The following is a 144,179-nucleotide window of genomic DNA, read 5'->3' as shown; positions in this document are numbered from 1 at the left end:
TCCTTCTCCACTGCCAGCCCAAAGCGGGGGATCGGGGAGTCAGGCATCACTGCTTTTCCTTTGTCTTGTTAGGAGGCCGAGCTGCCGACGGTCTTCTGTGGGGCATTCCTCTTTGGTGCCATCTGGTCGCCTAGCGAACAAAAGAAAAGATTTTAGAAAAGGCGACCTAAGCATGAGGAAGAATCAAAGTGTTATTTGCACGGGCTGAGGTAAGCCCAGCCCGTGGAGAGTGAGACCACGCGGTTCTATGAACACGTGCCTGTGCTCCCAACAGATCCCAGATTACTCGGAATTTGTGTGTCAGGAGGATCAGGATAGAATTTGCCTTGGGGGGAAGGTTTCAGTAGGCAAGGAAAGCAAAACCGCCTGTGAAGCGTGTCCCCTAAGTTACCCTGTTTTGCACCCAAAATACCAAAACTTCTACCCATAAATTTTCCCCAGAAAATGCATCCTGTAAACCATACTCCCAAACGTTTTCCTACAGCAAAAATACCCTAACCTAAAAGGCTTTCACCATTCATACCTTCAAAAACCAGTAAACCCTTGCATGCGGCTACAGTAAATATTTACCTAAGCTACTGTAAAAAAATATTTGCGAAACACGCACAGTCAGGAGACTTACAGCGTTTGGCTGGGAGGTGGATGAAGGTGTCGTCTAGGTGGGAGCATCGTCGGAGTGTTTGTTTCCAAAGCTTTGAAGGAGTCCTTACGCCTGAGCTTCTTGAACACCTGAGGATGGCAGTCGGAAAGAATAGGGTTTTTCTTTTGAGATGAAGAGAGAAGAAGGAGAAAATTTCTGAGAAATTTCAAATGAAAGGGTGGCCCATGCGTAGGGTGGCCACCCCTTTTATATACGTGAAGGCTCATGTATAGAGGGTCGTTGGATGGCCCTGATGTGGGATCCAAGGCCCTCCACTCGAAATACAAAACGATGGCTGGGCATAGGCTAGGTCATTAAATGCGGTTCTCGGAAGACGTACCGTCACCAACCACAATGTTCCACAAATCAAGCGCCTGCGTAAGATGTGGAATGTGAAGAGCTCATGGGGAAGCCTAAAAGCCCCTACTGTGGCCTTATACGACGTCGTATACCACGAGAAGGGGCTTGGGGGGCAGATGTACGCCCTGATTTTCCCACGGGCTGATTAGGGAGCTAGGCTGCGCCTAATCATGATTACCTCGTGGACATCCCCAAAACCGGAGCTGCCATCATAATGTCATACTTCCTTAGCTCGAGGTAACCCAAGGGTTCGCGTCTGGTTGCTTAAGGTTGCTTAAGGATTATCAAATGTAGGCCGAAGTACAAAATCACTTAAAAAAGAGAGGTCATTTTCAAAAATTTCTTTTAATTAAATTGAGTTAGCATATATTATACATGTTCCATGTCTAATTGTACTTGTTGAAACTCAAATTGATTTTTATACTCATTTTAAATACTAGGGAATTTAGTCATTTGGTACCCTATGTTTTTGCAAAGTATCATTTTGGTACCCTCTGTTTTCAATAATGCTTATATGGTACCCTGTATTTTAAAATTATACATATTTGATACCCTAAACTCAGATTTGATAGACAAAATTTTGTCAATATGATCAAACTGTCATCAGTTATATGTAATTAAGTAATTAAATTTAAATTTGGAACTTACATAATTGATAACAGTTTGATTAAATTGGTAAAATTTTATTAATTAAATTTGAGTTAGGGAACCAAATATGTACGATTTTAAAATACAGGGTACCATATGAGCATTATTGAAAACAGAGGGTACTAAAATGATACTTTGCAAAAACACAGGATACCAAATGGTTAGCTACCCTAAATACTAAATATACATGTGAAAATATTATTACTAATAAAAAAAATACTAATATATGAAAATATTATTTAACAAATTAAAAAACAAAAAACTCAACAAGTTCAAATATGAAATGAGGAAATTACTCCATATATGAGATTTATTCTTACAACTTTGAAAAATATGGCAATTTTTTTTCCTTAAGTTTTTTATGGTATTTTTTTTTTGTTTACATTATTATTGGAGTTTTTTCCCATATATTTATAAAATTTTATTTTGATACCATATTTTATCTTTTATACATTTTTAGTAGTTAGTTTTGATATGTTTTGAGATTATTTTTATAATTTTAATCTATTATAAATCTGAGACCTTAATCACCATATATTTTATTCCCATTTCTTCTTCTTTTCTTCCATTTTTTATCTTCCTCAATCAACATTTTTATCTGCTATAACTGGTTACCACTATCAAAACAATTTTGATTTTTTTGGTGATAGTAATCCTATGCCGCTGTCAATTTTTTTAGTAATGTGTGGTAACTGGTTATAACGATAAAAATCAGTTTTATTTTTAAGTGGTGTTGTAGTAACTAGTTACAGCTATAAAAATAATTTTGATTTTTTTAGTAATGTATTTGTACGTCCTGATTTTCCCACGGGCTGATTAGGGAGCTGGGCTGTGCCTAATCATGATTACCTCGTGGACATCCCCAAAACCGGAGCTGCCATCATAATGTCATACTTCCTTAGCTCGAGGTAACCCAAGGGTTCGCGTCTGGTTGCTTAAGGATTGAGTCCGGGCTCTGAGGGCCGAAGGTCGAGTTAGGTATCCAGCTCGTGGTACGAAATGGAGTTGGAGGCTATGACCCTTTATGAAGTCAACCACGCAAGGTAAACGTGCATATATCAGACATCACGTGTCTGATATATCCCTGACTTCTCGGACACGCAGCGTGAACGTGCGTATTCAGACACCCATGACTGGGTTGGGCCGTGCGGCCCATTATCCCCTTACCTATTGATTTGACCACACTTATGTGTCAGGTTTAGGAATTAATCATGAATGTCACAGAGTTGATACGATAGGTAAGAAGGTTACGGGATGACCTTCTTACCAACTCTCAGGTGCCTTCTCCTATAAATATGGAGACCCTGGGAGTTAATAGAGGTTGATTCTCTATTGTAATAAATACCCTGTAACCAAATATCCAGTATAGAGCAATAATACTGACTAGTGGAGTAAAAGGATTTTAACCTTTGAACCACTCAAAAACGTATTTTGTGTCACCAACTCATTTCTAAGATCATTCATCTATTTTGGTTCAACATCAGCACTAATCCCTTTCTCTTCTTCTCTTAATTACCTGTTGGCGAAGAACCGTGTCAACAGTATCATTATCAAAATATCAACTGAATTGTGATTAGTTACATAGTAAGATTTGGAAAGAAAAAATTGATATGTAAAAAATAAACTAAATTGATCATGAAGGTAACTAGTTATAGATAGGTTGTTGCGATATTTTAAGGCTACGCAAGTATACGTAATCGCTTTTGCAGTTTATTCCGGTAAGACCGGTATCGTTCCCACGGAGACTGATTTATCAATTACCAAATAATTAATTTTTGATTTCTATTTGACTAATGAAAATTAAATTTGTGAATTTTTAGAACAAGAAAACAGAATTAAATAAAAATTGCAGAAATCAAATAATAACAAGAACTCAAGGATTAAATTCACCGTAAAATAATTAGGAATCCTAATCTTCTCTACTATCCACTCTATTAATCTTTAATGCAATTACTACTGAAACTCTTCTCACTGAAATGATAGGCATGCAAAAGTGTAAACTATTCGAGTTAAGAGATAGAAAACTCGACCTAATGTGAATTCCCTATATTTCTATGGTCAATTCAAACAATAGGAAGCAATGAATACAGCCATAAATCACATAAACCAATTTGATACTCTCGTTCTAAATTGAAATCTATGTCTATTCAATTTTAGCATATTCAAATCTCACTTTTCAGATTTTGATTCAAATTCATAAATCGTATGTAAAAGTTGATCAATCAATCACATACACAATGAACACAAACTAAATAGATTTCAGATGAAGAAGAAATAGGTAAATGCATTAAATCATAATAGAGATTCAAGAGAGTCAATTAGAAAACCTAAACAGAAATTTAGTTCATGAACATGACTAAATCAAACATAAACATAGAATTTAACATAATCAAAATCAAAAGATAAAGAAAAGAACTCTAGGTTTTTGTTTCTTCTCTAGCCTCCTTGCTTAATCTGATCTCCTTCCCCTAAAAGCGTCATTAAAGAAGCTTTTATAGATCCTAATTCATTTTTGCATGAAAAGACAAGATTACCCCTAAAAATTCCCCTAAATTGTGTTTCCGTACGGACCCTAGCGCTGGGGCGCTACGGGATAGCGCTGAGGCGCTGAACATAAGTCTCAAAACACGCTTCTGGAAAATTGATGGCGCTGGGGCGCTGAAACGTAGCGCCTAGGTGCTACAACCCGCATAAAAATGTGCTCTCTGTTTCTCGACAGCGCTGGGGCGCTGGTTTGTAGCGCTGGGGCGCTACTTTGCACAGAATAAATTTGACTCATCTTGAACAGCTTGCAGCGTCAGCTCATCGTCTTTTGATCATAACTTCTTCAATATAACTCCGAATTGAATGATTCAAAAAGCTGTGGAAATCTAAGAGAAATATCTGCAACTTCTTTTCTAGACATGTTTCCAGAAAGTGATTAAATCCTTGTCAAAATGTGGCATAAAGTCTCAGAATTGCGTTATAGAACATAAACGACATGTACTGAGCCTCTTTAATGTTGAATCTTCCACACATGATGTCTTGAATCTCCACAATCAACACTAAATCAAACTTATTCATCCTTTTTAACATGTTTCTTCTCATCTCATGCCATAATATGCACTTGATCATTAAAACCTGAAACAAAAAGAAAACAAGCGTAAATCTGTACTAAACAATCCTAAATAACTAAAAACACAACCTAAAACGATCCCTAAAACAAACCTAAAATGACCCTAACATAGGTCTCGAAAAACAAAATAGATATGAAAATAAAGAACCAGTTGCGATGGTAATCGGTTACTTAGCCAGACCTGGAAACAAATAGGATCACAAACAAAAAAGTTAAACTTGTCATAATCGTAATTGGTTACAGATTTAGATTAAAAAAAAAAAGAACAAATTGTCATGGTACCTGGTTACTTAGTCAGGTGTGAAAACAAAATCAGATATAAACAAACAAATCTAATTAATCGTTATTGTAACTGGTTACAGCTAGATTTAAAAAAAAAATCAGATACGAATAAAAAGAATCAGACGTCATTGTACCCGGTTACTTAAACAAATCTGGAAAAAAAACCCCAGAAATCATAACAGACCGTGACTGTAACCGGTTACAGTTAGATTTAGAAGTAAAAAATAATCAAATATGAAGTGCGAAATCATATTTGAAATGACAAACCAGATGTGAAAAAGAAGAACAAGAACAAAGAGAATAAAAATAAAACTAGATCTGAAGAAGAAGAAGAACTAGAGGGGCGGAGGTGGGTCATCGTCGTTGAGGGCAGGGGCGGAGGTAGCATTGCTGACAAAGGGCTGAGATGAGATAACCAAATGGGAAAGGAGAGATGAAGAAAAGAGAAAATAGATAGAGATGTCGTGAGGGAGAGAAATGAGAAAGTGAAAGAGTTTTGTGTATTTATGATTATGGTAATCTATTTTTTATATTCTATGGAATTACCATATTTAAAAAAAAAAATTCTTCAAAACTTACCATATTTTATATAATTATTTTTCCCCATAAATATAGAAACTATGTTTATATTTCCCATATTTATGTAAATTTCTCAAAAGAAATGCTCATTAGGGTAAGGGTAAGCTCAATACATGTCTTGACACAATTGTCATTAAATTGACCAAATTACTAAAACTTTTTAGTAAAACATACCATAAAATATTTTTTAAAATTATTTTCATCACATAAAATAAAAAATATCAACTTAATGAGCTAATTTTAGTTATGTATTCTTTTTAAAGAATATTATAAGTTTACTAATCAATCTATTTTCATAATTACTAACAAAGATTTTTCTTAAAAAAAAATAGACTAGAAAATAACTATTTCGTAAAATAAGCAAAAACTCAGAATAGGACGAACTTAATTAAACGAGCCCAATTTATTTTTTTCAAAGAGAAACTTAAAAGAGACCGACCAATACCTACATGATTACATTTATCTAAAATATCTAAACAAAGATAAGGATTCTATTGAAACTAATAATGGATGTTCTATAATATCTCTCATTTCTACATCAAAAGCTAAATTAAAAAAAATTTCTCAAATACGACCCTACGTTTAAACAAAAAAATAGGACCATAAACTCGATTTTGATCACTATATATATATATATTTAAAAAAATATGACTTAAATATCCATAATTTATTGAAGTATTTTGCTAAACACAAGATCCAAAAAGTAATTTATCTAAACATATAGTCTAAATAGTTAATAAGACAAAATACAATGTCTAATAAAGTATAAACCAAAAAATAATTCTTATATAATATTTAATAAGTAATATATAATTAAAACTTAAAAAAAAAACCTAAATCTTCTTCTTTTTGCCAAAGTGAAGAATCCCTATGAATCTAGCTAACTTGTGAGTATTTTGCTATGGAAAGAAGTAATAATTAATTTTTTATTGGTTTCAATAATTTTGCTTTATAATTAACGAACTTGAGATTGTTTATTTTTGAAAGAGGACATTTTTAACCATTTTTCTTGTAATCAAAGTTTTTCCAATCTCTGGTATGGAGAAATCTGTGTTCCATACATGGGAATTAAAAGAGTTTTGGGTTGGGGTTAGGTTGATTCCTAGTGTATATATCCTAATATTCTAACTACTACATAACCTCAATAATGTCTCTCAATTCTACATCTAATGCTTTTTTTGTAAATTGATATTAAAATTAGGACCTATTTTTAAAGTTATTTTGCACTCTAGCCTAGTATTAATAATTTTTTGTAAAATTGTCTCTCGTAACAGATGAACCAAAAATTCAAACAGCCGGTCGAAAATTTTAGACAGCTCGTCAAAAAATTTAGACAACTAGTTGAATTTTAGACAGATGTCATTTTGAAAAATTTATCAAAAGTAGACCAGAGTACAAAATCACTTAAAAAAAAGATATCATTTTCACTAATTTCTCTTAAAATTATTGTAACTTCAAAGATTTCTCCAAGCATAGCATAGTAGATGAAGATTTTACAATTTGTGAGTATATGGATCAAATAATTATTTTACAGATCAATCAACTTCATATGAGAACTATAGCAAAACACAGATTTTTATTTTTTTATTTTTACTAGAGAACATTCTCATATTTCCCATGGGAAAATCCATGTTCTACATCTTACTTCTAAAGTAAAAAAAAAAAGCTCATATTTTCTATTTGTTAAGGCGATAAATAGGAATGGCCACAAGATGTTTAGCCCTAGGAGTAGTCAAACCAAACTCCTCACTCATATCCAACTCAGAAGCCACCATACCATCAGGGAGTTCCCAATCAAAACAGTGAACAAGCTGAGCCACCATCAACCTAACCATAGTCAAACCAAGTTGTATTCCAGGGCAGCCTCTTCTTCCAGACCCAAATGGAATGAGCTCAAAGTCTCTACCTTTCAAATCTATGTCACTCCCCACAAACCTTTCTGGGAAAAACTTCTCTGGCTCATTCCAACACTTGGGATCTCTCCCAATTGTCCAAGTGTTTATGATCACACGTGAGTTTTTGGGTATGTGGAAGCCATTGACCATGCAATCTTCCATGGCTGCATGGGGAAGCAACAATGGTGCCACTGGATGAAGCCTCATGCTTTCCTTTATCACCATGTCTAAGTAGGGCAACTTTTCTAAGTCTGATTCTTCAACCATTCTTTCCATGCCCACCATGGTTTTGAGCTCTTCTTGGAGCTTTTTCATTGTTGTTGGGTGCTTGATGAGTTCTGACATTGTCCATTCTATTGCTGTTGATGATGTATCCATTGACCCTACAAGTATGTCCTGCATATATAATTAAAGTTGACTCAGTTTTTTGTATTATTGATTTTACAGATCATACTTACTTCAAGTATGATTTTTTATTTATAAAAATATATAATTTTATTTATTTGGTATTTAGATTCATAAAAAGATAAATTTGCGATAATAATACATATATAGGGGAATTTTTTTATAGGGGCTTCACTTTAAGTCCTACCGGTAGGACTCTCAGAACAGTTTTCGGCACGATTTTTTTTTTATGACCGTGTATATTGTAACTATTTAGATCATCCTACAAATTTTCAGAAAATTCCGAATAGTTTACAGTACCGAAAACTAAGTTCAAACATGTTGTTGCACGTGTGACTAATTTTTTTTATGCGCGTGGAAAGCAACATGTTTGAACCTAGTTTTCGGTACTGTAAACTATTCAGAATTTTCTGAAAATTTGCAGGATGCTCTAAATAGCTACAATATATACGGTCATAAAAAAATCGCACCGAAAATTGTTCACGAGTCGAAAAACACTGAGAGCCCCACCGGTAGGGCTTAAAGTGAAGCTCCTATAGAAGAATTGTCTTATATATATAGTTAGATTTGTTACACTTAAATGTTTAAGTAAAAAATTTGGCGGCAATTAAAAATTATTTGAGCCAATTAAGTGCGGCCACGTGACAACTACATAGATCCCTGGTTAGACTTAACATCGAGGGACCAATGTCTGCAACAATTAGAGATACTTAAAGTATGACTTTTTATTTATAAAAAATTATATTTTTTACAATTTTATTTTTGTTTATTTGGTATTTAGATTCATAGACCGTATTATTTAAATAATTTTTTTTAAAATGAAATCTTTGAGAGACCTTGATAACCAAAGTTATCTCAAACTGGTTTTGGTATTGATTTTATTAGATTTATTTACATCTTGTACAATTTTTTATGTGTATAATAAATATGATTTATTTTTGAGAAATTTGTGAAAATGACCTTTTTTTTAAGTGATTTTGCATTTTGACATACTTTTGATAATTTTTTGCAAAATGACATATGTCTAAAATTCGACCAATTGTCTAAATTTTTTGACTAGTTGTCTAAAATTTTTGACCTACTGTTTGAATTTTTCGACCACTTGTCTAAATTTTCGACTAGTTATCTAAATTATGAGAGATCATTTTACAAATAATTATTAAAACTAGACTCGAGTGCAAAATACCTTTAAAAAATATGTCATTTTACCAAAGAACACTATTTTGTTATGGTTTCTGTTCAATTTTTTTATTTATTTACAATTTATATATATATACAAGGTACAAATATATTTTTGATCAATGTTAAATATATATATTCAATATAAAAAAATCGTTTCATAAAATAAAAAATTAAGAGGATGTAGAATCGTTAAAAAAAAACATAAAATTTAGTCATTTTTGAAAAAATCATTTGATTTCAAATCACTTAAAATCATTGTTGTAAGTAGATAATAATCTTTTCAAGAACATGACAAGCACAATATTAGATGCAAAAGTAAATACCAGAACTATAGCTTTGATATTCGATCGTTCGATGCAGTATTCAGATTGTTCAGAGTTCATGAATCTCAACATGACATCGATGAAATCCTTGGCTTCATGGTCATGATCTTTATCTTTGGATTGAATATGCTCATCAATGATCCTATCAAAGAATTCATCAAACACTTTTCTAACAACCTTCATGCGCTTTGTGAAGCCCTGCAAGTCAAGTGGAGCAAGGAAAGGAATGTAATCTCCTAAGTTAGGAGTAGCAGCCAAGTGCATGCCCTCTTTGATCATTGCGTTGAAACCCTTTTGATCAAACTCTTCATGAGAGTATTTCCTCCCCAACACCATCCGACAACTCATGTCAGTGTTGGACGCTGTGATCGTGGTGCTAAGATCGATAGCCACACGATCACAAGCAGCATTTTTCGCGAGCTCAATAAGGAGGAGAATCTCTTCTCTCCTCATCGCTCTAAAAGAACTTATCTTGAGATTGCTTAGAAGCTCGAGGGTGCACATTTTTCTTGTGTCGCGCCAATAAGAGCCATAGGGAGCAAACGACAAGTTCCTTTGCTCCCAAGAAATGTGCTTGGCAGCCTCATGAGGTGGTCTAGTGGCGAAAACAAGATCATGAGTCTTGAGAAAAAGCTCGGCAGCCTTAGGAGAGGAGACAACAATGGTGGGAATTAGACCAAGTTTGATATGCATGATTGGACCATATTTTTGGGACAATTTTTGCAAATCTCGATGAGGGTGTTGGCCTAATAGGTTCAAGCTTCCAAATAAAGGATACCCTTTTGGGCCAGGAGGAAGATTCTTCTTCTCCTTGGTTTTCTTCCTTAGAACATAACCAATTAGAAAGAGTACTAAAGTTAGTACTTTCCATATCCAATTAGTCATTTTTCTTTTGGGTGTTTAGATTTGAGGGAATTGATGATGATTTATTCAATGTAGAGATATTGGTTGAGAAATTTATCCACAAATTGAGACATTAAAGACAAAAGTGTTTAGTTGAGATCAGTGATGCCTATGTATAAGTTTTTTTATTATATTTTTCATTGTAATCAATGAGAATAATAAGACATTATTTAGGTATCCAGTTATTTTGTTTTTTTGTTTTTTTCTTGGTAGATCTTCTACGATGCTTTTGATATTTTTCAGATAAACAAAATTAATAATTTAAAAAAAAAATGAAAAGATGAGATAGACACATACATACAAATATATATATATGTATTTCTTTAAATTTTTACTTAAAAATTGTACAATATGTGCAACATGTTTGGACTTATTTTGGTGCTGATGTGAATTATGCCATGCTTAGCTCAAAGTTTCTTAATCAATTAACATTTTATTAAATAAAATTGGCTCACTTAAACTTCTTTATTCATACTTAATGATAAAATAACTTTTCTTTTACCAAATAACATGACATATTTGGTGGATATGTCATAATATCTCTTCTATATAATAAGTGTGTAGATAACGAAATTTTTTTGTTTTAACGATTTTTTATTTTTCAAATATTAACTTTAACGGAATATTTTTATATTTAACAGAATATTCTTATATTTAACGATAGTTTGTAAACACTTAAACTTAAATAAAATAAAATAAATAATTAAAAAAAATTAAAATATGATATTTTTGAGATATTTTACAATGATAATTATTTAAAAATAATAAATAATTAAACAAATTAAAATAAGATATTTTACAATGATAATTAGTCTAAAATAATAAATAATTAAACAAATTAAAATATGATATTTTTGAGATATTTTACAATAATAATTATTTAAAAATAATAAAATCATACGTTTTATAACTTAAATAAAATTTAATTAAACTTAAACTCACTTATTAAAATAATATCATATTAAACATATAATATAATCTACTGTAAATTAGCAACAAATTGTTTTTTTTAAAATACTAGCAAGAAACTTAAATTTAAAATTCACGTATAATATTTAATATTACATTAAACATATAATATATAATATATTGTTGTCATTCCCAAATTCAAAAACGAGAACAAATATAAACTTAAACAAAAATAAATAAATTATTTAATTAAAATAGGATATTTATTTCAAAATTTATATGATATTAATTTAAATTTAATAAAAATAATTAATAAAATTCTATAAATAAAACTAAGCAAACGTGCATATTTTGCATGTTGCTTGTATCTAGTATATATGTATATGTATATATATAGGACAATTCTTCTATAGGGGCTTCACTAAGCCCTACCGGTAGGGCTTTCAGTGTTTCTCGACCCGTGAACAGTTTTCAGCGTGACCTTTTTTTATGTCCGTGTATATTGTAGCTATTTAGAGCATCCTGCAAATTTTCAGAAAATTCCGAATAGTTTACAGTACCGAAAACTAGATTCAAACATGTTGTTTTCCACGCGCATAAAAAAAATTAGTCACGCGTGCAACATGTTTGAACCTAGTTTTCGGTACCGTAAACTATTCAGAATTTTCTGAAAATTTGCAGGATGCTCTAAATAGCTACAATATACACAGTCATAAAAAAAAATCATGCCGAAAACTATTCACGGGTTATAAACACTGAGAGCCCTACTGGTAGGGCTTAAAGTGAATTCCCTAAAAAAAAAAAATCTCATATACAATTGATTCATGTACAACTATATTATTTTGTTTTACAGCTGTATGTACAATTTGTAACATAGATGACTTCAGGTACAATTATATAAGCAGGAACAATTATAAGTTTTGTGACCTTTAGAAAAAGAAAAGGTTTTATTATAGGGTTTATACTTTTTTGGATCTTGTATTTTGTCACATTATCTGTTTCGACCTTGTGTTTTGATAAATTATTTTTTGGACTCTATGTTTTGTGAAATAGTTAAAATAGAACCCTAAACTCGATTTTGGTCAATGTTTTCTCAACTAAAATCACAAATAATTACCAAACTAACAATTCAGAACAAAAATAAAATCATTCTGCTTAAAAACTGTATTGTTATATTTAATTTTTTCTTCATCAAAATTAAGTTTAATGTTCTATTTTAACTATTTTACAAAACATAGGGTCCAAAAAGTAATTTGTCAAAACATAGGATCCAAACAGGTAATGAGACAAAACACATGATCCAAAAAAGTATAAACTCTTTATTATATTGGTTCACATACAATATATTTCTTAGACCAATAAGTTTAGTCCAGTAGGTGTATATAATATATACTAGATACAAGCAACGTGCAATATGCACGTTTACTTAATTTTATTTATAAAATTTATTAATTATTTTTATTAAATTTATATTAATATCATAAATTTTAAAATAAATATCTTATTTTAATTAAATAATTTATTTATTTTTGTTTTAAGTTTATGTTTGTTGTAGTTTTTGAATTTGACGGTGACAACAAGAGATTATATATTATATGTTTAATGTAATAAAATTCAAAATACCTTTAAAATAAAAACTAATATATATAATATTAAAATATTTAGAATAAAATGGTAATTTGCTAATATTTGGTAATATGTAATATTAAAAATGTGGTTATGATATTTTACTATAAAATTAAAAATATGGATATTTACTTACTTTCACACACTATTACCAGTCATTTTGCACTAAGCCCCATTACTAATTGTGTTATATGAGGAAATTTAATTGTGTTGTTAAGAAAGTAGTATATAATGTAACTTCTTATACATAAAAATCAAGCAAACTATTATATCAGAAATATTAAATAAATAATTTTATAAAATATATATTTTAATCATGAAATGAAAAAATAAATTTAAAATGAAGCAATATTAATAAATTTAATAAAAACTAGGATTTATATTTTTTTGGGCCCTGTATTTTGTTTCATTATATGTTTAGACTTTATGTTTTGACAAATTATTTTCTAGATTATATATTTTTTTAAATAGTTCAAATAGACTCCTAAACTCGATTTTGATGATAACAAAAATTGAATACAGCATAGTTGTTAGACAGAATGATTGTGTTTTTGTTCGGAGTTGTTAGTTTGGTAAATTATTTGTGATTTTAGTTCAAAAAACTTTGACCAAAATTTGTTTTAGGAACATATTTGAACTATTTTACAAAACATAGAATCTTAAAAGTAATTCGTTAAAACACAAAATCCAAACATATAATAAAACAAAATATATAATTCAAAAAGATATAAACGATAAAACTATAATAATATCAACATGCAATTGATTCATGTACAACTATATTATTTTGTTTTATAGCTTTATGTACAATTTGTAACATAAATGACTTCAGGTACAATTATAAGTTTTGTGACTTTAGAAAAAAAAAAAGTTTTATTATATTGGTTCACATGTATACAATATATTTCTTAGACCAATAAGTTTAGTCCAGTCGGTATATATATTTATATATAACTTTTTAAAAATAAGATACTTATATTTATGGAGTTTAAAAAAAGAATAATTATCTTATTATCCCAATTAATAATCATTTCATGATGTCCAAACACGATAATGAGAAATTATAGTAAATGAATCAAAACAATGACATCAAGAAGCTAATATCTTTATTTTTAAAATTGTAGATAAATAACTTTTTTACATTGTTGATTACTTAAATTGCCATTTTCTATAATTTTTTTATTTATTTAGGAGGACTTTAATACAGTGGTATATACATATTAGTTTTGTTTAATTAGTTTTTATTTTAAAATTATATTGATTTTTTAAGTTTTTCATGGGTTGTTGGTATATTGTTTTTCAACTAGTGTATATGTTTTTTGTAATATGACATATATTTTTTTCATGTTAGTTTCTATCTTATTATATACATAATGGTATTATATAATTTTGTATCATGGTATATATATTTTAATGACAGTATATAAATTTGTTAGCATAGTATATACATTTTTTAGTAATAATTTTGTAAGTTTTGTTAATATATTATTTTTCAATTCGGTATATGTATTTTGCGGTATGGTATATCATCCAACAACCCATAAAAAATGAAAAAAAAATCAAAATAACTTTAAAATAAAAACTAATTACACAAAACTAATATATATATATAATATTGAAATATTTATAATAAAATAGTAATTAGCTAATATTTGGTAATATGTAATATTAAAAATGTGATTATACTATTTTACTACAAAATTAAAAATATAGGCATTTACTTACGTTCACACACTATTAAAAGTAGTGTATAATGTAACTTCTTATACATAAAAATCAAGCAAACTATTATATCATAAATATTAAATAAATAATTTTATAAAATATATATTTTAATCATGAAATGAAAAAATAAATTTAAAATGAAGCAATATTAATAAATTTAATAAAAACTATGATTTATATTTTTTTGGGCCCTGTATTTTGTTTTATTATATGTTTGGACTCTATGTTTTGATAAATTATTTTTTGGACTATGTATTTTTTAAAATAGTTCAAATAGACCCCTAAACTCGATTTTGATGATAACAAAAATTGAATACAACAACATAGTTGTTAGACAGAATAATTGTGTTTTTGTTCGGAGTTGTTAGTTTTGTAAATTATTTGTGATTTTAGTTCAAAAATCTTTGACCAAAATTCATTTTAGGGGCTGTTGACCCTTGTTTTGGTCAACTGACACGGAGTCGGATATTTGATATGACAAAAAGTACTGAAGCAGATTTAATGGAAAAACAATAAATGACACAACGATATTATAGTGGTTCGGCCCCAAGAATTGGTAATGACCTACGTCCACTTAAGTTATTTTTGATATTGAATCTCAAATTAGTGATCAAAGAACTAGGGTTCTCCGAGTTTCACAAACCTTAAAGAGGTGAATAATACAATCGTAAGATGATAACTCTAATTCTCTTGTAAAGTCTGAACTTCAATCAGTCAAAAGTCCCTTCCTTGAGCTATTTTTCTTTATTTATAGACTCAAGGAAGATGACATAAATTTGTTACAGATATTCTTTCCTAATTAGTCAGATATTCAGGAAATCATGGGAGACAATCTCGGATATGATCATTGTTATCCCCAAAAATGGAGATTGATGACGTTGCAATAAAAGTGACAAATGGCAGTACATGGTCAGTAAAAGACACATTAATAGTCAATAAATACATTGACTCCTCAGAGTTGTGATAAAGTGACCCTGTAGACTGACGAAGAATTTGGATTGCTTGAAAGATGTCATAACCAAGCCAAGTGCACCTTGGTCCGAGGAGAACCCAAGGAGGGTGTGTTCGAACCTTAGTCCGAGAAGAGCTAAGGAGAGTGCATCCTAGGAGATCCCAAGGGTGTGGTCCTAGGAGAGCTAAGGAGAGTGCATCTTAGGAGATCCCAAGGGTGTGGTCCGAGGAGAGCTAAGGAGAGTGCATCCTAGGAGATCCCAAGGGTGTGGTCCGAGGAGAGCAGAGGAGAGTGCCATGTTAGAGGAGAGACATGACATGCTAGAGGAGAGTGACATGTTAGAGGAGAGGAGTGCATGTCCTACCACCATGCACAAGTCCTACCAGCAAGTGTATGTCCGACCAGCATGTGTATGATCGACCAGAGTGGAGATGAGGTGGATCAACTAGCTAGAGGAGGACTAAGTCAAGATTCCCAGAAACAGCTTCAACAAGAACCGGTCTTGGCGCGCGGGAATCTCTCATTCTTCCCACAAATTGGGGTTTTTGTTACATTTTGAATGTTTTTGTAATTTAAATGTAATAAATATAATAAAATATCCCTATTCTAGGGGATATCAGATATATGATCCTAAGCATATAAATATGTGGCTTATGGGATTAGAAAAAGGCTTCTTCTTCTTTGGAGACTTTTTGGGAAAATTTGGGTCTGAGTATTCTAGAGAGAGAAAGTGCTGACATTTGATAGAATTCTTGTATTTTTGCAATCTGTACTGAAGAAACTCAGTTGGCTCAGTTCATCTGATCTTGAGTACAGATTTATAATCACAACTCTAAGTGGATTAGGCTATTACCGACTGATCGGGGCTGAACCACTATAAAATCTCTTGTGTTATTTACTTTTCTTGATTAAACTGTCTGTGTCGTTTAAATTCTCTTGAAGGTTCATCGTTTTTGACGTTCTCATGTCGTTGGCTAAAAACACAGTCAACAATCATAATTGCATAAGATTTTTTCCAAATATACGGAGTATACGACCAAGCTGGTCGTATATAACATTTAACTGTTGCATCAGGGGAATCTCACTGGTCGATGGTCAAACAGAACTTCTGTCAGGTGTCAGCCACGTGTTGAAAACACCTGCCGCGTCACCCATACCTGCTTTTTGGATAACAGGGGCATATTTGAACTATTTTACAAACCATAGAATCTTAAAAGTAATTCGTTAAAACACAAAATTCAAACATGTAATGAAGCAAAACATATAATTCAAAAAGATATAAACGATAAAACTATAATAATACCAACATGCAATTGATTCATGTACAACTATATTTTTTGTTTTATAGCTTTATGTACAATTTGTAACATAAATGATTTATGGTACAATTATAAGTTTTGTGACTTTAGAATTTTCTTTTTATTATTGGTTCACATACAATATATTTCTTAGACCAATAAGTTTAGTCCAGACGGTATATATATTTACTATGTAAGAGCAATCTGCAATGCACATTTGCTTAATTTTAAAGTTGTAAATATGCTTATTCAAATATGTAATTATTTTTATTATATTTTTAATTATCATATAAATTTTAAATAAATAAAAAACATCATAAAAATAAATAAAATATGTTTAATATAATGTACGACATAAATATATTAAAAAAATTAAAGTAAAATATTGTCTATAATTTTAATAAAAATTCGTTCATTTTTTTATTCATACTTAATGATAGAATAACTTTTTTTTTACCAAATAACTTATTTGGTGGATATGTCATAATATATATGAGAAATTATAGGAAATGACCCAAAATAAAGCCATCAAGAAACTAATGTCCTTATTTTTTAAATTGTAGATAAATGACCCTTTTACATTGTTGATTACCTAAATTACTCTTTTTTATAATTTGTTTATTTATTTAGGACTATATGACTTTAATATAGTGGTATATGCATATTAGTTTTGTTTAATTAGTTTTTATTTTAAAGTTATATTGATTTTTTAAGTTTTTTATAGGTTGTTGGTATATTATTTTCCAATTAGTGTATATGTTTTTTGTGGTATGGTATATAATTTTTTTTTGTGATATTTAATTTCTATTTTATTATACATAGTGGTAGTATATAATTTTGTATCATAGTATATACATTTTAATGGTAGTATATAATTTTGTTAGCATAGTATATACATTTTTTAGAAATAATTTTGTAAGTTTTGATGGTATATTATTTTTCAACTCGGTATATATATTTTGTGGTATGGTATATCATTCAACAACTTATAAAAAACGAAAAAAAAACCAAAATAACTTTAAAATAAAAACTAATTAAACAAAACTAATATACATATACCATAATATTAAAATATTTAGAATAAAATAGTAATTTGTTAAAGGGTATATTTGGTAATTTGTGATATTAAATAGATGATTAGGCTATTTTACTACAAAATTAAAAACATGGACATTTACTTACTTTCACACAACATTAAGGGTCATTTTGCTCCATAGCCCTAATATATATATATATATATATATATAGGGGAATTCTCCTATAAGGGCTTCACTTTAAGCCATACCGGTGAGGCTCTCAGTGTTCTCGACTCATGAACAATTTTCAGCGATATTTTTTTTTATGACCGTGTATATTGTAGCTATTTAGAGTATCTTGCAAATTTTCAGAAAATTCCGAATAGTTTACAGTATCGAAAACTAAATTCAAACATGTTACACGAGTGACTAATTTTTTTCATGCACGTGGAAAACAATATTTTGAACCTAGTTTTCGGTACTGTAACCTATTCGGAATTTTCTAAAAATTTGTAGGATGCTCTAAATAGCTACAATATACACGGTCATAAAAAAATCACGTCGAAAACTGTTCACAGGTCAAGAAACATTGAAAGCCCCACTAATAAGGCTTAAAGTGAAGCCCTTATAGAAAAATTATCATATATATATATATATGTGGTATTGATTTATGCACATTTACCCACATGCAATTGATTCATGTACAACTATATTATTTTGTTTTATAGCTTTATGTACAATTGGAACATAAATGACTTCAGGTACAATTATAAGTTTTGTGACTTTAGAAAAAAAAAAGTTTTATTATATTGGTTCACATATAATATATTTCTTAGACCAATAAGTTTAGTCAGTCGGTATATCTATACTATATATATATATACACGTGGATAAGCTGTTGCTCATCTTTTTATTTTTGTCATTTTGTTCCTACTGTGCATGAAGCTTCAAATCAATAAATTGGGCCACCTCTTTTGTCCTTTTGTCCTTATATGTCTAATAATTGCACTTCAAATCAATAAACCGACATAAATTTATGTGTTGTTGATTCAATAGTTTTATTTTGTCTTCTTGCATATAGATAAAAATTGGTAAAAAGTTTGTCTCCATTATTTTTAATTTTTTTTTGAGATAATTGCGCCCTAAGTATCTAAGGTTTGGGTTTTTTATGCAGTATAGTCCCAATATTTATTTTTAGTGGCAAAAATACTCAAAGTTAGTAAAATTATAATTTCGTCAGTCTCCTCCGTTAGGCAGACACGTGTCACATTTTTATTGGTCTAAATCATAATTATTTTTAAAATATTATTGAGTTGGACTAATCACGAAGTGACACGTGTTGGTCCAGTCATCACGAAACGGAACCTAACGGAGAATTCTGACGGAATTACAGTTTTACTGACTTTGGGTACTTTTGCCACTAAAAATAAACATTGGGTCTATGTCGCGTACAAAACCCAAACATTTGGTACTTATGCCGCAAATATTTTTTTTTTTACTTTTTATTATATTCTTATTATTTTTATTAAGTTAGATAAATATGCTTTTACTATGTCTAACATATATTACTATGCCAGAACAATTATTTTAATAACAACCATAACATAAATAAATGCCTTTAATAACCGTGAATATAATAAACATAAAATTAGTTTATTAAATGGTGTATTATATTTTAGATAACCAGCACTAATAGTGATAAATATATGTGTATATTTCTATTTGGATATAATTTACAAGCTATAGAAAATAACAGTCTCATTTAAATTCAAACATTTTTTTTTCCTTATATACACGATAAACATTTAAAAAAATCAAATAACTGAACCTTTACGAAAATTAAAAATTTCAATATAGACCCTAACAAGTAAATAATAGTGTATTTATATGAATTTTTGTAGGTAGTAATATTTTCTACTTTTGGTATTTGGAAATATTATAAGCTAATAATATCAATAAACTATTTGTAAAGTTGTAAATAGTTGAATTAAATATTTAGAAAAATATTAGTTTACAATCAAGTTATTTTTTCACAAAATATCAATTTATTAAATAAAGAAAAAATTTCATAAAATGAAAAGAGTGACAAAATACATAATAATAATAATAATAATAATAATAATAATAATAAATTTTAATTTCAATAAGTAACACAGTCAATTTAATTTCTAAGTCTAAAAGAAAAAAATTATTAATTATGAATTATTTGTTTATATTATTATTTACTTTCATTACCTACAAGAATTCAAAACAAAAATATACTTATTTATTTATTCATTTTTAAATCAATTTTAATCTTATGACAATAAGCAAAATGCTAGAGAAAAAGTAACAATATTAACGGGTTGCTCGTGCCTAAGGCACGAGCCATTAACTAGTATATATATATAAATAAATATATATGACAATTCTTTTATAGGGGTTTCACTTTAAGCCCTACCGGTGGGGCTCTCAGTGTTTCTCGACCCGTGAACAGTTTTCAACGCGATTTTATTTTATGACCGTGTATATTGTAGCTATTTAGAGCATTTGCAAATTTTCAGAAAATTCCGAATAGTTTACAATACCAAAAATTAGGTTCAAACATGGTGATTTCCATACGCATAAAAAAAACTAGTCACGCGTGCAAAAACATATTTGAGCTTAGTTTTCGGTACTATACATTATTCGGAATATTCTGAAAATTTGCATGATGATCTAAATAGCTACAATATACACGATCATAAAAAAAAAATTGCGCCAAAAACTATTCACGGATCAAGAACACTGAAAGCCCCACCGGTAGGGCTTAAAATGAATCTCCTATATGAGAATTCCCCTAAATATATATATATAACTTTTTTAAAATAAGATACTTATATTTATGAAGTTTAAAAAAACAATAATTATCTCATTATCCCAATTAATAATCATTTCATGATGGTCAAACACGATAATGAGAAATTATAGTAAATGATACATAACAATGGCATCAAGAAGTTAATGTCCTCATTTTTAAAATTGTAGAGAAATGACATTTTTACATTATTGATTACCTAAATTTCTATATTTATTTAGGAGGACTTTAATATGATGGTATATATATATATATTAGTTTTGTCTTATTAGTTTTTATTTTAAAGTTATATTGATTTTTTAAAGTTTTTTATGGGTTATTGGTATATTATTTTTCAACTAGTGTATATATTTTTTGTAGTATGTAATATTGTATCATGGTATATACATTTTAATGGTAGTATATAAATTTGTTATAATATATACATTTTTGAGTAATAATTTTGTAAGTTTTGTTAATATATTATTTTTCAACTCAGTATATGTATTTTGTGGTATGGTATATCATTCAACAACCCATAAAAAAAATTAAAATAAAAACTAATTAAACAAAACTAATATATATATAATATTAAAATATTTAGAATAAAATAGTTATTTGCTAATAAAATGTGGTTATGCTATTTTATTATAAAATTAAAAATATAGACATTGAATTACTTTCACACACTATTAAGAATCATTTTGCACTAAACCCCATTACTAATCGTGTTATATCAGGAAATTTGATTGTGTTATTAAGAAAGTAATATATAATGTAACTTCTTATACATAAAAATCAAGCAAACTATTATATCAAAAATATTAAATAAATAATTTTCTAAAACGTATATTTTAATGATGAAATGAAAAAATAAATTTAAAATGAAGTAATATTAATAAATTTAATAAAAACTAGGATTTATATTTTTTTGGCCCTATATTTTATTTCATTATATGTTTGGATTTTATATTTTGACAAATTATTTTTTGGATTCTGTATTTTTTAAAATAGTTCAAATAGACTTCTAAACTTGATTTTGATGATAACAAAAATAGAATACAACAATATAGTTGTTAGGCAGAATGATTGCATTTTTGTTTGGAGTTGTTAGTTTGGTAAATTATTTGTGATTTTAGTTCCAAAAAACTTTGACCAAAATTTATTTTATGAGTACATTTGAACTATTTTACAAAATCTTAAAAATAATTCATTAAAGTACAAAATTCAAACATACAATGAAACAAAACATATAATTCTAAAAGATATAAACGAGAAAACTATAATAATATTATGTCATAATCAATCATAATCGGACAATTATTAGTGAAATTCTTCTTTTAAAGCTAGGTTGCTTAGTTGATGTTGAAGTCATAATCAATTATAATCCTATTATATTGTTCGATACCATCGGTAATTATTATGCTTGCCAACTTTTTTATCCTAAATTTATTTTGACTTTTGTAATATTTTTTGTCCCACGAAAACATATACTATAAACTTCGTGTTTTTCTTAATGTATTTTTAAAATAGTCAATATCATATTGACGGTAAGAATTCGAGGTTTAAAACATCTATTTTATATAAAAAATATGTAGATAACGAAATTTTTTTATTTAATTAAAATTACCACTGTGAAGTTTGTATATGTATATATTTTGGTCAAGATGAGCAACTACTTGCTTTAAATAGAAAAATTCCTCTTACTGTAGGTGTTGGGTTTTATGCTTTTATAAAACTACATTTTTTTTTATGTAATTCATTAATTATCAATAAAGTAGTAAAAATTATTTTATTCAATCAAATTGCGTTATTTACATGATTAATTATTATTAATACAAATATTTATAAAATTATGAATATATGTATAGTTACAATTACAGTGACTCGGTTACAATGGATTATAATTGTAATTATATTGTAATATCCATCTTTTCGTTTCATGGATATATTGGTAAATTTGTCATGTGAGGGAATTTGGTAATTTAATATTCTTGAGGGGTATTTTTGTAATTTTGTGAAATTATGTTTTATCCGATTATAAGAATATGTATATGTGATATTATATGTAATATCTGCTTCTACTAATAAGGGTATTATGCTAATCTGGCTTGGATCAGGGTATTATGGTAAATGTATGTTCTTATGTGTTTAATTATACGAACTATAATATGCATGATTTATGGTGTATGTTTATTTTATGTTTTCCATCAGGCAATCCATACACACATATTTTTTCAAGTATTAGAGGCCAAAGTGTGATAGCTAGTAGTTAATATCTGGGTTCCAAGGGTAGAAATATGAGTTTTATAGTAGAAAGTGTAATTAAAAGGAGTTGAAACTATTAATTTTAATGGGAATTACCTCAATGGACTTAAGTAATTATCATGGAAAAATAGAGATTGAGGATAGCGTGGTAAATTGGTTTTATACAATTAATTATCAAAAATATAAGTAATAATGGGAATTAGGTTTAGAATTCTTACGATAAGCAGACATTTTTCATTTTACATTACGCTATAGAGTATCAAACCAAGAACATCGTTCCTGTTCTTAATTTGGAATTCCTAAGGCTTTGAGATCCAAATGAGAGTGGGGATTTTGTAAGTGGGTGGACTAAGGATCGCACTAGGAGAGCAAGGCATTGAAGATCTAACTTGAGAATTTGTAAGGCAAACTCTTTAAACTTTGTTACTAAAGTTATGATAGATCGAGGTTTTGATGTTGTAAGATGGATTTAATTATTTTTGGGATTATGAATGTTTATTAGAGGTTTAGGTTTGTTAATATGTGGGTTCCAAGAGTTAGAAACATGTTAGGATAGTTGTTTTGGTGCAAAGTATTGAGTCCCCTAGTGTTTTGGGATGTTTGAGGTCAAAATGGTTGAGAAATCACATTAATTTTTGGGTTTTTTCACAGTGGCGCTGCGGCTTAAGTGGATGATCAGCACGGCGCAAATGCACCTCATTTAGGCTCTGAAATGCTCTCTGACTTCGGCAGTGTCGCGCAGCCCTTTTGGGATGGTGCCGCAGCTCAAATACATTTTTTTAGTTATAATTTTTGGGTTTCGTATTTTGACCATAACTTTTGACCTCGATGTCGGATTTGGACATTCTTTATATGGTTGGAAAGCTTGTGAAAAGATCTATAGTTTTAGAACCTAACCCAACTTTAGATATTATTATTTTGGAGTCAGAATTATGAACTAAGCTTGGTATTAATCGATTTTCATCGGTTTTGTTTAGGTTTGGCTAGAGATGTTTGGACATAATCACACTTGGGTTGTTTTATCAACTAAATTGCTGGAATTCAGGTAAGAAGAGCGATCAATGTAGTACATGGTGTACATAAAAGGCACAAATGTTATATATATGTGATTTAATTATGTATATGCATGGTTAAAGTTGTGATTTTGTCATGTATGTTATGACTTATTGAATATTGCATGTTCATGTATATTGTATGATTACATTGATAGTGTCAACACTTGCTTACTGTTATACTACTTTATAATATAATGTTTTAGATTAAATAAATGTGACAAAGAGTGTCACATGTTGTAACATACAAATAAGAGTTACAACATTTGGATAATGCAAATGCGTAACATATTTGAGAGTTACAATTTCAGTAACAAATTTGTAACTCCCAAATATTGCCTATTATTGTGTAGATTTGTTGTTATACAATTTTAATTTGAATTTCTCAAAGCCATAAGTGAAATGGTAGTTGAAGACTTGATTTTAACCCAAATAATGTGTTTGGGGGTTACAAAATCAATTAAGAGTTATTTGGAACCGTTTGGAAAATTGCACAAAAATATGTTCTAAAAATGGGTTGTGGCCGCGGCCACTGTTTATCACTGCGGTTTAGGGGACAGAGACTAGTGGCCGCGGACACTGATACTCTGGCCGCGGCTAGTGAGGTTGACAACCAAATTGAATTTTCAGTTTTTTTCCAATTTGAACAGTTTTAACATCCTAAGTAGCTCCCAAATCTCTATTTTAATTCCATAAACATCCAATTAAACATTGATAACAACCATTGAGGTTGGTGGAATTTGAAATTCAAAGGGTATCTCAAACTCTATAAATAGGAGTCTATTGCTCACTTGTAAGACACGACATTTTCTATCCACTAGAGCACTTGACTAGAAAAACACCTAGATGCTTGATTATTCTAGATCTATTTCCAAATTGTGAGAATTCCCTTAGTGCTTGAGTTAGGGGAAATAAGTTTTTGGACAAAGGTTGAAAACCTTGTTCAAGTTGGTGAGCCCCGATGCTCTTCACTTCAGTGATGTGAATGAGAGTGTTTGTATTTTTTGTTCTTGTTATTTCTTTTCTAATATTGCTTTTCAACTTATTCTTCTTTTCCTATTTATTTGTATTTCTTGTTTAGAGTTGTAATATTTTTATTTCTTTTGTTTCAACACTATTACTTTATTTGTATCTTTTTGTTTAGAGTTGCATTTCTCTATTCTCTTCTTCTACTTTTTCTCTTATTTTATTTGTAATTTTCAGCATAAATTTGTAATTTTATTTAATCAATATTTGCTTTATTTGTACTATTTTGTCTAGAGTTGTAATAGTTCACATATTTTCCATTGAGACAACATATTATTTTGTAACACTTACGTTGTTTGATTGTTGTATGCTTGCGTGACATGCTTATATTATGAAAATGCATGCTTGCGTTACGATAAAATTACATGCTTATGTTTCTCGTGCTTAATTGCACACTTGACCAGGTTAGCACTGGTTTACGACCGATATGGCATCGGTAATACATGTTATATTGTATGATGAGATGTTGTGGTACGGTATGATAATGAATTAGTTATGATATGTTATGGCGTGGTATGTTAAGTTATGCTATGAGAATGATGTGATACGATATGCATTATTATTGAACTCTATATATGTTAAGGTATGGATTATGAATAGTATATGAATTAGGTTGTGATAGTTTGAATTAGTTTATGTTTTATACTTTATGCTTATGTTTTCTGTTTGAGCTATAAGGGATGTGACCTACATAACTCTTTTTGTTGGGCGTTAGCTTACGTGTACTATGTGTTGCAGGTAAATGTATAAGCGTAGTTGATGAGGCGATGATTTGGAGTTGGCTTGGTCAGATGTGTACATGTCGTGATTGGTTGACCTGTGGGTCAAGGGTTGCTACTTATGTAATATTGTTATAAAAGTTTTAACCTTTGGTTTATGTTGTGTCTTAAATGTGTATTTTTACTTACGTCGTGCATGTAAAACATGATTTATTTTAAATATCGAGATCTCAAGTTGCATGTTTTGTAAAAGGTGTTAATAAATTTTTTGTTTTATTTGAAGAGATTCATGTTGTTGACGTGGTTTTTCGCCAACAAATAATTATACGAATGAATAGGGTGGATTAGTGCAAATTGATAAACCGTAATATGAAAATAATAGTAATCTATAATGTGGAAACTAATTGCAAGGAAGAGATGGTCACTCATTTTTTAGGTGGTTCGAAGGTTAAAATCCTCCTAGTCCACCAGCCGATATTATTGATATCTCTTTACTGTTTCTTACAAAGTGCTTGCTTTACAAGAAGAAGCCAACCCTCTGCAATACCCAGGGTTTCGATATTTATAGAAGAATGATCTCTGAGTAGGTATTGTGGTCATCCCGTGATCTAATCATCCATCATGTCATTTACGTGACACCGATGATTAATTCCTAAACCTTACAGTGAAGTGTGGTCCAATCAATAGGTAACGATGGGTAATGGGCCGCATGGCCCACATCAGGTGCGGGATGTCCGAACATGCATGTTTATACTGCATATAAGAAAATTCAGGAATAGAACAGATACGTGATGTCTGATATATGCATGTTTATATTGCGTGGTTGACTTTACAAGGATTCGGAGGTGTCAAATCTCTGATACATCACAAGCTTAATGCGGCGCTAGCTCGTGGCTCCTATTATACCGACACGATTGGCGTACACATGTATTAGTAAATTGATGAGATTTAAGCCAGGTGGTTACATAAATGTTCAAAATCATTTTGTCCTAAACTTAAATCACTACACTAATTAAAATTACCAGTGTGAAGTTTGTGTATGTATATATATTGGTCTATTTGAACCTTTGGGAGTTGAGCTACTACTTGTGGCCAATTTACTCTAGTTTTGAATAGACAATTTCCCATTACTGCAGGACCCTTTGTCTAACGACCCACTAATCTAGACTACTTGGACCATTAACGAATCTATACATAAAACTTACATTTTTGCGGAAATACCATAATTTTATTGAAAACTTATGGAAACAAAGGTTACTTTCATAAAATAAGTAGGATATGGGTACCCATTGTCTTTAAAACAAAAATAACTTAAAAACTAAAAAGAGTTACATAAAAAATGCGGAAATACATTTAAAACCATAAAAACATAAACAAGACTACATCCTCGAATCGAATAACGCTCGGCCCCTTGACTCCATTCACCATCGATACACATCCTCTAAGCGTCACGAATCTTTCCACCTCTAAAGCTTATTTCCTGCACATAAACAGAAAGGAATGAGCCTAATGCCCAGCAAGGAAAATCTAACACATAGTCATATACTTAAACATAATTTCATAATAACGTAAAGACATATCATAACACATAATTCACTTATTATAATGGCCATTATTACTTGGGGTCCCATAGACTAAACAAGCATATGCCCATGGGATTAGTGGGGTCCTACTAGCTAAGTAGGTCATATGCCCATAACCCATTTGGGGTCTTGTTAGTCATATGGGTCATATGCCCAAGCCTACAAACATACACATATACATATCATAACACTTTTAATAACATAAATCATATAGATAACATAAGCACATAACATGTTGATTCTAGCCTATTTTCCTTACCAAAGTTACCGGGATTATGGACTGAGTTGGGACTTTTGGAACACTCCTAAAACCATAATGAACAAGAGTGAGTCTAAAGAAAGGAGATGAAATGAAAGAGATGGAAAGACTAAACCATAAAAACATACTTACCGACTTATAAGCTTAAGAACTTGGATTCCCTAACCAAAATAAGAATGAGGTTAGGAAATTGAGTAGAAGACTAAGAGAAAGGAAACATAATACAGAAAGGAACTAGAGTTTTGGGTTTACCTCAAAGATTGCAAGATCAATCTAACCTTCACCGAAATACTATAGAACTCACTTCCCAAAGTGTTTGATAAGCTTATGATGTTTAAGCTTATAGTTTTTCCCCAAACCAAGTGTTTACACTCTCACACTCACTTAACACTAGCAGCTTCTGAACTTAGAGCAAATGGTGAATAATGGCTGGGTACTAGGTCCTATTTATAGAGTTTGGGAATGAAAATATCTTGATTTTACTTGAATAAAAATAATGGCTTTTTAGGTGAAAATCATTTGAATAATCGTTCAGCAGAGGCTGAAGACTCGTTCACAAGATGCTGGACTGTTGAAGGAGTTTGAATGGCTGAAAGGAAATGAATTCAAAAGAGTTTGAATCCATGCTGAAGGAGGCGATATATCGCCCCCTGTAGGCGATATATCGCCTGGGCCAGTATGCCCGAGGCGACCGTGCATCGTTTCGTGTTTTCCGTATCTACGTGCTGCGACATATCGCCCCCTATAGCTGCGATATATCGGCACACGCTGAATATTTAAACACGAAATTACACATTTTTAGCTAAGTTTGAATGGAGTAAACAGCCTTGACTAAGCCCTCAACGTACTCAAAGCTGCTGACTGACCCTAGAACATTCAAACTTTACTCCTTATTATATTTAATCCTCAAAAATCTTTAATCCTTAATCACCATTCATAACATGTGCTTAAAATCCTATTGGTTGATGTCTAAACCTTATAATATAATAAATATAATCCTTAATATCAGTCACATTAATCAAACCTTAGGTTATACTTAATATTCTTAAACTATAGGTAAAACTTAGAAAATCTATAAGTACTACTATGAGTGTCCAAATAATTCCCGGTCTGAACCAAAAATCCATAGTAACAAAGATAATGCTATAAATACTATCATACTATTATCTATCTTAGCTAAGTAAAGTTCTTGGACTCTACAATTCTCCCCTACTAAAAAGAATTTCGTCCTCGAAATTTACTTATCACATAACTCCGGATACCGGCCTTGCATGTCCTCCTCCAACTCCCACGTTGCCTCGCATTCAGAACTATTGCTCCATAGGACTTTGACTATAGGAAAGCTCTTGGACCGTAACTACTTCATCCCTCTATCTAGGATGCTAACCAGTCGTTCCTCGTAACTTAAGTCTTTTTGGAGCGCTATCGTATCGTATTTGAGGACATGAGATGGGTCTGACACATATTTGCGTGACATCGAAATGTGGAAGACGTTGTGACTATCGGCTAGTGCTGGCGGTAGGGCTAGTCTATACGCAACTGTTCCCACTTTGTCCAATATCTAAAAGGACCTATGAATCGGGGACTAAGCTTGCCTTTCTTTCCGAACCGCTTGACACTTTTCATAGGAGATATCTTCATGAAGACTTGATCTCCAACTTGGAATTCCACATCGCGTCGCTTGGTATCCGCATAGCTTTTCTGACGGCTTTGAGCAGCCACCATACACTGTCTAATAAGCGTTACTGCTTCTTGAGCTTGTCTAACAGCTTCAGGCCCTAAAAGCTGCCTTTCTCCTACCTCGTCCCAGTGCAACGGTGATCGGCACCTTCTTCCATATAGCAACTCATAAGGTGCCATTCCGATCGTTGACTGGTAGTTGTTGTTTGTACGAGAACTCGATCAGTGGTAAGTACTTGTTCCATGATCCTCCGAAAGTCAAGTACACATGCGCGTAGCATATCCTCTAAGATCTGAATCGTACGCTCTGACTGCCCATCTGTCTGAGGATGGAAAGCTGTACTAAGACTTAACTTAGTACCCATGGCTTGCTGTAAGCTTCTCCAAAATCTTGACGTAAATACTGATCCCCTATCTGACACTATCGTCTTGGGGATTCCATGCAATCATACAATCTCTTGGATGTAGATGTCTGCATATTGGTCTGCCGTATAAGAAGTCTTAACCGGCAGAAAATGAGCCGACTTGGTTAGTCTATCTATGACTATCCAAGCATAAGCATGCTGCTTATTCGTCTTTGGCAGACCCGTCACGAAGTCCATGGCTATATCATCCCACTTTCATTCCGGTATGCTAAGCGGTTGCAATAATCCTGCAGGCCGCTGATTCTCTGCTTTCACTTGCTGGCATACCAGACACTTAGATACATACTCCGCTATGTCCTTCTTCATCCCTGGCCACCAATAGACTGTCTTGATGTCATGAGTCATCTTGGTAGACCCTGGATGAACTGAGTACGGAGTATTGTGCGCTTCTTCTAGGATCGTCTTCTTAATACTCTGATTGTCTGGCACGCATACCCGATCCTTATATCTCAATAAACCTTGACTGGATATTGCGAAATATGTAGTCTTGCCTTCTCTGACTGCATCCATGTGCGCTGTTAGTGTGTCATCATGCCTCTGACCAATCCGTATGTCCTCTAACAGATTCGATTGGATAGACAAGTTAGCCAGCTTGCCTACAATCACTTCTATTCTGGCACTAATCAGCTCCTACTGTAGCGGCTTCTCTATTCCGGCTAAAGCTGCTAAATTTCCATAACTTTTCCTACTAAGCGCGTCGGCAACTACGTTCGCCTTCCCTGGGTGGTATAGGATTTCGTAGTTGTAATCCTTGACTAATTATATCCACCTGCGCTGCCTTATGTTGAGCTCCTTCTGTGTAAAGAAGTATTTTAAACTCTTGTGGTCCATATAAATCTCGCACCGTTCTCCGTAAAGATAATGGTGCCAGATTTGCGTCGACCACCGCTGCCAACTCCATATCGTGAGTTGGGTAGCGTTGTTCATACTCCTTCAACTGTCGTGAGGCGTAGGCTATCACTTTGTCGTTTTTGCATCAACACGCTTCCCAATCCTAGCTTTGATGCATCGCATTAGACAACGAACTTATCGTTGGGTGTCTGTACACTAAGTACTAGTGTTGAGCAAGGCTTATCTTTAAGCAACTGGAAGCTTTCTTCACACTTATCGTTCCAATTAAACTTTTGTTGCTTCCGGGTCAGGTTGGTGTGTGGAGTGGCTATCTTAGAAAAAGCCCTCTACAACTTTCTATAATAACCTGCTAGCCCAAAGAAGCTCCTTACTTCTGACGCGTTCTTTGGTCTAGGCCAATCCTTCACGGCCTCTACCTTCGATGGATCTACTGCAACTCCGTCTTTCGATATGATGTGCCCGAGGAACGCCACTTGTGAAAGCTAAAACTCGCATTTCTTGAACTTGGCGTAAAGTTTATGCTCCTTCAATCGCGTAAAAATAATCCTTAAATGTTCCTCGTGCTCTACTTCATCCTTGGAGTGTACTAAGATATCGTCGATGAATACAACAACGAATTTATCTAAGTAATCCTTGAAGACCTTATTCATTAAGTCCATAACGCGGCTGGTGCGTTAGTAAGACCCAAAGACATAACCAAGAACTCGTAACGTCCATAACGAGTCCTAAAGGTTGTCTTAGGAATATCTTCTCCCTTTACCTTGAGCTGATGATACCCGGACCGTAAATTGAATACAGTCGCGCCTCGGAGTTGATCAAACAAATCATCAATCCGAAGTAGCGGGTATTTGTTCACTTTATTCAGCTCACGGTAGTCTATGCACATGCGCATACTTCCGTCCTTCTTCTTCACGAATAGTACCGGAGCTCCCTATGGTGAATGGCTTGGCCTAATGAAACCCAAGTCTAGGAGTTCTTATAGCTGTGTCATTAACTCCTTGAGTTCCGTAGGTTCCATCTGGTATGGTGCCTTAGAGATAGGCTCGGTGCCGGGTACTAATTCTATCGTGAAGTCTATTTCTCGATTTGGCGGCAATCCTGGCAAGTCATCGGGGAAAACTTCTGGAAATTCTTGTATAACCCGAACATCTCCAACTTTGAGTGATGTCTCCTTCTCCACATTCGTGATGCTGGCTAAGAATGCTTGGCATCCTTTCTCCATCATTCTCTGAGCTTTGAGAGATGACACTAACGGTGTGCGTAGTCTTGAAGCTTGTCCCATGAAGCATCGTCTCTGGCCGTCAGGAGTCTCGAACATCACCTTCTTGCGTTTGCTGTTGATCGTTGCGCCATGCCGTGCTAGCCAATCCATGCCTAGTATTACGTCGAAGTCCTTGATCACTAGCTCTATCAGGTCTCCTTCTAGTTCTATGTCCTCAATCTTGATCGGTACGCCTCATACTATTCGTGATGATAGAACTACTTTGCCCGAAGGCAACTCGGTCACAAACCTAGTTCTAAATCTTTCACTAGGTTTGTCTAGTTTTTCTATCATTCCTAACGAGATCTACGAGTATACAGCTACCAATCAAGTGATACTAGAACATATACTATCGAGGATAGGATCTGACCTGTAAATCCTTAGCATGGGTTCCTCCTTGGGTCAATGCAAAGACTTTGGTCTGGAACCATCGTTTAATCCTTCTTCTCCTCACTAACATTCATCAGAATCCTTTCTACTTCGATTGTCGTTTCTAGAACATTGGCATAGGTAGTGGTTCCCAGGTTTGCTAACTTAACCCCTAATTCCATCTTTGGTCTAAGTCCTCTGACGAACTTGGTCAACCTCGTAAAGTCGGTTGAGACCAACTCTGGTGCAAACTTGACTAATCTGTTGAACTGACGAGCATATTCTTCTACCATTAGCGATGAATGCCGAGGTGTAATACTTCTTGTGGAACGGCTCCACAAATCTTGTCCATATCATGGTGGTGACATCGTTAGTCTGCTGAACTAAGCCCCACCATATTTTGACATCCTTCCTGAGTAATGACGAGACGTAGGATATGCGGTCCGTATTACTGAGGTTCATGCGCGTAAGAATTGGCTTCACATTCCTTAGCCACTCTTCTGCCTCAAAGGGGTCTATAGTCCCTTCGAAGTTTGGAGCGTGTTGCTTGCGGAACCTTCTCATACAATGACTCCATATTCGGTACTGGATGTGGCGCGTAGTTCGTCACTGGCCATCCCCCATATGGACCAACTTGTTGGGGTGCTAGGGCCATTTGTTGTAGCTGCGGCTGCGGTTGCGGCGGAGGCTGAGGCTGAGTCTGCGCCTGTTGACGTTGTTGCGGCAAGAGTTCCTCGACTTGTTGTTGCAGTCTAGCGATTTCCGCGGTGTTGTCAGCTGACGGTGTCGGCGCGTTGCGGCTAGTAGTAGCACGCACTCCTCTTCTGCGAACTGGAGGGCATCATTGGTCGTTGGAACAACGTTGGAGGCGTTTCCGTTGGTGCGTGCAGATCTTCGGAGCGACATCTTCACCAGAAGTTCTAACAGTCGAGAACTTGTTAGAACTTACCCTAATAGGCTCTAAGGAAAAAAACTTATTCTAAAACAAACATATCTCGGACCTATTTATTATGACTTCTTATGAAAAATTATATAGGTCTTTATTTATTATTAGAGTGGGTTTCTATACTTAGAAAAACAAGTCATCTTTATTTTCTAGGTGTGTTTCTAATCATCCTATATGACTTAATTCTCAGGCTCGAAACTTATCTTTGTTCCAAAGTTAACCATATTGAGGGAGGGCTGGGATCAGTAAAATCGTTCCCACTACTAAGGCCCCCTAACTCTCAATAAGGAAACTTGGTTCATTGATTTGTATCCACCCTCACTGAACTTAGTCATTATTCATTTTATTTATTACTTATTATGATTGCGAAAATAAAATTAAACTCATACATGAAAATAAAATAACATGAAATCAATTTGGAAAAAGATTTTCACTTATTACAATCATAAAATAAAGAAATAAACAAAACAAACATTGAAAAAAACTAGCTATTCTTAAAAATCGGGATCTTCTACATCTGATCCTTCATCTAGCATATCATCATCTATCTCCTTATAATCATCATTGTCTTGAGCCTCAAAATTTCCTCGGGGAAGATTCAAGAAGATCCTATGTTGTTGCTCATTAGTGAATTGAAACTCTAAATCATAGGTGAACTTAAGTATGAGAGAATAATATCTTAGGGCTGCTTGTAAGTCATCATCATTATTTATATTCTCCCATATTTCTTCTAAAGTTAAAATTGCTGACGAAAAATCTTTTAAAAGCCTAATTACTAGGACATATTGTTCTGCAGCTCTCATCATGATTTGCTTAGACTCTTGAAGGTGACCTATCTCTTTGTGGGACAAAATCAATCTTTGAGTGATCTTTTCTAGTGCTCCTATGGTGTTTCTTGGCTCCCTTATTCTTTTTAAAGCCTTAATGGCTCGGATATCCTCATTGCTTAAAGCTCCATTCATTCTTAACTAAAACATAAACACTAAAGTCGTTAGCTATACACATAGACAAAGTAACTTGTAACTTGTAACTTAAACACTTACTTGGCGGTCCGATTCGGAGCTTTGAGCATGTGTATCGAGGAGAACTTCATGCGAAGGAACCGTTTCTCTGATACCAACTCTAACGACCCACTAATCTAGACTACTTGGACCATTAACGAATCTATACATAAAACTTACATTTTTGCGGAAATACCATAATTTTATTGAAAACTTATGGAAACAAAGGTTACTTTCATAAAATAAGTAGGATATGGGTACCCATTGTCTTTAAAACAAAAATAACTTAAAAACTAAAAAGAGTTACATAAAAAATGCGGAAATACATTTAAAACCATAAAAACATAAACAAGACTACATCCTCGAATCGAATAACGCTCGGCCCCTTGACTCCATTCACCATCGATACACATCCTCTAAGCGTCACGAATCTTTCCACCTCTAAAGCTTATTTCCTGCACATAAACAGAAAGGAATGAGCCTAATGCCCAGCAAGGAAAATCTAACACATAGTCATATACTTAAACATAATTTCATAATAACGTAAAGACATATCATAACACATAATTCACTTATTATAATGGCCATTATTACTTGGGGTCCCATAGACTAAACAAGCATATGCCCATGGGATTAGTGGGGTCCTACTAGCTAAGTAGGTCATATGCCCATAACCCATTTGGGGTCTTGTTAGTCATATGGGTCATATGCCCAAGCCTACAAACATACACATATACATATCATAACACTTTTAATAACATAAATCATATAGATAACATAAGCACATAACATGTTGATTCTAGCCTATTTTCCTTACCAAAGTTACCGGGATTATGGACTGAGTTGGGACTTTTGGAACACTCCTAAAACCATAATGAACAAGAGTGAGTCTAAAGAAAGGAGATGAAATGAAAGAGATGGAAAGACTAAACCATAAAAACATACTTACCGACTTATAAGCTTAAGAACTTGGATTCCCTAACCAAAATAAGAATGAGGTTAGGAAATTGAGTAGAAGACTAAGAGAAAGGAAACATAATACAGAAAGGAACTAGAGTTTTGGGTTTACCTCAAAGATTGCAAGATCAATCTAACCTTCACCGAAATACTATAGAACTCACTTCCCAAAGTGTTTGATAAGCTTATGATGTTTAAGCTTATAGTTTTTCCCCAAACCAAGTGTTTACACTCTCACACTCACTTAACACTAGCAGCTTCTGAACTTAGAGCAAATGGTGAATAATGGCTGGGTACTAGGTCCTATTTATAGAGTTTGGGAATGAAAATATCTTGATTTTACTTGAATAAAAATAATGGCTTTTTAGGTGAAAATCATTTGAATAATCGTTCAGCAGAGGCTGAAGACTCGTTCACAAGATGCTGGACTGTTGAAGGAGTTTGAATGGCTGAAAGGAAATGAATTCAAAAGAGTTTGAATCCATGCTGAAGGAGGCGATATATCGCCCCCTGTAGGCGATATATCGCCTGGGCCAGTATGCCCGAGGCGACCGTGCATCGTTTCGTGTTTTCCGTATCTACGTGCTGCGACATATCGCCCCCTATAGCTGCGATATATCGGCACACGCTGAATATTTAAACACGAAATTACACATTTTTAGCTAAGTTTGAATGGAGTAAACAGCCTTGACTAAGCCCTCAACGTACTCAAAGCTGCTGACTGACCCTAGAACATTCAAACTTTACTCCTTATTATATTTAATCCTCAAAAATCTTTAATCCTTAATCACCATTCATAACATGTGCTTAAAATCCTATTGGTTGATGTCTAAACCTTATAATATAATAAATATAATCCTTAATATCAGTCACATTAATCAAACCTTAGGTTATACTTAATATTCTTAAACTATAGGTAAAACTTAGAAAATCTATAAGTACTACTATGAGTGTCCAAATAATTCCCGGTCTGAACCAAAAATCCATAGTAACAAAGATAATGCTATAAATACTATCATACTATTATCTATCTTAGCTAAGTAAAGTTCTTGGACTCTACAATTCTCCCCTACTAAAAAGAATTTCGTCCTCGAAATTTACTTATCACATAACTCCGGATACCGGCCTTGCATGTCCTCCTCCAACTCCCACGTTGCCTCGCATTCAGAACTATTGCTCCATAGGACTTTGACTATAGGAAAGCTCTTGGACCGTAACTACTTCATCCCTCTATCTAGGATGCTAACCAGTCGTTCCTCGTAACTTAAGTCTTTTTGGAGCGCTATCGTATCGTATTTGAGGACATGAGATGGGTCTGACACATATTTGCGTGACATCGAAATGTGGAAGACGTTGTGACTATCGGCTAGTGCTGGCGGTAGGGCTAGTCTATACGCAACTGTTCCCACTTTGTCCAATATCTAAAAGGACCTATGAATCGGGGACTAAGCTTGCCTTTCTTTCCGAACCGCTTGACACTTTTCATAGGAGATATCTTCATGAAGACTTGATCTCCAACTTGGAATTCCACATCGCGTCGCTTGGTATCCGCATAGCTTTTCTGACGGCTTTGAGCAGCCACCATACACTGTCTAATAAGCGTTACTGCTTCTTGAGCTTGTCTAACAGCTTCAGGCCCTAAAAGCTGCCTTTCTCCTACCTCGTCCCAGTGCAACGGTGATCGGCACCTTCTTCCATATAGCAACTCATAAGGTGCCATTCCGATCGTTGACTGGTAGTTGTTGTTTGTACGAGAACTCGATCAGTGGTAAGTACTTGTTCCATGATCCTCCGAAAGTCAAGTACACATGCGCGTAGCATATCCTCTAAGATCTGAATCGTACGCTCTGACTGCCCATCTGTCTGAGGATGGAAAGCTGTACTAAGACTTAACTTAGTACCCATGGCTTGCTGTAAGCTTCTCCAAAATCTTGACGTAAATACTGATCCCCTATCTGACACTATCGTCTTGGGGATTCCATGCAATCATACAATCTCTTGGATGTAGATGTCTGCATATTGGTCTGCCGTATAAGAAGTCTTAACCGGCAGAAAATGAGCCGACTTGGTTAGTCTATCTATGACTATCCAAGCATAAGCATGCTGCTTATTCGTCTTTGGCAGACCCGTCACGAAGTCCATGGCTATATCATCCCACTTTCATTCCGGTATGCTAAGCGGTTGCAATAATCCTGCAGGCCGCTGATTCTCTGCTTTCACTTGCTGGCATACCAGACACTTAGATACATACTCCGCTATGTCCTTCTTCATCCCTGGCCACCAATAGACTGTCTTGATGTCATGAGTCATCTTGGTAGACCCTGGATGAACTGAGTACGGAGTATTGTGCGCTTCTTCTAGGATCGTCTTCTTAATACTCTGATTGTCTGGCACGCATACCCGATCCTTATATCTCAATAAACCTTGACTGGATATTGCGAAATATGTAGTCTTGCCTTCTCTGACTGCATCCATGTGCGCTGTTAGTGTGTCATCATGCCTCTGACCAATCCGTATGTCCTCTAACAGATTCGATTGGATAGACAAGTTAGCCAGCTTGCCTACAATCACTTCTATTCTGGCACTAATCAGCTCCTACTGTAGCGGCTTCTCTATTCCGGCTAAAGCTGCTAAATTTCCATAACTTTTCCTACTAAGCGCGTCGGCAACTACGTTCGCCTTCCCTGGGTGGTATAGGATTTCGTAGTTGTAATCCTTGACTAATTATATCCACCTGCGCTGCCTTATGTTGAGCTCCTTCTGTGTAAAGAAGTATTTTAAACTCTTGTGGTCCATATAAATCTCGCACCGTTCTCCGTAAAGATAATGGTGCCAGATTTGCGTCGACCACCGCTGCCAACTCCATATCGTGAGTTGGGTAGCGTTGTTCATACTCCTTCAACTGTCGTGAGGCGTAGGCTATCACTTTGTCGTTTTTGCATCAACACGCTTCCCAATCCTAGCTTTGATGCATCGCATTAGACAACGAACTTATCGTTGGGTGTCTGTACACTAAGTACTAGTGTTGAGCAAGGCTTATCTTTAAGCAACTGGAAGCTTTCTTCACACTTATCGTTCCAATTAAACTTTTGTTGCTTCCGGGTCAGGTTGGTGTGTGGAGTGGCTATCTTAGAAAAAGCCCTCTACAACTTTCTATAATAACCTGCTAGCCCAAAGAAGCTCCTTACTTCTGACGCGTTCTTTGGTCTAGGCCAATCCTTCACGGCCTCTACCTTCGATGGATCTACTGCAACTCCGTCTTTCGATATGATGTGCCCGAGGAACGCCACTTGTGAAAGCTAAAACTCGCATTTCTTGAACTTGGCGTAAAGTTTATGCTCCTTCAATCGCGTAAAAATAATCCTTAAATGTTCCTCGTGCTCTACTTCATCCTTGGAGTGTACTAAGATATCGTCGATGAATACAACAACGAATTTATCTAAGTAATCCTTGAAGACCTTATTCATTAAGTCCATAACGCGGCTGGTGCGTTAGTAAGACCCAAAGACATAACCAAGAACTCGTAACGTCCATAACGAGTCCTAAAGGTTGTCTTAGGAATATCTTCTCCCTTTACCTTGAGCTGATGATACCCGGACCGTAAATTGAATACAGTCGCGCCTCGGAGTTGATCAAACAAATCATCAATCCGAAGTAGCGGGTATTTGTTCACTTTATTCAGCTCACGGTAGTCTATGCACATGCGCATACTTCCGTCCTTCTTCTTCACGAATAGTACCGGAGCTCCCTATGGTGAATGGCTTGGCCTAATGAAACCCAAGTCTAGGAGTTCTTATAGCTGTGTCATTAACTCCTTGAGTTCCGTAGGTTCCATCTGGTATGGTGCCTTAGAGATAGGCTCGGTGCCGGGTACTAATTCTATCGTGAAGTCTATTTCTCGATTTGGCGGCAATCCTGGCAAGTCATCGGGGAAAACTTCTGGAAATTCTTGTATAACCCGAACATCTCCAACTTTGAGTGATGTCTCCTTCTCCACATTCGTGATGCTGGCTAAGAATGCTTGGCATCCTTTCTCCATCATTCTCTGAGCTTTGAGAGATGACACTAACGGTGTGCGTAGTCTTGAAGCTTGTCCCATGAAGCATCGTCTCTGGCCGTCAGGAGTCTCGAACATCACCTTCTTGCGTTTGCTGTTGATCGTTGCGCCATGCCGTGCTAGCCAATCCATGCCTAGTATTACGTCGAAGTCCTTGATCACTAGCTCTATCAGGTCTCCTTCTAGTTCTATGTCCTCAATCTTGATCGGTACGCCTCATACTATTCGTGATGATAGAACTACTTTGCCCGAAGGCAACTCGGTCACAAACCTAGTTCTAAATCTTTCACTAGGTTTGTCTAGTTTTTCTATCATTCCTAACGAGATCTACGAGTATACAGCTACCAATCAAGTGATACTAGAACATATACTATCGAGGATAGGATCTGACCTGTAAATCCTTAGCATGGGTTCCTCCTTGGGTCAATGCAAAGACTTTGGTCTGGAACCATCGTTTAATCCTTCTTCTCCTCACTAACATTCATCAGAATCCTTTCTACTTCGATTGTCGTTTCTAGAACATTGGCATAGGTAGTGGTTCCCAGGTTTGCTAACTTAACCCCTAATTCCATCTTTGGTCTAAGTCCTCTGACGAACTTGGTCAACCTCGTAAAGTCGGTTGAGACCAACTCTGGTGCAAACTTGACTAATCTGTTGAACTGACGAGCATATTCTTCTACCATTAGCGATGAATGCCGAGGTGTAATACTTCTTGTGGAACGGCTCCACAAATCTTGTCCATATCATGGTGGTGACATCGTTAGTCTGCTGAACTAAGCCCCACCATATTTTGACATCCTTCCTGAGTAATGACGAGACGTAGGATATGCGGTCCGTATTACTGAGGTTCATGCGCGTAAGAATTGGCTTCACATTCCTTAGCCACTCTTCTGCCTCAAAGGGGTCTATAGTCCCTTCGAAGTTTGGAGCGTGTTGCTTGCGGAACCTTCTCATACAATGACTCCATATTCGGTACTGGATGTGGCGCGTAGTTCGTCACTGGCCATCCCCCATATGGACCAACTTGTTGGGGTGCTAGGGCCATTTGTTGTAGCTGCGGCTGCGGTTGCGGCGGAGGCTGAGGCTGAGTCTGCGCCTGTTGACGTTGTTGCGGCAAGAGTTCCTCGACTTGTTGTTGCAGTCTAGCGATTTCCGCGGTGTTGTCAGCTGACGGTGTCGGCGCGTTGCGGCTAGTAGTAGCACGCACTCCTCTTCTGCGAACTGGAGGGCATCATTGGTCGTTGGAACAACGTTGGAGGCGTTTCCGTTGGTGCGTGCAGATCTTCGGAGCGACATCTTCACCAGAAGTTCTAACAGTCGAGAACTTGTTAGAACTTACCCTAATAGGCTCTAAGGAAAAAAACTTATTCTAAAACAAACATATCTCGGACCTATTTATTATGACTTCTTATGAAAAATTATATAGGTCTTTATTTATTATTAGAGTGGGTTTCTATACTTAGAAAAACAAGTCATCTTTATTTTCTAGGTGTGTTTCTAATCATCCTATATGACTTAATTCTCAGGCTCGAAACTTATCTTTGTTCCAAAGTTAACCATATTGAGGGAGGGCTGGGATCAGTAAAATCGTTCCCACTACTAAGGCCCCCTAACTCTCAATAAGGAAACTTGGTTCATTGATTTGTATCCACCCTCACTGAACTTAGTCATTATTCATTTTATTTATTACTTATTATGATTGCGAAAATAAAATTAAACTCATACATGAAAATAAAATAACATGAAATCAATTTGGAAAAAGATTTTCACTTATTACAATCATAAAATAAAGAAATAAACAAAACAAACATTGAAAAAAACTAGCTATTCTTAAAAATCGGGATCTTCTACATCTGATCCTTCATCTAGCATATCATCATCTATCTCCTTATAATCATCATTGTCTTGAGCCTCAAAATTTCCTCGGGGAAGATTCAAGAAGATCCTATGTTGTTGCTCATTAGTGAATTGAAACTCTAAATCATAGGTGAACTTAAGTATGAGAGAATAATATCTTAGGGCTGCTTGTAAGTCATCATCATTATTTATATTCTCCCATATTTCTTCTAAAGTTAAAATTGCTGACGAAAAATCTTTTAAAAGCCTAATTACTAGGACATATTGTTATACTCACTCGTCTATGATTTGCTTAGACTCTTGAAGGTGACCTATCTCTTTGTGGGACAAAATCAATCTTTGAGTGATCTTTTCTAGTGCTCCTATGGTGTTTCTTGGCTCCCTTATTCTTTTTAAAGCCTTAATGGCTCGGATATCCTCATTGCTTAAAGCTCCATTCATTCTTAACTAAAACATAAACACTAAAGTCGTTAGCTATACACATAGACAAAGTAACTTGTAACTTGTAACTTAAACACTTACTTGGCGGTCCGATTCGGAGCTTTGAGCATGTGTATCGAGGAGAACTTCATGCGAAGGAACCGTTTCTCTGATACCAACTCTAACGACCCACTAATCTAGACTACTTGGACCATTAACGAATCTATACATAAAACTTACATTTTTGCGGAAATACCATAATTTTATTGAAAACTTATGGAAACAAAGGTTACTTTCATAAAATAAGTAGGATATGGGTACCCATTGTCTTTAAAACAAAAATAACTTAAAAACTAAAAAGAGTTACATAAAAAATGCGGAAATACATTTAAAACCATAAAAACATAAACAAGACTACATCCTCGAATCGAATAACGCTCGGCCCCTTGACTCCATTCACCATCGATACACATCCTCTAAGCGTCACGAATCTTTCCACCTCTAAAGCTTATTTCCTGCACATAAACAGAAAGGAATGAGCCTAATGCCCAGCAAGGAAAATCTAACACATAGTCATATACTTAAACATAATTTCATAATAACGTAAAGACATATCATAACACATAATTCACTTATTATAATGGCCATTATTACTTGGGGTCCCATAGACTAAACAAGCATATGCCCATGGGATTAGTGGGGTCCTACTAGCTAAGTAGGTCATATGCCCATAACCCATTTGGGGTCTTGTTAGTCATATGGGTCATATGCCCAAGCCTACAAACATACACATATACATATCATAACACTTTTAATAACATAAATCATATAGATAACATAAGCACATAACATGTTGATTCTAGCCTATTTTCCTTACCAAAGTTACCGGGATTATGGACTGAGTTGGGACTTTTGGAACACTCCTAAAACCATAATGAACAAGAGTGAGTCTAAAGAAAGGAGATGAAATGAAAGAGATGGAAAGACTAAACCATAAAAACATACTTACCGACTTATAAGCTTAAGAACTTGGATTCCCTAACCAAAATAAGAATGAGGTTAGGAAATTGAGTAGAAGACTAAGAGAAAGGAAACATAATACAGAAAGGAACTAGAGTTTTGGGTTTACCTCAAAGATTGCAAGATCAATCTAACCTTCACCGAAATACTATAGAACTCACTTCCCAAAGTGTTTGATAAGCTTATGATGTTTAAGCTTATAGTTTTTCCCCAAACCAAGTGTTTACACTCTCACACTCACTTAACACTAGCAGCTTCTGAACTTAGAGCAAATGGTGAATAATGGCTGGGTACTAGGTCCTATTTATAGAGTTTGGGAATGAAAATATCTTGATTTTACTTGAATAAAAATAATGGCTTTTTAGGTGAAAATCATTTGAATAATCGTTCAGCAGAGGCTGAAGACTCGTTCACAAGATGCTGGACTGTTGAAGGAGTTTGAATGGCTGAAAGGAAATGAATTCAAAAGAGTTTGAATCCATGCTGAAGGAGGCGATATATCGCCCCCTGTAGGCGATATATCGCCTGGGCCAGTATGCCCGAGGCGACCGTGCATCGTTTCGTGTTTTCCGTATCTACGTGCTGCGACATATCGCCCCCTATAGCTGCGATATATCGGCACACGCTGAATATTTAAACACGAAATTACACATTTTTAGCTAAGTTTGAATGGAGTAAACAGCCTTGACTAAGCCCTCAACGTACTCAAAGCTGCTGACTGACCCTAGAACATTCAAACTTTACTCCTTATTATATTTAATCCTCAAAAATCTTTAATCCTTAATCACCATTCATAACATGTGCTTAAAATCCTATTGGTTGATGTCTAAACCTTATAATATAATAAATATAATCCTTAATATCAGTCACATTAATCAAACCTTAGGTTATACTTAATATTCTTAAACTATAGGTAAAACTTAGAAAATCTATAAGTACTACTATGAGTGTCCAAATAATTCCCGGTCTGAACCAAAAATCCATAGTAACAAAGATAATGCTATAAATACTATCATACTATTATCTATCTTAGCTAAGTAAAGTTCTTGGACTCTACACTTTGCAATCTTCAGCTTCTGGAAACTCAATCTATGCAAAGTGTTACAAAATTCTCAAATCCATACCACAAAACTTCAAGCTGAGGTAAGCATCTAAATTGCCAGTGATTGAATGTTAATGCCACCTTCAAAATCACTCGAGATTTTTCCATTTAGCTAATGCCAATGTTTCTGATAAAGTTTTAATGGTTATGATCTATATTGTCTTACTTAATGGAGATTGAGTTTGAGGGTTCTTAATATCCAAAATGGCAAACTATAAATTATCAGGGTCATTATTACACAGAGAAAAGCATATAATATAACAAATATCATTGATCCTCATGTACTTAATAGTAGTCGTGTGTAAATAGTGATTTATTATGCTGCCTTAATAATTAAAGCAAAGATATAAAGAAGAAAAACAAATTACTAGTGCAATCCTACTTACTGATAATTGATAATTTGAAATGGTTTTTGTTTGCTGTGTTGTTATGCTGTCTCAAGCGGATTGGTCTACTTACTTTTACTGTTTTATTATAAATAGAGAGTACAAAAGATTGGGAGACACATGAATAAGTGTCCTTGTAATTTTTTCAGACAGAGTAATTTTTGGTGAAAGATAACTTGTTGAGAGACTTGGAGAATTGTGTTGATGCTGTGTATTGAAGCAGAGCTAGTTTGCGAGTCAGCAAGTTATGAAGTTGTATCGTCTTTGAGATTTAATGGACAAGCTCGACTGGATATAAGTCATTATCTTTGAGGCAGAACCAGTATAAAATAAAATATAAAGTCTCTTATCAAATTTTAGAAAAATATTTCCTCTACTCTTTTCCCTCGTAAACTTTTTTCCTCTGTAAAATCCAAAATGCCTGTATATATTGGGAGTTGGAATTAATTATGCAGGGAGGCGGTTTCGTGTGCGAAAAATTCATGATAAGAAAGTCATCTATGTGAGATGTGGGGCTGGACTGGAATGGTATAATATATTAATATTAATCCTTTGTTTTATTTATTTTTCTCCTTTAATTTGACTTTTAATTGCATTAATTGTAACTCTGCTTGTTAATGGTTTATATTACATCATAATATTAGAGTACTAACCAAATAATAATAATATAAATATATATACTTATTTTATACTTCACAGTATTTAAGGCTGCGTACTGATAATTATTATCAATAGGTAAGTATGTACATATATATAATTGAATACAAATGTGATGACCATAACATTGATCTCCCATTGTTTTGGGCAAACGTTTCTCACCACTGGCTTCAACTTGCTACCAAATTGGAGGTCAGATGATATAATTGAATTGATTTAATTTTGTCTATTTTTTTATGATATCTTTGGTTTGGAAGGTGAACCAACTTAACCAACTAAGGAGATCAGTAATTTTTTTAATTTTTTTGGTACCAAATTATCATACTATTACCACCATTTGTTTTTCTTTAATAATGTCATCCCACATATGGTGTACCCTAGAATGCATGATAGCAATACTCTACCAAACCGGAGTAATTAGAAGAGAAATGCTAAGAGCACTAGTCTGTTCAACACCACATGAAAATATAGCATACTGCTATTAGCAGATGCTGTACAATTTAATTTAATAATTAATGTTAAGATGACTAATTAATCGAAATCAATCATCTCATCATGTGGTATTGTACACCTTAAAGTGCTTGATAACAATACTCATATCATCGAATATTTTAATAATGTAACAAGTTTTCTCTTATGAAAAAAAACACCAATACGAGTCTATCTTATCTTTAGTTTTAAAGTTATTCTATGATTAATTCTCTTATGTATATATATATATATATTTTAACTTCATGATCAGGGGATGGAATTGGAACAATGTGTGAATAGGAGTTCGTGTTTGGAAGAGAAACCAAAGGTGGTTGTGGGGCTAAGGGCCTCAACATCTAACATTTTTGTGGACAATGCAGTTTACAGGAACTTCCTTTCTCACACTTTGAACTTTTATATGTGGACATGGAGAGCTCTGTCGTAATCTTATTTTGATTTTATATATTTTTATGTGTTTTTATAATTATTTTGTTGTAAAATGTTGTAGTTAATTATTTGAATTAATGTTGTTTAGTTTGAGGTAAAAAAAATGTTGTTTTAGTAAAACTAAATGTTCAATTAAATTAAGTTTTAATTAATATTTTCAATGAACTAATATGATTTATTTTATAATTGAAAATATTTGAATTTGATTTAATTTTATCTTTATTTTGTAGGGAATTTATAGAAATTTCCTCTTGAAAAGAAAGAAAAATGAAAGACAATATAGCATTTTCAAGAAAGAAAGACAAGGAAAAAATGTGGCATTTTTGCCTTCTCTCTTCAGCCCAAAACCCAGGCCCGCTGCCATGCTCCAGGCCCACACCCGCCTGGCCCAATCAGCCAAAGCCAGCCTGCCTCTTCCTTGCATCTCCTCGCCAGCTGTCGCTTCCCTCAGCCTCCAAGCAGCAAGCAACACCTCATTTCTGCCCAGCTGAAGAGAAGCCACTCAATCAAGCACCCATCCCCTTCATTTCTTCCCAGGCCCAACACAGCCCAACCGTGGGCCCAAATTGCAGCAGCTAGCCACCTTTGGCCCGCCTGGCACCACACGCCCAAGACTGCCATCAGCCTCCTAACAACCAAAGTCACCAATTCTTGAGCCCACAATGTACTTTTTGTCCCTTTTGTCTAAAAATGCCACACTTTTTACCCATTTTTCTACACATTTTTCACCACAACATCATCATTACACCCTATAATTTACCTCTGCATACCATATTTATTTTATTTAATTAATCTAATCAATTTAATTAATTTAAATTGATTATTTTAATAATCTCATTTTGGCTATAAATATGGAGTTTCAAGATCATTTTAGGGTGCTTAATTTTTTGTTACCATCTTCTTTTCTCCTATTTTCTCTCTACCAACCTCTCTTCCATTTTGGGTTTTTCAAGAGCATTTTGCAAGTATGTATGTCATTTATTTTGTCATTTCTACTCTAGTTATGTGCTTCTAATCTTTTTTATAAGATTATTAAGATCATGATGAAGCAACTTGTAACTAGGTAATATTTATGTTGTATGTTGATTTCCCTTGTAATGTGATAAGTGAATTTTAGATTCACTTATTAGTGTCATTTTATATCTAATTTGTAGGTGTTTAGGGTGTTTTGTTTGGTTTTATGCTTGTGTTATGTTTGTGTAGGGTCTAAGGAAAAGTGGCGCGAAATTTGTACAAAACGGAAGTGAAAGGAAGAAAAATGAAAAATTCGTGAAATAGGGCTGCATCGCCATATTCAGGGGCTGCATCGCTATTTCTGGGCTGAATTAGGGTTGCAGCGCCATCCTTAAGGGCTGCAGCGCCTGTCTGAAACAGAGAGCTCGTTTTTGGCACATTTGTGGAGCAGCAGCGCCTGTTTAAGGGGCTGCAGCGCCGGGAGTCGTACGGAAATTTTAAAATGCGATTTTTGAAGGGCAAAATAGGTCTTTTTGCAAGGGATATAAAAGGAAAAGTTTAATTAGGGTCTAAGGACAGTTTATGGAGGAGATTAGACTGAGATTAGAGGCTTGGAGAAGAAGAGGAGGCTAGACATCATCAAGATCATCACCATTACATCTAGTTTATTTCTTCTTCCTTTCATTTTTAGTTTTTAATTATGAACAAATACATCGCTATTATGTTTATGTTTGTAATGGAGAACTAAACTCTTTTTGTGCTAGAGTATTAGATGAATCTATTTGATTATTGAATTGTGGTTTTTATTATTATTTCTATGAAGTTCTTCTCGATTGTTCATATCTTCTTGATTTAATTTTCTCATATTAATGTTTGGCCATCATTATTGTGAATTGAAATCTAGGATTTATGCTTGAGAAAGATAAACGTAGATTGGACATAAGAAGATTTGACATAGAGTGATTGTGAGATTGAGAGATTCCTTGAACTCTATGAATTTGGCTTAGAATAACTATTGCTTAATGACGTCTTGATTAATTAATAGTGAATAGAGATATCATATTGATTAATTGAGATTAATTGCATACATGCTTGAGAGAGATAAATGCATTATATTAGAATTCTATAAATTACAAATGAGGAGAACTAATTAGGATAATAAAGAAACCAAGTTCATAATTGAATAGTGAAATCATTACTCTAGTACATTTATCTTTTATTTAATCACTTTCCAAGAGCATTAGATTTGATTTTCTTGTTATAATATATTCTTTATTTTATTTTTAATTTATTTATTGGCTTTTCTAATTAAAATTATAGACTTAACAGTAATAGTAATTAGTGAATTTAATATTTAATCCCTGTGGGTTCGACATCTTTTAGTTTAAAACTATATTGCAATACACCGTACACTTGCGGTAGAAAAAGTCTGTATCATAATGCAACAAGTTTATGGATTTTTCTTCTTCATATATGTCTTTCATCTTTAATATCTCATATTTTGGATTGTTAGATAATATGCACTTTGTTCTTTATTTTGAAAAACATAATATTCTTTGTGTAAGATGTGTCATTAAATTGTACACATCCATGCTTAGAACAAAAATATCATGTTTTGCCTTATAAATGATGTTCATTGATTTATTTGTTATTTCATTAGTTTGATTTACACTAAATGCTTTGAAATTATAATTTTGAAAAGTGAAGAAAAATCATATCTTTTTAGAAGTAATTTGTGCTTAAACTTATAAATCTATTTGGAAAATGATAGTTTGAATTATTTTAACTATCACTAAAACTTGGGAATCAATATACTAATAAACATTATTAAACTTACATTTTGTGGATTCTAGTATCTTAATAATCTTTTCTTTTAACACTTATTTTCAAATCATTATTGCTTTATTTTTATTCTCTTAAATAGCTTTATTTTTCAATCTTTTATTTTATGTTCATAATATTAAAACTCATCAATCTTTGGAGTTAGGTTAGAATTTATTACTTTTGATTTAAAATAGTTTTCTTTTTTTATTTTAGACAACTCCTTTGGGTTCGATCTCGTGCTTACACGAACACTATATTCCATATACGATTCGTGCGCTTGCGAGTATAAATATTTAAAACATACCTGTTTTGGGTCCATCAAGATCCTGCACCGAGCGTCTTCGGACACTTTCTGAATGTCCATCTGTATCTCAAACTTGTTGACATGAGATACCGGATCACCATACCCATCAAAGTTTGGAAGTGTGAGCATTTTAAACTTGCTGGGAGTCTCTGCTACAGCTATCCTCTGAACGAAAGGAGTGCCTCTTCTTCTGTCGTACTCGATATGAGACGTTCTTCCCCCGACTAGCTGTTGTACTGCTTGGTTCAGGGCATCTATTTGGGCTTGCACGGCGTCAGGAATTGCCGAGGCCTCTGCTGCTGGGGGAATGTACTCATCATGCCGTTCCCGGCGTTCGTTGAGTACATCCCTTAAGTCTTCGTCTCTTCGTCGTTGCTCGCTTGCTCCAAGCTAGTTAAAGACGTTGTTTTGTCTGGGCCGCCCCCTAGCGTTACGTCTCTCTTGTTGATCTTCTCTAGGTGGTGGGCTTCTGCCCCCACCTCTCTCTTCATTTCTCCGACCGGCATTTCCTCTGCCTGAGTCGGCCTCATTGTAATCATGCCCATCTCTGAACCTCGATTGGCTATGGTGGGACCGATTGTCCCCTCGGTTGCCCCCTCGGGCTGGAACTTCCCGAGCGTTAGAGGGTGGCCTGCGTTGGTTAGTAGGTGTAATGCCCCGAATTCTCCGATGTGTTTAACGGCATGAATAGTAGGCCGGGAGGGCCATACGTGCTTAATTATGTTATTAATTGATAAAATTCATGTATATGTTGATTATATTATAATATGATGTGAAATGCATGCATGTGAGTCCATATTTTTAATTACAGGGGTGTGATGGTAACTTGGCCCGTTGAGGGTAAATTGTTTGTTTGGATGCATGTCGGTGATATATTGTTAAGGCCACATTATAATGTGGATTTGCTCGAGCTATTCGGCATGAGACGATCTTTAAGTGTTAAAGTAGCGGTTTAGTCATAACGGGATTAAGTTCGAGGCTCGGGGTGAGTCTCGGGATGTTTTAATGATTAGAACGTTGCCGGGAGTAAAAAGGGTAACAGGACATGAATTATTGGTGTTTGGGAATTTTGAGAATAGCGGGAATTGGGAAGCGTTAATTATGATTAACGGTAAAGGTTCGAAAGTACCAACTTTGCCCTTGGGAAGGCTTTAGAAACTTTTAAAGACCTAGGGGTATTTTAGTCATTTGGGTTTGGATTTATATGGCTTTGGATGGCTGTAGAAACAGAACAGAAAAACAGAGCAAGAATTACCCTTCCCGTACATCCATTTCTCTCTTTCTTCCTTTGAAGTTTTTGGTCCCAATTTGAAGATACAAACTAGGAAATCAAAGCTTGGGAGTTGTAGACTCGGTTCATCCATTGAAAAGGACTTTAATTCCATTTGAGGTAAGAATTCATCCATGAAAAACAAGCCATACTCTGTTTTACTTTATAGTTTTCAGCTTATAGTTTTGGTGTGGATAGTTGGAATCAATGGGAGTTTTTGTGTAGGATTGATTGGGTTTTGGTGAGGGTATGATGTAGATGAAGTTTAGGGGTTGGTTGGGTGTTTTGGTAAGGTTTTGGATTGGTTTGGAGGGTTTGGTTTTAAGAGAAATCGCAAAGAAGATGAACCAGAAAGTTTCTGGTCTGTAATTGGCGCAGCAGCGCCACTTAGGGCGCAGCAGCGCTATTCAGGGCTCAGAGCTGGGCTCTCTGACTTGGAAATAGGGCTGCAGCGCCACTCACAGGGCTGCAGTGCCATCTGATGGGGCTGCATCGCTAGTCCATTTTTCAGCAAACCTATTTTAGGGCTCGGAATGATCCTTAAGGTTTGGGGTTTGGTTCCTTTGCCCCGTTTGAGTATATTAAGAATCCCGAGAGTGGGGGATTGATCCCGGGAGTGTGGTTTTAGATTGTAAACCATTTATTGATTTATTTTATTAATGGATTATAATTGGTTATGATTAGGTAACCGCTGAGGAATCTAAAGGTTGATCGTTCTCAGGGTTGTTTTTCTAATTCATTCTCGCTCGAACCAGACGTAAGAAAATGCACCCCAAGTGTGACATGCATGGATATTCATGAGGCATGTTGGTTGTGTTAATATGGACTTGGATTGAATAAAGAATGTTTAGCATATGTTGCTCACTTACGCATGGTACTGACTCATTAGTTAGATTTGGCAAAGGTGCTAGTATCAACTGTGAAGCTGTGACTTATTAGTCAGGTTCGGCAGTGGTATTGGGCACTGGTCACATTGCGCTGACTCATTAGTCAGGATGGCCTTAGCGTGTAACGCAAGCCAACAAAGATTGGATCTAATCAACTATCAGCATTGAATGGCTCAAAGAGCATTAATGCCAGACCGACCCCAAGGGTCGATGAATGAAATAAGCGCTTGGAGGCTAATGGCTTACCTAGCAGCCACTCTCCCACTTGAAACAGTGACATGTTTGACAGTCACTCAATAAGGTTTACCAAAACCTGTTGAAGGCTAGTGGCTTACCTAACAGCCACTCTTCCATTTGAATTAGTGACAGGCTAGTCAGTCACTCAGTATGGTTTATTAGGACCTCATGAGTTGTGTTCTCACTTGTTGGAAAGCTTTATGCTCAGTGTGATTATAATGATAATCATTTGATAATGTTATTGAAAAGTGTTATGTTTTCTTGCTGAGCTTTGGCTCATGGGTGCTCTGTGGTGCAGGTAAAGGGAAAGAAAAGCTCACCTAGCCTTGAGTGGAGAGATGATGTGGTGATGTGTACATATGCGGCCGCTTGACCACCACGGCCAAGGAGTTCTCAGAGAAACTAGGGGGTTTACCCTATTTTTGCCGCTTAGGTCGGCGGGATTGTGAATTTGAAACAGTAATGACCATTTTGTACTGAGAACAACTTGTAAACGTTTTGTTTAGCTCTGCAGAGCAGTTTGTAATGAAAATCTCCATTTCCTTTTTATTGGCTTTACACCTTAACCTGTTAATTACACTTAGAGCACGTTTTTTACCAAAGGGCTCGGGTAGCGAGTCAAATTTCCGGTCCACCGTTCACCGTAACTGTTCTGGGGTAATCAGGGCGTTACAGTAGGTCCCCGTGCATTATCATGCTGTGGGGGGCCTTGGACCGCAGAGCTTATCTTTGAGTTCCTTCTGTTGCTAGAAGGACGCTACCCCCTGCTCGATGGGTTCGGCTCTTCACCCCTATGGCGTCTAGGACTACGGGGCTGCTGCCCAGCCCTATTCTGCCTTGGCTGTGGGGGATTGCCACAACCAGGATGGGATGGAGGTTGCATCTCAGGATCCCTTGGTGGGACATCATCCTAAGGCATTGGTGGCTGCTCGAGCCTTTGAGGGCTCGTCGGCTAGATTGGAGGGCTAGGATTGGGACCCCTTTGGGGTGGCCCATTTGAGGATTGATCAGGCTGCGAGGCAGGTGCAGCCTGATTCCTTGCCAACTGCAGGGCTGCTTCGAGGGCTGCCATGGCCTCCCTCTGACGACGGTCCATCTCCGCCAGTCTTTCACTTAGCTCCTGGCGCTGTCGCTCTATCTCCTACTGCTGCCGCGTCATAATCTCAGCAGCACTTTCTTGACTGGCCCTCAGATTGGCCAGTTCATCTTGCAATACCCCAGGGTATTTCTTAGCGTCTCGGAGTCCAGTTCCTCCTCATCAAATTCCAAGTGTGGCTCATTTTCAGCCATGTTTGGGGGAGGAGGCGGTTGAGATGGTGCAGCGCCAGCCGCCTGCCCAATCTTCTTTGTTGTTTTCGCCATTAATGCTTCAGGATCTCGTATCAAGCTCTCAATGAAAAGCACCAGAATGTTGACCCTCGATTTGGTCAACTGACACGGAGTCAAATGCTTGATGTGACTAGATATGTTGAAATAGATCTAATGGCAAAAAACAATAAACGACACACAAAGTTATAGTGGTTCGGCCCCAAGAACCGATAATGACCTACGTCCACTTAAGCTATTATTGATATCGGTTCTCAAAGGAGTGATCAAAGAACTAGGGTTCTCTGAGTTTCACAGACCTAAGAGAGATGAATAATACAATCGTAAGATAATTGCCTTAATTATCTTGTAAAGCGTAAACTTAAATCAGCCAAAAAAAGTCTCTTCCTTGAGCTATTTCTTTCTATTTATAGGCTCAATGGGGATTACATGAATCAGTTACAGATATTCTTTCCGAAATAATCGGATCATCATGGATCATGGGAGATAATCTCGGATATGATTACAATTGTACAAAATTATCTCTAAATATATGGAGTTTATGACCAGGCTGGTCGTATAAAAGCTTCAAATGACACGTCAAGGGAATCTCACTGGTCGATGGTCGAACGGACCTTCTGCCAGGTGTCAGCCACGTGTTAAAAACGTCTGCCACATCACCGGTGCCTGTTTTTTGGATAACAGTTTTAATTTAGAATTTTTCAATATTTTATTATATTGAAATTTATACCATATTTTTTCTTAAATAAAATTATTTAATTTTATACTTAGACCATAACTTTATATATAAAAAATGTCTATGTAATGCATTCTTAGTTTAACTGTTTTTATTTATTTTTAAAAAATAATTTATTTTTTATTTTGTTTAAACTATAGGCGATGTTTAGATTTAAAAAAAAATACATATGTTGATGTGTTTTTTTATAATACATGATACTATTTATTTCTTTAAAATTTATATAATATTACAAAAATATAATAAAAATAAAATAATACAATTTCTAAATAAAACTAAGTAATATGCATGCATTGTATATTGATTTTACCTAGTAAAAATAGATATGGTGGGATGTGGAGAAAAAAAGGAATAGAATGGGGCAATGGAGATGGTTAGCCTTAGCCTTAGCCTTAGGGTATTATTTGATGATACGGGAGCTAGCAGTCGGCTTATCAATTGGTGCTCCGCCGTGAAAAAGGTCATATAAAGAAATCATAAAGCAAATAAATGGTAAAGGACCTTATATTGGGCTTGCCATTGGGGGCTTCAGCGTCTTCCATAGGTTTGCACTACTGCATGGGCCTAATGCAGCCCACCAAAATTTTTTAAAACAAAAATTAAGTTTTTGTAGCTTAAATATATATATATTAATTATTTCGAAATATTTTTTATTATATCATTATCATTTGTTATCAAATATTTAAATCTATATATTAAAATTTTAAAATATTATTCCGCATTTTTTTTATATTTTGATGAAGGGTAACTCCATGAACTAACCCTTTTTCACCATATATTTATAACCATAACCCCTCATTAATGTTTCTCACATTAATGACCTTATAGGCACTTAAAAAGACATCAATACCCTTCAATAGATATTAAGTTGTTCTCTCTTTTATTTGTCTTGCACGTACCTAGCAGCCATGGAAATCTACTCTCCCTCACAAAATATAGCAAACACATATTCTCTCTCAAATCATCAAATCTCAAAGGTCATCACCATTTTTTCGCACCAAGATTTAGAAAGTGACGTTATCTCCCACATCTCTTTTCTTCTCACCCAAGTTGAAGAAGATTAAATAAAAATCATCTCCCAAACTTGAAGAAGATTGAACATTTGATTTGATAATGAGTAAGTAATTTTTTATTTATAGGTTATGGGTGTCTTGTGTAATAGTTTAAATAGAATTTTGGAACTACTATACACTAAAAAATCTGTGAAAAGAGATAATTTTATGTTGAGATGACGAATTTTCGAATGATTTTCGCGATTTAAGTCACTGTGTTCTCACTGTGTTCACACTTTGTTCACACATTATTCACACTTTGTTCACACTTGGTTCACATTTTCGCAATCTTGGTCATTGCGTTCACACTTTGTTCACACATTATTCACACTTTGTTCACACATGATTCATACTTGGTTCAGACTTGGTTCACGAGTACTTAACACATGATTCACATTTGGTTCACACATGATTCACACTTGGTTCACACATAATTCACACTTGGTTCACACATAATTCACACTGGGTTCACACACAGTTCACACATTGTTCACACACGTTTCACACTTGGTTCACACATGCTTCACACATGCTTACTTGACACATTTATTTCTTATTTCTTTTGGCTAGTTTTACCTAATAACCTTTGGATTTCGAACCTTTTGTCATATGTTATGCAGGTCAAACACATATAAATATTGTGGTGTTATATAATGGATCGTGGGAACAAGTTTTGAACGAAGGTTGGTCATTTAGTGCTAAACAAAGCAAGGGTATGAAGGTGCCAAAGACTATCACTTACAATAGTCTTGTTGATCAATTGTATACTTTAATCGGAGCTGACAAGTCTCGTATTGATCTTGACTTAAATGTAATCTATCATTTTGGAAGTAAAGGTATCCCTCCATCTTTAATTAGTAATGATGAAGATGTTGCTTTTTTTCTTGATGAGATAGGAACATCTATCAATCATCGGACACCCCTATGTGTGTCTACTACAGAGAAGAGAAGTAATGATCCTTTGGTTACTAAAACACGTGAGTTGTATACTATTCCTCCAGTTGAAACCAAAGTGAATGATGATTTTTGCATTGATGGCAATGAAGACAGTTGTGATGATGATAATAATGATGCAGATGGCAATGAAGAGAGTTGTGATGGTGATAATAATGATGCAGATGGCAATGAAGACAGTTGTGATGATGATAATAATGATGCATTAAGCTCAGATGATAATGAAAATATTGATAGGTCTACCTGCAATGATGTACTTGTGAAGCATAATTTACAACAGTCAACCTCCAATGAAGTATTGAAGAGCCATGATTCCTCAAATAATAGAGGTCGTAAAGTAAGACAGGTTGGCGAAGATAATCTATGGAGTACTCCACTTTTGTTGAATCAAGGGGAAAAATGCTCTACTTCAGCCTCAACAGCTCAATTACTGACATCTTCTTCGAGTATCAATTCGTGGGAAATAAAAGAGGGTCAAATATTTGAGAACAAGCAAGAGTTGAAGATGAAACTCCATCTTTATGCATTAAAGAAAAACTTTGAGTTTAAAGTAAAGAAGTCTGCGAAAAATATATGGTGTACAGTATGTGTTGATGATAAATGCAAATGGAGGTTGAGGGCTACAAAATTGGTTAATTCCAATATGTTCGAGGTTCGTAAATTTTTCGGTGAACACACATGCTCATTGGATGTTCGACATAAAGATCACCGTCAGGCATCCCCATGGCTTATTGGACATGTCATAAGGAGAAAATTTGAGGGTGATGATGTTAATTACAAGCCAAGGTCAATTGTAAAAGATATGAGTTTATCATATGGAGTTCATATGAGCTATGCTAAAGCTTGGAGGTGTCGAGAGCATGCATTGGCTTACATAAGAGGTACACCAGAATCATCATTTCAGAAACTTCCCTCATTTCTATACATGATGGAACAAAAAAATCCTGGAACTGTTACTCATTTGCAGATGGACAATGAAGGTAGGTTCAAATATTGCTTCATGGCCTTAGGTGTTTCTATAATGGGGTTTAAGACATATATTCGCCCAGTTATATGTGTAGATGGAACCTTCTTGACTACTCGGTGTGGAGGTACTTTGTTATGTGCCATGGGACAAGATGCTAACAAGCAAATATATCCAATTGCATTTTCAGTAGTTGACTCAGAGAATAATGACTCATGGTTGTATTTTCTACTGAGGTTGAAGGAAGCGATTGGTGAAGTGGAGAATCTAGTATTCGTGTCTGATAGACATACTAGTATAGCAAGTGCCTTGACTAAAATTTTTCCTGAGGCACACCACGGTGCTTGTATACATCATGTTAGCATGAATATTCGTGCGAAGTTCAAAACTGACCATTGCCATGAAGAATTCTTCCTTGCAGCGAAAGCTTATAGAAAGCGAGAGTTTTTACGCCATTTTGAGAAGATTAAATTCAAAGATCTTGCAATTGCTCAATACTTAGAGAATCAAGTGGGTTTTGAAAAGTGGGCTCGTTCTTTCTTTCCTGGCCATCGATATAATTTAATGACTACAGGTATTGCCGAAAGCTGGAACAATGTCATTGCTGAGGCACGTGGGTGGACAATTACTTGTCTCATGGAATTTATGAGGCACACTTTACAAAAATGGTTTTTCGAGCGTCGAACTGCAGCATCAGCGGCTACAAGTCCTCTTGCCACAGAAGTGGAAGCTGATTTGCGAAAGTTAGCAGACAAGTCCACTACCTCGTTCTCTTTTCCGTCTAGTCAGTATGAAATAACAGTATTGGATGGTGATCTTGATGGAGATGTCGACTTGAGGAGGAAAACATGTAGTTGTAGAAGATTTGATTTGACAGGTCTTCCTTGTGAACACGCTCTAGCTGGTGCTCGAGATCGTGGCATTAGTCCATATAGTTTATGCTCCAGATTCTACACAGTTGAAGCGTGGTTGTCATCCTATGGTGGATCTGTATATACGCTGGGTAATGAAGAATCTTGGGTGATACCAAATGACATAGGAAGTATGATGATAGCTCCTCCTTTAGTGAAGCAGAAGGCTGGTCGTCCAAAGAAGAAACGACGTTTATCAAAGGGTGAGAAGAATAGAAAACAACATAGATGTAGTAGATGTGGTGTCCTGGGCCACAATCGAGTGACGTGCACCACTGTTTTTCCCCCGCCGTCTAGACATGCTTAGTTTGTACTTTTATTGTTTTACTTTGTACTTTTATTGTTTTACTTAGTTTGTACTTAGTTTGCGGAATTTGAATTTTTAGATTGGTTAAGTAATACGACTTTTTGTGTTAAAGTTTGTTGTTTCGGACACACCTAATTCATATTCACACATAATTCACACCTAATTCACACATAGTTCACACATTATTCACACATATTTCACACGCGGTTCACACATAGTTCACACCTAGTTCACACATAGTTCAATCCTGGTTCACACATATTTCAATCTTGATTCACACTTAATTCACACCCAATTCACACATAGCTTAATAAGATAAAAGTGACAAAGATTTATCCATTCCACTATTAAGATGAAATAAACGAAGTCATTCAATACCATTTAATGAGATGAAGTTGACATAGTTTCTTCATACATTCAAAAGTAAGATACATATAATTAAATAAAAGACAACTATGGTTGTAAGTTATGGTAAAACAAATCTACACAAGTCTTTTTTCTAAAGAAATCCATGTTGTCGTCATTCACTTCGGATAGCGGTTTTTTGGCTAGCAAGTACTCTAGATGTTTGATGACATATACCCCACAATCGCCACTGCAAAGGAAATAAAGTTTTTTAATTATTGGAAGACCATATTGATTATTGGAAGACCAAAGTCTTTTAATATAAATATGGTTAACAGAGTTATACCTAGTTTTGGTCTGTGGCACTTTTTCTATGCCAAGTCTTGTGAACTCAAAACGCACTTTCTGTGCTTGTAGTTGGACATCTTTCCTATGGCTTAACAGCCCACTGGATTGAATTAGAAATGGTAGCATTTTTCCCCATATGCTCATTTTATTCTCAAACTCCTTGTTGGAGACCACAGTGATATCAGAGTCATAAGCTTTTATAAGACAGCTTGTCAATGATATCTCTAACAACACCCAATGTGTCCCAGAAAAATTAATTGGGGTAAACACTTCATCAATGTCTTTCCAACTCCTTTTGAAATTGTTATCATCACCTACCAAGTAATCAAGCACTTCTTGTGGCCAAATGTAGCTTGATTTGATTTTCTTCTTGTTGAATTGTTCCCAATGTGGTTCGAAGAACTGTTGGAACATAGAATCCACGATGGTGAATCTTTCGGAGTAAGTCTTCTTGTAAGTGTACACTCGTTCTTTCATCAACCCTAAAGCTGCATCAATGTGCTGCATGCCAAATATTATAAGTATATATGCATTCAAATTATATATATTTTTAAAAAAAAATTATTTCAGTAGTCTTACCAGTCCGTCTAGCCATGTACGTGGTGTAAGTAGCTGAATAAACCATTTCGCAGTGCACGAACCAGCCAAGAGAGAAATAGGCTTATCATTCTTTTTTAAACCAATTACCCATTTCTTAAAACGTCTCATTTGCTTTTCGTCATATGGCTGTAGGGGATTAATTTCACAAGGATCAGTTACAATTGTCTTTGCTTTCTTTTTCTTCTTAGTTGGATCAGTAAACTCGGAACCAAAAATTCTTTTCGTTGGAACCCTCCTTCTCTTGAATTCCACCCCAGCCATATCTCCAGGAGATACCACCTTACAGCTAGGGCTATCTTCTCCAACAACGTGCTCCATAATAAATGTATGGTGTGGTGAAGCAAGATGCTCATCTGATAATGAATCCTCAGAATCACTACCTTTACGTTGCGAGAGCACTAATTCAATTAGATAATCCAACTTCTCCTCCATTCTTTGTTGGTTACTTTTCAAAGTGTCAATATCAGCTAACAACTTTTCATGGTGGGTGTTAATTGGAGTTGGTATCTCTTTCTTGTCTTGCTCGTGACGATGCCCGTCTGCTACATCGGGCTTTGTGGGAGATTCCTCACGTTCTTCCCTTTCAAACTCCAATTCCACATCATCGTCTACAAAGCTAATAACACGTCCCATGAGTAGTTCATCTGGTCCTTGAATAATAGAGTCATGAAATTCTTTCTCTTCGGGTCTTGGATTGAGCGTGGCCTTCACAAGATTCTGCAACAAAATAATAAATTAATAAAGTATAAACATTACTTATAAATCATAAACTCAAATAAAATCTTAACGACTTACACTTTTTTTCTTAAATACACCTTCAATATCTTTCTCTTTCAGCATTTTATGCGCTGACCAGCTAAGCATTCTTGGAAAGGCCAGGGGTTGTTGATCAGCAAATGCAGAGAACTTTGTGAAAATTTCATAGGCCCAATATTGCAGAGCAATGGCATAACCATAAATTGTGTACTGAGGTGCTGGTCTTTTTCTCTTTTGCTCAACATTCTTCAAGTATTTATTCCTTAGCCTTTCCATATCTTTTGCCAAGCCGAATAATGTCTTCTCGTACGATAATCTCCCCCAAGGATAGTTGAAGAAGTCATCTTCATTTTCCACCATGGAAAGGACATCAATAAAGCATTTCATCTTTGGTTCACTAGGTAATAAAAGAGAGTCTACCAAAAAACATAGACCTAATTTCCATACGTCTTCTTTCACATCGCACCTTTTGAATCCATCTTCCAACTCTTCAGAAGACAAACATTCTTTATTGTTCAAGTATGTCTGGAGAAGTCTTTTACTCTTGGTCATTTCTTTATACTTTGCCTGATCCGGAGAAATTCCACAATTCAATCCAGTGATCAAACCAAATTCACTAATTCCAAACCTTGTATTCTGACCACAAATATTAAAATTCAAGCAGTATTCGTTCTTTCCTCTACCAACAACTCTCCTAAGCAGTAACTGGTGAATAATAACTCCAGAATATTGTAGAGGCGGAGCTAAGAAGAATTTCTTGAATGGTGACTGTTTCGCTCGTTCCAACAAGTCAAATGTCGTGAACTTTGCTATTATTGTACTCATAATGCTCCCTCCCCTATACGCAGCCTTTGCTGGATAATGCCATTCAGTAGGAAGCATGAGGAGTGACATTTGAAAAGGTAAATTAAATAAGCGCTTAATACATAACTCATATATATTCACACTTTCTTCACATACGGTTCACACATTATTTACACATGGTTTACGCATAGCTCACCCAAATTCACACCAACCTCACATAGTTCACACATAGTTCACACACAGTTCACACACAGTTCACACATAGTTCACACATAGTTACTATTGAGGTACATTTTATGTACACTAGTTTAGAAACTCTACAGCAACCAAATCACACAAAACCAAAATACCAAACACTGCAGCAATGACAAGTAAAGAAAACACAGGGGAGTTTAGAGCATAAAGGTCTCCTAAGTTCATTTTGCTAGTCTTGCCATCTCAATTCGCTATTCTCAAAGAGTTACAGAGCTTCTCTTCTCTCTTTTTCTCTATTCTCTACCTTTTTCACCAGCCATCTACCGTACATGTTTTCCATAACTCAGCCAATCATTTGTACCAACTGCAAATTCTAGTTGTCACCTTAATTTTAAACCACCTTGGCTGCAATTGCAGAACCAAATGCAACTCTGGCCAGCATTGCCATAAGCTATGTCTTACTCTTGACCACTTAGTACATATGGTAACTAATGTGAGAGACATCCTTAAATAACAGTTATTATAACTAAAACAAGCCTAATCATAGTGCATACCCCACAACAACCAGAATATATTTTCCTCAAAAGTTCCCAAAATACAGTCCCATTCCTCATTCTAGTCAACCTTTTCTTGGTTATATTAAAGAAATATATGTATATATATTCATGATTTCAGCCGAGGCCATACCATAATACACATCACTTAGAAATTATTTCAACACTTCAAAATAAGACAGTACAATTTGATATTGACAGTATGTACAAGTTTCTCATCATACTCTTGCCTCACTACAAGGAAATAAGTCTAATAATGGCTTATTATAATCAAGAAAAGGGTTCAAGAATCACTTTTAATAGGGTTAGTTAGTATAGTTTCCTTTTATAATTCACACATTATTCACCATAAGTTCAGAACATGGTTCACACACCATTCACACCAAATTCACACATGGTTCACACATCATTCTCACATTGTTCACCATAATTTCGGAACATGGTTCGCACATCGTTCACACACTATTCACACCAAATTCACACACTATTCACACTAAAATCACACATGGTTCACACCAACTTCACTTCATACATGGTTCACACCACAATCACACATGGTTCACACCAATTTCACACATTGTTCACACTTAAATTACATATGGTTCACAACAACTTCACTTCACACATGGTTCACACTAAATTCACACCACAATCACACATGGTTCACACCAATTTCACATATTGTTCACTGAAATTACATATGGTTCACACTCGTTCCTTCACACCAAATTCACACTAAATTCACTCCTTATTTCCCAATTAAAACATGCCTCAAGTAATTAGAAATTCCGAAATTTAACCAAAGTAAAAATTCAAAATAAACAAAGGAGTCATAATAACAACAAGGGATCCCAACAACAATACCTTGGGCTAGGGTATCGGGCTTGCAAGGGGAGTGTGGGGTCTTAGGTGTTGTAAACCTTGGGCTCCGGCGACGTGGGCTCGAAGATATGGCTGAAATGTGGGTGGGTTCGGCGTCGGGACCAAGCGGAGGGGATGGGTTCGTGGGTTCGGGACCAAGACTGTAAAAGGGGCTGGTGGCTGTGGAGATGATGATGCAAGTGGGAGGAGGGACGAGGTGGGTGCTGGCCGAAGTACCACCGCAGCTTCGACGGGAAAAAATCTGAGTTTGGGAGGGAGGGTTTTCAATGGACGGGAAGGGGGAAGAGTAAGAAACTGAAAGAGTTATTTGGGTTGTTTAACAAAAGGGGTAATTTTGTCTTAAAGAGTTAAAAATGTGAAAAACTTTAACTAAGGGTTAGAGTTATAAATATGGGGCTGAATAGGGTTAGTTCATGGAGTTCCCCTTGATGAAAAGGGATTCAAACTTGATACTTACTTTTTATATTTAATTTGGTCGTCGGCTTGCCCAATCCAACCACAAGTCAGCCCCGCCCCCTCTTTTTGACTAATTGGAGTAATAGAACGCAATAAAAGAAAGGAAGAAAAATTCATTTGATTTTGTCCGTTCTAAAAGAAAGGATAGACATTGGTATATTTTGATAGAGTGGTTTCTTTAAAAATGGTATCTCCAGTTCTCACTACAAAATTCTTCAAAATAAAAATATATATATATATTATATTGTCATCATATTGTTGTTCTGTTCCACACCCACTTCCATTATTGCTATAAGCTTTTTATGAACCTTTGACCAGTACTGAAATACTGGACTGAAACATGGCTGCTGAACTTGTGATCGGGTCTTTTCTCTCTGCTTCTTTTGATTTTTTTGCTGGACAAGATTACTTCTCCTTATGTTGAGGAGTTCTTCTTCAAGGGAAATCAAAGTAGTGTTTCTGAGAGGCTTTTCAAGTTGAAGTCAACGTTCAACTGTCTCGCCGCTGTTTGTTTCGAGGTGGAGAACAAGAGAATCAAAAACCCTGCTGTGGAGAAGTGGCTGGACGATCTTCTCGACGCTGTGGATGATGCTGAGGACTTCTTTGGCGATGTTGAATATGATGCTATGAGACCTAAGAAAGTTGAGTCAAGCAGCAAAGTGAGAAGAAAGACAAGTAAGTTACTTTCTCGTTTCTCCAAACCCTTTAACTCAGCTGATAGTAAAAGGAACACCAGTATGGAAAAGATTCTAGGGAGATTGGAGTACTTAGCAAATCAAATTGCAAACATGAACATAGAAAAGAATGTTGTTGAGGTGAAACCATCAGAAATGTTGTTTGTTAAGACTTCACTGCCGGATGAACCTGAAGTTTATGGTAGAAAGAATGACAAGGTTGCTTTAATGAAGTCTTTGATATCAGATGATGTAGGCAGTGATCAAAAGATATATGATGTCATGCCCATAGTGGGAATGGGTGGGATTGGAAAAACTACCCTTGCTCAAACCCTTTTCAATGATGAAGAAGTGACGAAGATGTTTGAACCTAAGGTCTGGGTGTACGTTTCTGATAAATTTGACGCCATGGCTGTGACAGAAACCATTCTTCAACAAGTGGCTTCGGGTGATGATGTTCGCAATGGCATGGATTTGAATTCGCTTCAAGTTAACTTGGCGAAGAAGTTAATGGGAAAAAAGTTTTTGATTGTTCTAGACGATGCTTGGGAGGATGATTATGTTCAGTGGAAGGAAGTGATGAAGCCTTTCAAGGATGGAGCCAAAGGCAGCAAAATAGTAGTAACCACAAGAAACAAAACAGTTGCAGATAGCATTGGAACTGTTGATCCACACTACCTTAAAGAATTATCAAAAGATGAGTGTTGGGAACTGTTTGCGAAACACGCCTCTCGTGGAAATCTTGATATGTTTATTGAGAATCCAAAACTAGAAAGTATCGGCAGAGAAGTTGTTAAGAAATGTAATGGCTTGCCTTTAGCTGCTAAAGTTCTAGGAGGGCTCTTGAGATCGATGTTGGATGCTGAGAGATGGGAACAAATAGCAAAGAGTAATATTTGGGAGCTGACAGATAAAAGGAGCAAGGTTCTTCCTGCAGCTTTAGAAGTGAGCTACCACTATCTTCCTGCACACTTGAAAAAGTGTTTTGCTTATTGTTCAATATTCCCAAAAGGCTATGAATTTCAAAGACAGGAACTAGTCTTAATATGGATGGCAGAAAATCTTGCGATGCATTCGGAGGGGAGTAAGAGAATGGAAGAAGTTGGTGATGAGTATTTTGATGAATTAATATCTATGTCGTTTTTTCAACCGAGGACCGATTACTATAATAAGCCGTATTTTGTTATGCATGACCTTATAGTTGATTTGGCTAGAGTTGTTTCTGGAAAATATTGTTATTTGTTGGAGCATATTGAAGATATTGATAAGTTTGAGAAGAAGACTCGTCGCCTTGGATGTGCCACGGAAGTCCTTTGTTATGGTGATAAGATATATACTTATGATTTTAAAGCTACTCGTTTGCGAACCCTTTTGTCAGTAAGATCTGGTTTTGGTTTTGGTTTTGGTGATTCGTTGGTTCCTAAGGAAGTAGTGCACGATTTGCTGCCGAAGTTGAAGTGTTTGAAAGTTTTATCTTTTCGTGGTTGTGGTATCACTGATTTGGCTGATTCAATCGGTGATCTAAAATATCTTCGCTATTTAGACCTTTCTGGCACCGACATTGTGATGTTGCCCGAATCTGTAACTGTATTGTACAATTTACAGACATTGAAATTAGAAAATTGTTATCGACTTCAAACTCTGCCTAAAGATATGTATCATCTCATTAATTTGAGACATCTTATTTTCAGCAACGCTCGGCTAGTAGAGATGCCAAGTCAAATAAGTAAATTGACGAAACTCCAAATGTTGACAACATTCCTTGTGGGAAAGGATAGTGGTGCTAAAATAGAAGAGTTGGCAAAACTTTCAAGTCTACGCGGAGAACTTTCCATTCAGAAGTTAGAAAATGTGGCCAATATTACCAAAGCATCGGATCAAGTCAATGTACTAGATAAGAAGCTACTTGAGATATTGAGTTTGGAATGGACTGCTGGTGATGATGATGTTGATGATGATGATGTTGTTGTTGATCCAAGGCATGGAGAGAGTGTGCTTGAAATGCTTTCATCTAACACAACGTTGAAGCAGATCAAGATTCTTAGTTACCCTGGCACAAAATTTCCAAATTGGATTGGTGGTGATTCGTTCGACAACATTGTTGACATAAAGCTTAAAAGGTGTCGGCATTGCTCCAGTTTACCACCACTGGGGCAACTGCCTTCACTAAAAATTCTTCACATTTCAAGTTTTCATTCAGTAACGACTGTGGGTGCTGATTTTTACGGGAACAGTTCTGCGAAGAAGCCATTTTCATCATTGGAAATCTTAATTTTCAAGAACATGTCAGCATGGAAGCAATGGCACTCAATGCAAACTGAAGATGCAGCAACATATGGAAAGCTCAAAACACTTGAGATTAAACATTGTGATGAGCTCATTGGGGATTTGCCTCGCTTCCTTCCTTCATTAACAAAGATTAAAATTGATGCAGATAAGCAGTGTGCTTTAAATATCCCAAGATTACCTTGTGTCACAGAAATGAGAATTAAAAAATTGGAAAATGTGGAATCATTGTACGAGGCAATAAAGGCAATGAATCCTTCTTCTTCGACTGGAAGTTTGCTTACCACTCTCACTCCTCTTCAGTCACTTACTTTGAGTAACTGTGGGTCATCCTTTAGATCCTTCCATATGGATTTATTTCCCACTCTCCGAACTCTTAAAATATACAACTGCGATTACTTTGAAGCCCTCTCAATGTCCAATGGTCAATGTCGGGAACTAACTTCTCTGTCTATCTATCGGTGTTGTAGCTTTGTGTCTTTCCCAAATGGTGGACTTATTGCTCCCAAACTGAGAGAATTTTGGATTTCTTTTTGCTATAAATTGAAGTGGTTGCCTGAGAAGATGACTTCCCTCTCATCTTTGAAAGTTTTGGCAATCAGAGGTTGTCTGTTGGTAGAGACTATTCCTGAAGGTGGTCTGCCCATTAGTTTGTCTACACTTGGGATAAACTATCATCAACTTTTGAGGATAAAATGGAATTGGCAAACATTACCTAATCTCAGGGATGTTTCAGTTCACGGAGATGAAGAAGATTTGGAATCATTTCCGGAGGAAGGACTGCTGCCTGACACTGTCACCTCTCTTTCTATCCATACATTTCCAAAACTTAGAGGCCTGGACAAAAATGGGCTGAGTCAACTCACCTCCTTGCAACAACTTACCATCTGGTCGTGCCCTGAGTTGCAGACATTATCAGAAGAAGGGTTTCCAACATCCCTCAGCTCTTTGAGAATAATTGGTTGTCCTCTGCTGAAGAAAATTTACGACACAAAGGACAGTGAGAATAAGGAGTACTGGAGAAAGATTAGTCATATACCACATGTCGAATTTTGATTGAGCTTGCATTTACCATACGTCACATCCCAATCTTTCGCACAACTACTCTGATTGTTAAATCAAATAATTGAGGTATGTATTTGCTCTTTTTAGGCAATCTCAATTAATTGATTGATCTCTTTGTATTTTTCTTCTATTAATCGTTGATCTAGAGAGATAATAGCTATCGGTATTGTTTAACATATCCTCAATACTATTTGTTAGTTATTGCAGAATTACTATGAGAGCTACAACTGTTGAAATCCATATCAGTTCAGAATGGACCAAAATATCAAAATGGGAACTCAGGTTAGCAAAATTCAATACAAAAGTTCAGATTTTATTTTGCTGGTTCAGAACACATTTCATGTGGCAATGCTACTCTTGCTGCTATAAAAGACATCAAGCAAGTAGACCATTTTCTTAATTTTGTTCTCAGGTGTCACCCTTATGATACAAGTAAACCATTTTACATAGAGATGTTTATTTGAGTACGTTTGCAAAAGCACAAGTCTTAATTATTTGTATCAGCCACAGCATTTTTTGCTTTTATTTTTCAAAGGCCAAAGTTTCTTTGGAGAATATTTGTAGAGAAGTTGTTGTTTTGTCTCTGCAATTTACAAAGATTCTATGCTTTTGCCTAATTACTCCGTGATGAAATTTATGTGTATCTATCTTTACTTTTGCGGAACAATATATTCACAACTAGATCAGCTTCTATCATGGAGTAATTTTATGTTCACAAGTCTATGGATTCATTTCAAGAGATGGAAGTGTAATAGCCCCGAATATTTTTTTTATTTTATTTTATGTAAGACAAATTTTGTGAATTAATTTTTATTAAGAGTTCGAATAATAATTAGTGAATATTATTTTAACTAAATTTTAACTTAGAGGTGTGAATAAAAATGGGCTTAGACAACTCACGTCCTTGCAAAGCCTTTCAATCCGTAAGTGCCATAAGTTGGAGATATTGTCAGAAGAAGGGTTTCCAATCTCCCTCATCTCTTTGTTGATATGGGATTGTCCTCTGCTGAAGAAAATTTACAACCCAAAGGAGAGCAAGAATAAGGAGTATTGGAGTAAAAATGTTTTATGGTCTACGATGAAAGGCACTCGATAAAGGAATTTTTTTTTTTTAAACATTCTATTATGTAAAATTAGTAATCTGCTGGTTAAATGGAGTTAGTTTTATGCTTTATAATAGCTCTCTGTATGTTAATGAATTCTCATGTTCTAATCATAGCATTTTGAATTTTCATAATTAAAGATTTAGAGAGGAAAACTTTAATAATTTTGATCGACTTCAATAAGAAATATGCAGCTAGCTAGGATGTATATATATATATATATATAGATCAGAACATGGAAAGAACTATAAATACTCGAGTGCTGCTCTTCAGTTTTTCTTTGATGATTTTGGCTTCCTGTTTACTTAGATACTTTCTTTGGTTAGTGTCTGAGCTGAGCATGTTGGTGATGATTTTCTTGGCAAAATAATATCCTCACAGAGAAGAAGTTCTCCTAAGGAAGTCTGGGATTGAATATCATATTGATCCTTAAGCAGCCCAAACACAGGTGTTAGAGTCCATGTTTCTGCCTAATTACTCAAATGATAATTTCTATGCGTGTAAGTCTTTACTTTTGCATTGCAATTCGCAATTGTATCAGTTTCTATCATTAATTCATGAGATGGAAGGCACTGTGGGAAAAGATAATATCATTATCATTATCATCATCAATGATTTAACGGTCTTATTTTTACTGTTTTTTTACAAATAGGGAGTAGAGTACAAAAGATTAAGAGACATTAAAAAGGTATCCTTGTAATTGTTTCAGAGTCATTTTGCTGAAGTGAGAGTTAGGTTGTAGAGTCCCAGTAGCTGTGCTGTTGCTAGAGAAGATGGTTCTTCTGGCCCCTCTTATATGCAATGAGAACAAAGTTAGGTGAACAGTTGAGATTGAGTTTCAACCTTAGTTGCAATCCGATCCGATCCGATCTATATATATTTTTATAATTCTTTGTTGAATGTGGAAAGTGGTGTAAAATCTGCTCTTCTTATAGCTAAGATGAGATCTATTGTTAAATCCAATAGAGACATCATCATGTGAGGTGAGGAGCAATTGATTTGAGATACTTGATAGCTATGTTCTTTTGGCAGTTGGTTCATTTAACCTCAAAAATACCTCCACCGACACAAACTACTATAAATAAAGTAAAAAAAAAGAAAAGATCAAAACTGATAAACTGATAGATTACTAATTTTAGGCATTCTATGGTGGTGATATTTTGTAAGCCAGAAACTCGTACATTATAGAATGCTTCAAAGCTCCTCCCTTTGATTTTTCTTGTCTCTTTCATGTTGTGGATGCTATCTCTTTCCTGCATCAGATTCAGATAGACATTGGGAATAACTAAAACTGAAAAGCATGCATGATTTGGCAGAAGGTGTCAACCAAGATTGAAAATTTTACTTACCTTAATCATTGATGATGAAGTAGTAGTAATCACAAGGATAGGATGTTTCATATCAAATATTATTGATCCTCATATCTAATACAAACTAGTAAACATCAAACAGAGAGTACAAAAGATTGGGAGACACATGAATTAGTGTCCTTGTAATTTTTTCAGACAGAGTAATTTTTGTCCATGCCCATTTCTTCACTAGCAGGATTCCTTGCTGACTATGAACATAAAAAGCACCAAATAAAAAAACAGCTTTGGATCGTTAATCACTTTTCGTGGATCAAAACGCAAAGACAAATCTCCTGTGACGGACCAAATTCGAATGCTCTCTTCTCTGTCTGAGGAAGAGAGAGATTTCATTTCATTTCATCTCAGCATACATTACATTTCTTTGGAGCTCAGTCACACACAGGTATATTATTACTCTCTTCTCACTATGTTTGTTTGGTTTGTAGTTCTTCTTATTGGAAGCGTTCCTTCTGGCCATTATTAATTTTTCTCTTTAATTATTATTATTATTTACATATCTTGAAATTGAATAGAATTTGGATGAGAGAAAACACAATCTCTATCTACAATAATAATAATAATAATACAATAGAGATTTTAGAATAAATGGAGTCTTGAGACACTAACTAACTACTCATTCTATTGGCGATACATTGCAATGGAGGTGTTGCAGGATCCATTAATGTGGAGCTCGCTGAAGAATCCTATCCTTCTCTTGCAGCATCGCTCACACAGCTGAACCTCCAAGACATAGTTCAAGATGATGGTTGGTTGGAACCATCTTATTCACAAGGAAATAATCGATCCCATGCGTGAGTTTCGTAAGGAGCTACTTACGAAATCAGCCAACTTTATCAACCAGAAGTAAGTTTAGTAAAACATTGGTAAATTTAGCTACTTCTTATTTATGTATATATGTATAGACACATGTTAAATTGCACTGTATTGAGTATCTTGCTCAGTTTTTCATCATTCTAGTTTAATCTGCTATGCTAAAGAAGAACAGTGCTTTTTTTGTGTTAGTAAAATTTTGCAGTACATGATGAAACCTGATTAAATACAAATCAATTGATTCCACAAGAAATAGAGAACAAGATTGAAGTTGTGTAACGTCTAAATTAACTCAGTGTTGTCAGCAATGAAAACTACTACAACACAAAATTTATCACAAGGCTCGTACTTGATCATCGACACCACATCTCTCTCTCTCTGAGTTAAGTCTTGGCAACATCTCAAACTTTATTGTCACAACATTTGGTACAATTTCATATCATATTCCACATATTTTGTTTCAAATTTGAATATGCAGAACCCGATATTAAATGACTTAATCACTTTATGCCGCTTCATGTGGTATCGAGCATCTTAAGGTGTCATATAGCAACATTCTTTCTATTAAAAGGAGGTTGACAGAGGTTATTAGTAACTGTGACGCTTAATGCAGCAGAAGGAGAAGGACCAGAAATCTCTTAGGCCATGATCTGTAAAGCCATTTGCAGCAGTCCCAGTTGCTGCTGCTAAAGAAGATAGTTCTTTTGGCCCGTCATCTATGCAAAGCCAACAAACGTTCAACCAACAAAGGTATATGTTCAATTTTCATACTCACTAGGGCGGCAAGCGAGTTTCACATCTCTGGCAAACTACTGTGTTGGCAACTCTTTGGGCCTTATGGCTTGAGAGAAATAACATACTATTCGAAGATATTTCTAATTCTGTAGAGACTATTTGGGATAAAATAAAATTTTGGGTGGCTACTTGGGTGTATAGAAACAAATGTTTTGAGGGGTTGCCTTCTCTGACCTTATTAGAGATTGGGGCAACTTCTGGATTTAATTTCTGGGGGTGGGGTTAGTTGTGGTTTCTTGGCTGTTTTGTTGTTTTATTTGTAACCACGGTTTTCCTCCGCCATAAGTGAGGGTTTTCAACTATTTGAGTAGAGGTCAGTCTTTTGACCTTTGTCTCTTTTTCAAAAAAAAAATACTCACTACTTCTAGTCTTGTCACTTGTACATGTTATATGTTTGCTTTAAATTTCAAGTTTTGAGTTTAACTTTCTTTGAACTTTATTAACATTCCTGGTTTGTTATGATTAGCTAGTCTATCATTGGCATGTACATAGTCTTGGTTTACATAGTGCTGTTTTTTCAGGTTTATTGTTTTACTAAAGAGGTGCTCAATATTAATGAACAAAAATGAGTACAACTTAGTATTGCTTGCAGATGACTAAATGATTTGCTCTATTTGGTATGCAATTGTGAATAATAGTCCTTTGATTTTGATTCTTATGCTTTTAATTCTTGATTATTTTGGTATTTCTCAAGTAATGATCTTTTGGAGTTATGCTTGCAGTGAAGGCTTTTCCCAAAGATGACCAAACAAAGTGATTAGACATAACAATTGGTATATTTTGATAGAGTGGTTTCTTTAAAAATGGTATCTCCAACTCTCACTACAAAATTCTTCAAAAAAAAAAAAAAACTCTTACTACAAAAAAAATATTATTGCAACTTTTTAGTTATAAATAAACATTTCACTTTTACTCAAAATGAATTAAAAAATAATATTTTGTCACAAGTTTTACTAATGTAATTTTAGTTGTAACCTATCATATATAAGATAAAATTTGTTATTACTAAAAAATACATTTAGTCATAACAAAACTAAATGTATTTTACACTTTTATTATTAAGTGTTTCTACAAAAATTACATTTGTATTCAAGTGTATTACTCTTTTAGTTACACTCGTAAATCATATTTACCACAAATATTATTAAAATTATAAATATCATCAAAACTAATTAATAATATCATTTCTAAATGCTAAATGCCACTAGTGAATCTGACCAAAAATTTGTGTGAAAAGCCCAAGAATATTGCTTTTTTATTTGCTTTGCTTTATAATAATTATATATTCTCTTATCCTCTTATATGGTAATTAGCTAGTACTTAAACAATTATTTTGGTAATTATTTCAACGGTGAAGCACTATTATTTTGTCTTTTAGGGTTCTATTTGAACCAAACATAGGGTCCAAAAAGTAATGTATTAAAATATAGGGTCCAAACAGATAATTAGACAAAATACGGTGTCCAAAATGGTATATACTCTAATAATAATAATAAGGGTTGCAAAAAATTAAAATTGCAACCTTTCCGGGGTCAACTTTTCTTAACTAAATCCAACTTTTCTTAACTAAATCCACTGAAATACGACTATGACTATCCGGGGTCAACTGGACCCTAACGGTCAACTTTGGTCAAAATCGGACGTTAAGAACTAAATAAACTTTAAAGTAAACTTCAGAAAATTTTGCATCGGAGTACTTTGAAATAAAATAGTATTTGGATGGGATCCCATAGTTTTAAAAACAAAATGTAGTTAAACGTAACTTAAGAAATAGTCTGTGGCCTTAGGGCCTTCTTTAAGTAAAACTAGTAAACATGAAATTGATAAAACTGTTACTAGACTTAGCGGAAAACTTAAGAGAACCCTAACAACCCTGCAGGTCGGTTGTTTCACAGTATGCATACTTCAGACAGAATCCCCTCCAGCTTATTGCACTGCTCCTTAAGCTTTGCCCTTACCTACACACACAGAGTAACTGATGAGCTATAGCGCTCAGTAAGGAAGCTAGCTACAACTTATGACTCTACTATCCAAAACAAACTTTGCATAACAGAAATGCATATCTAGAAACTGCAAACTGAGGAGCACGTCTAGCATATTCACATAAGTCAAAGTATTGCGTAACATACTGAAAACATATAACTGAGCCATCGTGTTATCTGTGGGGTCTTAATCCCCGTGTGGCCTCTACGGCCCAGAGAATACTCACCTCCCGTACCAAGGGGGTACACTCCGCTAAAACACGATGACTTTACTGACTTGACGGATAACCCCACTGTACGGCTGCATGGGGATCCGCCCTCACAAGGCCTTGTACTGAGCCATCGAGTTATCTGTGGGGTCATGATCCCCGGGTGGCCTCCGCGGCCTAGAGAATACTCACCTCCCGTGGCAAAGGGGTATACTCCACTAAAACCCGATGACTTTACTGATTGGACGGCGAACCCCACTACACGGCTGCATGGGGTCCACCCTCACAAGGTTTCCCTTGACAGTCACAAACATTGCACATGCATTCATGATAACTTTACTGCACTAAGCACATTCAAACCCGATAGATGGGTACTATCATGCGCATCCAGCCATATAAGCACACATATATATAGCATCTAAAATTTAACCGGCAGTATACAAACATGCAAACAATTCACTAAGATCACAACAAGCTAAGTTACTCTTGGTGTATACTTCCTTACCTCTTGTCCTTAGCTTTCGCGAATTATACATTTATGAGTATTTCCGATCGCATTTAGACCCTATAATCATATTGGGACAACATGTCTTAGTTTATGCTTACTAAGATTCTAAAATATATAAGGGAATTTAAAAAAAACAAAACTGAATTTCCCGACCCTGGCCCAAACCCGAGCCCTTGGGGTAAAATGACCATAATACCCCTCTCAAAATCCCGAAATCAACTTAGAAAATTATTATTTCCAATAATAATTTTATCCTAGACCATGTCCGAAATTTCAAGTCAAAACTCCAATTATTTCTTAAAATTCCATTTTCTGATGCTCGAGTCCAAAACACGAGCCCCGAGTCCACTCCTTGATCTTGAGACTTAAAACTAGTAATATTGTACTTCCTAAAATATTTTCCAACTCCTTGAAGATATTTCGTAGGTTCTAAGTTGTCAAATCTAAACTTTGAAACTAATTCCCAAACTTCGAATTTTTCTTGAAGCTTACATAATAATTCCCGAACCTAAGAGCCTAGCTCGTAAATTATTAGTCTTAGATGCTACTTAGATAAATTTTTCTAAACCTTGATCCTCAAATATCAGTTTGTAGACTTTGGGGTACCTAATCCCGAGCTTAGCGACAAAATTCCAAAGTTTTGGACCAACTACCATTTTTGGTCCCTTTGGTTACTAATCAGTAACCATTAGTAACTAGTTGGACACATGCACGTGACTACCCCATCATCTTCATCCTTGTACACATTCAGCCATCATTCTTTCCAGCCTTGCTCGACCCTAAAGCTCAACACCAAAGGCAGTCATGGCTTCTCCTCTACACCACCATAACCACCCTCTCGGCCACCACAACCTTTTCTCCACTCCCACGTTGATCATGGAGCCAAACTTCCATACCCGCCTCTACCATTCATCACCCATCACCAAAACACCCCAAACTTCAAGCCTTCTCATATTAAATCGTTCCCAATCCCTAAATGAATGTTTCTAGCCCCAAAACACAGATTAAAACTATATGTAACAGTCCACAAATTCATCACCATCCTAAGAAACAAAAATGAAAAATGGGAAACGTAACACTACGAAGGAAATCTATGAATATATACCTCTTACTGTGGCCGGTTCTTGTGTGTTCTTTCTTTCCCTCAACTTAGTACACAACATTATGAGCACAAAAAAATCATTTGACATGAATTTGGTACTCAGAATCTAAGAGAAAAATCAACGCAAAGGTATGTTCGGACTTACGTTTTTCTTCTGACTATTCTTCCACCGGACTCCCAATAACACTCCCTTCTTCCTCTTGCTTTCTTCTACAATCAAAACATAGGCTCTAAGGACGTGTCTAAGGATTGTAACCCAAAGAAAACCAAAGAAATAACACACCACAAGCACTAAAACCATATAGCTTAAAATAATTAAAATCATCTAAGCACTAAATAATGCAATTTTGGTATAAACTTATATATATGATTTTATGTGAGTCCCTTCAACATAAAATTATGATTTTAATCCCATAAAATTCCTCTTGAATTATTCATAGACTCTTAATGAATAAGTCACAAAATCATATTCTAAAATGATTCTAAGATTTTATGTAGATTCCAAACACATAAAATCATATACTTAAACTCTTTGAACAAGATATCAATTTTAGATTTATTTCACATATAAGTCCCCACACTATAGTCTAAAACGATCAACTAACTCTTCATTAATTAAAATAATATTCATCAAATATTATTTTAATTATTATTCCTACTCTTAATAAAAAAAAATTCGCAGAACAGTGTTTACGTAAGACACAAGAAATAAAATAAAAAAAAATCCAGGTTATTACACTAATCAATTAAAATAATAATAAAAAACAAATTATCATAACTACTAGTTTATTTTTTATTATATGTTGAATTTATGTTTTAATATACGACAAGACTTTGTTTTGTAATAATTTATTTATATTGATAGTTGGAATATATTATTGTCATAATACAGGCTGTTATTGCTTAGATCAAGGAGATGAGCTCTTCCACCAATATTAATATTAATATATTGTCACTCTTTTGCTGGTTTATGTGGCAATAGTTTAATCCAATTGGATGAATATTATAACATAAAATGAACGACTCAACTTTTGATAAAGAATTATTATACTCTTCTTTTATCATTTCGTTGTCATTACAGTCATATTTTCATATTGTTGATCAGTTAGTCTCTTATTGCCATTGCTTTAAGTTTTTTGTGAACCTTTAACATTACTGAGTTAGCTACTGAAGTGAAGTGAGACATGGCTGAACTTGTGATCGGTGCTTTTCTCTCTGCTTCTTTTGATTTTTTGCTGGAAAAGATTGCTTCTCCTTATGTTGAGGAGTTCTTCTTCAAGGGAAATCAAAGTTGTGTTTCTGAGAGGCTTTTCAAGTTGAAGTCAACGTTCAACTGTCTCGCTGCTGTTCGTTTCGAGGTGGAGAACAAGAAAATCAAAAACCCTGCTGTGGAGAAGTGGCTGGACGATCTTCTCGACGCCGTGGATGATGCAGAGGACTTCTTTGGCGATGTTGAATATGATGCTCTCAAACCGAAGAAAGCTGCTGAGTCAAGGAAAGCCAGAAGAAAGGCAAGTAAGTTACTCTCTCGTTTCTTCTCCAAACCTTCGAATTCAATTGATCGTAAAAGAAACACCGATATGGAAGAGATTCTTCAGAGAATGGAGTTGTTAGCAAATCAAATTGGAATCTTGAATCTAGAAAACAATGTTGTTGAGGTGAAACCATCAGAAATGTTGTTTGTTAAGACTTCTCTGCCGGATGAACCTGAAGTTTATGGTAGAGAGAATGACAAGGATGCTTTAATGAAGTCTTTGACATCGGATAAATTTGACGTCATTCCCATAGTGGGAATGGGTGGGATTGGAAAAACTACCCTTGCTCAAACCCTTTTCAATGATGAAGAAGTGATGAAGATGTTTGAACTTAAGGTCTGGGTGTACGTTTCTGATAAATTTGACGCCATGGCTGTGACAAAAACCATTCTTCAACAAGTAGCTCCGGATGATGCTCGTAATGACATGGATTTGAATTCGCTTCAAGTCAATTTGGCAAAGAAGTTAATGGGAAAAAAGTTTTTGATTGTTCTAGACGATGCTTGGGCGGATGATTATGTTCAGTGGAAGGAAGTGATGAAGCCTTTCAAGGATGGAGCCAAAGGCAGCAAAATAATAGTGACAACAAGAAACAAAACAGTTGCGGATAGCATTGGAACTGTTGATCCACACTATCTTAAAGAATTATCAAAAGATGAGTGTTGGGAACTATTTGCAAAACATGCTTCTCGGGGAAATCTTAATATGTTTATTGAGAATCCAAGATTGGAAAGTATTGGCAGAGATATTGCTAAGAAATGTAATGGCTTGCCTTTAGCTGCTAAAGTTCTAGGAGGCCTCTTGAGATCGACGTTGGATGCTGAGAAGTGGGAACAAATAGCAACGAGTAATATTTGGGAGTTGACAGATAAAAGGAGCAAGATTCTTCCTGCGGCCTTAGAAGTGAGCTACCGCTATCTTCCTGCACACTTGAAAAAGTGTTTTGCTTATTGCTCAATATTCCCAAAAGGCTATAGATTTCAAAGACAGGAACTAGTCTTAATATGGATGGCAGAAAATCTCGTGATGCATTCGGAGGGGAGTAAGAGAATGGAAGAAACTGTTGATGAGTATTTTGATGAATTAATATCTATGTCGTTTTTTCAACTGGGAATCGATTACATTTCTGAGCCGTATTTTGTTATGCATGACCTTATAGTTGATTTGGCTAGAGTTGTTTCTGGAAAATATTGTTGTTTGTTAGAGCATAATGAAGATATTGATAAGTTTGAGAAGAAGACTCGTCACCTTGGATGTGCCACGGAAGTCCTTTGTTATGGTGATAAGATATCTACTTATGATTTTAAAGCTACTCGTTTGCGAACCCTTTTGTCAATAAGATCTGGTTTTGGTGGTTCATTGGTTCCTAAGGAAGTAGTGCACGATTTGCTGCCGAAGTTGAAGTGTTTGAAAGTTTTATCTTTTCGTGGTTGTGGTATCACTGATTTGGCTGATTCAATCGGTGATCTAAAATATCTTCGCTATTTAGACCTTTCTGGCACCGACATTGTGATGTTGCCCGAATCTGTAACTCTATTGTACAATTTACAGACATTTAAATTAGAAAATTGTCGTCTACTTGAAACTCTCCCCAAAGATATGCACCTCCTAATTAATTTGAGACATCTTATTATCAGGCAAGAGGTGTCATATGACTTTGGGTCGTTGAAAGAGATGCCAAGCCAAATAAGTAAATTGATAAATCTCCAAATGTTGACAACATTCGTTGTGGGAAAGGATAGTGGTGCTAAAATAGAAGAGTTGGCAAAACTTTCAAGTCTACGCGGAGAACTTTCCATTCAGAAGTTAGAAAATGTGGCCAATATTACAAAAGCATCGGATCAAGTCAATGTACTAAATAAGAAGCAACTTGAGAAATTGAGTTTGGTATGGACTGCTGGTGATGTTGATCCAAAACATGGAGAGAGTGTGCTTGAAATGCTTTCACCTAACACAACGTTGAAGCAGATCAAGATTCTTAATTACCCTGGCACAAAATTTCCAAATTGGATTGGGGATGATTCGTTCAGCAACATTGTTGACATAGAGCTTAGTGGGAGTCAGCATTGCTCCAATTTACCACCACTTGGGCAACTGCCTTCACTAAAATTTCTTCACATTTCAAGTTTTCATTCAGTAACGACTGTGGGTGCTGAGTTTTACGGGAATAGTTCTGCGAAGAAGCCATTTTCATCATTGGAAACCTTAAGGTTCGGCTTCATGTCATCATGGGAGCAATGGCATTCAATGCAAACTGAAGATGCAGCAACATATGGAAAGCTCAAAACACTTGAGATTTCTTTTTGTCCTAAGCTCATTGGGGATTTGCCTCGCTTCCTTCCTTCATTAACAAAGATTGAAATTGATGCAGATAAGCAGTGTGCTTTAAATATCCCAAGATTACCTTGTGTCACAGAAATGGGAATTAAAAAATTGGAAAATGTGGAATCATTGTACAAGGCAATAAAGGCAATAAATCCTTCTTCTTCGACTGGAAGTTTGCTTACCACTCTCATTCCTCTTCAGTCACTTACTTTGAATAACTGTGGGTCATCCTTTAGATCCTTCCATATGGATTTATTTCCCACTCTCCGAACTCTTAAAATAGAGGACTGCCATTACTTTGAAGCCCTCTCAATGTCCGATGGTCAATGTCAGGAACTAACTTCTCTGACTATCTTTAACTGTCCTAGCTTTGTGTCTTTCCCAAATGGTGGACTTATTGCTCCCAAACTGAGTGACTTGAATATCAATTATTGCCCTGAATTGAAGTGGTTGCCTGAGAAGATGATTTCCCTCTCATCTTTGAAATCTTTGGAAATGAGAGGTTGTCCGTTGGTAGAGACTATTCCTGAAGGTGGTCTGCCCATTAGTTTGTCTAAACTTGGGATATACTATCATCAACTTTTGAGGATAAAATGGAATTGGCAAACATTACCCAATCTCAGGAATGTTACAGTTGACGGATATAAAGAAGATTTGGAATCATTTCCGGAGGAAGGACTACTGCCTGCCACTATCACCTCTCTTTCTATCGATACATTTTCAAAACTTAGAGGCCTGGACAAAAATGGGCTGAGTCAACTCACCTCCTTGCAACAACTTGACATCTGGTCGTGCCGTGAGTTGCAGACATTATCAGAAGAAGGGTTTCCAACCTCCCTCAGCTCTTTGCAGATATGGAATTGTCCTCTGGTGAAGAAAATTTACGACACAAAGGACAGTGAGAATAAGGAGTACTGGAGAAAGATTAGTCACATCCCACATGTTGTATTTTTTTGAGCTTTGCATTTACCATATGTCACATCCCAATCTTTCACACAGCTACTCTGAATGTTAAATCAAATAATTGAGGTATGTATTTGCTCTTTTTAGGCAATCTCAATTAATTGATTGATCTCTTTGTATTTTTCTTCTATTAATCGTTGATCTATAGAGATAATAGCTATCGATATTGTTTAACATATCCTCAAAACTATTTGTTAGTTATTGCAGCATTACTATGAGAGCTACAACTGTTGAAATCCATATCAGTTCAGAATGGACCAAAATATCAAAATGGGAACTCAGGTTAGCAAAATTCAACACAAAAGTTTCAGATTTTATTTTTCTGGCTCGAAACACATTTCATATGGAAAAAGACATCAAGCAATTAAACCATTTTCTTACTTTTGATCTTAGGTGTCACCCTTGTGATATTCAGTAAAATAATTAGTGAACATTGAAAGCCTTAGCCATCCCAGTCATAGACATGTTTGTTTACGTAGAGATGTGATTATTTGTATCAACAACATCATTTTTTGCTTTTTATTTTTCAAAGGCCAAAGTATCTTTGGAGAATATTTGTAGAGAAGTTCTTGTTTTGTCTCTGAAATTTACAAAGATTCTATGCTTTTGCCTAATTACTCCATGATGAAATTTATGTGTATCTATCTTTACTTTTGCAGAACAATATATTCACAGCTAGATCAGCTTCTATCATGGAGTAATTTTATGTTCACAAGTCTATGGATTCATTTCAAGAGATGGAAGTGTACTAGCCCGGATTTTTTATTTTATTTTATTTTACATTTTATTTTATGTAAGACAAATTTTGTGAATGAATTTTTATTAAGAGTTCGAATAATAATTAGTGAATATTATTTTAACTTAGAGGTCTGAATAAAAATGGGCTTAGACAACTCACCTCCTTGCGAAGCCTTTCAATCCGTAAGTGCCATAAGTTGGAGATATTGTCAGAAGAAGGGTTTCCAACCTCCCTCATCTCTTTGTTGATATGGGATTGCCCTCTGCTGAAGAAAATTTACAGCCCAAAGGAGAGTAAGAATAAGGAGTATTGGAGCAAGATTAGGCATATACACTATGTTGAGTTTCTCTAAGCTTGCATTTACCATCCATCACATGCCAATCATCTAGACTACAATAACTTCGGTATGTATTTGCTCTGCCAATGTGTTTATTTTGTTTAGCACATTCCTTGATCTGTTTTACTTATTGTTCTTCGGATAGTGATCGTTTTACTTTTGAGATTTTTATGTCTCAAGATGTTTTGTTATTTTTCTTTTACATATCAGAATTAAGAGTTCAGAGTGCCTATTTCTTTCAATTAACATGTGATTTCTTAATTTAAGCTCCAACACAAGTGCACATTTTTCTTTTTCATGGACAAGTATAGTTTGTTTATTGAAGTGACCAATATTACTCTAATCAAACAATCACCTCGTACAATAAGTAGAGTAACAGAATTCTTAAAATAACTACACATGATAAATTATAAATTGAACTCAGCCCAATTTTTTTCTTTTGCAAAATGGTGTTAATGTGTATAGTTTATTATGGTTAATATGGCTCACTTTGTTTTGACAGGCTTTATGTATACTGAGACTCTAAGAGTGGAACTATTTGTGCAAGATCATTAGAATTGAACACTTTGAAAGAAGCTTGTTGAAATCGGTTACCAAATAAAAGGTCTTGTTACTTCTGTTTTCTTAACTTACTTTTGTTAAGTGTGTATAAAAGGGTGTCACCTCTCTTTGTTTTTTACTTACTGATCATTTTGTAATCAAAAGCAAGAAAACTTTGAGTGTGGTGTGTGAATACAAGAGAGATTAGATTGTTGTGCGTTCTGGGATTTCTTTGTACAGGGAAGTGAGAATATTGTAGAAGAAGGTGACACCATTGTTTTGTGCTACCATTTCAGATTAGTGCAGAGGAGAAGAACCAGCTCTATATATCATCTTGGTGTTCGCATTCTATTATTGTTCTAATATTCTTAAGTTCAATACTGTTCGAATTTCTGGTTTGAACAAGTGCTGTCAGTTTTGCTTTCTTGGTTGTATGCATTGTCTATTGCAGGTTAGATTGAAGTCTAAAAGATGTGTACTAAAGAGAGGTAGGTGTGGTGTTTGATTGAGTGACTATATAGGGACCTTGTTGACTCTGCTGCCTTGGACGTAGGACCTGATTATTTACGACATCCCTCTGCTATTTGAGTATAATTGGGTAAAGAAAATTTACGACACAAAGGAGAGTGAGAATTAGGAGTACTCGAGCAAGATTAGTCACATGCTACATGTTAAATTTATTTGAGCTTGCATTTACCTCATTCAGACAACTCTGAACATGAAATCAATTAATTGAGGTATGTATTTGATCTTCATATGCATTTATTTTGTTTGTTCAGTTTTATTCTCTATATTTATGACTTGTTTATTTTGATGATTTCAGCTTCACCATGCTTTCACCACTTAACCAATGCCTAATGGTTAAAGTCTGGCTTTAGCACATTCCCAGGTTTGTTTTACATATTGTTATTCGGATGCTAACTGTTTTATTTATTCATATTTTTTATGTCTCAAGATGTTTTTGTTATTTTTCTTTTACATATCGAAACTAAGACTTCAGAGTGCCTATTTCATTTTCTTAATAAAAGCTTATTCAACACAAGTGCACCTTTTTCTTTTTCATGGACAAGTGTTTCGGTTTAAGTATCGTTTGTTTTCTAAAGAGAGCAATATTATCTCAATCATACAAAATAGTGTTACTGTGTATGGTTTGTTATGGTAGATATTCTTATGTATTGCTCACTTTGATTTGACAGGCTTTATGCAAACTGAGAATCTAAGATCATTACATTTGAATTGTAAAGAAGGAAGCTTGCTGAAATCAGTTGCCAAATTAAAGGTCTTAGCTAATTCTGTTATTTCTGTTTTCTTAACTTAGTTTTTTCAAGTGTGTAAAAAAAGGTGTCACCTCTCTTAGAATTTTACTTACTGATCATTTTGTAATCAAAAGCAAGAAAAATTTGAGTGTGGTGTGTGAATACAAGAGAGTTTAGAGTGTTGTGAGTGGTGTGTGAATATATCTTGATGTACATATTCTATTATTGTTCTAACATTCCCTAGTTCAATTAATATTTTTTTATTACTGTTTGAATTTCTGTTCAAACAAGTTGTTGTTCAATTAATATGCATAACAGGTTAGATTGAAGTTGGTGTTGAGTGTTGCATCCTCAACAAAGCTCTTGAGTCCCTTGTTACAATTTCAGATGACGATAAGAAAGCCCTGTTTTCGGTGGACTGACCTGAGTTTGTTCAACCAATGGAGTGCATGAGCTACTAATTTAAATGAGGTGTGTTTACAATTTACAGTTTGGGTTCACATTGTCAAATCACACTGCTTGAATCTTGTATATTTTGTATGTATTTTTCTTCGATTAATCGTTGATCTAGAGAGGTATTATTTTACATATACTCAAAACTATTTGTTAGTTATTGCAGAACCACTATGAGAGCTCCAACTGTTGAAATCCATATCAGTTCAGAATGACCAAAATATCAAAATGGGAACTCAGGTTAGCAAAATTCAATACAAAAGTTTCAGATTTTATTTTTCACGCTCGAAACACATTTCATATGGAAAAAGACATCAAGCAAGTAAACCATTTTCTTACTTTTGATCTCAGGTGTCACCCTTATGATATTCAGTAAAATAATTAATGAAAATTGAAAGCCTTAGCCATCCCAGTCATAGACATGTTTGTTTACATAGAGATGTGATTATTTGTATCAACAACATCATTTTTTGCTTTTATTTTTCAAAGGCCAAAGTTTCTTTGGAGAATATTTGTAGAGAAGTTCTTGTTTCGCCTAAATACTCCATGATAAAATTTATGTGTATACATCTCTACTTTTGCAGAACAATATATTCACATCTAGATCAGCTTCTATCAGGGAGTAATTTTAAGTTCACAAGTTTATGGATTCAATTCAAGAGATGGAAGTCACACTTGGGAAAGCTATAAGCTTGGGACAAGTTTATGGGTTCACACATGTATGTTAACAAAGTTATGAATTCTCATAATAATTTAAGCAAAAGTTGAGTACTTTTCGTAATCATTTCCAATTGGGATGTCACATACCTGCAGGCTGCTGGATATTCTTCAGGCTTTGGTGGATTGGGAGCCATGAGGCACATTAAAGTGTCCCTCCAACTTGCAGATTTCGACACATAAAGATCAAAGTTGCTAAGGAACTGAACTTTTTTCATCTTGTCGCAAGAGTAGAACTCCATCTTCAGTTTCTGCTGTTGCTCATTGAATTTTCTTACTCCTTCAATCATTTCATCCAACACATCTTGAGGTATCCCATGGTTAATAACAAGCTTCTCTGATTTCGCCTACGATCGTTTCATCCATATTTTGAAGGTCCACAGTTGGTGCTTTGAACTGGGGGTAGCCTGAGTGACCATCTGACATAATAGATGATGAATAATCTTCAGGTGGCATAACAAAGATTTCAGGAAGAGTAGCAATCCCAGCATCAACAAGTCCTTTCACACCAGCCTTTGTGTCATCAAAGTCTCTCAATGCTTTTGCTCTGTCATAAACCTCTTTACTCTCAGCTTCTGAATTCTCTTCTTCTAGATTGAAATCCATTTTTGTTAACTTAGAAGCCTCTTGCCTTGAACTTATTCTGCTTTAAATTGATGTAGTTGTATTTAGTTAAGTAAAAATAATAATATATCTGTTGTATGTGCTTATGGAACTTACAGAGAATTGTCAATATTGATTCAATTTGAATAGAGAAATTGGGATAGTAAAGCTATATTGATTCACCTATGTGATTTTTTTTTCCCTTTCTATTCAGTTACTTTCATGGCAGCATAGAATAATTTAGCATATGTAGCTTGACCCTAAAGTCATGAGAAATTTCATTTTTATCTATATATATAATTAAAAAAAAACAAGTTAGTTTTAAGTTATATATATGTTAGATTTTTAAATTTGAATATATTGTTTTAGTTTATTTTATTTAGAATATTTCATTTTTATCCATATACTAGTGGGGGATTTTTTTAAGTCACGAGAATTTTCATTTTTTATTAATATATATATATATTTATTTATATAGACTAGTTGGGGATTGGGTGTTCTAGTATCCACACTAATATTCATATTTGTTTTAATTAAAAAAAAAGTAACAAGTAAGTTTTAAATAATATATATTTGAAAAATTATCAATTTGGTCAACATTTGATCTGGAACAATCGGCAACATTCGATCGGTTCTGCTGCAATCTGAATTTTTTTTTTTCAAATTTGAATTTTTTTTCTAGGTCTAAACTTTTTTTTTTAGATCTGGAACTAACTTGTAAAAAAATTAATGTTTAGGTAAACAGTTGCTCATATTATTACAGATATACCTTCTTTTTCATAAGTTACAGATTAAAACTCGTTTGTTTTCTTTGGATTTGTAATTTTTTTTATCTCAAGTCTGCAATAGGTAACTGGTTACCTTCACGCTCTGTTATGTGTATATTTATGTGTTCTTTATGGTAACCGGTTACCTTCACGTTCTGGTATGTGTGTATATTTCTGGGTTTTTTTTTTTTCTATCTTCAGATCTGCAATAGGTAATTGATTACCTTAACGTTCTGATATGAGTATATTTCTGGGTTCTTTACGGTAACCAGTTACCTTCATGTTCTGGTATGGGTGTATATTTCTAGGTTCTTTATGGTAACCGGTTACCTCCACGTTCTGATATGTGTGTACATTTCTGGGTTATAAGATTAGATCATGTATTTTTTTTCTTTCAAATTTAATGTTTCTTTTAATATTTAATATAAGTAACTCGTCGCCCCTCGTATGGTAACTGGTTACCCCTCCTATGGTAGAAGGTTACTTCTATCAGGATAACTGATTACCCCTCCTGATACTTGTTATTTAACCTAGTTCTAGAATTTTTTTTTACATAACTGTGAAAAATCAATCAAGTAACTGGTTACCTTACCCAGACTTTGAAAAAAAACATACAATCTAAAATAAAAAAGGAAAAAATGTTTATAATAAATAAAAAAATGATAAACACAATTCTTATTGCAAGATAAAAAATAAAAAAAAATTACAAAACAACCAAAGAAAAATTTAATATAAAAAAATCAAATAAATTAAAAAATAATAATCAAATTACAAACGTACCCTTCCGAATTAACAAAACTTGATTAAGAGTAAAACTATAACATAAAACAACTTTTATATAAAAATATAGGAAAATAAACCCATAAAAGTGAAAATTCTTAAAAAAAAGTCATATATAAACAATTTTTTAAAAAGCCATAATTTTACAAACTCTATCAAAAATCTCGTATAAAATGTAATTTCTTCTTTGAAATACGACACCAATACAATTGGGCAATTTGCTTTTATTTTCCATCTTACACTAGTATAAAAGTTATGCTCATTTTGCATTAGATATATATGGGTGCACTCTTAATGGTTACTAGCCATAGATGGTTACTTTAATATTAACCGTTAGATTAAGATCAATAGTCCATATTTATAGTTGTTAATTAATATTTCTAAAAATAAATTTTGATTTTTTCAAATTTTTGGAAGGTTTACCTGATGAAAAACATGTATTTATTATGAAAATATAATATTATAAAATTTTCATTTTTCAAATGCATGTCAATTTCTAAATCTCATTGGTTGGAAACACCATTAATTATGGCAAACAAAAAATAACTAAATTCGAAATTAGTGTAGAAAAAAATATTTACTTGTTGTTGACTTGCTATACCAAATTACTATGTTACCACATGATCATAATTATTAGTACCCATCTATGGGTAGTAACCATTGAGAAATCTTCCATATATATATCACTATTATGCAAAACTCTAGCACCACCATCACAGCCAACAACTCTTGCTTGACCTTCACCACCACCAAAGTCAACAGCTCTCGCTCAATCTCTTGATGTGGACAGAGTAATATTCTTTTCTTAATTAATTAATCATTACTCAACCTTAATGATTATAATAAACTTAATAACTTGATTGATTCGACGAACAAAGGCACATGAGAAACAGATACATACTTTTCTGAAATGAAAAAGTCAAACTAGAAATTGAAGACATTGTACATGACAGAGGACTGTGATGCATTATTTTGTACCAGTTCACTCAAATGCATGAAATGAACCAACGGTTAGGTTTCATTTTGATGACTTGTTTCAATCTTTCTGCTTTGCTTCCATGGCAGGCTGCCGCAGTTTCGCCAGTGCAGCTCCACCAAGTGCTGCATTGGCAAAAGACTCGATGTAGTCCGCGATGGTGGTCTCTTGGTACAGCGCTGGACTTTCGGGTGTCAGCAACTCCTTGATAGGACCATACTTCTTATCAGACTTCTCAAAATTTGTTGTGAAGAAGTAACCAACTGAGATTCTTGGACTAGGAGTGGGGTTTGCCAGCACTCTATGCTCAACACTTTTGAACTTGTCATTAGAGATTAGCTGCATGTGAAGAAGAACACAAAGAAAAATGATAATGTCAATCAAGATTGTATCAATCTCAAACTCAATCAATGAAAATGTTAAGAGCATTTGTACTTGCAAGAGGTCTCCAACATTGATCACAAGTGTTCCTTCTTCTGGGGGAATATCAATCCATTGGTTCTGGTGCAGAACTTGAAGTCCCCCTATTTTCTGATCTTGTAGAAGTATAGTGAGAAAATCAGGATCTGTGTGCTTGGCATGTCCCAAGGTCTTAGCTGGTTCAGGGCATGTTGGATAGTAATGGCAGTAAAAGACATTCCCTTTGGCACATTCCATATCTATAAGGTGGTTAGGAACAAGACCAAGCGCCTGCGAAATCAACCGAAATAGAGTGTCGCCTAACTTGTTAAGCTGCTCAGAGTAGTCCTTCAGTATATCCCTGCCATTCCTGGACAACAAGAGCATATTATTAACAAAGTTATGGATTGAATCTTTAACCAAAACAAGTTATGGATGTTACACACCAGTAGAATACTGGTGGATATTGGTCAGGCTCTGGTGGATTGGGAGCCATATGGCACATCAGAGTGTCCCTCCAACTTGCAAATTTTGACCTGTAAAGATCAAAGTTGCTAGTGTACCGAACTTTTCTTGTGTTGTCACGAGAGTAGAACTGCACCTTCACTTCCTGCTCTTGCTCATAGAATCTTCTTACTCCTTCAATCATGTCATCCAAAACATCTTGAGGTATCCCATGGTTGATGACTTTGAAGAATCCCCATGACTTACAAGCTTCTCTGATTTCGCCTATGATCGTCGATTCATTCATAGTTTGAAGGTCTATAGTTGGTACCTTGAACTCATGATCATCTGGGATAACAAAGATTGGAGGAAGAGTAGTAATCCCAGTATCAACAAGTCCTTTCACACCAGCCTTTGTGTCATCAAAGTCTTTCAATGCTTTTGCTCTCTCAGCTTCTGAATTCTGTCCTTCTAGATTGGAATCCATTTCTTTAAACTTAGGAGGCTCTTTCCTTGAACTTCTGCTTAAACTTGATGTAGATGTATTAAGTAAGACAACTTATTATTATAGATCTTACAAACTAAGCTAAGGTCGTTTCTCTGACTTAATAATAATAATAATAATAATTGTGAAAATAATATGTTTTTTTTAAGTCATTTTGCACTCACTCTTACTTAGTTTTGATAATATTTTGTAACCAGCTGTCTATAAATTTCGACCAGCTCTTTGAAAAATTTCGACCAACTGGCTAGAGTGTCGAATGTCATTTTGTAAAAACTTATTAAAACTATGTCAGAATGCAAAATAAATTAAAAAAATAAGTTATTTTGCTAAGATTTCTAATAATAATAAGAGAAATTACTCATTTGGTACCCTATGTTTTTGCAAAATATCATTTTGGTATATTCTGTTTTCAATAATGCTCATATGGTACCCTGTATTTTAAAATTATACATATTTGATACCCTAGACTCAGATTTGATAGATAAAATTTTGTCAATATGATCAAACTGTCATCAATTATATGTAATTAAATTTAAATTTAGAACTTACATAATTGACAGCAGTTTGATTAAATTGGTAAAATTTTATTAATTAAATTTGAGTTTAGAGTACCAAATATGTACGATTTTAAAATACAGGGTACTATATGAGTATTATTGAAAACAGAGGGTACCAAAATAATACTTTGCAAAAACACAAGGTACCAAATGGTTACCTACCCAATAAGCTAATAATAATAAAACAGTATATATTATTAATTTCCTCTTTTTTTTTGAGAGAGAATTGTCAATATTCTTTACTCACCAAATTTCTCATTTCACCTATGTGACACATATTTTTCTTTTCTTTTCTGTTACTTATTTCATTTCATGGCAACATGGAATAATTTAGCATGTGGCTTGACATTAAAGTCAAGGGAAATTTCATTTTTATCTATATACTAGTTGGGGATTTTAATCTATACATATATATATACTAGTTGGAGATACACTAATATTCAAACTTGTTTTATTACAAAAAAAATAACAAGTTTGTTTTAGATTAGATATATGTTTGACAAATTATCATGTCAGGCATTATTGTTATATATATAAAAAAAAAATTCATTTAAGCCTACATGAATGTTTGCACGTTTATGATAATTACATTAAAAAAAAAAGTATTGTTGCATGATCTTTGTTAGAAAAAACAAAGTTATTTTTTTAGAGTATTCTTAAGTAATAACTCAATAAAAAATTATTAAAATAATAAAAAATTGATGTTGCTAATTGTACCATGTGTCTTTATTAAACTCTAAATAAAAAACAGAGAATAAATGTATAGGATAATACTTAAAAAAGTATGCACTGGTACATACTTTTTGTGTTTCTTGGCTCCTGAACAGTTTTTAGCGCGATTTTTTTATGACTGTATATTTTATTTATTTAGAGCATCCTATAAATTTTTAATAAATTCCGAATAATTTACAATGCCAAAAACTAGATTTAAATATGCTATTTTCTACATGCATACAAAAAATTAGTCACAAGTGCAACAATCTATTTGAATTATGTAAGAGAGAGTTTTAAAGAGAGGGATCATCATCATCATGTCTAAGAATTTTGTCCTTGCCACATTTGAATGTGCAATTGTTCTGATCATTGTACTTCTAGTACAAGCTCAATCAGATAATACTACATTAATTCTGTTTGGCTTAGCTTATTTTTCGTTGTTTTTAGCTTCTAAGATTAAGAAAATACTTTTAAGATTGTTTGGGTAAAAAATAAAAAATATTTTTTTAATATATAACATCTTTTTTGAGAAGCTAAGATTTCAAAAAATCTTTTTGAGAAGTTATTTTATAATTTACTCATAAAAAAATCTTTTTTAATGAACACCCAATCACTTTAAAACAAAATTTTCATTAAACAGGAATACTAAGTTTTATGTTCAAGGACAAATAAGAAGAAAAAAAAAGTTGAATTGTGACATTGATTTTGAGATGTAATGTTGATGTTGATTTTGAATTGTGATTTTGATTATTAAATTTGGGTTTGAAATGTGATGGTGAAATATGTGTATCTAGTTATTTGGTTTGATTTTGTATTTGGGAGTTTGTTTTTCTTAATTTAGGTTTTAAGAATAGTATTTAGGTTTAGGTTTATGTAACGACCTACTTCTTTAAAGACGCTACTAAGTGAGTTTTAAACGTGCAATTAACTCGCGAATCGAGATTTTAGATTAAAAGTGTGGCTAAACTATAATAAAAAGTCATATAATTTGAAAATATAATCATTCATTGAAATTATAAAGAGTTATACATTTGGGATCCCATGTTGCCGAAGAATCGCGTCAACACAGGAATTAAAGGGTAATGGAATATTGATAACCCTACAAAATAGAGTTATTTCACCACTTTTTATGTGCTAATTGTTGCTTAATTCTTGAGTTTTTTAGTAATTTATTAAGTTTTTAAGTAATTTTGAATTTATTAGGCTTAATTTAATTTTATAGATTTTTGTGTGTTTTTATAGTTATTTTGTTGTAAAATATTGTAGTTAATTATGTAAATTATTATTGTTTAGTTTGGGGTAAAAAAATGTTGTTTTATTGAAACTAAATGTTAAATATAAATAAAGTTATAATTAATATTTTTAAAGAATTAACTTGATTTATTTTATAGTGAAAATATGTTATTATGATTTATTTTATATTTATTTTGTAGGGAAAATAATGCATTTTTTGCTATTGAGGAGAAAGAAAAATGAAGGAAATGTGATATTTTCAAGGAAAGAAAGCAAAAGAAGTGGCATTTCTGATAAGCACCTGCCCAAGCCCTATTCGGCCCAAGTTGCCAGGCCCATCCCTGCCTGGCCATGCCTGCTGCCTTCATTCCATCAGCTTCCCAGCTGCCTCAAGCCTTCCACGCCTGGCACATCACATTCAGCAAGCTCCAGCAGCTTCATTCCACGGATCAGGCCCATTCTCCTCACTAGCCAGAAACGGGCCCAATCAAGCCAACCCATCAACTCCACCCCAATCTCCTACCAGCTGCCCTTCAGCACCTCGCTTCAGCCCCAGCCGTACACCATCATTCGACTATCACCTAGCCTCAGCGTGAAGCACCAACACATCTCCTGCCAGCCGCCTCAATGCCAGCCAATCAACCCAAGCCCATGCATGCCCAATTTTATTGAGCCAAACATTGTCCCCTTTGTTAAAATACCAAATTTTTCCCCAATGTTTACACACATTTTACCTCAAAACATCATTATTACACCCTATAATTTACCTCTATTTTCATATTATCATTAAGTTAATTAATTTAATCAATTTAATTAATTTAAATTGATTATTTTAACATACTCATTTTGGCTATAAATATGGAGTTTTGAAGACCATTGAGGGTATCCATTTTTAGAGGGAGGTTACTATACCATAATTTCTACACATTCAAAACCTCTCAATTCTCTTCATCTTATTCTTCTTTTTGGTTATTTTCTATGTATTTTTAGAGGAAAAATTTGGGGGTTCATCCTCCAAATTTTCCTATTTATGTTGTAATTTTTAGTTTGTATTTGCTATTCTAGTTATGAGTTTCTAATCTTTTTAAGATTATTAAGGTGATGATGAAACAATTTGTAACTAGATAGTATTTATTTTGTATGTTGATTTCCCATTTTGTGCAACAAAGTTTATGGAATTTTCTTCTTCAAATATCTTCTTTCATCTTAAATATCATGTTGTACGCCCTGATTTTCCCACGGGCTGATTAGCAAGCCGAGCTGCGGCCTAACCATGATTACCTCATGGTCATCCCCAGGGGCCGGAGCTTCTGTCGTAGTGTCGTGCCTCTTAGCTCGAGGAATCCCCAAGGGCTCGCCTTCACTGCCCAAGGCCGGGGCAGGGATTCCGAAGGCCGAAGACTGAGCTAAGTATGAAGCTCGGGGTACGAGCTTCATATGGAGGCTATGACCCTTTCTGAAGTCAACACACGCAAGGTAAACGTGCATATATCATGCATCACGTGTCTGATATCCCCTTGACTTCTCGGACACGCAGCAGGAACGTGCGTATTCAGACACCCACGACTGGGTTGGGCCATGCGGCCCATTACCTCCTTACCTATTGATTTGACCACACTTATGTGTCAGGTTTAGGAATTAATCATGAATGTCACAGAATTGATACGACAAGTAAGAAGGTCACGGGATGACCTTCTTACCAACTTCCAGGTGCCTTCTCCTATAAATATGGAGACCCTGGGAGTTGATAGTGGTTGGAAAAATAATCTCTTGTAAGAAATACTCTGTAATCAAATACTCAGTATAGATCAATAATATTGACTAGTGGACAAGAAGGATTTTAACCTTCGAACCACTTAAAAAACGTGTCTTGAGTCACCTCTTTCATCCTCTAAGATCATATATCTGTTTCGGTTCTACATTTGGCACTAATCCATTTCTCTTCTTCTCTTAATTACCTGTTGGCGAAGAACTGCGTCAACACATGTATTTTGGATTGTTAGCACATATTTAAACTTTGTTCTTCATTAGTGCAAATACATAATATTCTTTGTGTAAGATGTGTCATTAAATTGTACACATTCATGCTTAGAACAAAAATATTATGTTTTGCCTTATAAATAATGTTCATTTATTTATTTGTTATTTCATTAGATTGATTTACACTAAATGCTTTGAAATTATAATTTTGAAAAGTGAAGAAAAATATTATCATTTTAGAAGTAATTTGTGCTTAAAATTATAAATCTATTTGGAAAATGATAGTTTGATTTGTTTTAACTATCACTAAAACTTGGGAATTAATATACTTATAAATATTATTGAACTTATATTTTGTGGTCTAATCCTTAATAATCTTATTTTACCATCTTGATTTTTACTTTTAATTTATGTTTATATATTTATCTTTAATATCTTTATTATTGTATTTTATTTTATTTTTATTATACAAAAATTCTCATCAATCTTTGGAACTAGGTTAGAATTTATTAATTTTTGTTTAAAATAGTTTTCTTTTAAATTTTAGACAACTCCTTTGGGTTCGATCTCAAGCTTACACGAAAACTATTCTATAAATACGATTCGTGCGCTTGCGAGTATAAATATTTAAAACATACCCGTTTTGGGTCCATCAAATATGATTTATTTATTATTTGAGAATATTGGGAATAACGGGAATTGGAGGATGTTAATTATGATTAACGGGATTAGAGAAGAAATGACACTTTTGCCCTTGGTGGATGTTAAGGAATCACGATCATCTATCTTTCTCTTCCTTGTCCTTTGAATTTTGAAGCTAAGATTGAGGGTTCGCTAGGAGATTAAGGTTGGAGGTTCTAGGCTTTTGTTCAACCATTGATGGGGCTGCAAACCTGAGTTTAAGGTGAGAATTTAGCCATGATTTTTGCAGGTTTTGCTCTGTTTTGAAGTTAGTTTTTGAGCTAGAACTTTTGATTATAGAAGTGGTTATTTGAGGTGATTTTAATTCGGTTAAAGCTTGGTTTTTGTGGTTAAACTAGTGGATATGATGTGTTGATGGTTGGTTTTGATTTTGGGTTAGTTTAATGGAGGTTTGATTGAGGTTCTTGGCTGGTTTTAATGGAGAAAATGGTCGGGGGGCTCTGTTCGTGGGGGCAAGTCGCGACATGGTTAGGCAGGTCACGACCCACCCCAGTGCCTAGGTTGAGCATGCTCTCTGACTTGGGGCGCACCGCGACTTGCTAGACCAAGTCGCAACTTGCCCTTTCCTTTTATGCTAGGGAGGAGTTTTCAAGGGCTTACACTTGGGGGTTCAATTCTTAAGGCTCGAGATTGAATCTACTAACCATTTGAGTATGATTCGAAGTCCTGGGAGTGAGGTTTAGGTCAATAACCTTTTATTGTTGATTTTATTGATGGAGTTCCATATTTGGTTATGACTAGGTGACCGCTAAGGGATCAAATGATCGATTGTTCTCAAGGGTTGTTTTTAACTTGTTTCAAGCTCGAACCAGAAGTAAGAAAATTGCACTCAGTATGTGACATGCATGGTAATTAATGAAGCATGTTGTGTGCTCTATATGTGGACATTGATTGCATATTAAATGCTTAGCAATCTTGCTTATCTGTGAATGGTACTGACTTATTAGTCAGTGACATTGGTGTCAGTATTGACTGTGAAGTTGTGACTCATTAGTCAAGTTTAACAGTAGTATTGAGCATTGGTCGTATGGTATTGGCTTATGAGTCAAGAATGGTATTAGCGTGTTTAACGCAAGCCGAAAAGATTAGATCTAATCGACATAAGCATTATCGTCATAAGCGTGAAATGCTTGTCTAGTCTAAAGGCTAGTTACTTAGATTCGGGGTCAGAAGGCCCAGGTGACTGCATTGTCACGCAGCTATGGGTGCGGAGCCCAAGTTTGTGACTTATTCATCAGTCACTTATCTGATTCAAGTTCGTGACTCCATAGTCACTCTTCTGGTTTAAGTTCATGACTTACTCATCAGTCACTTATCTGATTAGGGCTACGCGCGCCCAACATGATTATTAGAATCTCGATACCATCTAATTAGGACTACACGCCCCAGCATGATTATTAGAATCTCGATATTACCTAATTTGGGCTACAAGCCCAGCATGATTATCATAATCATCAATTGATATTGAATACATGCAATAATGAGTTTTCTTGCTGAGCCTTGGCTCACATGTGCTATGTGGTGTAGGTAAAGGGAAAGAAAATCTCACCCAGCCTTGAGTGGAGAGCTTAGGTGGCGATGTGTACATATGCGGTCGCTTGACCACCATGGCCAAGGTGTTTCTCAGGGGAACTAGGGGTTAACCCTATATTTTTGCCACTTAGGTCAGCGGGTTATAATTTTTACACTGTAATGATCATTTTGGATTGTAAATAACTTTGTAAACACTTTTATTATGGGCCCATATACAATTTTATGTCTTAAATAAAATATATCCATTCCTTTTAATATAAAATTTTCACCCTGGCCTATTAATAACACCTAGATGCACGTTTATAAACAAATGACTCGCTTAGCGAGTTAATCACGATTTAAAGTTCACAGTAACGGTCTTGGAGCAACTAAGGCGTTACAAGTAACCAGTTATCCTGAGAGGAGTAATTTTCTGCCATAAGAAGGGTAACAAGTTACCATAAGAGGGGTGATGGATTACTCATATTAAATATGAAAAGAAACATCAAATTTGAAGGAAAAGATGAAGAACACTTCATTAAAAAAAGGAATAAGTAACTATGATTTTAGTAACATTGGTAACCAGCTACCATAAAGAACTCAAAAATATACACACACATTAGAATGTGAAGATAACCAGTCACCCTCATAAATATACACATAAAGAACGTGAAGGAAACCAGTTACCACAAATCTGAAGACAGAAAAAAAAAAATGAGATCCACCACCTTTCCCTTCTCTCTCATCTTCTTCATATAATTTTTTTTTCCAAATTTTAATGTTGCTATTAGAGTAACTGGTTACCCATTCACGTTTTCATATTTTTATTAGTTTTCTTTCCAAATATTGGTGTTCCTATAAGTGTTACAGTAAAAAGAAAATGCCGAAAAAATTGATTTGAATTTTTTTACATATAGAGAAAAAAAATATAAAAATATTACAATAATAAAATATAATAAATACAAAATAGTAAAATAATTATGTATGTTAAAATATATGTGTGAAAAAAAATGAAAAAGTTGGAATGAGAAAAGATTAAGTACAAAAAATGAAGAAAAAAGAAGGAAGAAAACTAAAAAATATGAAAAAAAGAAAAAAAAGAAATGATGAAGGAAAAAAATATATATGAATGAATAAAAATAAAAAGAAGAAGAAGAAAAATAATGGAAAAATTGAAAGAAAAAAAATATGAATGAAAAAATTGGTAGAAAAAAATGAAAAAAAAAACATGGAAGAAGAAAAAAAGAAAGAACAAAAATCTAGTGTGAAAAAAATAGAAGGATAAAATAATAAATAAAAAATAGAAAAAAAAAGAAAACTAAAAAATATGAACAAAATAATACAAATGAAAGAAAAAAATGAATAAAAATGAAAAGAATAAGAAGAATAATAATAGAAAAATGGAAAGAAAAATAGGAGGATTGAAAAAATGGTAAAAAAGTAAAAAAAAATGAAAGAAAAAATAAATAAGTAAAAAAAAGAAAAATAACTAAAAAAATAATTATAAATTATAAATGTGATAAAAAAAAATATAAAATTTTTATATTTTAATTAGCTAATAATTTATACTAAAATAATATTTTTGAAAAATTCTCATAAATAAATACATAAATAATAATAATAAATATATAAATCCAAAATTTTGTCTTTACAAAAAACTTCCCAAACGAAAACCAAACCCCAAAAAGCTCCATAGCTATGGAGTCAAGCATCCTAGATTCGATCGGAACGGAGATCGTGGGCGTAATGTGCCCAGTATCAATCTGCATGCTCCTCGTCGTCCTCCTCGTCTACTCCCTCTACTCCTCTTCCGCCGCCGCTCCTCCCATCCGCACCGCCGCCAACCTCGTCTACATGGAGAGCCCTTCTGACTCCGTCACCCAAAAGCTCGAGGGCTCGCTCCTCAACGCCTTGGTCTTCGTCATCTTCGTCGCCATCGTCACCTTCCTCCTCGTCCTCCTCTACTACTACAATTTCACCAATTTTCTCAAGAACTACATGAGGTTCTCTGCCTTCTTCGTCCTCGCCATGATCGGGGGATCGATCTTCTTCTCCATTGTTCAGCATTTCTCCATACCAATCGACTCCGTCACTTGCTTTCTCTTGCTCTTCAACTTCTCCGTCGTTGGGGTTCTGTCGCTGTTCTCCGCTGGGTTTCCGATTCTCTTGAGGCAAGCGTATATGGTTTCTTTGGGGATCTTCGTGGCCACTTGGTTCACCAAATTGCCGGAGTGGACTACTTGGACTCTTCTCGTGGCTTTGGCTGTGTACGATTTGGTGGCGGTTTTGGCTCCAGGCGGTCCGCTCAAGCTTTTGGTTGAGCTAGCCTCGAGTCGAGATGAGGAGCTTCCGGCTTTGGTTTACGAGGCTCGCCCCACGGTCTCGAGAGAAGTTGAAAATCGGGGGTCCCCATTGAGGCTTTTGGCAACTGGGGTTTCCGATACAGGTTCGGTCGAGCTTCAGGCAATTTCACAGGACAATTCGAATAGAATTAGGAGCGAAGAAGAAGGTGGCAGCGGTGATGGCAATTTCACAGCCGTTGAAGTTAGGAACTTTGTGAATGAGAGAGGTGTTTTGAGTGAGGAAGATGAAGAGGAGAGGTCCCCATTGGTGTTGAATTCAATTGGGAGGCATTCTGCAAGCAGTGATTCGCCACTGTCTGATCGAGCCAGGGCGAATGGGGGCCGGGAAAATGTAGTGCCTGTGGAGGAGGAGATGTCTCCTCTTGTTGAGCTAATGGGATTGGGAAATGAGAGAGAAGTAACAAGAGAAGGAGTGGAGTTATCGAGCAGAGGTATTAAACTTGGTCTTGGTGACTTTATTTTCTATAGTGTTCTTGTTGGAAGAGCAGCCATGTATGATCTTATGACTGTGTATGCTTGTTACCTTGCCATTATTTGTGGACTTGGCTGCACTCTCATTTTGTTGTCTGTGTACCGAAGAGCTCTGCCTGCTCTCCCCATATCCATTGCTTTGGGTGTTCTTTTTTACTTCTTGACTCGCATATTAATGGAACCTTTTATTGTTGGGACAGCTACAAACTTATTGATGTTTTGATTCTCCATTGATGAAATTAGTTGTTGAGAGATGCTAATGGCTTGCAACAGTGCATATTTTTTAGGGAAGAGAATTCTTATGTTTAATTTTTTGGAGGGGCGGGGACTGGCATAATTTGGTACAGACTAGACATTAGACAATGCAGTGCAGCCTTGTTCATAATGATTTGTAGTTGAGAAGATGTAATTTTTTACTGACCTTTAGGTCCTTACATCAATATATATATATATGAAAATTGATTTAGAGCATAGAAATGATGATGATCGAATCGATTATCTTGTTTTATCTCCATTTACATGAAGCTAGTGGTTTTCATGTCCCTAAATGTGCTGCCTGTTCTTTTTGTACAATAAATAATGAAGATATAGTATAGACTATGTTATGTTATTGTTGATTTTCAGACAGCACATCTCTAGCATTGTTTTTTGTTTTAAGCTCTGGTTGTGCTCTGTCTTTTGTTTGTAAAATGGTTATTTTGAGTTGGAGACAGAGATGGGCGATCATGATGGATGTATTCGTCACTCGCTCTTGCTTTGAGACATGGCTAATGCCATAATGTGCATCCAAGGTAACACGATTTTTATTTTGCGCCACTGTGTGACCTTTGGTGGTTTAATAATTTGTTGAGCAGAAGGGCTTATTCTTAATGATCATAAATTCATGCTTTCATGGAAATATCTAGCTCAGAAAAAGAATTTTAGTATATGTAGTACTTAGAGATGACTATATAACTTGAATAATTGCAAATGTTAGTCATGTTTCTTGAGGTTGGCACCGATAGGGATTGTGGTGCAGTAATAAAAAGGGGAAGAAATTTAGGAGAGCAGAGAGCTTGAGAAATTAGTGAGGGAAGCAAAAAAGGAACAAGTGCGAGATGATCACGGTGGAAGGGCGTGGAGGAAAAAGTACAGAGAGAGAAATTAAGATTTCAAATTTCAATTCTGTAACACTTTGATAAATGGATACATAGAATGACAAGAATCATGTTCTTGCAATGTACAGTTTGAGTATATATATACATGTATTTATGGAGAATTTTGGTGTCATTCTAGTGTCAATGAAATAATTAAAATGTTCCAAGGGAAAAGTAAATCACATTCTTTGCTGGAACTTTCTCAAGGAAGTTGAAATTTGTTCAAATGAAACTATTACTTTTGATTAGCTGGAACTTTCTGGGCTCTCGATTAATTTGCAGAAATGTCAAAGTGTTGGGAATTAACGTGTCTGAGGAGGTGGTGGAGTCTCGAGCTAGGGAGATAGGTTGTGAAATGGGCCAGTGGCCGATTCAGTATTTGGGTCTCCCTCTGGGAGCTTCCCCTCGTTCCAAAAGGTTTTGGGAACCTGTGGTTTCGAAGTGTGCTAAATGTTTGGATGGTTGGAAGAGTGATTTTCTGTCACGAGGTGGTAGATTGGCTCTTATTCAGTTCCGGATCCCTAAGAATGTGGCAGGGATTATTGAGAAGTTGATGCGAGATTTTCTGTGGGAGGGTGCGGACTGGTCGGGGCCGGACCATTTGGTTTCTTGGCTAGAAGTTTGTAATTCGCGAGGCCACGGGGGTTTGGGTATTGGGAATCTTGTGAAGAGAAATAAGGCTTTTCTTATGAAATGGTTATGGCGGTTTCCTTTAGAAGATTATCTTAAGGTTTTCTTTGTAATAGGTAGCAATTATGCACTTGCTGGAACTTGTTCTAATTTATTTTCTGTGTTTAAATAGGGACAAGTTTCAGAGTCCTTGGTAGGTTTTAGCCCCACGGATCATAAAGTAAAGTGAAATTTAGTTCTTGATTTGATTTTGTGAAGAAAAAAAAGATTGTGGTGCTAGACCTATTGAGTTCCTTGATATGATGCTAGACCTTCATTCCCATTTTCATTCAATAATACTAAACCCAACAGAAAAATCAACTCATTTGGGGATTTAATATTAAAAAAAAAACTGAAGTTGTGGTTATTCAAAATTAAATAAATCTAATCATTATTAATTAATAAAGTAATAGCTGAGCAGCTTTTGTTTGGAAAAGTCATTTGCCTTCTAAGGTCAAAGTTTTTGCTTGGTTGTTATACCTTGAGTGTCTCAATGTTCATGAAATTATGTAACTTCATGTGTTCTCTATGAGACTGGTGTAGAGTTCTGAAGGAATTTGATCTTTTAGAGAGTTCATGGGACAAAATTAGATATTGGGTGGCTATTTGGGGTGTATGATGTTTAAGGACTTTAAAGATATACCATTCTCTAATTTATATAGGGAATGACAATATTTTATGTAAATTTATATTCTTGTTCTGTGTTATCGTGTGTCTTTTGTACCTTCTTTAAACAACCACTTCTTGGAGGCCATCAGTGTTTATCAGTCAGCCAAGAGGGTGCCGATTATGCCTTTGATGGGCAGAGGTATAGTTCTTCTCTTTTTGATGGTCTAAGGTGTTTTGTTGTTGCATCATTCTTTGATAATGTTGTGAAGAGAGCTTTGTGCTAGGGGTGAACATTTGATTCGAAAAACCCGCAACCCGGAAACCCGTTTTTTTTTGCAAAACTCGTCAGATTTGAGTGAAATCTGTTCCGAACCATGATCCAACATAGTTTGGGTCAGGTTCGAGTTTTGAAACTAAGGACGCATGGGTTCGGGTTACACCCGAACTCGAACATAATTTTTTACTTTAGAGATTAATGCATTTTTAAAAAAAATTTATCAAGACCCAATTTGTAAAAATTCAACATTACCAAACTAACAAGAAAGTTAAAAAACATGTGAAAAGTAAAAAAAAAATTAAAAAAGTGTCAAAAAAATAATATTTTTGAATTTTTTTAACCAAGGCCCATTTTCGACCCAAAGCCCATTTTTAGACCAATCCCACCCGAAATCCAACTCCACCTGACCCGACCAAACCCGACACTTGAAACCCGAAGTCACCCCAAAAACTAAAAACTTCATAGTGGGTTCGGTACCCTATTTTCCCACCCAAAACTTGCAAAACCCAAACCTGATGCATCCGAAATCTGAAAATCTGACCCGTGTGCACCCCTATGTACAACGAGGTGTTGGCTTGCAAGGCTCGAAACTAGTTTGGAGATGTAGTTTGCTCGCATTCTCAAGTTGTGGTGTGAGCTATTCAAGCTGGGATTAGCCTGGAGTAGAGGCTTCTTCACTTGGTGCTGGTGTGTGGTATGTTGATTAAGCAGTTTGTAGCTGAGATTTGTTGGATTAATAGGGAGAGAAATGAGGGAGCTCATGTTCTTGTATGTTTGGGAGGTGGAACCTCTTGTGGTGATCGATTTGTTCCAAGTTTGCCAAATAAAGTCATCTTTGTTAGAAAAAAAATGGAAGTTTAATGATTGTCCCACATGAAGAAATATAGCATCATTGTGTCATTACAAAGACTATATATGTGATAAAATGAGACTTGTAAGGGAGTGTTATAAAAATAATATATTCATCAAATTATTTTAAATTAAATAAAATATTATTTGTTTCTTTTATATTAAAGAAAGAAAGTAAAATGTGTTTGGGTTGGAAGCTATCAAATTTAGTGGGATTATATCATGTAATAATTGAGTGGCAATTAAATGTTGGAAATTGGATTGGAAATTTTGTTTGTGTTGGAAGCTCTTAGTTTAATGCTTGTTAATTGTTATTAGCAATAAGAATATCATTCACATAAGTCAAAATGAAATGAAAACTGTAGATTAATAACAATGTATAATTATCACATAAAATTATAAGAACAAAGCATAAATTATAAAATAAATAAAATTCATGGAAGAGTAAAATTACATCACTTAAATAATTAGAATCTGCACAACATATAATTGAACATTGCAAAAATAAAATACAAACTCAAAGGAAAAATCAAGAAACAAAAAAACAAAACGATCTATGTCGTTGAATACTAAACTTTTTCTTTGAATAACACCCAAGACTTAATACTCTATTTTGAGTAAGACTGACAATATAGGTGTTTAACGCCCAAAATGTGACTACACTAAGCGGTAGTTGTAGTAAGATCGGGCGGTCGATCCACAATGAGGTAACCTAAAATCAAAAGGTTAGTAGAAAATAGCACAAAAAGTTAGTAACAAGAAGTAAATAAAATTGTAAATGGAAAGATGTTTGAGATTTTGGTATTGTATTTTGATAAAGTGATGAAATGAGATAAGTGAAATAAAAGTAAGATGTAATCAAGAGTTTGAGAAAATGAAAGGTTTCAAGAATCATCCATTTGCTTGTTTAGTTACTTGGTTACTTGATTTACAAAAATACACAAGTAAATAGTTCACATCCCAACATTTACTTGGAAAATCTAACATTAAAGTCCATAGTTTTTCTAACAAAAGTTCATTTGAGTTATAAGGTTCTTTACTTTAAAAGCACAATGTTAATCTTATGAAAAATCTAAAAATGACAAAATACCCAAGGGCAATAATGCAATAGAAGATTATACATAAAATTATGTATCAATATTATTTTTACTAATTAGAAGCACGTAGAAAGAGCATGACTAATCCTATATACTATTAGCATAAGTAAATAGAGATAACAAAATAAAGATAGAGATGAAAGAATATAAATAACTCAAATATATTACATTAAGAACATAGTAGATCAAAGTAGCAAAATAACATCACTTGCATATGGAATCATCCCTAACCTTCCTAGGAAGATTAGGCCATTATGCTCATGATTCTCACAAAATTCTAAAAAGAAAATATGAGAAGAAAGTGAGTGGAAATTTTGCTATAGTTTCTCTACTCTAAAAATTACATACATAATGTGAAGAGAGTGTCCCTATTTATAGATGGAGAAAATGACTAAAAAGAAATTAAACAACAAAATGAGGTTTACAAAATAAATCTGAACTATTAATAATAAAATATGATTTTGAAAAATCAAATCTTATTATTAATATTACCCTAGCTATTTTTGTGTATAGTCAAAATGCTCTTTTTCTAAAATACCACAAAAACATGATCTATAAAGCTCAAAATAGCAATTTACAAAGCCCAATACCCACAAAACATGGCTGGTGACACAAGAGGGTTTTGACCCATTTTCAGCCAATGGGAAACTGCCACGTAGGCGGCTGGCTGGGGTGTTGATGCATTGGGCTGACTTTGGGCTGCTGGAACCGTGGGCCTTTGTTAGGGAATGGTCACGTTGTACAAGCTGAAGGAAATATGCATATATGTGCATTTGGGCCTTTGGTGATGAATGGCTTGACTTGGGCCTTTGCTGAAGGAGAAAAGGAGGTCACGTGAAGATCACAATGCTGAAGGGAAAGCTGGTGGAGATCACATGCTGGGTCAATGCATTTGGGGGAAAGGAGCAGACACGTGGCGCATTGGGAGGGCGACACCTGGCGGGTGGACAAGGAAAGAAAAATGGCAATGGTCATATTTGGGCTTGGGCCAAATGGGCTGAACCTCATTTCTTTAAAAATACCACTTTCTTCATTTTCTTTATCAGTTTTAACTATTTCTCTATTCTCCATTTTTATTAGTGTCCAAATGCAATTTATTTCCTGAAAATTAAACATAAATTAAATTAAAATTAATATTTTCAATTATAAAATATATTACAATAAATTTATGAAAATATTAATTGAAACTTAATTTATTTTACACTTTAAAACTAATTAATTTGCATTTTTGAGCACTAATCAATAGGTAATGACACGACAACATGACTCGAAAATGATACGAAATTAGCAGGTTTGGGTTTAGCATAAACATGTACGGGTCAAAATAAATTAAATTTGATTAGACACGATTAAATTTCAAGTCAAAATCAGGTTAACCTACTAAACTTGAAATTTACATGTTTAACACGATTAATATAAATTACTAAACAATTCATAGATAGGTTAACCTGAACTTAACCTATTTATTAATATATTTATGATATATATGTTTACTACATTCATTTAAAAATTAAAAATTAAAAGAATAAAATAATTTTTTCTTTTGGAGATTTTATGTATGATTTATGTTTTGATTATGAATTTATAGGTTAAAATGAACTTCTGTAACATATAAATATGTGTTATATATGTTAAAATGATTTGTTTGAACATGTTTATCATTTTTATATTATCTATGTGGGTCAAATAAGTTATAAATATGTTCAAAATATAAAAGTGTCATGAAATGTTAACATGATTGGTTTAAATAACCATGTTAAATGTGTTATGTCACGGGTTAACCTATTTATAAATATGTCGTGTTCGTGTTTACAGTTTATGATGTGTAATTTAATTGTGTCGTGTTTGTGTTGAATATAATCACGTCTTGTCAAAATCGTGCTAGCCCAAAGCACGACACGATAACACGAATTGACAACCCTAATTTCTAGTCCTTGGTAAATGCTTGAGGCTTTTTTTAAGAAGAATGAGAATTGAGATTGAACAAACCTTCAATTTCACAAGACAAGCACTTTCTTATTGAATTTCTTGGAGAAAACTTGTGTTCTTGGAGAGCTAGAGAGAGAGTTGATTAGTGTGACTAAGGCTTCACAACTCTAAATGACAATTTTTATAATATAGGCACCATCATTAAGCTTAACCAATAAGATTAATTTTTTAAACACCTATTTTTGGAGCAAAGATTGGCACTACCAACCCAGTGGGTGGTGACACATTGCCACCCAAGCGACATGTGGCCTTCTAACAGGCAATTCCTGCCTGCTTTTTGCAAGCTTCAAGCGACATGTCGCCCTATGGTCAGTAACATGTTGCCACTAAGGTTGGTCAACATCTTCGTTCTGATGCCAAATTAATTCTAAATGTCCCCAAACTTTTTGAAAATACTCAGATAACTCATTACATCACTTTAGACAAAAAAAAAATCAATTATATATGCGTACAACAAAAACTTATATTTTGACTTCAACGTAAGTGAAAATCATTAACTGTTTTGCACTACAATGTGTAAACAACTTAACTAGGGGTGCACACGGGTTGGGTTTTTGGGTTCGGAAATGATGTACCGAACCCGCTCTTAATTTTTCAGTTTTTTGGGTAATTTCGGGTTTGTTCGGGTCGGGTCGGGTCGAGTTTCGGGTGGGATTGGGCCGAAAATGGGTTTTGTGCTGAAAATGGGCCTTGATCATTTTTTTTTTAAAATACAAATTTTTTGACACTTTTTAATTATTTTTTTACTTTTCACATGTTTTTTTTTAACTTTGTTGTTAGTTTGGTTCAATTGATTTTTTACAAATTAGGTCTTGGTAAAATTTTTTGAAAGGGTAGGGGTTAGGGTGTTTTTGTCATCAAATTTGAATTAAAATTAAAATAATTTTCTTTATTTGTTTGGAACCCGAACCCGACCCGAACATACTCGGGTTCGGGTCTTATCCGACCCAAAATTAACGGGTATCGTCAAAAACTAAGTTTTCGGGTTGCGGGTCGGGCAGGTTTTCGGGTTTTGAGGGTCAAATGTTCACCCCTAAACTTAACAATTATATCAAACCAATCTTAATAGTAATTAGATGGATACCCTTGAAGTCATCCACGAGGAGGGTAGTGCTTAGTTTGGCACACCATTGCCTTGATGTTTGTTTCAAACTGTAATATCCGCTTTTTCGTTTTATGGGTATATTGATAATTTGGCATGTTAGAGAAATTCAATAATTTAATATTCTTTAGGGGTATTTTTGTAATTTTGTGAAATTTTGTGTTATGTGAAGAAAATGAATATGTTAATGTGATATTAATATCTAAGTAAGATATTTTATGTTGAAAAATACCAAAGGTGCTCGAGTTATGTATAAAAGTGACGAATCACGGTTCCTTTTCAAGTGTTAGGGGCTTTATTGTTAAGAATTATTGAAATAGGGTCACAATAGAATATATAGAACTTATGAGGGATAAGTTAATTTTGGATATGAATACTAATAGTTTAATGGGAATTTCTTTTAAGAGTCTAAGGATAGGTTTGCTTAAGTGAAAGTTAAGGGTAACTTGGTAATTAGACATCTAGGGTATTGCTATAAGTATGGTAGTATCATAAAGGGCTTAGGGTTAGCATCACAATCTGAATTTGGTGGCTGCTCTACACATGAAACTTGTGATTACTAGGCACTCGTGTGGGGGCTCATTTAGGACACATTGGGAGAAGATTTTCGTGGCTTAGGTAGTTGTACATGATCTATGTCCTAGAATACCACACCATTTCTTTGAAGAACAGTCAAGGCTTATATACAAGGAGTATCGTTGTCCAAATAATCTATTTCTAGCCCTTGGTAGATGACGTTTAGCCTCTGTCATTCTCTAACATCTTTTGATCTCATGTGTTGAGTATATCTAGAAAGTTTATATTATCCATATCATCTTACGTGCCCACACACATCGTAGTAAATTTATATAGGGAATGACAATACTTTATGTAAATTTATTTTCTTTTCTATGTGTTATCTTGTGTCTTTGGTACATTCTTTAAACAACCATTTTTTTGGAGGCCATCAGTGTTAGTCGGTCGGTCAAGAGGATGTCGATTAGGGTTTTGTTGGGCAGAGATTTAGTTCTTCTCTTTTTTATGGTCTAAGGTGTTTTGTTGTTGAAGAGAGCTTCATACAATGTGGTGTTGGCTTGCAAGGCTCGAAACTAGTTTGGAGGTATCTTTTGCTTAGATTAGTCTAGAGTGACGGCTTCTTCACTTGGTGATGGAGTGTGGTAATGGTATACTGATTAAGCTGTTTTGAGCTGAGATTTGTTGGATTAAATACTTAATAGGGAGAGAAATGAGGAACTCATGCTCTTGTATCTTGGTTTAAGCTATTATAGCTAATAAGTTGGGGTGTTTGAGTTTTTGGAAGATTGAACCTCGTGTGGTGAAATCTTTGTTCAAAGTTGCTAAATAAAGTCATTCTCTTTGCCAGGAATAAAAAAGAGTGAAAGTTTAATGATCTTGTCCCACATGAAAAAATATAGCATCATTCTTCCTTTATGAAGACTATATATATGTGATAAAATGATTCTCGTAAGGCAGTGTTATAAAAATAATATATTCGTAAAATTTTGTTAAATTAAATAAAATGTTAATTTTTTGTAGTATATTAATAAATAAAACTATAAAATGTTATTATTTTGGAGGTTCTCAACCAATCGTGTTTTTGTAGGACATGTCGAAACCTCCTCTCGTTTTTGTAGGAAATAGTCCTTGGTTTGTTTGTATCTTAGAGATAGTTTCATATAAAAATCTTGAATAAGTTCCTATGAATTCATTTAATAAAAGCTCTAGGAGTATATGTTTTAAGATAATTGTTGTTGAGCGTAGCCTTTTGCAACCAAACGACCTTGTTGCCAATTGTGTAGGACCCAAGAGGTAAAACTACAATTCTTTACATGTCTTATTATATTCAAGGGGCAACAAGTTCATTGTCCATTGTTCGTTGCTTATTACCATTCAAGGATATGGGAGGCCTCGGAGTAGCATTGGGGTTAACTGTGTGAGTTACAAATATAGCAGCACGAAAAGAAGACGAGAGTTTGCCATAAGACACTGTGTAGTTGATGTGGAAGCAACAACACAATCACATAATCATTGAGATGAGTTGGAAACAACAACACAATCACATATTTCGATAATAAAGTTTGAGTCTTATGTAAACACTAACAATTGTTCCCATCTTATTACATTGGCTTACATACTCACTCGCTAGATAATTATGTTTCCTTATTACAATACCAACTTATGAGAGATTAACTTACAATTATGGATAGACCTCAATGAGAGATCTTAGACCCAAAATAGGAGTAATCTTATAATTTGAGAAACCTGCATCTTTAAAGAGTTTAGCCCATTCTTTCTCATTTCTCTCTCGTCCGGTGACCAAAGCCATCATCAACATGTCGAAGAAGAGTTGTGTTTCATACGACTCGTCATCTTCGTCTTTCTCATTTTCAACTTTCATGTCTATTATAATCACCTTCCCTCCCTTTTTGTTGCTTTTGCTTATGGCTTCTTTGCATTTCTTTAGTATTTTTACACTTTCTTCATCGTTCCAATCATGCAATATCCACTGTTTCAATTTCCAAATACCACATTCATCAATTGATGACTAGGATAAAAAAAATGTATTGTTTTTAATTAATTATACATGTTGAGTTGTCATAGTACTTTTAGAAAATAATATTAAATTGATGACGTTTATTAAGGATGAGTTTGATGCGTTATATTGTATTGTATAGTATAGTATTATATTAAGTTGTATTGTATAATATTTTTTTAAATAGTATTATGTTTGATATTGATTTTTATTTATATATAAATATACAATATTTTATTAATAGTCAATCTAATATAATATTATACAATACAATCCAATATAATATAATATATATCAAACACACCCCAAATAAAGTTCTAGTAAAATTTATTTATATTAAATAAAAATTATATATGTACAATAATTTAGTAGTTAAAATTTGAGGATGCTTTCACCCACCTATATGTAGTACCTGTAGTAGATTGACACTTTGATTTTATTAATAACAATAATTGTAACATAACAAACAACTTTAAGACATCATTAAAAAATATATAAAACCACTATCCTATTAAAAAACTAACAAAAAAGACATGAACTTATAAGTTTTTAATAGATATATATATATTATATATATATAAACATAGGGGATTCTCATGTAGAGCTCCAAAAAGAGCCCTATCGTAGGGCTCTCAGTGTTTTTCGACCCGTAAACAGTTTTCGGTGCGATTTTTTTTAATGACCGTGTATATTGTAGCTATTTAGAGCATCAGTGCGATTTTCAGAAAATTCCGAATAGGTTATTTTACTGAAAACTTGGTTCAAACATGCTGTTTCCACGCGCGTAAAAAAAAATTAGTCACGCATGCAACAACATGTTTGAACTAAGTTTTCGGTACTGTAAACTATTCAGAATTTTCTGAAACTTTGCAGGATGCTCTAAATAGCTACAATATATACGGTCATAAAAAAAATTCGTGCCAAAAACTATTCACGGGTCGAGAAACACTGAGAGCCCTACGATAGGGCTCTTTTTAAAGCCCTACAAGAGAAATTCCCTATAAACATATACATTTTCCGTAAGTAGAATTATTTAATTTAATAATGTGTCATTATCAACTGGCTTCCAGCTAATCTGCATATAGCTTTCTTTGACAAAATCAAAAACAAAAAATATCAATTTATTGCATTTAAGCTTAATAAATTTTATTCTTTTCAAATTTTAAAATAATATTCTTTAAATAAAATTTTGAAAGGACATCTACCACTGCATACTATTATAGGTATTATAAATAAAAACTATTATTGTTGAATTTGTCTATGCTGTGTGATACCCCATTATTTTTTCTAAAATATTAATGAAATAAAATAATGTATCATTTTTAATAAAAAATTAAGAAAATTATATAAAAAGAAAGACATAAAAACTAAAAAAAATAGCCTGTCATGCATTTCAAGAAAATTGGTACTGACAATTTTTTTTAAGCATATTAAGGAAGTATATATTAATTATAAAATTTTAGTTTTATGTATATTTTTTCTTTTTTTACTCAGACAATAATATTTAATTTATGTATGAAAGGGGGCGATCTTTTAATAGGATCTTGGGGGCATTAAGTCCAAGATTAATTTAAGAAAGTATTTTTTTCCCCTAAAATTAATGAATTTTTTTTCTTAAACAAGATATTAATTTTATTTTTCTTAAGATCTAAATATGAAAATTTATCATCTCAAAACGCTTCACATGTATGATATATTTGAATAATTTATATTTTATTTTATTATAATTGATTAAACTAAATATATATTTTAAAATATTTTTTATTATTAAAAAACTATTTTAAATTATAACATCCAAATAGTAACCAAGAAATTCTTCTTCTAGCATCTAAAAATAAAAAATAATGCTAAACAAACTCATAGTGTGATATAAATAATTCTTAAATTTAATTTGAAAAATAGAAACTTATGAGAGTTAACAATATTAAAAAATATTGACTTGGAAATTATTTTATACTAACAAATACTTAATTAAGAGTTCCTAAATTAGATTTACGAAGTGTTTGGGTGTGTAAATTGTTAAAACAACATTTAAAAGAAGTTAATTAACAAAGAATTGTCAATCATTTAGAAAGAAAAAAAATAGAAATAAATTAAATTTAAACCTAAGTATATAACGAGATTTGTCTTCTAATAAAGTGCACGTACCTTCAACAAAACTACTTCAGTCGCAGGAACATCAACAAACATGTCCCCACCGACAAAGTTGAGGTTATTCCCACCTTGCAAATCAGCTACAACATGTGGTAAATCGAAAACAGTGCATTGAATATGGGGAAAAGCAGCTGCAATTGATGATGCCACAGTCCCAGTCCCTCCACCAACATCAACCAACGACTCGACTCCCTCAAACACCCCCTTACACTTTTCGATCACCACGCTCGTCACCAGTCGTGCATCGCTAGCCATGGCGTCGTTGAAAAATCGCGCTAGCTTTGGCTCATGGCTACCATAATCCCAAAACGCCATCCCATTGGCTGTGTCAAATGGGGTAGGATCGCCGTTTTGAAACCAATTGCTAAGAAAATCCCAAGGCTTAGTCATCACCGGATCAAGCATGGCTAGCAAGAAGGGTGTGACACTCATGGGATTGTCCTTGAGAAGTAATTTGGAAGCGTCGGTAATAACATAGCCTTCTTCTTCTCCTCCTCCTTCTTCTCCTACTTTGGCTTTTTGCAGAGCAAAAAAGCCAGAGTGAATTAAAATTCGCATGAGGCGATAGACACAAGGGGATTTTTTTCGATTGATGGGAAGTGCAAGTGTGAGTTGAGAAATGGTCATGGGTTTTCCATGGTTGTTGATGATATCTGGTATACCTAATTGAATGGCACATTTTAGGGACATGGAGTTGATGAAGTTGAAGATTTGGTTCCATATGTGGGCTTGAGCTCCTAGTATTTCTGTGCTGTTCTCTTCATTTAGAATCAAATCTATATTGTTGTTGAGATGCCTAAAACTCTTTAGCTTCTCCATGAAGTAATCTATATAAATATATATATATATATAGAGAGAGATATAAATTATCAACTATATAAATGTTGTGAAAGGCTTTACTGAATATGGATATTGGTAAAATTTAAGCTCCATTTATAGAGATGGTTTTTGGGTCTCAATGATCATATGATGCATATCCTAAGAAGATATGTGGGGCAAACTATTATTATTATTTATGTATAATTGTTTTATTAAAAAAAATAAAATAATATAGGCATGTGATATCGTACATATATATATATATAGATAGATTTTTGTTTCACCAAATGCCAAATAACTTTAAATTACAAAATGGACCCTCTTTTATCTGCCATTATCAATTGTCTCCTCATCTATGCTTTAAATATTTTCATATTTGTCGTGCATGTGATGTAATAAGAGTATTAAATGTGGATTTCGATTATGAAAATCTTTAGGGGATTGTTTGGCACACAAAATAATATACTCTCGGAATCTTTAGTGATTGTATTGAATTGGTTTGATTACATTTATTTTATTTTATTTTTTTTAGGTATTTTATTATCTCATGATTCTCATTATAAATTATTGTTTTTATCGGCAGCCATGATTCTCATGATTGCTGCTACAATTTAATATTAGATCTCACATACATATATATATATTTGTTGAAATTATTTTTCGTCAATTTAAATCTGAAGAGCATTAAACAATGAATTAAGAAAATAAGGAAAAACAATGAGAATTTTATGTGGTTCAACAGTTAAAATCTGCCTAATACACAAGTCAATATTATTGACTAGTGGTATTCTCTCAAAGCTTTTACAAAACAATTTAGCATAGTCTAAATAGTACCAAATTGTGCGTATCCACAAATGAAATTTCCCAGACTATTTATAGACTTGGTTAACACAATATATTTCCCTTATTTCGGGAAGTTACAATTCAAATATGAAATAATACAAATAAATGTATTAATTACATAATATCTCATGATAATTGAGATTTAATATCAGATAACAACAAATCCCTAATGAATCGAGATTTCCTAACAGCTGTGTGCAAAACACGTTATTGATCTCGAACACATGATTTACAAGCTTTCGAGATCGATCAATACTTCGAGCTCATTATTCTAGTCAGCCTCCTCTTTAGCCAGTGATTTCATCGAGCTCAACCTTCGGAAACCAATATCTTCGAGCTTGCAACTAGGGCTCGAATAACACACATGCCTTGGAGAAGATTCATTCTTTCGAGCTTGATGCTTAAGCTCGAGCCTTCTGAACTTGTGCTCAATCACCAACAGGAACAAGTCATGAATCATGCACATTATACAAGTGTTGAATCGTTACTTGTCATTTTCGAGCTCACGCTTTACGAGCCTACATTTCGAGACTCATTTATGACGATTTCGAAATTTGAGTGTAAAAATATTTTAATTTAACAAATAATAATATTAGAAACCGCTAATCACTTATAAAAGTGTCCAATACCATATTAAGGTGCCAAATATCAACATTATTAACCTATTTTGTTTTCTTCTGAGTCTTTTCTATTAAGTCACTTCTATATTTTTACTTTAGAATAAAATTGGTTCCTATTTTATCCACCGATTTTTTTTCTTTTACAAAATACAAAATTTTATTCTTCTCTTTTCCTCGAATGCATGCATCTCTTTACAAAATTAACAAAAGTTTGGTTAATTATTGCTGTGCAATCAAAATATTTACAATTTATGTTCCACTAGCATGTGCTCATTAGTTTGTGAAGTCAACTAGAACGTACCTAACGAATTGAGAAGTCACTTTTATCATACAACACAACAAGATTGAGTAGATAGTGATGTGTCCTTAGAATAAGCAGAAACAATGAGAGCAGTATAGAGAGTAGATAGTGATGTGTCCTTAGAATACGCATAAACAATGAGAGCAGTACAGAGAAGAGATTAGTCGGGGATTTTTCATATATATGGCTTTTATGCTATTGCTGTATAGAAATATGAAAATTATATATTTTTTAAGTTGTATGAGAAAAATTATTAAAGAAAAAAGCAAAGTACGAGAAACACAATTGTTTACTAACTAAATAGGAGAAACCTGATTAAGAGTAAGACTATGTCATAAACCTAACGAATTGAGAAGTCACTTGTAATGCCCCAAAATTCCTAATAAGGTTTAGGACCTTGATTAGGAGGGCGGGATGGCCATATTTGATTTATTATATTATCAAATGGTTATATGCATGTTTATGTGAATTATATTATAATATGATGATAAATGCATGCATATGGGTTTATTTTTAATTATAAGGGCATTTTGGTAATTTGGCCCGTTGAGTGCGTAATTGTGTATTTTCGTGCATGTGGATGAGTTATGAATGGTACCACATTATATGTGGATTTGTTCGAGCCTTTCGGCATGAGACAATCATGAAATGCAAGTGTTCGGTCTGGTCATAACGGGTTTAAGTTCGGGGCTCGGGGTGAGTCTCGGGGTGATTTTAATGGTTAGAATATTACCGGGAATTAAATGGTAATGGGCTATGATTTATTGATACTTGAGAATATTGAGAATAACGGGAATTGGAGGGTGTTAATTATGATTAACAAAATAGGTGCGAAAGGACGATTTTGCCCTTGGGGGCTGTTAAGGTTTTATTTTAGGCATGAGGGCATTTAGGTCTTTCACCCTAAGTTTATAATTAGCCATTAGAAGGCTGTGGAAGTGAACCAAAAACAGGGCAAAGGTTACTCTTCTCCCGTACCTCTTTTTCCTTCTTTTTCTCTCTGAGTTTTTGAGCTCTTTTTGAGGAAGCAAGCCAAGGAACCAAGCTGTGATAAGCTAGGTGTAATGCCCCAAATTTCCTAATAAGGTTTAGAACCTTGATTAGGAGGCCGGGAGGGCCATAATTGATTTATTATGATATTTAATGATTATATGCATGTTTACGTGAATTATATTATTATATGATGGTGAATGCATGTGTATGAATGTATTTATAATTATAAGGGCATTTTGGTAATTTGGCCTGTTGAGGACATATTTGTAAATTGGGTGCATATTGTAATTTGTGAATGAGATTTCATTATTATGGAGATATATTCTAGCTATTCGGCATGAGACGATCATAGATTATGAGCTAGCGGTTTTGTCACAACGGGGTCAATTTTGGGGTGATAGGAATGTTTATTTGGAGATAGATTGGGAATATTTGAGATTATGATGGAATTCTGGAAGTTCTGACTATAGTGTTCCCGGGGGTGTTTTCGGGACCCCGAGCACTAGGTTTTATTTGAGGTTACTTAAGCTTGAAGTAGCTTGTCAGATAAGAACGTACGTTAGGAAACCTCTCGTTCTCTCTCTTGACGGTCCGTTTTACCGTTTGAGTAACTTCGAAGAAATCTTGAGTTCTAGGAGTCGGAATCAAGCGAGGATCGAGGCATAGCGATCCTAGGAAAGAATAGAAGCTTTTTAACTGAAGGATTTGACGGAAAACAACCCAATCGAAGGTAATCGAAGTTTAAGTTTTGAGTTTTTCCGAGTTTCTAAGCTTTGAATTGATTTTGTGAATCGTTGAGTTTTCGGTTCGTTTGAACCTTGGGTTTTGAAGTATTGGGAAGCTTGGATTGATGTCCCGGAGGCTAGATATTGGTTTGGGAACTTATGTTGATCATTTTTATTGATGGTATCTTATATTTGGTTATGACTAGGTGACCGCTAAAGGATTAAAAGTTGATCGTTCTCAAGAGTCGTTCTTTAAATCATTCTAGCTCGAATCTGAGGTAAGAAAACTGCACCCTGTGTATATGTGACATGCATGGTTACTCTTGATGCATGTTGGTTGATTATTAAACGTGACATGCGTGGCTGCTATTGATGCATATTGGATGTTAAGTATGATGCATGTGATGCACGAGAAACATGTGATTAGGACATGTTTTGTATACTGGGTATGATGTCGTTCAGAGCTTGAGCCTCTGTGTTGCGCATGGACCTAATTGTACTAGTACCTAATAAGTAAGCATGTTGAATGCCTTGTTATGGATATTGGACATGTGATATATGTTTGGTGGCATGGCTTACCTATGTATGGCACTGGCTTATTAGTCAGAATCGGCAATGGTGTTAGATTCATCTGTGAAGCTGTGACTTATTAGTTAAGTTCACCACGGGCTGAGCACTGGTTGTGTTTCACCGACCCAAGAGTCAGAAGTGGCAGTGTGTTGTGAATGTCGGGCCAAATGAAGATTAGATCTAATCGAGGTTGGCATTGAATGACTCATATAGGGTATTAATGCTGGACCGACCGGAAGGTCAATGAGAACTATAAGCACTTGCCTGGTCTAAGACCAGATGTTCATAGCCAAGGTATATGACCCCGGTGACTGTTTGTCACATGGTTGGGGGACGCTGTCCTTAGTTACGACTCTAGAGTCGGGAGGATGGTTATGTTGGTGACCAATCACCATGCACCTATCCTGATCAAACTTATGAAGGAACCACTTATCAATTAAGCCCTGGTGACCCTATCGTCACATGGCTAGAGGGAGCTGTACCCACTTCTGTGATTGTTGGCTATTGTCACCTATCTGTTTCGGACCGTTGGTCCTGAATGGCTATTACGATTATTGTTGATATTATATCATGCTTTATTGTGTTTTCTTGCTGGGCTTCGGCTCACGGGTGCTATGTGGTGCAGGTAAAGGCAAGAGGAAGTTGGACCATCCTTGAGTTGGAGAGCTTAGGTGATGATGTGTACATATGCAGCTGCTCGTCTTCCACGGCCGAGGTTTAAAGTGGAACTAGGGTTAAACTCTGTTTTGCCGCTTAAAACGGCCTGTTGTAAATGTTTTCTGTAATAGACTCTGAAACTATATTTTCGGGATCCCAATGTATATATTAAATGTTCTAGTGAAACGTTACATCTTAACCAAAATGTTTAATCCCTAAACCGCTAATCATACCTAGTTACACGATTTTGGCCAAATGACTCGATTAGCGAGTTTAGCACTGTTTACAAGGCACACCGTAACGGTCCCTGGAGTTGGGGCGTTACAGTAGTGCTACCTGATGTGGCTCTGGGGCAGTTTTGGTTCTGTCATGAGCGCTGGGGCGCTAAGGGGGTAGCGCTACAGCGCTACCCTACTTCTTCAAATCTCCGTTTTGAGTGTTGTTAAGGGTTTTTGGCTCAGGGTTTCAATCCTTAAGGCCCGGGATCAAATCTATTCATCGTGTGGGTACATTTCGGGGTCCCGAGAATGGGGTTTAGATCAAGACCCTATTATTGTTGATTTTTATTAATGGAGGTTATATTTGGTTATGACTAGGTGACCGCTAAAGGATTAAAAGGTCGATCGTTCTCAAGGGTCGTTCAATTGTTGTTTCTCGCTCGAACCAGAGGTAAGAAAACTGCACCCTGTGTATTTGTGACATGCATGGTTATTCTTGATGCATGTTGGATGTTTAAATGTGATGCATGTGATGCACGAGAAACATGTGATTAAGGCATGCCGTGAATATTGAATATGAGATTGGTGAGAGCTTGAGCCTCTGTGTTTATGCATGATCCTAATTATGCTAGCAATTGTTAAGTAAGCATGTTGAATGCCCTATATTCGGATATTTGACATATGATATATGTTTGGTAGCATTGCTTACTTGTGTATGGCATTGACTAGTCAGGGTCGGCACTGGTCGCGTATTACTGACCTGAGAGTCAGAAACGGCATAAGTGTCATGAACACAAGGCCGATAAAAGATTAGATCTAATCGATATTAGCGTTGAATGACTCTAGGAGCATTAATGCTGAACCGACCCGAAGGTCGATGAAAATTATAAGCGCTTGACTAGTCTAGGACTAGTTACTCAGAGCCAGTGCCAAAGGCCTAGGTGACTATTTGTCACGTGGCTAGGGAGCGGAATCCCATGGTTGTGTCTCTATGGTCATGCGGTAGGTTATATTGGTGACTAGTTCATCAAACACCTATCTTGATAAGCTAGTGAAAGGATCACTTATTTGCAAAGCCCCGGTGACCCTATCGTCACATGGCTAAAGGGAACGGAACCCACCTTAGTGACTTTTACAACTATCACTCTTCTATTTAGGGCTATAAGCCCAGTTTGGTTACCGGAGCCACCAATGTTAAATCACTTATCTAATTAGGATTGACTTGATAGTCATCCACTCAGGAGGGCATGATTCCTTATCCTGGATACCCATCATTACGTGAACTTCTTTGCCTGCTTGAATAGGGCTATATTTGCTAGGCCTGTGCCTTATGATTTGATGACATGTTATTATTGTTCATGAGCATATTAAGTTTTCTTGCTGGGCTTCGACTCACGGGTGCTATGTGGTGCAAGTAAAGGCAAAAGAAAGCTGGACCATCCTTGAGTTGGAGAGCTTAGGTGGCGATGTGTACATATGCGGCTGCTCGACCGCCACGGCTGAGGGTTAAAAGAGGAACTAGGGTTAAACCCTGTTTTGCTGCTTAGATCAGCTAGTTGTAAATATTTTCTCGTAATAGACCTTTAAATTATATTTTTTGGATCCCAATGTATACAGTAAACGTTCTAATGAAATGTTATATCTTAATCGAAATTTGTAATCCCTAAACCGCTAATCATACTTAGTTACACGATTTTGGCTAAGTGACTCGATTAGCTAGTTTAGCACTGTTTATAAGGCACACTGTAACCGTCCCTGGAGTTTAGGGCGTTACATCACTTTTCTCATACAATTGAGTAGATAGTGTCATCCCACCTTGCAAATCAGCTACAACATGTGGTAAATCGAAAACAGTGCATTGAATATGGGGAAAAGCAGTTGCAATTGACGATGCCACAGTCCCAGTCCCTCCACCAACATCAACCAATGACTCGACTCCCTCAAACACCCCCTTACACTTTTCGATCACCACGCTCGTCACTAGCCGTGCGTCGCTAGCCATGGCGTCGTTGAAGAATCGCGCTAGCTTTGGCTCATGGCTACCATAATCCCAAAACGTCATCCCATTGGCTGTGTCAAATGGGGTAGGATCGCCGTTTTGAAACCAATTGCTAAGAAAATCCCAAGGCTTAGTCATCACCGGATCAAGCATGGCTAGCAAGAAGGATGTCACACTCATGGGATTGTCCTTGAGAAGTAATTTGGAAGCGTCGATAATAACATAACCTCCTTCTTCTTCTCCTCCTCCCCTTCTCCTACTTCGGCTTTTTGCAGAGCAAAAAAACCGGAGTGGGTTAAAATTCGCATGAGGCGATAGACACAAGGGGATTTTTTTCGGTTGATGGGGAGTGCAAGTGTGAGTTGAGAAATGGTCATGGGTTTTCCATGGTTGTTGATGATATTTGGTGTACCTAATTGAATGGCACATTTTAGGGACATGGAGTTGAAGATTTGGTTCCATATGTGGGCTTGAGCTCCTAGTCATTCTGTGCTGTTCTCTTCATTTAGGATCAAATCTATATTGTTGTTGAGATGCCTAAAACTCTTTAGTTTCTCCATGAAGTGATATATATAAATATATATAGAGAGATATAAATTATCAACTATATAAATGTTGTGAAAGGCTTTACTGAATATGGATATTGGTAAAATTTAAGCACCATTTATAGAGCTGATTTTTGGCTCTCAATGATCATGATGCATATCCTAAGAAGATACGTGGGGCAAACTATTATTATTATTATTATATATGATTGTTTTATTAAAAAAAATAAAATAATAAAAGCCTATTCTATTCCATGTATAGTTGTTATTAATATAATATGAAGCATATAAGCATATGATATCTTATATATATATGAACAATTTTTTTTATAGGGTTCACTTTAAGTCCTATCAGTGAAACTTTCAGTGTTTTTGACCTTTGAACAGTTTTCGAAGCGATTTTTTTTATGACTATGTATATTGTAGCTATTTAGAGCATCAGAGCGATTTTTAGAAAATTTTGAATAGTTTACAGTACCGAAAACTAGATTCATTCATGTTGCACGAGTGACTAATTTTTGTTATGCGAGTAGAAAACAACATGTTTGAACCTAGTTTTTATACCGTAAATTATTCAGAATTTTCTGAAAATTTGCAGGATGCTCTAAACAACTACAATACACACAGTCATAAAAAAAATCGCGCCGAAAACTGTTCACAAGTCGAGAACAGAGAAAAGCCCCACCGTTAAGGCTTCACTAAAGTAAAGCCCTATAAAAAAATTATGATATATATATAGAAAGATTTTTGCTTCACCCAATGGCAAATAGTTTTAAATTACAAAATGGACCCTCTTTTGTTTGCCATTATCAATTGTCTCCTCATCTACAATACAATAAGTGCATGTGATGTAATCAGAGTATTATTAAATGTGGATTTCGATTATGAAAATCTTTAGGGGATTGTTTGGCACACAAAATAATATACTCTCGGAAATCTTTAGTGATTGTATTGAATTGGACTCCAAAAAGATTAGATTACATTTTTTTTTATTTTACTATTTTAGGTATTTTATTATCTCGTGATTGTCATTATAAATTATTGTATGATTATCTTATGAGTATTGCTAAGGGACCACGATGCTAGTATAATTTAATATTATGTCTTATATATATATTTTAATTTAATAAATAAGAGTTTATATTTTTTTGTACCATATATTTTGTCTCATTATCTGTTTGTACTTTGTGTTTTAATAAATTTCTTTTTAGATCATGTACGTTTTGTAAAATGATTCAAATAGACTCTAAACTCAATTTTGATGAAGAAAAAATTGAATATAACAACATAGTTGTTAGACAAAATAATTTTGTTTTTGTTTTGAATTGTTAGTTTGATGAATTATTTATAATTTTAGCTCAGAAAACTTTGACCAATATCGAGTTTAGAGTTCAATTTGAACAATTTTACAAAACACATGGTCCAAAAAGTTATTTGCCAAAATACAGAGTTTAAACAAATAATTTGACAAAATACAGGTCTAAAAATATATAAATCTAATAAATAATATTATTAAAAATCACTAACCACTTATAAAAGTGTTCAATACCATATTAAGATGCCAAATAGCAACATTATTAACCGATTTTGTTTTCTTCCGAATCTTTTCTATTAAGTCACTTCTATATTTTTACTTTAGAATAAAATTGGTTCCCATTTTGTCCACCAACATTTTTTTCTTTTACAAAATAAAAAATTGTCTTCTTCTCTTTTCCTCGAATTCATGCATTTCTTTACAAAATTAACAAAAGTTTGGTTAATTATTGTAGTGCAGTCAAAATATTTACAATTTATGTTAAACTAGCTAGCATGTGCTAATTAGTTTGTGAAGTCAACTAGAACGTCCCTAACGAATTGAGAAGTCACTTTTCTCATACAATTGAGTAGATAGTGTCTTGACATGAATGATGTGTCCTTAGAATCAGCTTGAAAAAATTATGATATAAACCAACTTTTATAAAAAAATATGATAAATTAAACTTATAAAAGTGAAATTTTTTAGAAAAAGCCATAGAATTTAAAAAAGAAAAATAAATTATATTTTTGTAAACTTTATTAAAAAACTCATATAAAATGTAATTTTCTCAGATCATTTATGACTGGTGGGCTGAACGAGACATCGGCCAAGACCCCAAAATTTAGCCGCTTTTTTTTTTTTTCAGAAAAATGGCTATTTGTTTCTCAAAAGGGAAATTTTATGTTATATGCATGATAAGTTAGTGAATTTTTTTAATATACCAATATAAGTTATCATCCTAAATTTATGACAATTTCAATTTTTTAGACAATAATACCCTTAACATTCAAACACTCATTTTCTTTTTCAATCCAAACTCTCTTTCTAACATATCTCATTCTCTCACTTTCTCACTCTCTCTCTCATTCTAATATTGTAGATCTCGAAAAAATACCAAAATTTAAAAAAAATCTAAAACAGACATTTGAGTGAAAAAATATGAACCTCTAAAGTTTTCGTCAAATGTCAATACAGAGCATCGATTTTTCATCAAAATTGCATGCAAGTTGCAAAAAAAAATAATTGAACAAAAATGTCTCATTTTAGTTTTTTTGTAGTAAAAATTTCTTTAAAAAAAAACTATTTTTTTGTCAAAAAAAGGCTCATTTAAATTTTTTTTTTTACCAAAGCCCTCAAAATGCTTAGATCAGCCTCGTGGGAGATGTAACATGCAAGTTGCGAAAAGAAATAATTGAACAAGCTAACGTCACATAAAGTACTCCACTAATATAATTTAGATAATAATTGAACAAGTGATCATTATTATATAATTTTTAGTGATAATATTATATTCACTAATTTGAGTTGTCACGTTTTAATAAACAAAAAGGAAATTGTAGCAACAATTATTAAAAAATTGCCTATTGTAAATGTAGAATAGGTTTTACTACATAACAAGCACAATATAGAAGAAAAAAAGAAAAGCGAATATATCATGCTAAGAAAAATATACATAAATTTTGTCTAAGCATGATATAAAAAATGATTTAGATTTTAAGCACGAACGCCTTACATAACACTACACAACCAACTCAAGACTATTTTGGTGGTGGTGATAGGGTTGGCAATATCTAAATGTAAAAGTTTGGTGATGATAGGGTTGGCAATGGATGCTATCATTGATTTCTAATGTCTTAGATTGATTGATTTATTTATAGCTTAATAATTATCTCACCTAAAGATATGCTTAGACAAATCAACTATTATTTTTTGTGTGTAAAATTTGAACTATTGCAACAACAAATCATACAATATATTATAATGAATTTGGTATCTAAAAGGGGAAAATAGTGTAAAGCAAAACTTCTTAGTGAATAGTATTATTGCAGGAAGAATAAGTAGGTTGATTGATAAGTTGGAAAAATTAGTGTATAAAATTGTAGCATTGTTCCTTTGCGTTGTTCCTCATCCTCATCTTCATCCTCATCTTCTCCTTTGCGTTGTTCCTCTTGGTCAATGAGGGCATTCAACTTGCCTCTATAAGGGAAAACTGCCGATTTACGTGGTCCTTTACAGAGCCAAAAGCTAGTAACTTCTTCCATGTGGCAGTATCTGTCCCATTGGAAGAACTGGACTTCACTGTCCTCTTCTCTCCCCCATTCTTACTCTACCACGACTTCCCAGACTTCTTACTCCCAGCGCTACCTGAGCTGGTTGGAGGGGTAGTCATCTTAGGCAGGCTGCTCTCCGGTGTGTAATATGTCAAGCGTTCGGCAGAAGCTTGAGCGGTGGCTAGGTCAGTCACACGCTGCCTCTGAAGTTCTTGTTTGGCCAATGATTTTAATCCTTTGAGGAAACAAACGAGTCTGTCTACTTCGGACATGTCCTTAATATCGAGCATCAGTCTCGAAAATTTCTTCACATATTCTCGGACAGTCCCGACTTGTTTAAGCTGTCTCAACTGGCATTGAGCCATGTAGGCGTCATTTTCTGGCAGAAACTGTGTCTTCAATTCTCTCTTCAAATCTCCCCATGACGTTATGGTGCATCTACCATTCTCGATGTCATCATACTTTGTCCTCCACCATACCTTGGCATCCCCAGACAAGTACATGGTGGCCATGGCGACCTTTCCTTCTTCAGAATCGGCCCGCATGACTCTAAAGTAGTGCTCCATGTCAAAGAGAAAGTTTTCCAAGTCCTTTGCGTCTCTAGCCCTGTAATAGGGCCTCGACTTAGGCACTTTAATCTGACCATACTCCATACCTATCAGCCCCGTTGCAGGCGCATTCCCAACCGCTCACATGGTTAGGTTCTCCTTTGCAGATAGCTCAGTCATCTCCTCTCTAAGCGTGCCAACTGACTCCCTGCAGTCCTCCATGATGTCGTTTATGGAGTCTTGTTGGTCTTTCAACATGCACTCCACTGCTGCAATACGCTCCTCCCATCAAGGGGTATCCGATGTACTTGTCGAAGTGTTTCTTTTCTCCAACGCAATTATTCGGGCTAGCAGAACATCGTTTTCCTTCTCTAGCGCGGCTATGCGATTGTTTGTATCGAACAAACCAAAATTATGGCTAGCAGAGGATAGATCCCTGACCCTCTCGTCTAGGCCATCTAATTCCCCCACGTGCTTCTCAAGCGCTTCGATCCTTTGAATATTGCTCACCATTTGTGTGTTCCACCAAGCTTTCTCTAACCTGGCTCTGATACCAACTGTCACGGGCCGACTATTTGGGAACTCCAAGTAGACGGAACGTGCAGCACTTGCGGATACTCCAAGCTAGCAAGTCAGCCTACAACTCATGCCTGCGTGCAAACAAACTCAGTGGTCATCTCGGACATGAAACAAGCAATAACGAAGTATGAGCAAGCACAAAGCAAGTCATTCCATAGAACGTCCACACCACACAAAAGCATATAACAATGCAAGTGGCATGCGATGGCCCAACAAAGACAAAAATCAAGTAACACATAGACAATAAGGAAGCATACACGTGCAAGTATGGATAAACATCGTTTTATTAATATGTATAGCCTTGGTATGGCAAGGGAGTACCCAATTTTAGCCCCTATCTACTGGTGGCCATGATGCTTCCCTAAGTCACCAAGTCACCTCCCCCTAAGGAGCCTTCTAGAGATACAAGGTCTTCTCAGTAACATATATGAGATATATAAATAATTACAATACTGCCACTAACCTACCCCATGTGGTTGCTTGGTGCAAGACTTGACTAATGATCAAGCACCAATGCATGCTCGCTTACAAAATGGCCCTATGTGGGTGTGCCAAAGGAGCATCACGTCACACCCAACACCACATGAGGTGGTACCCTATAGTTGGTTAGCGATATCTCATAATATTTATTAAATTCAAATGTGTGGGACCCGATATTGGATTGCACTAATAGCAATATGCTACCTCCTTGTAGTATTGGGCACCAATGGTGCCCCTTAGCATTTCTCTTTTGAAAGATAGAGCAGAGAAACTATTGGGAGTGCACTAAAGAATTGTAGAGATAAGAGTTTTGCCGCGAATTACTCCAAATGCAATCATCATATTATTACCACAACTATAAAGAACATAACAAGATGTGTACGAACGAGATATTCGGCAACAAGACGAAGTTTGTCCCAATCACTCTTATGCAAACACAATCCATATCAACTTTTATATTGTAAAATACAATTTTGCAAAATAACTACAAAAAAAAAAGTTTAGATTTTTACCAATTATTCTCGTGCAAAACAACATATATCAACGAAAAAAAAAATACAAAAACAATTAAGGGCTCAATATAGACATGCCGTCGTCGGCTCTACCAGACGAGCTATGGAGGCGAATTCTAGAACTTGGTGTTCACAGTCGCGATTTGACCTTCAAAGATCTCTGTTGCCTTTCAATCACCTCCGTACGCTTTCGCCGATTATCTTCCGACGACGATCTCTGGTCCCATCTTCTCTCCTCTGATTTCTCGGTCGACCGTTGCCGTTCGCCATTGCTCTCCTCCAAGTCATTGTACAAGTGCAGGTGAGTAAAAACTGAGTTTGTTTTCTGCCGTGTGTAATCAGGTTTACGATTCTCTATTGCCTTTTCTGATATTGGTTTAGGGTTTTAGGTTTGAGAGGGACAGAGAGAAGAAGTTAGCGGCTCAGAGGAGGGCATTGCTAAGAAAAGAGAGCCAAATTGCTGAACATTTGGAAAGAGTTAAGGAGTTGGCGAGTCGTTTGGCGGAGGAGCAAGATAGGATGAGAGCAACTCTTGCTGAGTTATCGAGTTTGAGCAAAATTAGGTAATGGTGATTTTCTCGAGGACTACTATGGTGACTTTTTTTGTTTTTTTTTTCTCGTTCAAGTTTTAGTTTTGGATATTTCGATTCATTCAGGCAAGCATCGGTGGCTTTGAATGTGTGGCAGCCAGAAGTGGTTCGTGGAAGGCACAAGCAGATAGTGGAGCAGAATGTTGTGCCAGTTGAGTCTCGAGTTCGTGCCATGGAGATGGAGCTCAAGCTTTGCAGGCAACAGATTTGTGGTTTCGAAAGAGCTTATGTAAGTTGTGTGAGATTTTTGAGTTTTGTATCTAATGTTTAAAGAATAGTGTGATGGGTTTTTCTTTTCGGCTGCGTTTTGAGGCAGAAGGAAGAGAAGCAGAGGTTTGATATTGCAAGAAAAGAGTTGAAGTCATTAAAGTATCATCCTTTTGGGCTTAATGAATCAACAAGTGGGGTGAAAGGTGAATCTGAGGCTAATATCAGGAGAAACAAACGGAGAAGATGCAGTAAGGGTGAGACTAAAAGCTCTAATCTTTCTACTTAAGATACAACATGAACTGCAGTTTTATATTTTAAGTGCTAACCATGTCATTGCATTTCTAACTTCTCAACTATCGGATACACAACCAAACTTTGTATCATTGGTAAAGATTCCTTTTTTCTTATCACATTTCATTGCGCATCACTTCCTTGCATCTCTCTCTGTGTTCAGAAACCTTTTCCTTTGTTCAACGATTACGGTATAATTCATCACTTCTTTTGGCCATATATTGTATTTTTCTTACTCTTGGTTCGCTCATTGTTATTTATCATCCAACATATGTTCCTATCTCTTGTATTGTATATTGGTAGATATTGTTATTTGTCAGTCATGAAGAAATCATATAAGATATATTGAAATGTTCTTTCTCATTTCCCTCTTGTCTCACCTTTGGATTCATTATTAAACACACGTTGTAGTGATTCTAGTGATGATGATGATGCATGATTGAGTGTAGGCGTGTAAACAAAGGCAAGAATTGAAGTATGAGTCTTGTGTTTGGATTTGTTAAGGGGTTGGGTAAGAATTACTTTTTCTTCTTGTAAATTTTCTATGTAGGAGTCTTCATGCCTCTTTTTACTTTGTTATTGTCTTGATAAAATATGGTTTGTTGTTTCATATTTAAAAAAGGGGTTCTTCAATTGGTTGCTGGTTTGTAAATTTAAATTTTGATTATCTAGTTTAATATTTCAATAATGCATAATTCACACAGATTACTTCTTGATGATCAAGGATCTTAATTGAAATTTGCTAAAAAGACTATGTATTTGAACTGATGGTATTATAGCTAGGATAGGTCTTTTTTTCACGGGTTCTGCAATTGTTGAGCTTCATGAAGAATGTGTGAGAAGTGGATCTTGTATGGTTATTTTATTAAGATTTAGGTTGTGACTAGATTATAACTTTCCGTTTGGAGACTGGCCACCAGGTGAGAAATATAACGATATCATGGAAAAGTGACGAACTTTTGAGTTTCATTCACTATAGAGATTGTTGGAAAGTTTTCCTAGGGCATTGGTCTAGTGGCAAGGGTGCTTTGAGTAAGGTCTGACTTGGGCAGTTGTGTCAAGTTCAAACCCCAGCCACTACACTAATTCCCTGATGTCTCCTGGGACCAGCATGTATCAAGGTGGTTAGAGAATATTGAACTGGCAATATTTTTCAATATTCTGTTCCGAGGATCTGAGATGTTGGTTTAGGCTTAGGTAGCTGCGAGTGTGTTGTGTGTGCTTCAGCTATATTGAAAGGGTAGTATGACGTGCCCACTTCTCTGCAAACTTCAATGAAACAGTATACAATAGCAAATAACAAGACCAATATCCAAAAGATGATGAAAAGTTGCACTTGTATTGAATATACCGTAATGGAATTGGGAGATCAGTACACCAGGAAATTTGAGAGTCCTGTACTCTCCAGAGATGCAAAAGCAATCAGCTCCAACATACCCCTGACATTCCCCCTGATCCCAATACAAAAGGATCCTAACTACCTCAGCAATTACCAAACTACCCCTTACTCAACAAAAGACACCCCTGCCCTTACTCACTCGCTCTCTTAGCTCTTCTGCTATATGTGAAATGTATAGGAGACCTAACATAGTGTTGTATGGATAAAATCATGTATTTTCTATTGTTGTGAGCTTTGGCTCTGTGGGAGTATGCTAAGTCTCTTGAACACTTGGTTGTCTATTGTAATTGTCCCTTTCTATCATTCAGTTAAAAAAAAATAATAATACAGAAGCATCAGTTTATTTGTGATTTCTATACCCAAGTGTATATAATTACTGAATTGGTGTGAACACATAATAGGAGAAAACACTGTTCTAATTTTGCTGTTTTAAGCAGAGAATTAAGTATTGTCTTATATATGTATATGATATAGTGTTTTGGTGACTCTTCTGCCCAATGAAAAGGTCCTTAACTTGGGATGTCCCCATTAAGGACCTTTTCCATGTGGTTTCTTGGTAGGAGGTGCCCATGAGTGACTCAAATCTCAAACCATGTGGGAGCAAACCCACATGCCTAACTATTTGAGCTATGCTAACCACCCTGGAACACCTGTTCTCCAACTCCCCTAGCACTTGATAAGTTGGGTCAAACAGCCAGCTGTTTATATTAACAACCCAATCCTAACAAGATAGTAGTAATTGTCAAAATAATTAGAATCAATTAGTTGTAATTTTTAGTATTCAAGATTTCAATTTCCTGTTTGGTTGTAATTCTCATTGATTTAAGGAGAGAAATAAGGATTGTTAAGGTTGTAATGTGCGCCGTTTATATATCTTTGTTTTAACAGCCGTAAACAGAGAATAATAAAATATATTCCATGGTCATTTATTTACAGTAATGTTTTGGATAAATTGGTTGAGGCAACTTTTGAAGGACAAGAAGCGGGTTTTGGGGGGATGTCAGTGGGAGAGGGAGAAAATTCTACCTTGCTGCTGGGCTTCAGTATAATAATTAAAGAGTGCAATGACTTTCCTCTTCATTTGACCATAGTTACTGAAGGCTTGTTTGTCCATTGTCCAACTAATTTGTTTGTTAATGTTTCCGAGTTTGCTTTTGTTTGTTTTGTTGGAGAATACCTTGTCCTCTGTGTCAATGTAATCATTCGAATTTTTATGTATTTTTTGTTTCCATTCAAAGGAAGAAATATTTGTGCATAAAGTGACATTTTCTCTTGTATTTGATCTTTTTCTTGTTACATACAAGTAAGTCGAAAAGCACTTGATTGCAAATTTATGTTTGGGATTTAAGAAAATACCAAAAAGGAATGAATTGCAGTTGAAGGTGATCGAAAGTAGGATGATGCCTTTTCACTCGCTTTATAGTTATCCTCGACAGTTGACACTTGGCTGTATGGAAGGTGTCCTGATGTGGCATCAGTCTAGCCCTATTAATTGCAGCTTGATTGCCTCGATTTCAATTCGATAATGTAGCAATAGTTGGTTTTATTATTACATTAATCTACTGGAAAGAGCTGAATAATTGTGTTGAAATGAAGTGCATCTATAGCTGATAATTGTTGCAATGATGATCCATTTTATTTTGGAGTAAATGATATGGTTATCTGTGTTTATGATTGTATTGCACCCTACTATGGGAAGAATCACAGGTTCTATCCTGTTCATCTGTTTTGTTCGCTCAACTGGTGTAATATTTTCTGTGCATTTAAGTTCTCTTTACACTATTTGCTGGACAAACTGTACTAACAAATACGGGACTTGATGTTTGTCCAGATCAGGATACAGGAAAATCATAGCTGGCCATGCATCTTTCTCGCACGCCCGGTCTGGTCAACTGCTTCCTTCAGGAACGCAACAAAATCTATTAGACGTGGTTATGAAGAACCCCGCTAGTGCGGATGTGCACACGATGATTGGTAAAATCATCTTCACCAGGCATTTTTTTTAGTTTCTAACATCAATAGTTAGTAAATAAAGTTCTTAAAAGTTTCAAAGAAATATGTTAAAACTTGCTTAGTATTAGACATGGTTATGATGAACTCTGCTGGTGCGGATGTGCGCACGATGATTGGTAAAATCATCTTTGCCAGTCATTTTATTTTAGTTTCTAACATAAATATTTTGTAAATAAATTTATTACAAGTTTCAAAGAAATATGTTGAAACTTGCTTGGTAGTCCAAAATTTCGTATTGTTAGGTGACAGCTAGATGGCGCTGAAAACTAGTTTAGGTGAAAAGGGCCAACTGTGAAGTTCTGTAATTTATACCATATGCTATGATATGCAAGATTTGTGATTTTATTGACCAAGAATTCTCCTACCCCTAGTGTTTTTGCTTGAAACTAAATCATATATATGTGATTTTTTTTCTAACTTGTCAAATATAAGCCTGCAAGAGACTATTTTTGTCAAAATTGGTGAAAAATTCACCTCTCTCTCCCTCTGTCTCTTTGTTTTAGAGGTAGATAGCAAATAAATGACAGTTTCAATGTTCTGCAATCTGTAATCTTGTACTGGAGTTGGATCAGATTAGGGTTGTTATTCGATTTCGATATAGCTGTTAAGTATCTATGTTTTGTTGCATTATGATTGTGCATTTTTAGTTTGCAAATTTTCAACAATTATAGTTAGCAGCTGAAAACTGTCCACTCAAATTAAAGCCTGAAAGTAAATAATAATCTCTTTCCAAACAAATTATGTATTTTGTTTTCCATGAGGAGGCAACTGTTAATTATGTCAAGAACCTCTTCATAATCTTTGGTAGTTGGTAGTTGGCAGTCGGCTTGGTCATCTTTAAATGTATCAAACAACAACAATATCCACAAGTCTATAATATTATCATGCTAAATTTTTGAAAAGGACTGTTTGGCAAAACAAGTCTCTTTTCGATATTTTTTTTCTTTTCAAAATGGTGTTTTAGACACCGAGATTAGAAGTCATTTTTCAAAAAATTATCTCCGATTCGATAACTAGTGTTAATGGGGTTTGGACCAGTAGTAGCAGTAGTCTTAATCTGCTTTGGTGTGCTTTTAATTGTGTGTTCAATTATAGAGCAAATTTGGTACATGCAGGCACTTTTTTGAGCTCAAAATAATAATGTTGGTCATCTTATTTCTTTGTTATGGAAATTTCACTTTCAGTACTTTGTAGCATTTCGAATATGTAATAGTGTATTAGTTTATATGACATGTCGGAAGTAAGTACTAATTGCAGTACTGGAGTTGGTAATGAAGGGTTGGGTTTTAATGCCTATTCTGAAACTAGGATTGTTCAAAAATAAAAAAAAAAACTTATCCAATGTCTGACTAGAAGTGGTCCAATCTGACTAGTTCTGAATTATGCCTGGTTTTACAGAACGGCTCTTGTACTAACAAAGTAGGCAAAATTAAGGGTGTTTGACATTGGAACCTATAAAAAAAATATATTTGAAAAGTTATTATAAAATTTTTGGGTGCTTCTATGGTGCATTTTTTTGGATTTTTGACGTGATTATTCTTTTTTATTATTTTGTAGATTGTGGTTATTTAGATTATCTTGTAAATTTTTGAAATAATTGTTGATACTGAAAACAAAGTTCAAATATATTGTTTTTCAAACGCATTGAAAAAATAATCACGAATGTAATAATCTGATTAAACTTTATTTTCGACATTGTAAATTATTCATAACTTGAGTCATAAAAATTAACTGCGCCAATTTTATTCATTGACCGAAAATAGAAGAAGGTGCATTAGTGTGCCTCTTTTTGAAAGTTGCACCACATAAATTTCCTAAAATTTTGCATGTTAAAAATCTTAAATCAACCTTTTTTATATTATTTTCTCTTCATTTTCAGTCTCTTTTTTCTCTTGTTACTTTCTCTCATGTCCCTCTTTAAATCACTTTATTTGATATGTCTTTTTTTCTTTCTATTTTGAATTCTCTAGTCACTTTCTAGTGGAGATTGCATTTTAGAAAACACTAGCCATATTAGATTAAGTCAATCGCTACTAGTTTTGCTAAGAAAAATGATAATTTTCGATGGTGCATTAATAATTAATGTAATAAGTATTATTAGACTAAGTCAGAGCAAATGATTTATTGCATAAATATTTGAGTAGATACTTCTGTTATGGCATAGATTTAAACACTCATTTCTTACCCTATGGTACAATATAGTGGGCTATTTTCAACTACTTCTAGCAAACATAATGATAAAAAAAAAAGAAGCATATTTTTGTTAGGTTACCAATACTTGAACATCCAACGTTACTCTGTCCTCTCCTAGTTGAGGAAATGTAATGTTGATTTGGGTTGGCCATACTTTATTTCCATTTTAATTAATTTTTTTTTTTATTATTATTATTATTATTATTTTTAACTAGATCTTGGTTTGTTTTGCAGTCTGATTAATATGTTTCTTTGTTCCTCCATAGTTTCTGACTTTGACATAAACTCATATAATCTTCCTGTGTTGTCTTTCTACTGTATTTACAACCGACAGGGGCATACGCCCATTCGGTTTTACATCTTATGCTCATTCTTAGGAGTATTATATATAATTTTCTTTATATTGTCCCCCTATATTTCTCTTATCTTTATGTTTCGATTTTTCATGTCCTTCTCCTTACCAATCTTTTATTGTTTTTTTGTTTTCCTTATTTTGTAGGAGGCTTTACAGTTATACAGGCAGAATGTGTGGCGTTAATAGTAGCTTCGAATTGGATTTTTTCATTAGGTCTATCAGTTCATGTAGTCGAAACTGATTGTCTTGCATTTGTGTCTGTCTATGCTAAGAGAGAATCATTTTTCAACGACCTTGGGTCTTTGTTAGAGGATATAGCAAGTTTGTTATCCAGATTTCCAGGAGTGTCCATAATCCATGTTTGTCGGTGGGCCATTATGGCTGCTCATGGATTAGCTGTGCATGCTCTTCGGATGGATAGACAACTTGTTTGGCTAGATGACATTCACTCCTTTCTTAGGGATGTTTAGTTTCTAGGTTGTACGACATTTTGATTATTTTCAATAAAGTTATCATTCTCCCAAAAAAAAGATAAATGAGAAAATAAAAGAGTGATGCTATTAATCCATTTTGACAAGAGAGCCATCCCCTAAATTCCATAACTTGACCTAGGCTATTTCAATCATAACTTTCCTCTTTATTCATACTCTAATTCTCGAAGAGACATGCTCTACTCTTTACACTCGACCATTTTGAATGACAACAGATAGAGTTTTGGTAAGGTATATTTATTCTACGTTCTTACTCTGTCAAAAAAAAGTTTTAATGATACTCTACCCTAATGATGTTGAGTATCCACGGATAACCTTACTCTAATCAAATTTAAGAATTCAAAAGAAAATAGAAACAAAATAATATGATTGAAAATATTGTATATGTGTTATGTATAATTTATAATATTGTATATATATATTTTATAAATTTAGGATGTTATGTAAACTAATATAATTATACATTTTTGCATATTAAAAATATGTAAATATTTGTGAATAAAATTGTGACAAATATGGCGTGGAATAATTTATTTATAGTAATGAATATAATAAAATGAATGGGAAAGCTAAAAATAAATTGTTTTAAATTTAATAATGTATGGGGTTAATTTGCTAATACTTTTCAATTTTATAATTATTTTTTAATAATCCCAAAAATTAGAAGGTGTGATCATATTATTGATCAATTTGTAATGATACGATTATGACTAATTCATAGGGATGACAACGAGTAGGGTATGAGTAAGGTATGTCTATTCTACGACCCTACCCTATAAAAAAAACTCTACCTATACTTTGCTCTATTATACTACAATTTTTTGCGAGTAGAGTATGGGTATATACCCTAACGAATGGTACTATGGGTAACCCTACCCTTATAAAATTTAAAATAAAAAATATTTTAAAAAATTTAATAAAATATACTTACAAAATGTATTAGAGGTTGTAAATATTAATATGATATAATATTTATATTTGTAAAATTAATTAGAATATAACATAATCGAGTATGGTAGGATAATATGGTTGGGTACACCTATACCCGTACCCTACCCTATACCCGCATCGGGTACATATTTTTGTACCCTCATCCTACCCTAAATCCTAATTTATCAGGTAATATCCTACTCATGGGTAAATGAGTAAAATTACCATCCTTACTAATTCCTAGTAATTAATAACTACAAAAGATCTTTTGGACTAAATATTAAATAAATATGTACAATAATAATATTTATTAGGGTTTTCTTCATGACCCCACAAAGAGAGAGACAAGGAGAAAAAGTCGTGATCTTGTCCAAACCCAAAATAGTACACAAAAACCAACCCCCTATAAAAAGAGATTAATTATGAAATTCTCAAAATCATATATTTTTGCTAAAAATCCCCCAATAATACAAATTCATTGTTAATTGAGGGTCAATACAATGGGATACATATATAGTTGATATAATTACTTTCAATTAGGGTTTAATTTTTGTCAAAATTTGAGTTTATTATTATTGCTTCTCCCCATAAATATTTCTATTACTTGTTAAAATTAAAATCTATCTGTACGTACGAGGAAAATGGGGTCATATATTTATTTCATGATATTCAACATGCACTATAATTCAACTAAAACTATTTCATGTTCTATGCTACCATAATCACTCACAACCACCTCTATTATAATATTAATATAGCTCATCTTGTAGTTATTAAATTTATTGGTATTTTTTTTACAAAAATTAAGTGATCAATTATATATAAATTTGACTATATATTTCTTTCCACATTTTTTTAAAACTAATTAATTATTTATTTTTACATATATACTTTCTTTATGAATTTACAAAAATATCCTTATTGAACAATAAAATTATATATTTTTCCACACACTCTTATCACTTCATACATATAATACATCACCTGTATACACTAGATTATTAATATGTATATATTTTGTAAATATGAAAGTTGAACATATTTCAATTTTACTACTAATTTTATTTTTAATGAGATACATGTTTTTTTTTAAATGTTATTTGTTCTTATTTTATACTTAAGAAAATAAGATTAAATTTTTCCTTTGAATTATTTCAATTAAAAATATTATTGAGATGTATATCAATTAATTTTTAATAAACTATAGGTGTGTATTTTTTTTTTCTTTCAAACTTCTTTATTATAAATGAATAATTTTGTACTAAATAAACTTACGAAAGAGGGTTAAAATAAATTAAAATTAACATTTTCTTTGAAGGATTTAATTAAAAAAACAAAAAAAGAGTAAGAAGAGAAAAAAAAAAGAGTAGATAATTTGCATATATCTCTTCTATATAAAAATGTGTAGATAACATAAATTTTTTGTTTTAATGGTTTGTTTTGTTAACTTTAACAGAATATTATAAATATAAAAACGGAATATACCTATCAAACTAATTAAAAACAGATATTTATTAATTATATTAATATAAATTCAAATATTATAAAATATCATTATTATAATGATATTTAATAGAATACTACATATATAATAATTATATTAACATAAATTTAAATGTAAATTCAAATTTAAATGTTATAAAATATCATTATAATAATAATATATAGTATATAATCTTAATTTTTATTAAAAAAATTATCATTTATGTTTAAAAAGATTATCATATTATATATATATTTGAAATCATAAATAATGTTTTGGTTTAATTTTTTATTTAATATATTTATGTTATTATTTTATATATAATTTTATTTATTTATTTGAAATTCATATAACAATGATACAAATTTAATAAATTCTATAAATAAAACCAAAGAAAGACATTGTATATGTTTTGGTTAATAAAATAAGAACAATTATTCTATATATATATAAATATTAACAAAATAATTGTTATAAAAAATTATTAAGTAATATTTAAAGCGTGTTATTTTTACTGGCGTATTATTACTTATCACCGCATTTGTTGAAGTAACTTTTAAAAAATTAATTGTGATGATAAATATCCTATTATTATTTGTTGAGTTGAAGTATTAATTAATTTGTACTAATAATAAACATATATAGTACAAATAAAGTCATCGTTTATTAATTACTCTTTCCCTTTTGCTATCTAAAAATCGTAAAGGCAGAAGGTAAGGTGAGTTGTGATGAAAAATAAAATATCAATAATAAGAAGAAGAACAAGAAATGGGGTCACTTTTACATGAGTTATTATTATAAATATAAATATAAATTAAATGTATAAATTAAATTAAATTAATTAAAGAGCCACCTAATTATTGGGTTCACATTTGAGAAAGTAATAATAAGAAGAGAAGAGAGCAATAAAGACGAACGAGTGTGAAAAGTTCCTATCTTTGGTCCACGTGACTCCAGCATGGAAAGATAATATTTAATGCCATTATTACCATCTAATTATATATAATAAAAATCTCTCTTCTCAACATATAATTTGGATTTAATTTTGTTTTGTATGTATTTTCTTGATCATCCTATCACAATTGTTTTATATAGCTGTTATATGTATATATATATTATATAAAAATGTGTAGGTAATGGAAATTATTAGTTTTAAATATTTTGTTTTATTAATTTTAATGAAATATTTTATATATTTAATGGAATATACTTTTAAAATTATTTAAAAATAGATTTTTATTAATTATGTGTTTATAAATTCAAATTTAAATAACATAAAATATCATTATTATAATAATATATAATACAAGACTATATGTTTAATAATTATATTAATTTATAAATTTAAATATTATAAAAAATCATTATAATTATAATATATAATGTATAATCTTGATTTTTATTAAAAAAATATTATTTATGTTTTAAAAGTTTTCATATTATATATATATATTTAAAAATCAAAAACAATATTTTAGTTTAATTTTTCATTTAATATGTTTATCTCATTCTTTTATATATAATATTTTATTTATTTATTTTAATTTATATGATAATGATATAAATTAAATAAAAATAATTAATAAATTCTATCAATAAAACTAAGCACACGTGCATTGGACGTTATTTGTATCTAGCATACATATATCTATGTATATAGTGGTTCATATTTGGTCTCGTTCGAGAAAGAATCTCGTTCAATTCACAATCATTCGAGTAATGATTAGATTAATCAAATGATTGTTAATTACCGAAAGCGTAAGTGTATAAAACCAAACTTATCATTTATTAAATCTAAATTAAGCACGTATATAAAAATAAGTTTAAAGTACATAACAAAATTTGTCATCGACAAAATCCAAAACCATATTATAAGGAGTATAGTTGTTGTTTTATTTGGGCTCGGTCTTGAGAATTTAATACAATACAATACAATACATAATTTGTACCACAATTCAGAATCGGTCAATAATACCGACCAATACTATTGATAGGTGGCGGAGTAGAGGTGTGTGTTCCGAATTGACATTTTTGTTATGTGTGCTTCGGTTTTAGGTATCAGTGTTTTACTAACGCCAAAATAAGCACCGAGACATCATCAACTTTAACATCAGTTCTGCCCTGACACGTAATATTTTTCGTCACATTCTTTTATTGGAGTCAAAATATTTTCTTTTTAGCATATTAATTAAATCTTAGCTATGAATTATTCAAAAAAATAATAATAATCTTAGTTATGAAAAGTACCAGTAGTGGCCTTGTGGGATATCATTAATTAAAAACCTATGTACATATATTGAACACTTCAAAAGTACTATTTATTATTATTAACTAATTAAAAAAAATTAAGAGAGGTAGAAATGAAATAGATGAGTCAGCTAGGGTAGATATATCAGCTATGAATTGGTTTTTATGATAAGAAAAAAAAGAAAAAAAGAAAAAAAAAAAGTCCTTATCTGCTTCATTTATATAGTCACCAAGTATATATAAGATATCACATGTTCATGACAGCACTATTTGATGAAAAGGTCAATATAGAAAAAGAGAGAAAACCAACACACATACACACACACACAAACACAAACACAAAATTATAGTAGTGATCATTTCAGGAGTATTATTAGTAGTGTTTGGTTTCTAGGAAAGTAAGAGAAAATAAGGCAAGAAAATTGCCATGGGAAGGCCTCCTTGCTGTGATAAGGTTGGCATTAAGAAAGGTCCATGGACCCCTGAAGAAGACATCATCCTTGTCTCTTACATCCAAGAACATGGACCTGGAAATTGGAGATCAGTTCCCACCAACACAGGTATATATACATATATATATATATATATTTCAGATCTAAACCAAGTTAATTTATACTTATATTTAGGGTTTTGATAATCTTCTTATATATGATTGATTGATTTTTTTGGTGTTAAAAAAAAATTAAGGTTTGATGAGATGTAGCAAGAGTTGCAGACTTAGATGGACAAACTATCTGAGACCAGGAATCAAGAGAGGAAATTTCACTCCTCATGAAGAAGGAATGATTATCCATTTACAAGCTTTATTGGGTAACAAGTAAATATTCTTCTTCTTCTTCTTCATCTTATATATTAATTTCTTCTATATATATATATATATGATCACTTATTGTTTTGTTATATATATATATATATACAGATGGGCAGCCATAGCTTCATACCTTCCACAAAGAACAGATAATGATATAAAGAACTACTGGAACACTCATCTGAAGAAGAAGCTCAAGAAATTTCACTCAGCTTTGGACCCTCCCAACATTAACACATCCAACAAAACTCCTCCTCCTCCTCCTCCTACTTCTTCCACCAGCCACGGCGGAGGAGGAGGTAGCGGCGGTGGCGGAAGCTCTTCAGACAACAATCTCAGCCTGAAGCAGCAGCAGCAGCAGTCCTCATCATCATCTTCCTCCACAATCTACGCCTCTAGCACTGAGAACATCTCTCGCCTTCTAGAGGGTTGGATGAGAGCTTCTCCGAAGACCAATAACAATAATGGATTGGTTCCCACCGGCGACGGCGGTGCTGCAGGGATAAAAAGTGAGCAACTGCCTGGGGAGGGCGGCGGCGGCGGCGGTGATTTGGTGTCTCATGAAGAATTGGAGTCCATTTTGTCGTTTGAGAATAATGTGAACAGTATTATTAGTAATAATAATAATATTTCGTCATGGGACCGATCTTCTTCGACCACTAATAACTGTACAGCTCAGATGAATAACCACCATGATCATCATCATCATCATCATGATCAGGAGGTGGAGGAGAAGAATAGTAGTAATAATAATAAGCCGCCATTGTCGTTTCTTGAGAAGTGGTTATTGGATGAAACGATCAGTACTAATGCCACGGCTGGTCAAGTGGAGGAGTTGATGGAGTTGTCTCCTATATTGTTCTAACCCTAATTTATTATATCTGTATCTATATCTATAACTATATATATATATATATATTTGTTTGTAATTTCATGGTGGCAACTGGGCAAGAACAGTTTCTTTGAGAAAAGATTGAAAGAGAACTGTGCTCATCATATAATGCTCCATTATTATTATTAATTAATAATTTGCTGTTTTTATGATTAGGGTTTTTAATTACTTTGCTTTGTTTGAGAGATTTTTCAAGAAGTTGAGATCTCTTTACTCTTCTCATTGTAACCTCTTAATAGTTGGGTTAATTATTAATTAATTAATTAATTTCATCTAAGCTAATTATTAATTTCTCTCTCTTTTTTATTTTTATTTTTTGTTGTTGAATATTTGTATAAATTATATATATTTATATGTTATAGTTACCGACATATATTATATGTTTGGACAATAAATATAAAATTGCTTATACATATATATATATGTATATTTATAGTTTATAATATTGGTTATAATATTATATAGGTCACTTTAGGGAAGACCCAAGAAAGAAAACAAAGCATTGAAGCTAAATTTGTTCAAGTTTACAAGAAAAAAAAAAACTACACCAATCCATAGCTTTCTGAGAATTAATTCCAAAGGAATTGAATAATCTAACTTTTGTGTATATATATTGAATTTTCATAGTTACTATTCACGCAACCGAGGGTGAGAATTTAATATATATATGTGTATTAATTAATGTAGCCCCACAAATTAATACTTGTACATATACATATATAATAAAATATTCACATATACATATATATGGTATATATAAGATATCACTTTTGGATTTTTCTTGTAATAGCTAATGAAAAGTTTTGACGATTACTATAAGAAATTACAAAAGATATATATATATATATATTTATATGATATAAGACATATATCACGAAAGTCTTGCATATCTTTTTTCTAAGGCAAAAATGGTTATGTTTTTGGGTGTGTGAGAGTGAGAAAAAGAGACCCTTTTTTCATTATTAATTTTTTATTGTTGGGATTTTTGTTATTAGATGAAAGCATGTGATCATATTCAACTTTCGGCGTTACGATTATATATATATATATAATATGAGGAATTATACTATGTTAGCAGTACTTTAAGCCTTCTCTTCTCGGCAGGGTATCACTCTTCTCGTGAATAGTTTTCGAAGTGATTTTTTTTATGACTGTATATATTGTAGTTATTTAAAATTTTTTGTAAATTTTCAGAAAATTCCGAATAGTTTACAGTACCGAAAACTAGGTTCAAATATATTGTTGCACGTGTGACTAATTTTTTTTATACGTGTGTAAACAACATGTTTGTACCTAATTTTCGGCACTGTAAATCATTCAGAATTTTCTAAAAATTTATAAAATGCTCTAAATAGCTACAATATACACGATCATAAAAAAATCGTGCCGAAAATTATTCACAAATCGATAACAGCGAGAGTTCCACTAAAAAAGCTTAAAGTGAAGTTCCGTACAAAAAATTCTGATATATATATATATAAATATATAATATATATGGGTTATAAATATGGTTACTTTTATACCATGCAAAAAGCCCTAGCTTTTTTCACAAGAGTAGTGGTTAATTAATTTTGACTTGCTGTGCCAGCTTTTGTCACCAATCAAATTATGCCATGTTCTAGAGTAGTAGTCCTTTTTATTTATTATCATACATTGAAATAAAATTAAATGGAGTCATTAATAAAAATATGTATATATATTTATATTTTTTGATAAAGTGAGTAATTAATTGAAATGGCAAAAAGAGGGTCTTGGCTTTTTCAGCAAAATGAATGCAGCTTCTTCATACCATAAAGCAGAATGCTGTGATTCGTGGTGGACAACTAAACATGAGGTGACTATTTATTAACTTATTTCAAATAAATATATTAAAAAAAATTATATATAAATGAGAGAGACAATGATATTTATGACAGCCTATATATAAAGGACAATAAAATTTTAATTTTATAGGCTGATCCATAAATTTATTTCTCAAATATAAAATATAAAATATATCATTTTGTGTGTTGTAGATAATGTATATTTTTGTTTTTAATTGTTTTTTTATTAATTTTAATGAAATAATTTAAATATTTAACAGGATATACATTTAAATTTAATTAAAAATAAATATTTATTAATTATTTTAATATAAATTTAAATATTATAAAATATTATTAGATATTTATTAATTATATATATTAATATAAACTCAATTATTATAAAATATCATTATTAAATTAAAATATTATAAATATCATTAGATATTATAAAATATTATTATTATAATAATATATAACATATAATATTTAATCTTAATTTTTATAAAATTTTACTAGAAAATATATTGAGTAATTATATTAATATAAATATAAATATTATAATAATATTTAGTGCAAAATTAGATATTTAATAATTATATTAATATAAATTCACATGTTATAAAATATTATTATTACAATAATATATAATACATAATAAATACATTATATATAAACGTCGTGTGTATATAAATAGTATGATTGTGTAACTAAATAAGAACTCAGAATAACATTTATCTTCTATCAATAATAAATAAGATGCGAGCCCTAAAAACATCTCCTGGACTTTTTAGGACACTTATTGAGAGTCCTTAAAGAATTTCTTTTAGGACACATGGTGCGAGCCCTAAAAATTGATGTGTCCTAAAAGTTTGAATTTTTTTAACAAAAGTTCCTGGACTTTTTAGGATACTCATTGAGAGTCTTTAAATAATTTCTTTTAGGACACGCAGTGTGGGCCTTAAAAACTTATGTGAGTCCTAAAAGTTTGAATAATTTTTTTAACTAAAGTTTTATTATATATTAAATCAGAAAAGAATAAAAACACTCAGCCCATTCTCTCTCTCTCTTCCTTGGATTCCCTCACTCTTCCCCCATTTCTCTCTCTCTCTCTCTCTCAAGCTTGCTGCCCAGCCACGAACGGTAGCTCTTCGGCCATCCCTCGCCTACATGTGCCACCCCACCGTCTTCCCCGGCCCCCAAAACCCCCAGCCCCGCGAGCCCCTAGCCTCACGCGCCCCTTAGCCCTCTCGACAGAGCCTCCAAAGTTCGATGACCATGTGGGTTTCCAAAACTTTTTGGGCATTTTCTGACTACCTTGAGCCACCCCAAGCCAAATGACCACCACCACTGCATTCCTTGTGCTTTGGGCCTCAAAACCCACTAAATGCTTAGACCGAATCACCACTGTGGGGTGGTGGCGCCGCCGTCATTGTCGGAGCTTCGGCGGGAGTTTTGGCTACCAATTAATTTTTAAAAAATTAAAAATAAAACTTTTCAAGACTCGCAATGCGAGCCACATATGTACACATCACCACCTAAGCTCTCCACTCAAGGCTAGGTGAGCTTTTCTTTCCCTTTACCTGCACCACATAGCACCCATGAGCCAAAGCCTAGCAAGAAAACACAATAATGCATATAAATATTATCAAATGATTATCATTATAATCACACAGGGCTTAAAACTCTGAACAGATGAGTGAATATCCCTTTGTGGTTACACTAACCAAGAAGGAGCTTATAGCTCTAATCAGATGAGTGATTTAACACTTGAGATTCTGGTACACCATACTGAGTGACTGACAAGAAAGTCACTAGCTTAAACAAATGAGAGACTGAAGGGTAAGTCTCGAGCTTAACAGATGAGTGACTGATGGGTAAGTCACTAGCTTCACTAGCTTAAACAGATGAGTGACTGGTGGGTAAGTCATTAGCTTAAACAGATGAGTGGCTGATAGGTAAGTCTCACGGGGCTCGACACCCATAGCCATGTGACTAAACAGTCACTGGGCTCGCTGGCCCTGGCTCTAAATGACTAGCCTTTGGCTAGACAAGCACTTTTAGTTTTCATCGAACTTGAGGTCGGTTCGGCATTAATGCTCATTTGAGTCATTCACTGCAGATGTCGATTAGATCTAACCTTTGTTGGCTTGCGTTAAACACGCTAAGGCCATTCTTGATTTATGAGTCAATACCATGTGACCAGTGCCCAGTTCACTTCCGAACTTGACTAATGAGTCAGAGCTTCACAGTTGATACTGACACCATTGCCAATTTTGACTAGTTAGTCAGTGCCACGCACAAGTAAGCAATGCTACCAGACATATATCATATGTCAAATATCCAAAATTAGGTCATTCAGCATGCTTACTTAATAGTTGCTAGCATAATTATGATCATGCACAAACACAGAGACTCAAGCTCTGATCAATCTTATATTCAATATTCATGGCATGCCCTAATCACATGCTTCTCGTGCATCGCATGCATCACATTTAAACATCCAACATGCATCAAGAACATATGGGGTGCAGTTTTCTTTCCTCTGGTTCAAGCGAGAATTAGTATAAGAACGACCCTTGAGAACGATCGACCTTTTGATTCCTTAGAAGTTACCTAATCATAACCAATTATAACATCCATTAATGAAAATCAACAATAATAGGATCTTGACCCAAACCCCACTCTCGGGCTCCGAAATGTACCCACACGGTGAGTAGATTCGATCCCGGGCCTTAAGGATGGAAACCCCGAGCCAAAAACCCTTAAAAATGTCCAAAACGGGAATATGATGGAATAGCGTAGCACCCCAGCGCTTTTTCCAGAACCAAAACCACCCAAGCATCCCTGGGTAGCGCTGTAGCGCCCCCTTATGGGTGCTATGGCGCTACACTCAGCTAGAAGTACCCCTGAACTTCTCCCCTTCAACTCCTCCATTTCCAACTTGATTCCAATGCTTTCAAACATCAAATTAAGTGCCAAATTGTAGAGTCCAAGAACTTTACTTAGCTAGTTAGATAGTAGTAGTAATGGTAATAGTAATAGTAGTAGTATTTTTATGACTGTGGATTTTGGTTCAGACCGGGATTTAATTGGACACTCGTAGTAACACTCGTAGATTTTCTAAGTTTAACCTATAGTTTAAGAATATTAATTTTAACATAAGGTTTGATTAATATGACTGATATTGATGGTGATATTTATTATATTATAAGGTTTAGTTAGACCCAATAAGAAAGTAACACTTGTCATGTGTATGTTTAATGATAATTAAGTATTTTTGAGGAATAAGTTTATTAAGAGTAATATTTGAATATCCTAGGGTCTGTCAGCAGCTTTGAAAACGTTAGAGGACTTAGTCAAGGCTGTTTACTCAAATCAAATTAAGCTGAAATTGTGCAATTTCGTGTTTAAATATTCAGCGTATGTCGATATATCGCATTTATAGGAGGTGATATATTATAGTACATGGATACGAAAAACACGTAACTTCGCACAATCACCTCGACGAGTCTCGGGCATGCTGGCCCAGGCGATATATCGCCTACAAGGGGCAATATATCGGCTCCCTTGCTATAATTTTGAATGTTTTTGAAAACATTCTCTTTTTAATCTTTAACCTCTTGATAAGTCCAGCATCTTTCTGACCGAGTCTTCAGCCTCTGCAGAACGATAATTCAAATATTTTTCACCTAAAAAGCCATTATTTTATTCAAGTTAAATGAAGATCTTTTCATTCTTGAACTCTATAAATAGGACCTAGTACCCATCAATTTATTCATTCATCAAGCTAAGTTCAGAGGCTACAAGCTGCTAGGTTATTTTTGAGAGTATAAACACTTGAGTTGGGGATTATAAGCTTAATCATTATAAGCTTACCAAACACTTGGGAAGTAAGGTTTATAGCACATTTCAGTTCAAGGTTTAGATCGGTTATAGAAGCTGTTAACCGAGATTTTCGGCAACTATCTTAAAGAAGGATATTGACTGATAATAATAATGAGAATGGAAGATCGACACAAGATTTTTACGTGGTTGGGGCGTTAACTAGCCTTAATCCACGAGTCTGTATATAAGTCTGTATTAGAGCTAGGATAAGATTTTACAATGGAGTTGTTTAACTGTATTTGAGCAGAGTTTCTGCCTTCTCTCCTTTTCTACGTTGCATTACAACTTATATTTATAGGACGAGGGGGACATCAGGTTTGGGCCGGGCCTGACCCGGACCCATTTGGGAAATGTGCACAAGGGGCCTTCCTAGTGGAGGCCCGAGCTAAAAAGATATACAGAACACCAAACCCGAACCAGCTCAGGCCCAATTAGTTGCCCTGAGACGCAAGCATTCCCCCGACAAAACGACACTTTGGCTCTGACCACTTCGAATCACGAGGCCGATTCAGGGGACAAGACCGGTCAGAGTACTTGGCTGCGCAGTCCTGACACGCCAGCAGATAATCCCAAGGAGACCCTTTCTGCAGGTGAAAAGTGGGGGGACAAGACCCACGCGAAATGAGGCGGCTTCAGTGTCCTGGACGCCTGACCCATAGCCTGGGGATGAAGCGGTCCAGGTTCGTTTACCTTTGGCCCGCTGCGTTTACTTCGGGCCCGGACCATTCTAGGCCCGGGACTGGGACGCGATGGCCGCGATGGTCCGGGGCACTCCGGACAGTGCCGGGACCGTTCAAGCTGAACATGAACCCGGAGGGACGTCCCGGACCCTTCTACACAGGCCCAGTCCGTAGCCCGCGGACTAGGCCCAAATATCAAACCGGTCCCTCTGACCGTGGGCCGGGGCGAGGGCCCAAAACCCCGACAGGAAATGGGGATAACAGAAGCATTCAAGGTATTCCAAACTCTAGTTCCTTTTGGCATTGTTTTCCTTAAGTTCTTATAGTTTTCTACTCAGCATCCTAACTTTATTCTTTATTTTTGGATAGGAAATCTAAGATATTGAACATAAGGTTTTTGGTAAGTATGTTCTTGATGGTATAGTTCGTCCATTCTTTTCATTCTTTCTTCAGCATACTCACCCTTTCATTTATGGTTTTTAGGAGTGTTCCAAAGTCTCAAACCTGTTCTCATATCCCAGTACTTTTGGTAAGGAAAATAGGATAGGATATTATGTGTTATGCCATATGTTATCTTATGATTTATG

General features: G+C 34.2%; 13 protein-coding genes, 1 long non-coding RNA gene and 1 pseudogene across 18 annotated transcripts; 9 read left to right on the top strand and 6 right to left on the bottom strand.

The window, feature by feature from the left end:
* Positions 1 to 7,030: 7,030 nt before the first annotated feature.
* LOC133824794 (cytochrome P450 71AU50-like) lies at positions 7,031 to 10,443 on the bottom strand. The gene is made up of 2 exons (XM_062257770.1): positions 9,430 to 10,443; positions 7,031 to 7,915 (listed from the first exon to the last, which is right to left on the bottom strand). Exons 1-2 carry the CDS (start codon positions 10,312 to 10,314, stop codon positions 7,301 to 7,303), a joined length of 1,500 nt encoding a protein of 499 aa, XP_062113754.1. The 5' UTR covers positions 10,315 to 10,443; the 3' UTR covers positions 7,031 to 7,300.
* A 43,517-nt stretch (positions 10,444 to 53,960) lies between these two features.
* On the top strand, positions 53,961 to 57,214 carry LOC133825852 (uncharacterized). Its single transcript, XM_062258745.1, has 2 exons — positions 53,961 to 54,143; positions 54,699 to 57,214. The coding sequence occupies exons 1-2, from the start codon at positions 54,140 to 54,142 to the stop codon at positions 57,212 to 57,214; spliced, it is 2,520 nt and encodes an 839-aa protein (XP_062114729.1). The 5' UTR covers positions 53,961 to 54,139.
* A 358-nt stretch (positions 57,215 to 57,572) lies between these two features.
* On the bottom strand, positions 57,573 to 60,157 carry LOC133825851 (uncharacterized). The gene is made up of 4 exons (XM_062258744.1): positions 59,303 to 60,157; positions 58,487 to 59,224; positions 57,906 to 58,408; positions 57,573 to 57,809 (listed from the first exon to the last, which is right to left on the bottom strand). The coding sequence occupies exons 1-4, from the start codon at positions 60,155 to 60,157 to the stop codon at positions 57,668 to 57,670; spliced, it is 2,238 nt and encodes a 745-aa protein (XP_062114728.1). The 3' UTR covers positions 57,573 to 57,667.
* Positions 60,158 to 62,478: 2,321 nt separating this feature from the next.
* Positions 62,479 to 65,093, top strand: LOC133825850 (putative disease resistance RPP13-like protein 1; the record flags this gene model as incomplete). Its single annotated transcript, XM_062258743.1, has 1 exon — positions 62,479 to 65,093. A coding segment is annotated over exon 1 (2,313 nt), but the record flags the coding sequence as incomplete, so codon positions are not given.
* Positions 65,072 to 69,630, top strand: LOC133824791 (putative disease resistance protein At3g14460). 3 transcript variants are annotated; one of them, XM_062257766.1, is made up of 5 exons: positions 65,075 to 66,245; positions 66,387 to 66,461; positions 67,664 to 67,782; positions 67,992 to 69,034; positions 69,305 to 69,630. In XM_062257766.1, exon 1 carries the CDS (start codon positions 65,112 to 65,114, stop codon positions 66,168 to 66,170), a length of 1,059 nt encoding a protein of 352 aa, XP_062113750.1. In that variant the 5' UTR covers positions 65,075 to 65,111; the 3' UTR covers positions 66,171 to 66,245; positions 66,387 to 66,461; positions 67,664 to 67,782; positions 67,992 to 69,034; positions 69,305 to 69,630. The 3 variants fall into 3 exon arrangements, with proteins under 3 accessions (XP_062113751.1, XP_062113750.1, XP_062113749.1); XM_062257767.1 differs by lacking the exons at positions 67,664 to 67,782; positions 67,992 to 69,034; positions 69,305 to 69,630 and having other exon boundaries at positions 65,072 to 66,245; positions 66,387 to 66,739; XM_062257765.1 differs by lacking the exons at positions 67,664 to 67,782; positions 67,992 to 69,034; positions 69,305 to 69,630 and having other exon boundaries at positions 66,378 to 66,739.
* A 5,612-nt stretch (positions 69,631 to 75,242) lies between these two features.
* LOC133825849 (putative disease resistance protein At3g14460) lies at positions 75,243 to 79,666 on the top strand. The gene is made up of 3 exons (XM_062258742.1): positions 75,243 to 78,947; positions 79,080 to 79,163; positions 79,541 to 79,666. The coding sequence occupies exon 1, from the start codon at positions 75,243 to 75,245 to the stop codon at positions 78,873 to 78,875; it is 3,633 nt and encodes a 1,210-aa protein (XP_062114726.1). The 3' UTR covers positions 78,876 to 78,947; positions 79,080 to 79,163; positions 79,541 to 79,666.
* A 68-nt stretch (positions 79,667 to 79,734) lies between these two features.
* On the bottom strand, positions 79,735 to 83,213 carry LOC133824788 (1-aminocyclopropane-1-carboxylate oxidase homolog 1-like). The gene is made up of 2 exons (XM_062257764.1): positions 83,014 to 83,213; positions 79,735 to 79,885 (listed from the first exon to the last, which is right to left on the bottom strand). The coding sequence occupies exons 1-2, from the start codon at positions 83,211 to 83,213 to the stop codon at positions 79,738 to 79,740; spliced, it is 348 nt and encodes a 115-aa protein (XP_062113748.1). The 3' UTR covers positions 79,735 to 79,737.
* Positions 81,080 to 83,141, top strand: LOC133824789 (uncharacterized). Of its 3 annotated transcripts, none has more exons than XR_009888569.1 (6): positions 81,080 to 81,234; positions 81,321 to 81,386; positions 82,072 to 82,224; positions 82,373 to 82,446; positions 82,791 to 82,925; positions 83,020 to 83,141. It is a non-coding gene; the product is annotated as an uncharacterized LOC133824789 (long non-coding RNA). The 3 variants fall into 3 exon arrangements; XR_009888571.1 differs by having other exon boundaries at positions 82,364 to 82,446; XR_009888570.1 differs by having other exon boundaries at positions 81,321 to 81,776.
* A 2,827-nt stretch (positions 83,214 to 86,040) lies between the features above and the next one.
* Positions 86,041 to 87,379, bottom strand: LOC133825848 (1-aminocyclopropane-1-carboxylate oxidase homolog 1-like). The gene is made up of 3 exons (XM_062258741.1): positions 86,895 to 87,379; positions 86,485 to 86,818; positions 86,041 to 86,388 (listed from the first exon to the last, which is right to left on the bottom strand). The coding sequence occupies exons 1-3, from the start codon at positions 87,377 to 87,379 to the stop codon at positions 86,110 to 86,112; spliced, it is 1,098 nt and encodes a 365-aa protein (XP_062114725.1). The 3' UTR covers positions 86,041 to 86,109.
* An 8,374-nt stretch (positions 87,380 to 95,753) lies between these two features.
* On the top strand, positions 95,754 to 97,544 carry LOC133824787 (presenilin-like protein At1g08700). The gene has a single exon (XM_062257763.1). The coding sequence runs from the start codon at positions 95,794 to 95,796 to the stop codon at positions 97,150 to 97,152; it is 1,359 nt and encodes a 452-aa protein (XP_062113747.1). The 5' UTR covers positions 95,754 to 95,793; the 3' UTR covers positions 97,153 to 97,544.
* Positions 97,545 to 98,291: 747 nt separating this feature from the next.
* Positions 98,292 to 98,867, top strand: LOC133825847 (uncharacterized). The gene has a single exon (XM_062258740.1). It carries the CDS (start codon positions 98,292 to 98,294, stop codon positions 98,865 to 98,867), a length of 576 nt encoding a protein of 191 aa, XP_062114724.1.
* A 7,762-nt stretch (positions 98,868 to 106,629) lies between these two features.
* Positions 106,630 to 110,254, bottom strand: LOC133824786 (probable O-methyltransferase 3). Its single transcript, XM_062257762.1, has 2 exons — positions 109,339 to 110,254; positions 106,630 to 107,163 (listed from the first exon to the last, which is right to left on the bottom strand). The coding sequence occupies exons 1-2, from the start codon at positions 110,161 to 110,163 to the stop codon at positions 106,855 to 106,857; spliced, it is 1,134 nt and encodes a 377-aa protein (XP_062113746.1). The 5' UTR covers positions 110,164 to 110,254; the 3' UTR covers positions 106,630 to 106,854.
* A 6,597-nt stretch (positions 110,255 to 116,851) lies between these two features.
* LOC133824785 (probable O-methyltransferase 3) lies at positions 116,852 to 117,722 on the bottom strand (annotated as a pseudogene).
* A 4,558-nt stretch (positions 117,723 to 122,280) lies between these two features.
* On the top strand, positions 122,281 to 128,179 carry LOC133824784 (F-box protein SKIP24). The gene is made up of 5 exons (XM_062257761.1): positions 122,281 to 123,621; positions 123,710 to 123,883; positions 123,977 to 124,139; positions 124,227 to 124,374; positions 127,642 to 128,179. Exons 1-5 carry the CDS (start codon positions 123,395 to 123,397, stop codon positions 127,662 to 127,664), a joined length of 735 nt encoding a protein of 244 aa, XP_062113745.1. The 5' UTR covers positions 122,281 to 123,394; the 3' UTR covers positions 127,665 to 128,179.
* A 7,605-nt stretch (positions 128,180 to 135,784) lies between these two features.
* Positions 135,785 to 137,511, top strand: LOC133824783 (transcription factor MYB60). Its single transcript, XM_062257759.1, has 3 exons — positions 135,785 to 136,082; positions 136,210 to 136,339; positions 136,442 to 137,511. Exons 1-3 carry the CDS (start codon positions 135,950 to 135,952, stop codon positions 137,193 to 137,195), a joined length of 1,017 nt encoding a protein of 338 aa, XP_062113743.1. The 5' UTR covers positions 135,785 to 135,949; the 3' UTR covers positions 137,196 to 137,511.
* The last annotated feature ends 6,668 nt before the right edge of the window (positions 137,512 to 144,179 follow it).

Source organism: Humulus lupulus, chromosome 3 (assembly GCF_963169125.1).
Source record: "Humulus lupulus chromosome 3, drHumLupu1.1, whole genome shotgun sequence".
Taxonomy (NCBI): Eukaryota; Viridiplantae; Streptophyta; class Magnoliopsida; order Rosales; family Cannabaceae; genus Humulus; species Humulus lupulus.
This window is presented reverse-complemented; position numbering and strand designations above follow the sequence as displayed.

Coding starts and splice junctions, on each gene's coding strand:
- LOC133824794 (XM_062257770.1), bottom strand. CDS start 10,314: ATGACTAATTGGATATGGAAAGTACTAACTTTAGTACTCTTTCTAATT. Junction 7,916..9,429: donor ATATCAAAGCTATAGTTCTG/GTATTTACTTTT, acceptor TTATATATGCAG/GACATACTTGTAGGGTCAAT.
- LOC133825851 (XM_062258744.1), bottom strand. CDS start 60,157: ATGTCACTCCTCATGCTTCCTACTGAATGGCATTATCCAGCAAAGGCT. Junction 59,225..59,302: donor GTGTATTTAAGAAAAAAAGT/GTAAGTCGTTAA, acceptor ATTTTGTTGCAG/AATCTTGTGAAGGCCACGCT. Junction 57,810..57,905: donor GTGCCACAGACCAAAACTAG/GTATAACTCTGT, acceptor TTTCCTTTGCAG/TGGCGATTGTGGGGTATATG.
- LOC133824791 (XM_062257766.1), top strand. CDS start 65,112: ATGTCAGCATGGAAGCAATGGCACTCAATGCAAACTGAAGATGCAGCA.
- LOC133825849 (XM_062258742.1), top strand. CDS start 75,243: ATGGCTGAACTTGTGATCGGTGCTTTTCTCTCTGCTTCTTTTGATTTT.
- LOC133824788 (XM_062257764.1), bottom strand. CDS start 83,213: ATGATTGAAGGAGTAAGAAAATTCAATGAGCAACAGCAGAAACTGAAG. Junction 79,886..83,013: donor GAATATCCAGCAGCCTGCAG/GTATGTGACATC, acceptor AATTTTCTTCAG/CAGAGGGCAATCCCATATCA.
- LOC133825848 (XM_062258741.1), bottom strand. CDS start 87,379: ATGGATTCCAATCTAGAAGGACAGAATTCAGAAGCTGAGAGAGCAAAA. Junction 86,819..86,894: donor TATCCACCAGTATTCTACTG/GTGTGTAACATC, acceptor CTTGTTGTCCAG/GAATGGCAGGGATATACTGA. Junction 86,389..86,484: donor ATGTTGGAGACCTCTTGCAA/GTACAAATGCTC, acceptor CTTCACATGCAG/CTAATCTCTAATGACAAGTT.
- LOC133824787 (XM_062257763.1), top strand. CDS start 95,794: ATGGAGTCAAGCATCCTAGATTCGATCGGAACGGAGATCGTGGGCGTA.
- LOC133825847 (XM_062258740.1), top strand. CDS start 98,292: ATGAAACTATTACTTTTGATTAGCTGGAACTTTCTGGGCTCTCGATTA.
- LOC133824786 (XM_062257762.1), bottom strand. CDS start 110,163: ATGGAGAAGCTAAAGAGTTTTAGGCATCTCAACAACAATATAGATTTG. Junction 107,164..109,338: donor CTGAAGTAGTTTTGTTGAAG/GTACGTGCACTT, acceptor AAATTGAAACAG/TGGATATTGCATGATTGGAA.
- LOC133824784 (XM_062257761.1), top strand. CDS start 123,395: ATGCCGTCGTCGGCTCTACCAGACGAGCTATGGAGGCGAATTCTAGAA. Junction 123,622..123,709: donor AAGTCATTGTACAAGTGCAG/GTGAGTAAAAAC, acceptor TTAGGGTTTTAG/GTTTGAGAGGGACAGAGAGA. Junction 124,140..124,226: donor GTGGTTTCGAAAGAGCTTAT/GTAAGTTGTGTG, acceptor GTTTTGAGGCAG/AAGGAAGAGAAGCAGAGGTT.
- LOC133824783 (XM_062257759.1), top strand. CDS start 135,950: ATGGGAAGGCCTCCTTGCTGTGATAAGGTTGGCATTAAGAAAGGTCCA. Junction 136,083..136,209: donor ATCAGTTCCCACCAACACAG/GTATATATACAT, acceptor AAAAAAATTAAG/GTTTGATGAGATGTAGCAAG. Junction 136,340..136,441: donor CAAGCTTTATTGGGTAACAA/GTAAATATTCTT, acceptor ATATATATACAG/ATGGGCAGCCATAGCTTCAT.